Source organism: Pelophylax lessonae, assembly GCF_965119305.1.
Source record: "Pelophylax lessonae genome assembly, chromosome: 6".
Taxonomy (NCBI): Eukaryota; Metazoa; Chordata; class Amphibia; order Anura; family Ranidae; genus Pelophylax; species Pelophylax lessonae.
Genome location: NC_138773.1, coordinates 199035359 through 199157254, shown reverse-complemented (window position 1 = coordinate 199157254; position 121896 = coordinate 199035359). Strand labels below are relative to the sequence as shown.

The window sequence follows — 121896 nt, the reverse complement described above, 5'->3', positions numbered from 1 at the left end:
TTGTGAACACTTTAGAGAAATAGGCCTTGTGTTCATAGAAAGTCTTAGATCTGAGTTGAGCTCATGAAAAATGGGGCAATCGCAAGTATTGAGTTTATAATTTTGCTCAGCGTGGTTTCCATCTTGAGCATGTTCACTGGGGTCCCAGGCTTCCAATGAATGCTGTAAAATCTATTCCTTTCATTGCAAATCCAATCCATCAGATTTCACATAGCTGCACATAATACACCACATACAAAAGTGGAATCTCAGCAAGTTTTTATTTTAAGTGGCCAACGAAGTGCAGTGTTGTGTATGGAATTAGATCTTGTTAAAAGCGGCAACATCCATGGACTGTACATAATCTTCAAATGCTGTGATTTTCTCCTCTAGGACATCTGTGCCGACTTTGTCATCTTCCACGACACACTGGATTTGCAGCTTTTTTATGCCATACCCAACAGGAACAAGCTTAGCTGGTAGAAAGAAAAGTTAGATTAAGAAAGGCAACTTTTCAGTACAAGTCAATTAGCACTCAAACAACTAATCGATTAATCGACAACTAATCGAGTATGAAAATAGTTATCAACTATTTGCGTAATCGATTGTCAGCCGATTAGTTGTCCTGCATATAGAACGCATTATTTGTTTACATATCAGAAAATACAGTGCAAGGCACATACAGCTCAGTAGGAACCAAGTGATTCTAATGGCAGAGGTTTTTTTTTACCTTGCGATAGGGACACTGTATAGTACTATATTTTGCTGCTTCCTATAGGGGCACTTTGAAGGCAGGAGGGGCCAGAAGTGCCGGGGGTGAGGCCAGAAGAGGAGAATCAGTGGTGCTCTGTCCAAAATTACACAGAGAGGGTTAAGTATGACACACCCTGAAACCATGCAATACTACTACAGCTTACCAATCATTAGATGTGGTGGTTGCATTAGTTTGTTTAGGCTTCACTATCCCCCCACCCCATTCTCACCTTGTAATCTGGCCAGTAACAAACCCTACTGGTTTAGAATGCTAGAATGCCTACACTCCTAACATACAGTGGGTACGGAAAGTATTCAGACCCCCTTAAATTTTTCACTCTGTTATATTGCAGCCATTTGCTAAAATCCTTTAAGTTCATTCTTCTTCCTCATGAATGTACACAGCACCCCATACTGACAGAAAAACACAGAATTGTTGACATTGTTGCAGATTTATTAAAGAAAAACTGAAATATCACATGGTCCTAAGTATTCAGACCCTTTGCTGTGACACTCATATTTAACTCAGGTGCTTTCCATTTCTTCTGATAATCCTTGAGATGGTTCTACACCTTCATTTGAGTCCAGCTGTGTTTGATTATACTGATTGGACTTGATTAGGAAAGCCACACACCTGTCTATACAAGACCTTCCAGATCACAATGCATGTCAGAGCAAATGAGAATCATGAGGTCAAAGGAACTGCTGCCTGAAGGGCTCAGAGACAGAATTGTGGCAAGGCACAGATCTGGCCAAGGTTACAAAAATATTTCTGATGCACTTAAGGTTCCTAAGAGCACAGTGGCCTCCATAATCCTCAAATGGAAGACATTTGAGACGACCAGAACCCTTCCTAGAGCTGGCCGTCCGGCCAAACTGAGCTATCGGGGGAGAAGAGCCTTGGTGAGAGAGGTAAAGAAGAACCCAAAGATCACTGTGGCTGAGCTCCAGAGATGCAGTCAGGAGATGGGAGAAAGTTGTAGAAAGTCAACCATCACTGCAGCCCTCCACCAGTCGGGGTTTTATGGCAGAGTGGCCCGACCGAAGCCTCTCAGTAAGACATGAAAGCCCGCATGGAGTTTGCTAAAAAAAAAAACACCTGAAGGACTCCAAGATGGTGAGAAATAAGATTCTCTGGTCTGATGAGACCAAAATAGAATTTTGGCCTTAATTCTAAGCGGTATGTGTGGAGAAAACCAGGCACTGCTCATCACCTGTCCAATACAGTCCCAACAGTGAAGCATGGTGGTGGCAGCATCATGCTGTGGGGGTGTTTTTCAGCTGCAGGGACAGGACGACTGGTTGCAATCAAGGGAAAGATGAATGCGGCCAAGTACAGAGATGTCCTGGACAAAAACCTTCTCCAGAGTGCTCTGGACCTCAGACTGGGCCGAAGGTTTACCTTCCAACAAGACAATGACCCTAAGCACACAGCTAAAATAACGAAGGAGTGGCTTCACAACAACTCCGTGACTGTTCTTGAATGGCCCAGCCAGAGCCCTGACTTAAACCCAATTGAGCATCTCTGGAGAGACCTAAAAATGGCTGTCCACCAACGTTTATCATCCAACCTGACAGAACTGGAGAGGATCTGCAAGGAGGAATGGCAGAGGATCCCCAAATCCAGGTGTGAAAGACTTGTTGCATCTTTCCCAAAAAGACTCCTGGCTGTATTAGATCAAAAGGGGGCTTCTACTAAATACTGAGCAAAGGGTCTGAATACTTAGGACCATGTGATATTTCAGTTTTTCTTTTTTAATAAATCTGCAACAATGTCAACAATTCTGTGTTTTTCTGTCAGTATGGGGTGCTATGTGTACATTCATGAGGAAGAAGAATGAACTTAAATGATTTTAGCAAATGGCTGCAATATAACAGTGAAAAATTTAAGGGGGTCTGAATACTTTCCGCACCCACTGTATGTCTAAGGGGCTTTGTTTTAAGGGCACATTTCTTACTTCTCTATCCGAAGTGGGACTGCTTTCAAAGAGAACACAGAAAATCTGTTAGGGAGACTTGAGGGCATTTTCTGGTGCATTAAGTTTAACATGGCTTTCAGTTTTCCCCATTTAGAAAATTAGAAACCCAAAAAACGTGAGAAATTCTTGCTTTTACTCAAACTATTTACAACTGCTGAGAAAATTGTGGCAAATCAGGAAATAAAAACGATCCATCATTTCTATCAGCCGAAAGATGGTGATGTTTTAAATCATCATATATGCCACCATAGTAATACTCCAATACAGGCTATAATATATACTTACATGACCCCCAAAGCAAGCCATCCATCTGAATACTTCGAACACATTCTTCTAATTTCCCCATGTCTGTTTCATCATCCCATGGTTTCACATCAAGCAGGATGGAAGATTTGGCAATGAGTGCAGGCTCTACAAAAAAAATGTTACTGTTAAAAAAAGCTAGTTTTAACAGCTGTCTGAAAGTCATTATGCATGTCTCCTAAACAAAGTTTGGATTTTTAGGTATGAAAATAGTGTTTCTGAAGTCAACAACCTAAAATAATCATACCCATAAAAGTTTACACTAAATGAAAGGGGAATAATCCACACAGCTATATTACATGATATGCATAGTCATGAACTACCACCAACCTTACTTGGGATCTGCTGCACAAATGTAGCTTCCAGAAGGAAGCTATGAGTGATACTATAGTTAAAAGTTTGTGTTGTGGTCCAACCAGACCTTGCCTGGTAAAAAAAAAAAAAAAAAAAAAAAAAAAAAAAGTAAAGCATTGCTTCCCCCATACACTGTGTAAAGTATAAGACTCTTCACATTCAAGGCCCCACAATGCACCGGTTACATTAACAGCACAATCAATGACGCCCAAAATATGTACAGTAGAGTGCAATGAACCATGTGTAGTAGGGTGCAGCATTGATAAAGAGTTGTGTTTTTGTGGCAGTCCAATTAACATGCAATAGATCACTCAAGTGCAAATCTCTCCTAAAAAAAAAAATATAAAACCTATAACTGCAGAATGGCAGACATTACAACTCCTGGAAGTGAGTTTAAATGTTGGTGCCAGGGAGCACCCCCTGCAGAGGGACTGAGGGGAAATTTCAACTGAACACCTTTCTCTACCACAGGAGGAATGCTGGAACTGCGACATGGCCACACAATTCCAGACCAGTATCTGTGGACATAAGCCTGACTTCAAAGTTACTTCAGGATTTCCAATCACAATTACTCACTTTTTGATTTCTTTGATTCGTATTGTGCCAGACGCTCCTCTCTGACTCGCTGTGCCTCTTCACTTTCCTGTGGGAGAACATGAACACTGAAACAAGGTGGCCACATTAAAGGCTCACAACCTCCTGCTTATCAGACTGGTGTCAGAATAAAATGTGTACATCACATCTCAGCCGAAAGATGGTGATTAAAATCATCACATAACCAGCCTGCAACAAAGTCCTAGGCAATTTTGTTAAGATTTACAACTCCCCAGTTCTCTGTACCTGCCTGTGACTCCTAAGGATCAAAACTGCTGCAGGCACCACATCTGCAGCAGTCTCCCTCACCTCATGTTGCCAGGGCCACTGGCTGTCCCAGGTAGTGATGGTGCTTACTGTTAAAAATCCCACTCTTACTGGCCCATCACCCTAATGGGTAACCTCACTGGCCAATACAAACATGTAGGTGGCAAAAAGCTTCAGCTCATCAGGACAGCCAAAGCTTTGCACATCAAAACAGACATTTGCCGCTTAATCTGTCAATGCAAAACTTTGCAATATCAAACACCATTAAATTGGAACTTTAAGACCAAAAATTACATCCTGCTAGATCACTTCATGCTGGCCTCTTTCGCGGCTATAGCCAAGAAAAACATTAAAAATAAGTCCCTATACTGTTCAAAATCCAGTAACTGTCTCATTTAGCTTTGCACATGCTCAGTTACTTAAACACTCAAATTTGTAGAAGCTGATCTGCTGACAGCCTAAAGATTTATGGATGTTCAGGGGCTCTGGGCTTCAGCAAAAAAGCAGCCTGCAGCAAGAACAATGCCAGAGGCAATTTACAGCACACAGTGACTTGGGTAGCAAAGTCATTAATGTGAAATGCATGTTTCTTGCTAAAGAACAATTTTTTATCAAGTTATTGGTAAAGTTGCACAAGTTGACCATGTATTTTTGCCAATTTACCTCTTCATCATCTGAGCCAAACAAGTCAATGTCGTCATCGTCGTCATCTTCTTTAGCATCCTTAGATGCACTATCTGTTGTGTCTTCAATATTCACTGGACCATATTTTCCCAAGGGTTTCTTCACTCCAGGCAAACTATAAGCAGATGTTTGTAGTCAATTTAGGAACGCAAGTAGGGCTGCAACTAACGATTATTTTAATAATCGATTAGTTGACGATTATTTTTTCGATTCATCGATCGGATAAATCATAAAAAACTCCATATGCCTTTTTTTTTCATTTATTTAAAATAATGAACAAACAGTGTTAGTGCCGGTTCACACTTGTGCGGTTTGTGAAATCGCATGTAATTCGGAGCGCACTGCTCCTAAATTACATGCGATCTCATGTGCGGATGCGAGTTCAGCCATATACTTTGTATGGCTGAATTCGCAGCGCAACCACAGCAAACTCGCACATGAGGCTTTTTTGAGCCGCCTCAGAATCGGATCGCACAGTGGTTCACATTTGTGCGATCTGATTCTGTGCAAACTTGCAGATCGCACTGCAATTGCAACTGGGGGTGTCGTTAACTTTTAATTTGCACCCCCTGTGTATCACATGGCAGTGTGAACTGCCAGATGTGCGGATGCGATGCGGGAACACGCTGCATATTCGCAGCGTTCCCGCATCGCACAAATGTGAACCGGCATTAAGGCCATTGCATCCGCACATCTGGCAGTTCACACTGCCATATGCGATACGCAGGGGGTGCAAATTTAAAGTTAACGACACCCCCAGTTGCGATCGCATATTGCAGTGCGATCTGCAAGCTCGCACAGAATCGGATCGCACAAATGTGAACCACTTACCTCTGATTCTGAGGCGGCTCAAAAAAAGCCTCATGTATGGCTGAACTTGCATCCGCACATGAGATCGCATGTAATTTAGGAGCAGTGCGCTCCGAATTACATGCAATCTCGCAAACCGCACAAGTGTGAACCGGCACTTATACCAAAATTTTTTTTTTTAAATTAAGCTGCTATATACTGTAAATATAATAAATGCTCATCTAGATAAGAGTTAATATTCCTTATAAGGTGCAATATAATAAAAAAATAAGTGATTAAAAACGTCCATGTCAGCAAAAGATATGAAATAGGGAGCAAAGAAAGACCCTATATGTGCTATATGGACGTTTTTAATCACTTATTTTTCTATAATAATATTGCACTTCATAAGGAATATTAAGGGCTCTTTCACACGGTCCGCCTCCGCAGGCGGATCCGTGTTGCTCAGCGGGGATCGATCCGCGATCCCCGCTGAGCTGGGCGGATGACAGCTCCGTCTCCGCTTGCAGAGCGGAGAGGGAGGTGTCTCAGCACCCGCTGCCCTCTATGGGGGATCGGAGGAGAGCGGACCGCTTGTGAGAGAGACAGTGAGTGCACACTGCAGCTTCACAGAGCAGACGGAGCTCGCTGACAGTCGGGGAATGTCAAGAATGCAGCACAACTAATCGACGGAGCAACTAATTGATAATGACAATCGTTGACAACTATTGTAATTATCGATTATTATTGATTTAGTCGATTAGTTGTTTCAGCCCTAAATGCAAGGCTTAAATTCAAGACCAGTGGTTCTCAGTGGGCCCTGGAGACAGGAGTGAACAGGCCAGGTTTGCAATATAGCTGAAATACATCAGTTGATCTCATTTCCTGCTCAGTGATTGCAGTATTCTAGTCTGCATTTCCCCAAGGTAATACTTTAATCTGGCCTGTTAATGGGTCCCGAGGACAGGAGTTGAGAACCACTGTTCTAGACTAAAGAGCCAAGAAATTCTAGTGCTAATCCTGCTCAGTCTTCAGAGAACCCTGAACTATTCTAATCATGCATATATTGACTTCATCTTACAAGCTGTGAATGTGCCACGCAGCACTGCAATACACCTCTGTCCCTGAGTAAGGGAGGCTGGCAGCTTCATTACTCACCTGGCTTTTTGCTTCTCATATGACTTGATGTGATTATACCAACGTAAAGCATGAGAAAGCTCAGCAGGGGGAGCTCCTGAGAGAGCCTCAAATACTGCAATATCAGCTTGGGAGGGAACATACCTAAGCAAGAAGGAAAAACACCATTAGTACAGATACACAAGAGATATGCAAACTAGCCCTACAACTGTTGCAAAACTACAAGATTCATCATGCCTCTGTCATGCTTGTGGCTCTCAGTTTTGCTATGCCTCCTAGGACTTTGTTCTGCAACAGCTGGAGGGCAAGAGTTTACATATCCCTGACTTGCACCATGCCTACCAGTCATGTGCTAAGCCAGGGATCCTCAAACTACAGCTCTCCAACTGTTGCCGAACTACAGATCCCACGAGGCATTGTAAAACTGATATTCACAGACATGACTAGGCATGATGGGAATAGTTCCCAACTGGAGGGCCAAAGTTTGAAGACCCCTGTGCTAAACAGACACAACATCACTTACATATCAGACTTAGGACATAGCACATGTGCATGACCATCTCATCTAAGTCGATAAGTTAATGAGCAGTCAGTCACTGGATTCTGCTTATTACTGTGTTGGTGCATTTAAGATGATTGCACTGCATTTCCATGCATTGTGGTAAACATTCATATTACCACAACACTAGGGCCTATTCACACTACAGCACTGAAAGTCAATGCTCCTGTATTTGTTCATCAAGGTGCATTGCTGCTCCAAAGAAAAAAATGCACAGAAAACTTTTGCAATGCAAGTGTGGACATGCAATTCAAAATGCATTGTGGCACTGCAGTTACAATATAGAAAAATGCTTTCATTAAAAGGCTTGCTCTCCTTCCAACAAGGGTCAATGCATTCAAGGGTCCACAGGATTAAAATCCATTTGAGTTTTTTTTTAATGTTTTACCTGCAAGCTATGTACATCCAAGTCAGATTGAGTGCCCTTTCCATGTTGGGCCTATGCCCCCGCCCCAATGCAGTAATGAAGGCTACATCTCATTTAACACATGCAGTGTCTTCACCCCCTCTGTCACACAAACTGAGCCCAGACTCCGTGACAGGGAGAGGATAGCGCATGTGCAGGTTTTCAACAAACTAAAGGCACATTACAAACCTGCTGCCTAGTCATGATGGGAGGGTCAGTTTTTCTGACAGGCTTGGGGAGGCCATGCACAGCCTACAGATGTAGGTTGAGCTGCAGGCTTACCACCCATCATAGTGGCCAGGATTGGTACCCTTGCTATGGCACTGCTTTACAGCTGCAACATTTTCACCCCATGTGATGCAGTACCCCCAAGTGTAACAAGCCATTTCATTTTGCCATTTCCAGAGCAGAACACAATCTCCTGAGGACACTGGATTGCCTGGGAACTTCAGTGAATAGGGAATTAACCCTTTAATGCAACAGCCCTTAAGCTTACCATACACTAAATTTTCTGATTGAAAGACCATCCTAATGGCGGACATACATGGTGCGATAAAACTGAATTGATGTCAGATTAAACAAAAGATTACATTGGACACCGAAGAAAAAAAATTTCATGACCATCAGATTAGCAACAGATTAGTGTTGATTGCCCCAAGTCAATTGGGAGTAATAAAAATTCACACAGGACCAATTGGTGTTTTTTGAACCCTATAGAAACGTTTACATGCAATTCCAATTGTATGATACACAAGGGTGGGGGAATCAATCTTGTAGATCAATTTCACTGCCAAAACAGATTGCCTTGGGTGAACTAAAGCCACAAATAATTGTCTTATTCCACGGCTATTTGTCTTCTGCGATTCACTTTAGAATAATCTTGTGAAATCTTGCATCAGTTTTATTACATTGCATATGGGCACCCTACCAGCCATGGCCAGCGCAACACGTAAGCTATAGGGGGACGATACAGATAGTACAGAGTATAGCAAAGGACGATTGCCCTTAAAGGGCTAGTTGTATCTGCAACACTTTAAAAGTATCCAGGACTTTACAGAATAGGTGCAGGAACTCAGCCACGCCCCTGATGAACCAAATCAAACAGTAGGCGTGGCCAAATTGCACTTCTGTAACCCTGAGGATCTTAAAGGGGAAATGCATACTAAGTGTTATGTACAGTGTTGAGTGCCCCACATGAGCAAAGGTCAAGGTGTCCTTCAGTCTGCCCACATCTTGATTCCACCCCTTCATGGCTCTGACCTCTGCACCATTTTCCCTTTAACACATTAGCCCTCATCTCTTCACCCCGCCACATCTTGCCTGCCCAGCCCTACCACCTCCCAGCAGTGTAGATAAATCTTTCCCTCACTGGGAGATTGGTCAGCATCTGCACACCCAGGTACAAATGGGGATCACAATGCAGCCCCATCCCAGATGTGGAGAGCCGTTTTGCCAGAAAACATGCAATAAAATGCTTCTGCTGGGACCGTTTTCAGGCATTCCCATTGAACTTTAAAAACCCATCTGCCTGAAAAGCTCAAATGTGAACAACGGCTATAAAAATAGTGATTGTGTATTAGAGCTATACTGAAACAAAGTGGCCACATTAAATGCTCACAACCTGCTTGTCAGACTGGTGTCAGAATAGAATGTATACATCACGTCTCAGCCGAAAGATGGTGATAAATTCTCTCATCATATCACCAGTCTGCAACAAAGCCCTTGCCAACTTTGTTCAGAACAAACGGTTTAAAAAAAAAAAAAATGAAGGTACCTGCTGTTACTAAGGTTCAATACTGCTGTAGGTACAAGTGCAGGCACCACATATCTGCAGTAGTTTCAGAAACCTCATTGCCAGGGCCACTGGCTGTTCCAGGTAGTGATGGCGCTTACTGTTAAGTCTAATTCTACTGGCCCATTGCCACAAAGGGTAACCTCACTGGCCAATACAAATGTGTAGGTGGCAAAAAAGCTTCAACACCTCAAGAAAGCCAGAGATTTGCACATGAAAACAGATAACTGCAGCACCATGTTAACGGTACCTCTAGGTGCCTTACATTTTAGATGCTGCAGTTCTTCTCTTGGCACAGCCTTATGCTGGCCGTACACTATACGAAAAACCATTGTAACTCATTTTCCAAAAAACCAACACTCGACCGTGAGAGCAAACGATCGTGCCATCAAATAATGACTGTTACGTTCAATAGACATGATCAGTTTGTTTACATATACCTAGTGCAAACGAGAAACCTTAAGCTTTCAATTTAAAGTTTGGCAGAAAATTTCCAAACGTATCCTTAGCTTTTCGGCTCCAAAACAACCAATTACCAATTTGTTCCCATTAACCACTTAAGCCCCGGAAGATTTTACCCCCTTCCTGACCAGGGGGTTTTTTGCGATTTTTTACTGCGTGACTTTGACGGACAATTGCGCGGTCGTGTGACGCTGTACCTAAACGAATTTCATGTCCTTTTTTCCCCACAGAGCTTTTGGTGGTATTTGATCACCTGTGCGATTTTTTGATCATGCGTTATAAACAAAAAAAAAGCGCTCGCCCGCTATGGCTCTAAAAGGAGTGACAGGCGACGTAGACCTACGTCACTCTGCCTGGCCGGGGCTGACTGCCGCAGTAAATATACTGTGAGCAGTCGGCAACCGGTTAACTGGCCGAAAAACAAGAGAACTTCCCAAATGATGAATTTCTGCCGATTTTTCATATAGATATAGTGTATGGCAAGCAATAGTCTTGTTCCACTCTAGCCACTTAAAGACCGGGTCTTTTTCCTACGTTACTTAGAACCCCCAAACTTTTTTAGCAGGGACCCTAGAGAATGGCGATCGTTGCATTATTATGTCACACAATATTTGTGCAACGGTCTTACAAACCCAATTTTTGGCCAAAAACACTTTGAATTGACAAATGTTAAATTTAGCCCAATTTTTTTTATATAATTTGAAAGATGTTACACCAAGTAAACTGATACCCAACATGTTATGCTTCAAAATTGCACACATGGAATGGTGACAAACTACAGTACTTAATCTCCATAGGCAACGCTTTCAATTTTTACAGGTTACCCGTTTAGAGGTACAGATCTAGCGCTATAATTATTGCTCACGCTAACGATTGTTGCGATACCTCATGTGTGGTTTAACCACTTGACTGGCCACCGCAAATTTACTGCGACAGGCAGCGGCTCCTGGGCTAACCGACGTAGTACTAGGTCACTCACTCAGGAGACTCTAGGGGCGAGCGAGCGTGCACCCCCCACTCGTCACCCGGGGAGCCAGTGCACGTGACTGGCGGCTCCAATGGCCACCCGTGAACGAGAAAGGACAGACGGCTTGCTGGGCTGATGTAAACATCTGTCTGTCATGCTCCCTAAAGTGATCACAGAGGCTATGTGATCCCACTATATAGAATCGCATGTCTGATGACTTCACAAGCCATGCCCCTGACGGTTAGAATCACGCCCCTAGGGACACATTTATTTTTATTTTATTTATTTCAGGTACTTCTATAGCACTGTCAATTTACGCAGCACTTTTACATATACATTACACATCAGTCCCTGCCCTCAAGGAGCTTACAATCTAAGGTACCTAGCTCAAATTCATACATATCACCCATACTGTTAACCCCTTCCCTGCCAGTGTCATTTTTACAGTAACAATGCACATTTTTAGCACTGATTACTGTAAGGTCACTAGTACCCCAAAAAGTATCAAAAATGTCACTAGAGTAAAAAATGTCAGTTTGGGGTCCAATCTGTCCATCGCAGTTTAAAAAAAAAAAACGCAGATAGCCGCCATTACTAGTAAAAATAAAATGACAAATCTTTCCCGTAGTTAGTAAATTCAATAACTTTTGCGCTTATAACGATTTTTTTACCAAAAATATGTAGCAGAATACAAATTGGATTAAAATGATAACACAGTTCACATTTTTTGAGAATTTCATATAAAAACATGAATTTTTTTTAACATCACTTTGTTTAAAGCAAAATAAAAATCACACGTGATCAAATACCACCAAAAGAAAGCTCTATTTGTGGGGGGGGGGGGGGGGACATCAATTTAACAATTTAGTTTGGGAGCTTTAAAATTTATCTTTAGCTAGAAAAAAAATGAACATGTAGGAGAGGCATGCCAGAACTGGTTTGGGCTGAAAGCGTTTAAACCGCATCCAAAATGCTGTGAGGAACCATATTTATAAACGCTTCAGGAGCTCCTCTGCCAGGTTTGTACCACAAAGGGTGCCCTATTGTCTGCAAAAACATGCATTTGTGCGATACACTGGTGAGACTGAGGACTACAGGAGAAGCAAACCCTTCCATAGTCTGAGGGGGAAGAAAACTACTAGAATATATGTCGGGAGAAAGGTGGAGGGCTACGCACAGGCCTCAGTCAGGAGGGACAGCGAGGCCTACGCACAGGCCTCAGTCAGGAGGGACAGCGAGGCCTACGCACAGGCCTCAGTCAGGAGGGACAGCGAGGCCTACGCACAGGCCTCAGTCAGGAGGGACAGCGAGGCCTACGCACAGGCCTCAGTCAGGAGGGACAGCGAGGCCTACGCACAGGCCTCAGTCAGGAGAGGGAGGCGAACAGGCCTCAGGCTAAGCACAGGCCTCACACAATGCGGCCTCCTTCATCCCGCCACGTGTCCCCGGCTCCCCATCTCCTCCACAGGAAGCGGCTCCAAGTCATGGCCCAGGCTGTGCGCGCTCTGTTGCCGAGCCTACACTAGCCTGACCATCCCCCAATCCACCCCACGGTGTAATAACACTCCACACAATGAGCCCCCCATACAAGAATCAACCTATCCTATCACCCCCCAGCGAGCCGCCATGACTGGAGATATTTACTTCTCTCACTGACCCCTCGATGTAGCTCTTATCAGCCAGGAACTCATTCAGCACCTTGAGGCCTGCGGTGGCTTTGAGATCTCCGAAACCCATGACTGCACTTCACACTCAAACAGCCGCGTGGAAGAAAGAGGCCTCTAGCCTTCACCCCATTGCTTATATACTCATGACGTCTCCCCGGACACGTCCTTCAGGGCGGGGCTAGGTGTAAAGTCATGGAGTAGAGGTCAGCGGCGACATTTTTATTAAGGGAAAGGCCTTTTCCTTTTAATTTTCTATAACTACAATAGTTTTTCACAGGTACAGCTCCTTATGTATACTAATGTGAAGACACACACAGAAAACTGTCTGTAGTGTAGTTCGTGGGCTTCCGGACGTCGGCGATAATTGCCCGGTCATTGCCGAAGGAGTTCCGAAAATAGCCGAAAGACTGCAGCAGCTTCTGATTGGTCCAGACCCCAGACCCGCTTTCCGAAGATTGCCGAGTCCTCCATATTGGTTACAAGTGGAGACAGGGGACGCTGTTGTGGTCTAGAAGGCTAAATAGCCGGAGAGTCCTGAAGGGACGGCTGTGGGGTGAGTGAGGGGCGGGCTGGGTGTCGTGTCCTTCTCGGGCAGAGTGTGGAGGAGAGAGGCCGGGCTGTGTGTGGCCGGGGTGACGGCTGACTTTCGTGCCCTTGACAGCTTGGGCTGCCCATAGAAGAAGTGGGAGCACATTGAGCTCTGTTCTACACACAGGAACAGTATTATTGTTATTATTAGTCCTTGTGAGGCCTACTCTGTCCTCTACTCATGTGTACACCTCTCCTTTATATATATATATATATATATATATATATATATAATCTCCTACTTCAGGCCTGAAGGTAAAACACATTATATCCTCATACTAGGTGCTCATTCACATGCCTGAAATACGCTCCATTTAGATGCTCACAGTGTAAAGTTTTATATGCATCTAAACCCAGCACTGTAGTAATCAATGAGCCCCATACACACAACTGCGTCTATGTACGGAAATGCGTGCTGTGTTTAACCAGATGGTGACCACCGCTACAAGGCAGATTGTGTGTGTGTATGTATGTATATATAAAAAAAATTAGGGATCAACCAATATAGTTTTTTTCAGGGACAATCATAATTTTCCAGCCACCTTTCAGGCCAATAGCCGATATTAGGTGTCGATAGCGTATTAGGTGCCGATATTCTGCACATTGAAAGTTTTTATTTTTACACTGTCCTTTTACATTTTTTTTTGATCACTTTTATTGCTGTCATAAGGAATGTAAACATCCCTTGTGACAGTAATAAGCAGTGACAGATACTCTTTATGGAGGGATCTGGGGTCTAAAAGACCCCAAACTCCTCATCTGCACTTAAAAGCCTTTAAAATGCCAAGTTTTGCTGTTTTGAATGCTATCTTTTTTTTTTTTTTTTAAATCTGCCGCCTTTAAAGCTCCAGTACCCAGAAGCGATGTCATGACATCACTTCTGGGTTTTTACATCGGAGACCTGATCAGAGCCGAATACGGCTTTGTTCAGGTCTTCGGCCAGCCGGCGGACGTGTCGGCTAGTCGCTCGGGTCTCCCTGTGGGACGGGGGATGTCCCCTCCCGCTCCTTTTATTGACAATCGAGCGGCTGCTCAGCAGCATGGGTTGTCGTTACAAGAAAGCCGTCGGCTCTAACAAACGGTACCGGGGTGATGCATGTAGTTGCAGGCTGTGACGAGACCAATCTCGCCACTGGGCGTTGGAGAAGCCTGGTTGCTCGCCTCCTGCAATATGACTATGGACCCTCTCATCAGCCCATGCTAAACATAAACACCATGGCAATTTGACTGTGTTTGTGGCATCTGAGCGCTGTTTGGATATGTTGAGCGCTCAGATCCAGGCTATCTGGGGATGGGTTGAATGTAGGGGTTCTGTTCAGTAGACTGGGAGTTATGCATTTTTGTGTCTTTTTGTGTTTCTTTAAACATGTGGCTAATGGAGCCTTGCCTCTCCTGGAAGCTAAAACGTATTCCTGTAAACTGTAAGGAACAGGAAGCCAACTCCTAATATGGGCATTACAGGAAGTTCTGAGGAGACGGGCGGTCTATTGACACTCAGAGTAATGTGTATTGAGGGCTCGTTAGGGAACCATTGTTCTGTGTCTGACTATTGTGTACATTGATTGCCCCCTGGGGCTTCTGTCTCCTTGCATTGGTCAAAGCTATCTGACCAATCCCTGTTGACTCATTTTCAAGCCCTCATTTGCATATGCTGGAGAAGACCTTAGTGAGAACTGCAAGTACTTTACAATTGACCAATGGGAAAGCGGTTGTTGGGGGAAGGATGTTCCAATTTCTGTATAAAAGTGTGCTCTGTTCTTCCAATAAATGTTGTTCCTGTTTTACCCTCATCTCGGAGCTTTGTCTCGTTATTGGGGGAATCTGCTGCAGGGATTGCTATGGTCTTCCATACTCCCTTAGAGAATCACTAAGCTCTTTTAAGAGCTTGTATAAGAGCTTGTTCCTGTTGCACTCTCTGGGGAAAGAGAGGTTCACCCACAGGAACCTGGGGCCTTGTCGTTGGTCCAGGGTGGGTAGGAGATGCCAAGACCCTAACCAAGCTGCGGCGGTTCGTGGAGTCTGAAGTGCTTACGGTGTCTGGTGGAGTCCTTGGAGCCCTCGGGAAGCACTAGGAGCATCTGTCAACGGAGGTACCTGCTCAGGGGTGCCCTGTTCCGTAACAATTGGTGGCAAGCGACGGGATGCAACCAGCAGTGGAGTACAGATACTCTCTGAGAGAATATGACCGTATGGTGTGGTTACGGCTGAACTTTTTCGGACCCAATCCACTGGAGAGATCCAAGCGTTTCGTGAAGAACTTAGTGTTCGGGACTCTGCTAGACAGGGCAGAGAGAGAGGGCCAGCTGGCATGTTGGGAGGAACTCCAGCGGCAGGTACAGTTAAGGGAAGAGGAGAACCCAGTCTCCATTCCCCAGCGGCAGCCTGATTTATTGGGAATTGGGAGCCCAGTCTCCATTCTCCAGCGGCAGGCTGAGTTAAAGGGGGCAGAGACAGTCGGTCCTGTCGCCCAGCAGCAGGATTCTGTGTTGGGAGGAGAGACAGTCAGTCTCCCTCCACAAAGACTGGAAGTATGTATGGGAGAGGAGATTGTTACCCCCTCTCCCCAGCGGCAGCTTAATGTACCAGGGGGAGACTGTAAGCCCCCCACCAGTGCAGATGGGACCGAGGTCTCTCCACCGGTCCTGCAGGGAATTGGGAGCCCAGTCTCCATTCCCCAGCGGCAGTGTAAAGTGCAGGGAGAGGAGAGCAGTGTCCTCCCTCCCCAGCAGCAGTGTGATGTGCCGGGAATTGGGAGCCCAGTCTCCATTCCCCAGCGGGAGATACAGCAGGGAATTGGGAGCCCAGTCTCCATTCCCCAGCGGCAGAGTATCCTACAGGGAATAGAGAGCCCAGTCTCCTTTCCCCAGCAGCAGGACTCTGTGTTGGGAGGAGAGACAGTCGGTCTCCCTCCGCAAAGACTGGAAATATGTATGGGAGAAGAGATTGTTACCACCTCTCCCCAGCGGCGGATCAATGATGGGCAGAGTGTTCTATCGGGAGAGGAGCTTGTTACCCCCTCTCCCCAGCGGCAGCTTAATGTACCAGGGGGAGACTGCAAGCCCCCCACCGCTGCAGATGGGACCGTGGTCTCTGCACCTACCACACAGGGGGTAGGGATGGTCGGTCCTACCCCCCCACGACAGAGCTGTGTATCCAAGGGGGAGACAGTCAGTCTCCAGCCACCAGGCTCCAACCAGACTACTCCGGTTGTAGTGCTGGCACCAGGACAGAGTACCGCTGGTCTCTGCCCACTCAGCAACCCACCAAGGCAGCCTACCAGTCCCCTACACAGCCGTGGTGAGGCACCTGGACATGGACAAGTTTCTCCTCTAACCAGGTGTAGTAACCATTTATTGTGGGTTGGTCGTACTGTTTTTTCTGCTTTGTGGGTGGGCTGCTGGACTAACAAGGGCACTGACCGGCAGGAGGTCAGGTACCCTGTTAGTCTTTTTGGAAAGGGGGAGAGATGTGACGAGACCAATCTCGCCACTGGGCGTTGGAGAAGCCTGGTTGCTCGCCTCCTGCAATATGACTATGGACCCTCTCATCAGCCCATGCTAAACATAAACACCATGGCAATTTGACTGTGTTTGTGGCATCTGAGCCCTGTTTGGATATGTTGAGCGCTCAGATCCAGGCTATCTGGGGATGGGTTGAATGTAGGGGTTCTGTTCAGTAGACTGGGAGTTATGCATTTTTGTGTCTTTTTGTGTTTCTTTAAACATGTGGCTAATGGAGCCTTGCCTCTCCTGGAAGCTAAAACGTATTCCTGTAAACTGTAAGGAACAGGAAGCCAACTCCTAATATGGGCATTACAGGAAGTTCTGAGGAGACGGGCGGTCTATTGACACTCAGAGTAATGTGTATTGAGGGCTCGTTAGGGAACCATTGTTCTGTGTCTGACTATTGTGTACATTGATTGCCCCCTGGGGCTTCTGTCTCCTTGCATTGGTCAAAGCTATCTGACCAATCCCTGTTGACTCATTTTCAAGCCCTCATTTGCATATGCTGGAGAAGACCTTAGTGAGAACTGCAAGTACTTTACAATTGACCAATGGGAAAGCGGTTGTTGGGGGAAGGATGTTCCAATTTCTGTATAAAAGTGTGCTCTGTTCTTCCAATAAATGTTGTTCCTGTTTTACCCTCATCTCGGAGCTTTGTCTCGTTATTGGGGGAATCTGCTGCAGGGATTGCTATGGTCTTCCATACTCCCTTAGAGAATCACTAAGCTCTTTTAAGAGCTTGTATAAGAGCTTGTTCCTGTTGCACTCTCTGGGGAAAGAGAGGTTCACCCACAGGAACCTGGGGCCTTGTCGTTGGTCCAGGGTGGGTAGGAGATGCCAAGACCCTAACCAAGCTGCGGCGGTTCGTGGAGTCTGAAGTGCTTACGGTGTCTGGTGGAGTCCTTGGAGCCCTCGGGAAGCACTAGGAGCATCTGTCAACGGAGGTACCTGCTCAGGGGTGCCCTGTTCCGTAACACAGGCATCACTCCGGTACAACCACTTGAAGCAATATCAGTCATATCGGCAAGTTTGTGGCCAATACTTAAAAAAAAAAGTGAATATCGGCCACCGATAATCAGCCCCACCGAAAATCGGTTGATCCCTAATAAATAAATAAACAAATAAATATATATAATATATATATATATATATATATATATATATATATATATATATATATATATATACACACACACACACTGCCTGGCCAAAAAAAAAAAAAAAAGTAGCCACCTGGAATTACCTAAGCAACTAACTAAACTAAGCATGCAGTAACTATCCTATTGGAATGCCCACCTCAAAAATAGACCCCCCCCACCAACAATAATACATCTGCCAGTAGCCAGCATCAGGGGACCCTTACCTCAACAGTAGACCCCTTCCTCCCAGCAATGATCCCCCCACAAGCAACAATAGACCCACTGAATCAATAGATCCGTCCAGTGAAGATAGATTCAGCAACAATAGATCGCCAAGCAGCCAGCATCAGGAGACCCTACCCTTAACAGGAAATCCCTCCCAGCAATGATTAGACCCACTGAAACAATAGATCCCAGCAATAATAGATACACCAGTAGTCAGCATCAGGAGACCCTTCCCTCAACAGTAGATCTCACCCACCAGTGATTTTCTCAGTCAGTGTAAGCTGTCTGCCCCGTACATCATACGGCTAGGCAGTTTCACACTGACAGGAAGACTCAATGAACTACCACAGTGCTCAGCAGCACCCTGGTAATTCATTAAGAACTACAAACTGGCATCTGCAAAGGTTGCTGGTAGTTGTAGTCTATTCATTCACAGAACACTGTGAATGAATAATGCGGCCATGTGGGCGAAGCCCTGCACAGCTGCACTTTCTTTAGATTGTGGCAGCAAATGGGGAGGGAGAAGATCCCCCGTTTACTGCCAAAATGGGGGATCAGGGAGGTGCGGGGGCTGGAACATTTTTAACATGTTAAAGGTTATCTTTTAAACAAAGCAGGAAAATGAATGTATTGCAATGGGCCTAGTTTACACCATTGCAGTAATTTCATGTGCAATTTGAAAAAAAAAGTACAGCATGCAGCATTTTTGTGCACTGCAAATGCATATGAACACATGTAAACACAACGTAGTAAAGAAAATAAATTGAAATAAAAAAATATTCCAAGAAATGCACAATGAACACAAAGATTGCGGTTTAAATTAGCCCTTAAAGTGATTGTAAAGCTTTAATTTTTTTTCTTTAAAATTATAAACATGTTATACTTAATGCTCTGTGCAGTGGTTCTGCACAAATTGGCCCAGATCCTCCTCTTCTCGGGTCCCACGCTGGTGCTCCTGGCTCCTCCCTCCTGTCGGATGACCCCACGACAAGCAGCTTGCTATGGGGCACCCAAGCCAAGCCGCTGCTCTGTGTGTACATTCACACACGGTGCAGTGGTTCGGCCCTGCCCCCTTCGTCTCCTGATTGGCTCACTGGCTGTAATTGAAAACAGTGGGAGCCAGTGGGCTCCCGCTGCTGTCTTAGCCAATGAGGAGGAAGAATCTCCATACAGCCAAGGCTATCATCAATGCTGGATCCTTAGGACTCGGCTGATCACAGATCGGGGTAAACAGCCAATCACAGCGGTCCTTTACCACGTGATCAGCGGTCAGCCAGTGACAGCTGATCACTGAAATAAACACAAAAGGCGGTTATCGGCCCGTTTATTGGGCGTTTTTTTTTTAGGGTTACACCCTCTGTAGGGATATATATATATATATATATATATATATATATATATATATATATATATATATACACACAGTGCCTTGCAAAAGTATTCGACCCCCTTGAACTTTGCGACCTTTTGCCACATTTCATGCTTCAAACATAAAGATATAAAACTGTAATTTTTTTGTGAAGAATCAACAACAAGTGGGACACAATCATAAAGTGGAACAAAGTTTATTGGATATTTCAAACTTTTTTAACAAATAAAAAACTGAAAAATTGGGCGTGCAAAATTATTCAGCCCCTTTACTTTCAGTGCAGCAAACTCTCTCCAGAAATTCAGTGAGGATCTCTGAATGATCCAATGTTGACCTAAATGACTAATGATGATAAATAGAATCCACCTGTGTGTAATCAAGTCTCCGTATAAATGCACCTGCACTGTGATAGTCTCAGAGGTCCGTTTAAAGCGCAGAGAGCATCATGAAGAACAAGGAACACACCAGGCAAGTCCGAGATACTGTTGTGGAGAAGTTTAAAGCCGGATTTGGATACAAAAAAGATTTTCCAAGCTTTAAACATTCCAAGGATCACTGTGCAAGCGATAATATTGAAATGGAAGGAGTATCAGACCACTGCAAATCTACGAAGACCTGGCCGTCCCTCTAAACTTTCAGCTCATATAAAGAGAAGACTGATCAGAGATGCAGCCAAGAGGCCCATGATCACTCTGGATGAACTGCAGAGATCTACAGCTGAGGTGGGAGACTCTGTCCATAGGACAACAATCAGTCGTATACTGCACAAATCTGGCCTTTATGGAAGAGTGGCAAGAAGAAAGCCATTTCTTAAAGATATCCATAAAAAGTGTTGTTTAAAGTTTGCCACAAGCCACCTGGGAGACACACCAAACATGTGGAAGAAGGTGCTCTGGTCAGATGAAACCAAAATCAAACTTTTTGGCAACAATGCAAAACGTTATGTTTGGCGTAAAAGCAACACAGCTCATCACCCTGAACACACCATCCCCACTGTCAAACATGGTGGTGGCAGCATCATGGTTTGGGCCTGCTTTTCTTCTGCAGGGACAGGGAGGATGGTTAAAATTGATGGGAAGATGGATGGAGCCAAGTACAGGACCATTCTGGAAGAAAACCTGATGGAGTCTGCAAAAGACCTGAGACTGGGACGGAGATTTGTCTTCCAACAAGACAATGATCCAAAACATAAAGCAAAATCTACAATGGAATGGTTCACAAATAAACATATCCAGGTGTTAGAATGGCCAAGTCAAAGTCCAGACCTGAATCCAATTGAGAATCTGTGGAAAGAACTGAAAACTGCTGTTCACAAACGCTCTCCATCCAAACTCACTGAGCTCGAGCTGTTTTGCAAGGAGGAATGGGCAAATATTTCAGTCTCTCGATGTGCAAAACTGATAGAGACATACCCCAAGCGACTTACAGCTGTAATCGCAGCAAAAGGTGGCGCTACAAAGTATTAACTTAAGGGGGCTGAATAAATTTGCACGCCCAATTTTTCAGTTTTTTGTTAAAGTTTGAAATATCCAATAAATTTCGTTCCACTTCATGATTGTGTCCCACTTGTTGTTGATTCTTCACAAAAAATTACAGTTTTATATCTTTATGTTTGAAGCCTGAAATGTGGCAAAAGGTTGCAAAGTTCAAGGGGGCCGAATACTTTCGCAAGGCACTGTATATATAATTTGTGAGTAAAATTAAAAAAAGGTTTGTGAGTTAAAAAAAAAAAGATACCATGAGAGAGCCAATGAGGATACAGCAGGGGGCGGGGGCCAAGCCATGCTCTGTGTATCAATGGACACTCAGAGCGCAGCTTGGGAGCGAGCCCACACGAGTGCCCCCATAGTAAGCGGCTAGTTTTGGGGGCACTAAGAGGGGAGGAGGAGCTAGCAGCGCCAGTGGGAGATCTCAGAAGAGGAAGACTTCTCTGTGCAAAAGCATTGCACAGAGCGGATAAGTATGACATGTTGTTTTTTTATTTTTCCTTCAGAATCACGTTTAATTGCCAATAATGCTAATGCAATTGAAAAGTATGAAAAAATGTTATGTACAAATCTATCTCCTGCAAAAAATTATCAGATGTTATTAGAAATCATCAACTATTCTGTTTTCTTTTAGCACAATGCTGCGACTGCCTATACTTCAAAGGGCTCTAACAAATGCTGCCCAAGTGACAAAAAATAATGGTAAGTATGTTCATCGTTTTTCTTCTTTCCTGTTGTATGTACACAACAACATATATCTACATTTTTTTATTTTTATATAATATAAACAAAAAAAAGAGCGTCAATTTTGCAAAAATAACAATATTTTCACTTTTTTATATGAAATTCCCCCCAAAAAAATGTAAAAATCTAAATTTTTTTAACATTTTAGGCCAATTTGTTTTATTTTTGGTAAAAAAAATCGCAAAAAGCGTATTTTGATTGGTTTACGCAAAAGTTATTGCGTTTACTAAGGGAAAGATTTTTGTCATTTGTGTTGGTTTTTTTTAACGCGTAATGGCGGCGATCTGCGATTATTTGCGGGACTGCGACATTGCGGCGGACAGATCAGACCCTTGACTGACATTTTTGACACTTTTGGGGTTATCAGTGACATTAATGCAGTAATCAGTGCTATACATATGCACTGTTACTGTAAAATGACACTGGTAGTGAAGGGGTTAACTTTATTTGAGAGGGAGGGGTGGTGTGTTTCCCTTGGGGCGTGATTCTTACTGTGATTGGCTGTGGCTTGAAGTGTAGGAACAATGATCAACGGTCCTACATAGTAGAACCGTATGATCACTGTTTTTACACAGGGGAGAATGACAGGCGGCTTGTTTACACCAGCTGCCTGCCTTCCTCCCGCTGTCACGGACGTTCGCGAGTGCCCGGCGGACATCGGGTCCGTGACCGAGCGGGAGCGCGCCTCCGGCGGCGCGCGCTCGCTCCCCAGAGCCTCACAGGCTAGTGACGTACCCATATACGTCACTTCGCCTGTGAGGGGCTGACCGCCGCACTATATGTACTTGCGGCGGTCGGCAAGTGGTTAATCCTTTTTTCATATGGAATTATTTTGTCAACCAAAACGATCCACTGGTGTGGAGTAGGGGGTGCTAATTGAATCCACCTTAAAGCAATAGACTTTATTGTTTTCCTCAAGAATATCTGTATATAGTGGGCCACAACTCTTCTAGGATACCAAACATTAAAGTCTCGAAGGAGTAGAGAATGGGCATTGTTATAAAGGATGGCAATAAGTCTCAAATCTGTGACCAACAATTGCTGATTACAGGGCATGCTGCTTTCAAATGGACAAATTTCACTTGGGGTTGATGACGGCGCAGATGGTTTGTATGGGACAACTGACCCATTTTGTGCAGAAAGGTGCTAGATAAGTTTGGAGGATACTGTGCAGTTGAATTAGCATGTTATTAACAGCCAGAAATATCAACAAATGGGATTTAAAAAGTGTTTCCAAATCTTCAGATGCTAAGGACAGCATTCATGTCTGCCTCCTATCTTTGACTGCCAGAGGTGACTTGGGTAGTTTGCGGAAGTTGAGAGTACTAGGTGGATATCGGCACCTTGGGCCCCAGAAATGTAATAGTCCCAGTTATAGTATATTAGGATGTTCAAATGTCTAAGTGACGGTTCTCATTGGTGCGATACGGTAACCCTGCAAATCCACTGCCCGATCCCGCTTTGCACCTGACTCGCAGGCAGTTCACACTGCCAAATGCGAACTTCTGGCAGTGTCAATACAAAATGAATGACCCCTCCCCCAGATTAGTTCACATACCGTAGTGCGAACTGTCAATTCGAACAGGAATCAGATCGCATAGGTGTAAACACCCTTGTGATTTGATTCTGGTGCGGACCAAAAAAAGGGTCCTGCACGACTTTGGTACAGTCTGCATGGCTGAATTAGCATCCCAGAGACACCGCATGTGATTTTGCATAGCATTGGGAATCAAATGCGATGTCTGACATCGCTATAGTGTGAACTAAGGCCTAAAACTGGGTATGCAAGTCATGTCTGGGTTGTAAATGGCAATAGAAGAATCCCTTTGGGTAACCAGAAGTTAGGCATATGTACATAGCTGATTGTTACCATATACATTAGACAGTCAACAACACCCCTTAGCCCTCCAAACTGCAGTGTCTAGTATGGAGGTTTATTAGGATAGCATTGGGTTATCCCAAAGTAATAAAAAATCCAGAAAGTGCCTGTAGGAAGCAATATTCTTGGCTTCCCCATAGGCAGCAATATTATTGGCTTCCAATGAAATGGACTTGGCTTGTCAAAGTTTTGCGAATTCTGAAGTGGATAGAAATGGGGTCTATTAATAAACCAGCAGCTGCTCAGTTTGAAAAATAAATGCCAAGCAGGCATCTACTGTCATAGGAATATGGGGAGAAAACCATTCAGCCAAGTATTTATATTATTCAGGCAAGCAGTATAGGAAAAAAAGCACATTCATTGAAATTTATTAACTCTCAATCAATTTTAGAGTTTAATTTTCACTTTTAATTTATATACTGACTCCATATATGCAAATACAGGCGGTCCCCGGGTTACAAACGTCCGACTTACAAACGACTCCTACTTACAAACGGAGGGAGACAACAGGAAGTGAGATGAAATCTCCCCCTAGGAAGGGAAGATCACTCCTCCAAGTGTTATCTTGGGAAAAAGGTGTCTCCACTGGAACTGTATCACCAATCCTTGTTTCCACAACAAGCCAAAATTCTCAAAAATCTAGTTGTCATAGGGACAGAAAGTAAGGTGAAATCATCTGAACAGGGGTACAGACAGCAAAATAAATGGTACAGGGGTGTTAACCCTTCCCTATGCTATGCAAAAAACTTAAAAATTATTATTTTGGCTGGAGCTACACTTAAAAAATGTACCTGTTCTGACTTACAAATTCGACTTAAGAACAAACCTACAGTCCCTATCTTGTTTGTAACCCAGGGACCGCCTGTATACAGAATTTTCTTCCTTTACAGAAAAACAAGGAAAAAATAGAATTTCCAGGTTGTTAAAGTGATTCTAAGGTCACAAAGTCCTTTTTTTTTTTTTTTTTTTTTTTTTTTTCCTCACTGTATTTTCTACGTTAAGGTAAAAAAGCCCACCCTAAAGCTTTACATATTCCGAACAAGTAGTAAAAGCTCTTTAAAACAAGCTCCTATCCATCTCTGTATCTAAAAGCATTGTGAGGAAATTGATTTTCAATGTTCACAACATATGCATCAGCTTTTTTTTTTTTTTTTTTTTGCTAGGGAAGATTGTGGCATCCTGCCAGCCCTTTATTTTCAACAAACAGCAGGTGCTTGTAAGCTCTTAAGCCCCTTTCACATGATGCAGATTCTGATCTGATGATCAGCAGGGGATCAGCTTACAGATTGTAGCAGTGCGGGTGGATGACACATCCCTGTCTGATAACTTTCTTCAGAGCGGGCATAGACAGAACCCACTTTGCTGCATGGGCAGCTGGAAGCAAACAGACTCTTCTGTCCGTGTACACCCGACTACCTCCAATCCTCTCCATTTAAACGGAAGAGGTTGGAGTCCCCCCTCCATTTTTTTTTTTTTTTTTAGTGGGATCCAAAATCAGTTGAACCCGGAAGTAAGTGAATGTAAACAGACACAAGGCCATTTACACTCACTTGTCAGGGAGAATGGACCTTCTGATCGGGTCCGCCTTAAGAACAGACAGGCAGACCTGATCAGTACGCCTGTGTGAAAGGGGTGTTAAAAAACTCAAGCTGACTGCGGATCTTGGAGAATTAGTGGTCCTCAAGCCTAAACCATTTTTTACCGTAATGCATTCTTTGCATTAAGGTACAAAATGTTTACGCATCAGCATCTGACTCAACCCCACCCCCTTTTATTTACCTGTGCCTTTATTCAATCCAGTGCAACACACATCTGCAGCTCTTCTCCCCCCGCACTTCTGAGTCTTGCTGGCTTTGCTGGGCCACTGGGAGCCATTGGCTCCCAGTGCTGTCAATTAAAGCTAGTGACGAGGCAGCGGGGGGTGAGTCCCGCTGTCTGTGTCAATGGATGGAGCATTGGGTCTCAGGAGCGACAGATGTGGGGCCAGGAGCAGCGGCGGGGGACCCAAAAAGAAGAGGTTTGCGGGCGCTCTGCCAATTCCATTGTAGAGAGCAGGTAAGTAAAGACATGTTTTATTGTTTTACCTTTACAATTACTTTAATTATTTCACATTACAAGCTATGGAGGCCAGATAATTTATTTATTTTTAAAGCTCCCCCTCCTGTTTGCAGAGAAACTAACCGCTGCACTCTGATGAAACTTCCTATTGTGGGTAATTGAATGTGGGGACTCGTTTGTGACTTCATGGAATAAATTTTAGCTAAAGGTGACGTTGTCAGACTGTGGCTGTTTTTTTTCCTTTGCATTCATTTCGGAGTGCAGACAGCTCCCATCGGCTTGGCACTCAGTTCTGAAGGGAGACAGCGAGTAGTGGAAGTTTAGGAGCAGAAGATGATCCTATATCTGTTACGGCTTGTTTAGAATATGGGCAGCACAACATCAAAGTAAAGGCAAAACCTAACTAACTTTAAACCTACTCCTTCCCTCATTTTATGCCTAATCTATCTAACCCTGTAAAGAAAAGATTGCTATACTTACCTATTCTGCAGCCCCTCCGGTCTGGTCCCAGGCTGAGCGGTGTATGAGGCAGCTGACAATGGAAGCCCCATAGTAAGTCTATTGGTGATGTCACTTCCCAGGCATTTCCCAGCCGTTGTTTGCTGTCTCCTGCACACAGAAGGCACCACTGGGGACTGGACCGGAGCAGCTTCAGAATAGGCAAGTATAGCGATTTTTTTTTTTTTTTTTTTTTTCCTTTTTTTACAGTGTTAGATAGATTAGGCTTAGTATGTGGGTGGGAGTAGGATTAGAGTTAGTTAGGCTTTGCCTTTTACTTTCACTTTAATCAACATTTCTCAAAGCTGCACAGGGTTTTTTCTTTTCTTTTTTAAATTACCGATGCCTTTTGACTACATAGTCCATTTTCTTAAAAAAAGTGAACTTCGCTTTTAACTTTAGGGTTATATAGTTTAGTATTTAAAGAAGAAAAGGAATGACCCCCTAAAAAGGGTGGGACTTTAAGGGTAACTAATGAGGATCTTTCGAGAAAGATAGAATTGATTAAAATAGATTACAATTTATTGAAAAAAGTAAGATTGTAAAGGATCAATCAAACAATAATAATACATTCAATATACAATACAATACAGTTGCAGATGCATGACAGAATCCAACGCGTTTTGAAATTTGTATAGTACCAAAATCTTCCTCAGGGAGTCTGTATGTCTTCCTGGAAAGCATAATCATATGCCAAAAGTAAATCCAAGAGAAGAAAGCAAAATACAAAAACATACATTTTGTGTGTCACATCAGTCATATCAAAGTTTTTTCATATAGTTTAGTATTATTCCAACATTGAGAAATTTTTATTTTGGTTTTATTCTATAATATTGCTGGCATTGGCCCATGGTAATTGTATGTCTTCCTATGTATTTCAGTACGAACTACCACCACGGCTGCCAGCAACCTGTTGGAGGTGTTTGTGGATGGCAAACCTGTAATGGTTGAACCTGGCACCACTGTACTGCAGGTAATATGCTTGTTTATTTTTCTAGTAACTTTTATCATTAAGATTGTAGTAGGGAAAATGATGTAACATTTTGTATTAAAAAAATATTAAAGTAGGGTTTAAAATTTTATATAATAGCCCCAAATGCTCCCTACCCCCCCATTCATGTCTTTGACATACAATCATAGGTCTTTGATGGGACATATGTGTGGACCTCTGGTCTGCAACCCTACCCAAGCACAACAGGCTAGGGAGAGATAGAAAATGCTTCCAGAACCTGAGTGGGTAACAGAGCTAGGGACTGCATGCAGACTTGATGGGGGTTTTGTGTTTTTTTTGTATATCAATGAGGGTGTCTCGGCTATTGGGGATGCTATATGTAAACTTTAATTTCCACATAAAATGTTGCACCAAATTATACACCAATAAAAAGATCTTAAAGCAGAAGTAAATGCAAAGTTTTTTGTTTTTTTTTCCATTTTGGATAGAATAAGGTAAGGTTATACCTGTCAGTTTTTTTGCCATCTGTATCGCATTAGGGAGATTTTCCTTTAAATCTTGCCCTATAGCCAAAACAGTAAGTGAGAGGAAACCCCTCCAAAATTAGGAATCCATGGTTGTCACCCAGGTCACAAGAACAAGTGTACCCATTGGAAGATTTCCCCTTTATTCTTGTTCTAGGGACGACCCAGAATTTGAAATTTTCCTTTACTTTCAATTTTGATGATAATGGTAAACGAGACAGATGAAGTGAGAATCTCCCTAATGGGGGACTCAGACCGCTATAAAACATAACAGGTGTTCTAGAACCATTCCGCTCTATCCAAAAGAAAAAAAAATGCCTTTCGTTGTACTTTCATTTTCTTTATCATTCATTGACAGATGCAGCTCCATATTCTTCTTGACCATTTGGTTATGCTGCCCCCTACAGGAGTGGGACACTAGGCAGAAAAAAGCTTTACCACGCCTATGGGGCAGTGCCTGCAGGCATACACCTACACACTCTGCTATAGGATTCAGTTGGTTTCTGCCTAGTTTAGGAATAGGACCTAGTTCCCTGCTGGGACTTCAGTCTTCGCTGTTTTTTTGGGAACCTTTTTGTAAGACTTAATTTTTTTTAAGTTAGGGTTTTTGGACTGGATATTCTAGATCTTTAAGGTCTCCCAGCCTGGCCAGCGAGGGTGAGCAGGTTCTAGTCCAGCACAAAGCTTTGCCATGACAGAGGGGCTGGCCCGCGAGTGAAACACCTTGCCGGGATGCCCCGAGTCGCAGCTTACCCCTTGGCTATCAGCACCCCCACCCCGGGTGGAGAGGTAGTCTGTTTGGAGTGGCGCCCACCTGATGCCGTGGTATGGTGGTCGCGGGGTGGTCGTGGGCCCCCTCCCTGGGAAAGTCGGACCCTTGGGTATCCCTCAATTCCCCTTTCCTCTCTGTGATACCAGGCCCCCCTTAGCTTGTCCCCTCCCCCCACAAGCAGGTTCCTACATCTGGGGGGCAGATGTATTGCGGTGGTTCTGTGGGGGGGAGTTTTGTCCTGGCGGGGTCACCTCCTGGGGACCCCCCAATGCCACTGTCTGATGACCCCCCTGGGGGGTCCTGGAGACCACATGGCGCGCCATGGGGGCCGCTATTTTGCTGTAGTTTTCTGCTCTGCATCAATGTAAAAGTCTCTCGTGGAATGCATGTTTTGGTAGTTCTCCATAGAAATGCATGGGGCGGCCATTTTCTTGAAGTCCACGATCGCTGGACCGCAAGGGAGAAGCTTAGAGGCTCTAGGCATGACCCAGGTGTTTTTCTGTTCCTGTGTCAGATCGTTTCCTATCTCTGCACAGAACGTTCCTGTAGCCTCCACACCGTTTTGGTGGAATGTTCCTGGGGTCCCTGTTGGTATTCCACACTCACTCTGCTGCAGGCTGTGCTGGGACTGGGACTTGTGGTACCACTGGTGCAGCGGTGCTGATCTTGTTTTTTTGCAATTTTCTTAGTGTCACTGCCTTTTTTTGTACTTGGTGATTATGGAGTCCCAGGACCAAATATCACCCACAGACCCCCTCAGTGCAGTTGCGGGACCTTCCAGGTCACAGCCCCTGTCTGCTTTTACAGCAGTTTTGGAAAACCTGGTGTCAAAAGTGGATTTAGTTTTAAAAAATGCCACTAGCCGAAAGCACCCTATGCCTAAACCTGCCTCTATAGTATCCTCAGATTCTGAGGTAGATGTGGCCGCCGCAGACGCATACCACCCTACTGATTCTGCGTCTTCGCATTCTGACGGTGAGGAGGATATATGCTCGTCAGCTGCAGCGCGGGAAGGTGCGCTGGTGGAGGCACTTATTGTGTCAGTGCGGGAACCCTAAAAATGGCGGATGAGTCTACAGCGTCAGGGACGCAGGTGTCTTTTGGCACCCACAAATCCCAGAAGTCGGGAAAGGTTTTTCCCTGTCTGGAACTTTTTGACAACATTGTCAATGAACAGTGGGGGCGCATCAAACAAATGTTAGTGGTGCCTAAGTGCTTTAAAAGGCGTTACCCTTTCGCGGATGCAGTTTCCATTAGGTGGACCGTGCCACCAAAGGTGGATCATCCAGTTTCCAGACTAAACAAGTCTACTGTGGTTCCAGTGGAGGAGTCCCCAGGTATTTACAGACCCCGTGGATAGACGGATTGAGTCTCTGTCCCGCCATTTGCATGTGTTAGTCTTTAGTTAGTGTCTTTGTGATCACTCTGGTGTCACAGACCATCACAGAATGGGTGGAGTTGCTAAAAGGGGACTTGGAAACCGAGCAGCTGTCACCGGGCCTGATAGGGCTAACAGACCAAATGTTCCAAGCCCTTCTGTATATATGTGATGCATCGCTGGATGGCTTCATTGGTAGCCAGAGTGTCTGCGTTAGGGATTGCTATTAGGCGCATGGTGTGCCTAAAAAGCTGGTCTGCGGGCCAGGCTTTCAAAAAGGCTCGTTCTGACCTTCCCTTTATGGGGGACAGGTTGTTTGGATCCTCCTTGGATGAGTTGATCGAAGGCCTTATGGGTGGGAAGAGTACTCTTCTACCCCAACCCACCAAGGGCAAGGCACCGCGTAATAGACGGGGGGCCTTTATACTGCTCATAGGCAGCCCTTTCATACATACGTGTCGCAGGAGAAAGGAGCTAAGCTATTCTGGTCTTCTGGAGGTTCCAAGAAGACATGGTTGGGTAAGCCGAGAACAGGCCAATCTGGATCTGCGGACAAATCCTCGTCTGCATGAAGGGACGCCCTCACCCGTTTCTGGGGTGGGGGGACGTCTTTGCGTCTTTCCAGAACCATGGACTTCCTTGATTCAGGACAAATGGGTCCACGAACTGATCCGATCGGGTTACAAGATCGAAGTCTCGACCGTCGGACAGGTTCTTCCCGTCCAATCTACGCCTACCTCCAGACCGGTTAAGGGATCTACAAGAGGCGGTACAAGATCTGCTGTCACGAGGGATGACTGTGCCGGTTCCTTCTCAGGAATGCTTTCAGGGGTTCTTTTCAAACCTGTTTACTGTGCCCAGGAAAGAAGGCAAAGTACATCCAATCCTAGACCTCAAGCCTCTGAACCGCTCTGTGCGGGTACAGAGGTTTTAAATTGGAGTCCATTCACACGGTAGTGGCGTCTCTACACCAAGGAGACTTTTTGGCCTCTAGGTATCAAGGACGCATAGCTACACATCCCTATTTACGCTGGACACCAGCATTTTCTTCACTTCGCTGAAGGAGAAGAGCTTTATCGATTTGTGGCGTTACCCTTTGGTCTTGCCTCCGCCCCCAGAGTCTTCACCAAAGTGTTGGCTCCGGTGTTGGCATTACTGCGACAACGGAGGATTACGGTACTGGGGTATCTGGACGATCTCCGATTTAAGAGCAGACTCTCATTCAGCCCTGATTTGCGACTTGACAATTACCGTACGTACTCTGCAAGAGTTCGGTTGGAACATCAATTTAAAAAAATCTGGCCCTGGTACCATCCTTGAGACTGGATTATCTGGGCCTGACTCTGGACTCCACTTCAGTGAAGGTTCTTCTTCCCCCGGACAAGCTGCAAAAGTTGTATGGGGCGAGTTGTTTGCTGTTAGCCAGCAATCTGTCCTTTCTGCGGAAGGGAGAGTCTTGTCAAATGGAACAAGGATCCAAAGTCCTTGGACACTATATTTCCGTTGAGTCCCAACACAAGGACTGGCCTATCGTGGTGGCTGACGCTTCCACTGTATTGGACTCTGGTAACCGCAGACGCCAGCCTGTCCGGCTGGGGAGGAGTGCTGGGGAAGCTCTGTGTCCAGGGGTCCTGGACAGTGGAAAAGCCCAGACTTCTGATCAATATTTTGGAACTGAGTCACTGGACAAATCGTTTAGAGGGTTGTCCAGTCCAGATTCAATGGGACAATGACACGGCCGTGGCTTACATCAATCATCAAGGGGGCACCAAGAGTGTCTTGGCGGCCCGGGAGGTGGCTGAGATTCTGGAATGGGCGGAAAAGTTTGTTCCAGCCCTTTCTGTAGTGCAAATCCCAAGTGTGGAAAACTGGCAGGCGGATTACCTGAGTCGTCAGGTGTTGGATCAGGGGTAGTGGTCCCTGCACCCGGTGGTGTTTCACGTCTTGTGTGTCCGGTGGGGGACACCCGATATCGACCTGTTTGCTTCTCGACTCAACAAGAAGTTTCAGAGGTTTGTAGCCAGGTCGAGGGATCCTCTGGCCGACGCCACAGACGGACTGGTGGCTCCTTGGGGTCAGTATCGGCTGATCTATGCGTTCCCTTCGCTGAAACACCTGCTAAGGCTTCTGCGCAGAAGAGAGGTGGAAGGTATTCCAATCATTCCGGTGGCCCCAGACTGGTCTCGCCGGTCTTGGTATGCAGACCTGGTAAGGTTGGTCGCCGATGCTACTTGGAGACTTCCTCTCAGGGAAGATCTGCTGTCTCAAGGGCCGATCTTCTATCCTGCTTTACAGTCGCTGGCTTTAACAGTGTGGTTGTTGAAAGCCAGATATTGAAGGATAGAGGTCTTTCTGATTCTGTGATTCCAAAACTGCTGAAGGCCAGAAAGTCTACTTCCAGGAAGATCTGTCCTCGTACGTAGAAATCGTACATCTCATGGTGTGGATCGCTGAAGGTGCATCTTCACCTTTTTTCGGTGGCTAGGATCTTGACCTTTCTTCAAAAAGGGGTTGAACAGCGGTTGGCTTTGGGCACTATCAAAGGCCAAGTGTCGGCTTTGGCTGTATTTTTCCAATGCCCTTTAGCTACGCATGCCTTATTTCACACTTTTATACAAGGGGTTTGCCATATGGCTCCTCCGAGGTGATCCCCCGCTACCTCCGTGGGATCTTAATTTGGTATTGTCTGTTCTTCAAAAACCTCCTTTTGAGAACATTAGGGAGATTCCTCTGCTTACACTGTCTCAGAAGGTTGCCTTTTTGGTGGCTATTACTTCTGCTGGCAGAGTATCTGAATTGGTGGCGCTGTCCTGCCGTTCACCTTATCTGGTGGTCCACCGAGATAAAGTGGTACTTCAATCTAATCAGTTGTTTCTTCCTAAGGTGGTTTCTGTTTTTTATCTGAATGAAGACATTGTGCTGCCTTCACTCTGTCCTAAGCCCAAGCATCCTAAGGAAATTGCTTTGCATTCCTTGGATGTGGTTCGGGCAATTAGTTTACCTGGCTGCTACTGAATCTTTCAGGAAATCTGACTCTTTGTCCTCACCGAAGGACCTCGAAAGGGATTGGTTGCGTCTGCTGCGACCATATCCAGATGGATCAGGCAGACGGTGGTACAGGCTTATTCACTGAAGGGTCAGGTTCCACCTTTCCCTGTGAAGGCGCATTCTACTAGAGTGCTGAGTGTCTCTTGGGCTTTTCGCCATCAGGCATCAGTAATGCAAGTTTGCAAGGTGGCAACTTGGTCGTCGTTGCACACATTCACAAAATTCTACAAGGTATATGTTTTGGCATCCTCGGATGCCTCTTTTGGCAAGGTTTTGGCAAGGTTTTTCAGGCTGCTGTCTAAAAGAGAAAAGATTCTCTTTAAGGGTGTATGTTGTTTCTAGGTGAGCTCCAGTTGTTCCTGGTTAAAGCGGAGTGAAGGGCACAGAGGTCATTTTTTACTAAACATACCCCCGGGACAGTCAGGGCTAGCACATTCCACAATGGCTAGCCTCTGATCTGTCCCGGTTCGCACTTACCTTTTAGAAGAAATACTTACTTATAAAATTTCTTCCACAGCGTTTCCATCTCTCTTGTGGGCAGCTGAAGCCGGCGCGGTCCTCTTCTGTGTCTTCTTCCGCGTCTTCTTGTCCCAGAATGCGCCTGTCCCTCTCGTCACTTCCGGTGCGGCGCTGCATTCCTCCACAGCTTCTGGGCATGCCCAGAAGCTGTTTAGCAGGGGAATGCGGCGTCGCCTGGAAATGACGAGCGGGGCCGGTGCAGTCGCATTGATTCCTGGGAGCTATGACGTTCAGCTCCCAGGAATCATAGCGAGACAGGAAGTGACGGGGTGAGCCGCGGCTCCGAGGGAGGAAGTACTCTGAGGTGAGTATCTTTTGATCTTCATTTACCAGGTAAGTAAACAAAAAACTATCCAATTCCTTTTCAGGTGAGGTCTACCTAGCGGAGGGGCACAAAAAAAAAATATTGTTTTTGTGCCCGGAACTCCGCTTTAAGCTCCATGTTACCTGGTTCGCTAAATTTAGCCTTTGGGGAATTGCGTTCTTTCTTTGCGTTTTTTGTTTTTCCCACCTCTCATGCAAATACTGCTTTGGGACGTCCCAATGGTCAAGAATATGGAGCTTCGTCTGTGAACGATAGAAAAAACTGGATTTTTGACTTACTGTAAAATCCTTTTCTCTGAAGTTCATTGACAGACGCAGCACCCACCCCTCTAATTATGAGTGGGTTTTTTCTTCAAAAAACTGCTTGCAACAAAACTGAATGCTATAGCAGAGTGTGTGGGTGTATGCCTGCCGAGACTGCCCCATAGGCGTGGTAAAGCTTTTTCCTGCCTAGTGTCCTACTCCTGTATGGGGCAGCATAACCCAATGGTCAAGAAGAATATGGAGCTGTGTCTGCCAATGAACTTCAGAGAAAAGGATTTTATGGTAAGTCAAAAATCATGTTTTTTTTTAACTGATAGAATATCTGCTCTCCTGTTGCATTTTCCATCTTTTACAAAATGGGTGGTTCCAAGTAGAGGTAGGAGAAGAACTGGGAATTTTATAATGGTGAGCAATCACTGCAGGTGTACCCAAGAGATCTGTAAAGCTTGTAAATGAGATGCCCACCTAATATTCTCCTATATCTCTAATATTACTTAGAGAACCGACCTTTTTTTAAAGCTGGCTAATAAGACATTTTTACATATTTAAAAAAAAAAAATAGATTTTTTTTTTTTTTTGTAAACCTGTGAATTCTGAATAGATGTTTAGGGCCGGTTCACACTTTTGCGAGTGCGCTGATCGCATGTAATGTCGGAGCGCACTGCTCCTTCATTACATGCGATCGGAGGTGCGGATGCGAATTCAGCCATACACTTTGTATGGCTGAATTCGCACTGTATCTGCACCAAACACGCACATGACCCTTTTTTCCAGCCGCATCAGGATCGGATCGCACAGTGGTTCACACTTGTGCGATCCGATCCTGTGCGAACTGTCAGATCGCACTGCGATATGAGATCAAACTGGGGGTGTCGTTAACATTTCATTGACACCCCCTGCGTATCGCATATGGCAGTGTGAACTGCCAGGGGTGCGTTTGCGATGCGGGAACAGGCTGCAAATTCGCAGCCTTCCCGCATCGCACAAGTGTGAACCGGCACTTAAGGCTATTCTGGTCTAATGCCAACAAAAATATTATTTTAAATCCTTAAGTGTCTTTTTTTTTTCCCTGCCTGTTTTGTCATATGTTCCTCCCATGTTTTGTCGTATATATGAATATTTTATCTTGCATATTTTAGTTTACCTGTATTTTAAAATACATTTCTCATAATATTTAATATATCTGATTCCTACTGGGTATTGTAGTTGTACTGTCTATCCTCAAGTTGTAAAGCACAGCGTAAACTGTTGGCGCTATATAAATCCTGCATAATAGGTTTCTCTTTCTTGTTTTTAGGCATGCGAAAAAATGGGTGTACAGATCCCTCGATTTTGCTACCATGAGCGTTTGTCAGTGGCTGGAAACTGTCGCATGTGTCTGGTGGAAATTGAGAAAGCCCCCAAGGTCTGTATCACTATATCTTCAATGTAACTGATGTGCAAAATGTATAGTTTTGTCAGTTTTTTATCTATCTTGTAATATGTGGTCTTAATGTTGGTAGTATATGTAAGCTCTTAGTAAATTGCTAATGCTGTGTACGTAAAATTGTTTATATGGACATTCTTGTCAGAAATTCTTAGAACTTCTTTCTTGCCATCATTGAGCCAAACTAATTTAGTTTGCTATTTGAATGTAATCACATTAAACTGATTTAATTATAATCTGTATGATTTTTTTTAAATTCCAAATGAAAAACCATATTCACAATTAGAATTTTGTTTGTTTAAAACATTTTCCAACCTTCTTCTTTCAATGTTTTCTTCACTATGATCAAAAAAAAAATGCCAATTTTTAACCCCAGTAACCATCATAAAGAATGTTCAGAAAATAAACCTTTTCATACAAAATTCTAGTAGTGTATGGCCAACCTAATACCTAACAATAGGAGTGTATATCAGTTTTGCATATATTTTTATTCTTTTATTATGGTTAGGACTAACAAGATACATATTCAGTTTTTTTTTTTCACCATAAGATATTGCATATAAATATTTTAGTATTTTAATTTCAAGCTATAATTTGGCACTTAGAGCTACCTCTTCAGACTGTCTTCAATGACTTGAGGTATTTGGACATATCTGGTCCATCCAGGATGTCATGTGGTTTATACCAGCTCACATCCGCAACAGCAGCCACAATCTTGTTTGTGTCTCGTGGCTTTTATGTACTATTTCTGGACTTGCACAGTGCTTGCTATATGAAGCTGGATATTAACCAAATTCATTATTTTAAGCTGACTGAAACTTATCCCCCTCTTTCCTGCTGTGTTCAAGTTTCTGCCAAATCGAGAGAAAAAACAGGCAAAGCATTTCTTCTATACACTCTTTAGGCTACACTTAAAGTATAATTTAAAGCGAAGCTCCATTTGTTTGCTTCCTTCCCCCCTCTGCTGCCACATTTGGCACCTTTGGAACAGGCACCTGTTTTTGACAGGTACCTGTCTCCACTTCCAGGAAACCTCACCACGGCGAGGTCCCCCAGACGTTGGGCCTCCTTCCCCCACCGCCGGGCCATTCACAAAGCGCAGCACGCTTTGCACATGCGCAGTACGGAACCAGCTGTGAAGCCACAGGGCTTCACTGCCGGTTTCCCTCACAACTAATGGCGGCTGCAGCACCCGAAAGCCGATTTGGAAAATCAGGTAGAACTCCCCTTTTAAAGAAAAAAATGTAATTTTTTTTTTTTTTTTTTACTTTGTCTTCACAGCCTGTAGCTGCTTGTGCTATGCCAGTGATGAAAGGCTGGAACATACTTACTAACTCTGAAAAGAGCAGGAAAGCCAGGTATGCAAGATCTACTGTTGGTGCAATTCATGGCAGTCATTATCAGCCAATTCTGTATTGTATGTGTGTATGTTTTGAAAAACAAAGCTGAACTCCAGGTAAACTGGCTAAATATACAGATTAAATAAATAAATATATACACATATATACACACACACACACACTTATCTGTTGAAAGCTAGCTACTAAATAGTTTTGTATTTTGGCCATAAAATTTTGGGATATACTCAGCCCTGTCCCACAGCACTGCCAGATGGATGACACCGCTTTCTTTGTTAATGTTTTGGGCTATCTAGCCTAATGACTGAACATTGAAAAAGCAGCAGCAGGCTTATGAGGTCATCACTCTGTGAATTCTGCTTTCTCCTTCTATAGGCGCATTCCTTGTCGGCACATTTGCCTGTAGCATACGTTACTGACTCCTAGTCCTGCCTCTTCCTCTCCCAGTGTGACAGTTGCTATACAGATGATTGCAAAAGATTGATACAAAGTTAAATTCTGGTACTTGCACTAATTGCATTTAAAAAAAAAAATAAACACATTCTAAGTTGAATGTTAGTGAAAAATCCGACATTACCCCACAATGCAAGGGTTAATTGCTATTTTTGTCTAAGGTACCATTTAAAAAAGCCGTTTTACTTATTTCTTCACTCTCTCAAGTTTCCTCCTCTTCACATGACCAGTACCCTGGAGCCGCTTTGTAGGCTGCAGGTGCTTTGATGTCATGGCATACAATGAAAAACCAGCAGTCCTGCATTGTAAGTAAGGATTTTGAGGGCCTGACCACAACCTGGAGCATGGAGAGAAGAGGAGAGCGCCATCTGGAAGGAGAACAATGAATAAGGTAAGTAAAACTGCTTTTATGTACCCTAGACAGCATTTGACCTTTACAGTGTGGGAGCATTCTGCTACAAGGGTAACTAGATTTTCCCCATCTTAACTTTATTGATGAATTCGGCTACATCTACTGAGTGTTTTTCTACTGCTCAAATAGAAGTCGCAGGAATCTACTGGTGTTTGACAGGTGTGAGCTGCTGTTGTCAAACCTTTAAACTTCAATGGCAGACTGCAGGCCTCGAAGCTGTTAGCGGTTGTTCGCACAGCCAGTGATTACCTGTGGTGATCGCTGCTGGACTTTGTGTTAATCCAGGAGTGATTACTGCAGGCCACTGGCAACCTGTTATTGAAGTGTACCTACTCGGCAGCCACAGCTAGTCATTTACATCTGTCAAACACAGCAACAGGTATCAGTATGTTCCTGCTGCTGCCATTTGCACCATGGCAAAATGGCCATGAGCTTGTTGCTTTAATTATGCAGTACAGCATTAAAGCAGTTCTTAAGGTGTTTTTTTTTTTTTTTTTATTATATTTAAGAAAAAAAAAAACATACTAATCAACTCTTTGCAGTGGAATTGCACAAAGCGGCCCGGTCCCAGCTGGTTCCTCCTCTTCAGTGTCTGCCACATAGCAAGCCAATTGGTATGGATAGCAGACGTGTGGGCTTGCTCCCCAGCCAAGCTGTGTGCATCCACAGACACACCCAGTGTGGCTCAGCCACACCCCCGCTCTCTGCTCACAGGTTTTTATTGACAGGAGCCAATTGCTCCCGCTACTGCCTCTGTCCTGTATATGCAGGGAGAGAAGACTGGGCTGCTACAAATGGGCACAGCTCTGGATCGAGTGAGATAAGTATTTTAGGAGGGTGCAGGGGCAATACTGCTACGTGGGACATTTTATACCTTTTAATGTAGTTTTGTGTCTTTTAAGTCTGTCTGGAGTCCAGCTTTCAATACATTTTATTTAAAGAAGCTACTTGTTTCACTGTTTGCTGGCAAGGCAAAAAATGGCTTACTAGTATGTAAATTTGAACTTTGAATTCTTTTTCTTTTTTGTTTACAAAATAGGGAAGGAGTAATGGAGTTCTTGCTGGCAAACCACCCTTTGGACTGTCCCATTTGTGATCAAGGAGGGGAATGTGATCTACAGGTAAACTGAGTGCACAAGTGAAAATAGCTTTACAGCCTCCTTAGGGACAGACATAGGCTGTGCACTGAACCTTTTCTTGTGCTGTACTGCAGTTCTGGCAAGCTGTGTACTGATGTCACTGTAGGAATTGCCAGTACGTACAATTACTGCAGATATCTAGAAACATGGATAACTTTACCTTTTATAACATGTTACACCTGAATTCAGGATGCAACCTGTTACTGCTGCAGCTGCCCCCACGCATTTCCAGTTGGGCAGTTTTAAAGCTGGTCTTAATTTGGTTGCCCTCGATTCTACTACTTTTCGCTGTTTTTCCAGTCTTTAAAAATTTTTTTTTAAAGTCAGCAGCTACAAAACTGTAGCTGCTGACTTTTAATAAACCCTCCCCAGAGATCCAGCGCCATCCAGACCGGTTTTCGAGATCCTGGATGCCGGCACGTTAACTGTGGGAAGCAGGCTATGACTCCTTATGACTTCACAGCCGTCTCCCCACTGCATATGTGTGAGTTGTGCTCTGTGAACAGTACAGCGGCCTCCTGTGACAAGTCCCAGAAGGTTGCGGGCGTGGGGTTAGCAAACTTGTGCTTGGATCACCTTGGCGTGGTAGCAGGTGACTGTCAAAACTAGATACCCGGTCCCCAAAAAAAATAATTTTCCGAATATGGCAGAGGAGGGGGAAGGCAGAAGAAGAGCGGAACTGTCCCCTTTTGTGTGATGTTCGGCTTGAAGTATATTTTAGGGTTTGTGTTTATGAGTGCGTTCGTCTTGCAATTGATATAAATTTTGAGACACTTTTGAGATCAATTACAGTTCATTCAGAGGTACAGGCAAAGTCTGGACAACAAACCCTTTTTCTCTATCATTCATTGACAGACGCAGCTCTTATGTTTCTTAGACCATTGGGTTATGCTGCCCCCTACAGGAGTAGTACTAGGCAGGAAAAAAACTGTTTACCACGCCCTCTGGGGCTGTCCCTATAGACATAACCCCACACACCCTGCTCCAGCATACCAGTTTGTTTCTGCCTAGTGAAGGAGTAGGACCTAGGTTGCCTGCTGGGACTTCGGTCTCAGTTTTTATGCTTTTAAGAATATTTTGTTTTATTTTCTTTACTTACTTTACTAACTTCTGCTAGTTAGTGTTCAGGGGGATTCCCCCTGGTGAATTACAAGCAATAGCCGGCTGAGATTTCACACTGGATAATTTAGATCCTTAAGGTCTCCCAGCCTGGCCTGCGAGCATGACCAGGTTATAGTCCCACACTAGGCCTCGCCACGACAGAGCCCCATTTTTGCTGGGACGAGACGACCTGAAACGCCCTGAGTCGCAGCGTACCTCTCGGCTGGCAGCACTCCCACTCCAGATGGGAGGTGGTCTGTCCGGAGCGAAGCCCACCCGGTCCATGGTATGGTGAGTAAATGCAGCCCCCCATATCCCTTAGTGGTCTTGGGGTGGGGGGGGACGTGGGCCCACTCCTGGGGATGATAGAACCTACTAGTACTTCCTAAAAGATCCCCCTGGCCTGTCGGGATACTTGGCCCTGTGCCCTGCCACCCCTGCCCCTGCCCTTAATGCGGTTTTCACCTGGGGGGGCGCTATTGCTGCGACGCCTGGCGTCCTCTGGGGGGGGGGGGGGGGGCTGAACATGGTACCTTTTCCCTGCTGGGTCTTGTAGATCCCCTGTGGCCTCCAATTTGGGGTTCCCTGACCGCATGCCTCGGGGGGGGCATCTTTAGTGTGGGCATGAGGAGGATTCCTCCCCATTGACTTGCATTGGCAGCCATTTTTGTGTAGCCCTCTGGAGCTACACAGGCAGCATGACGTTTTACATTATTTCCTGTCCTCTTCAGCTGCAGCTCGGGAACACGCTTTGGTGGAAGCCCTGATTGTTTCAGTGGGAGAAACCCACTGAAACCCACCGCCTTTGAGGCGGTTCCATTTGCTCAGTTTCACTCAAGACCTCTGCATAAAGAGATTCTTGCCAGATGGAACAGGGATCCACATTCTTTAGGCAAAATGATACGCTTGAGTAGACTAACGAGGTCTGCTCTATCCTGGTGGAACCAGTCGCCAGCATTGTGTCAGGGCAAGTCCTTCCTAGCACTGTTTGACGGTGGTCATCACGGACGCCAGCCTGTCAGGCGACCTGGTCAACAGAGGAGTCTTCCTTACCGGGGGCACCAAGAGTGTCCTGGTGGGCGAGATTATGGTATGGGCGGAAGACAGTGTTTCGGGTGTGAAGAATATGCAAGTGGATTACCTGAGTCGTCGGGTGCTGGATCTCAAGGGGAATGGTCCCTTCATCCGGAGGTGTTTCATCTCCTATGTGTTCGGTGGGAAACTCCGGAGGGTAGACCTGTTTGCGTCTCGCCTCAAAAAAAAGTCCAGAGGTTTGTGGCCAGGTCTCGGGATCCTCTGGCCGACGCCAGATGCCTTGGTGGCTCCTTGGAGCCAGTATCGGCTGATCTATGCCTTCCCTCGGATTAAAACTCTTGCCAAGGCTTCTCCGCAGCGTGGCGGTGGAAGGAATTCTGGTCGTTCTGGTGGCCCCAGACTGGCCTCCTTGGTCTTGGTACGCAGACCTAGTAAAAATGGTTGCCGATCCTCCTTGGAGACTCCCTCTGAGGGAGTATCTGCTGTCCCAGGGACCGATCTTCCATCCTGCTTTAGGGTCGCTGGCTTTAACGGCATGGCTGTTGAAGGGCAGGTGTTGAGAGATAGGGGTCTCTCTGAATCTGTGATTCCTACCCTGTTGAAGGCTAGGAAGGCGACTTCTAGGAAGATTTTTCATCGTACATGGAAATCGTACATTTCATGGTGTGAATCGCTAAAGCTGCACCCTCACTTGTTTTCTATAGCTAAGGTTTTGGCCTTTTTTACAAAAAGGGGTTGAGCAGCGGTTGGCTTTGGGCGCTATCAAGGGCCGAGTGTCAGCCTGCTAATTAGCTAATGCTAATTCGCACTTTTATTCAGGGGGTGCGTCATCTGACTCCCCCCGAGGAGATCCCCGTTGCCTCTGTGGGATCTCAATTTTGGTTTTGTCTGTTCTTCAAAAGCTTCCTTTTGAGAACATTAGGGAGATTTCTCTGCTTTCTTTATCCCAGAAGGTTGCCTTTTTGGTGGCAATTACTCCTGCCCGCAGAATGTCTGAGTCAGCGGCGCTGTCCTGTTGTTCGCCTTATTTGGTGGTCCACAGAGATAAAGTGGTATTCCGACCCAATCCGTCTTTTCTCCCTAAGGTGGTGTCTGAATTCCATCTAAGTGAAGACATTGTGTTGCCTTCACTTTGTCCTAAGCCTAAGCATCCCAAGGAAATTGCTTTGCACTCTTTGGATGTGGTTCGGGCGATCAGGGTTTACCTGACGGTCACTGAGTCTTTTAGGAAATCAGATGCTCTTTTTGTCCTTACTGAGGGATCTCGTAAAGGTCTGCTGCGACTATATCCAGATGGATTAGGCAGACGGTTGTTCAGGCTTATTCATTGAAGGGTCAGGTTCCTCCTTTCCCTGTGAAGGCGCATTCTAGAGCGCTGAGTGCCTCTTGGGCTTTTCGCCATCAGGCTTCAGTAGTGCAAGTTTTGTAAGACGGCGACTTGGTCATCTGTACACTAATTTTCGAAATTCTACAAGGTAGATGTGTTGGCATCTTCGGATGCATCCTTTGGCCGCAAGGTTTTGCAGGCTGCTGTTTAAAGAGACTCGTTTGTTTCTCTTTAGGGGTTTATTTTTCTTTCATGGGTGAGCTCCTGTTGTTCCTGGTTCAGCTTCATGTTACCCAGTTGGCTAAGATTAGCCTTTGGAGTTTGCGTTCTTCCCACCCCTCATGCCTACACTGCTTTCGGACGTCTCAATGGTCTAAGAAGCATAAGAGCTGCATCTGTAAATGGACGATAGAGAAAACTGGATTTTTGTAAGAACTTATCATAAAATCCTTTTCTCTGAAGTCTATTGACTGACTCAGCACCCACCCCTCTGATATGAGGATGGTTTGTGTCTTCTTATCACAGCTTGCAATGAAACTGGTATGCTGGAGCAGGGTGTGTGGGGTTATGTCTATAGGGACAGCCCCCGTAGGCGTGGTAAACAGTTTTTTTCCTGCCTAGTACTACTCCTGTTAGGGGGCAGCATAACCCAAAGGTCTAAGAAGCATAAGAGCTGCGTCTGTCAATGGACTTCAGAGAAAAGGATTTTACGGTAAGTCCCGCTTTTGTTTGCAGGTGATCTGCCGCTAAGCAGCTAATGTGTGTTTGTTTTGTTTTTTTTGTTTTTTTGTAGTTTGCAGGTTTATCTGTTCAGGGCTTTAATGCCACAGATAATGAGTTATTAAAAAGTAACTGCACTTTTGTTGAGAAAAAAACATTCTCCTCTGGGTGATCTACGTATATTACAAGGATTTTAACAAACTTTGTTGCAGATTCCTACCTTTTTTGTTATTCTGAAAAAAATCCCTGTATGTTTCTCTGTGCCCATGTGCTTAGTGTATCTAATGGGAGTGGTTCAATAATTATTAACCAGCACTGCATCCCTTTTTTTAGATGTATTTTCCTATAGGGAGTATCTCACCAAAAATGACATTTTTGTTGCAGGGGATGCCTGAAATCTGATTTGTATCTTAGTGCAGACTTCTGGGAAAATCAGTGAGTCAACCACACAAGCAGGAAAATATATATCTGGGGGTCGTTCTGTACACATTCTGTGTACAAAACACCTCCAGGTAGCCAAATTTTGTACTGCATTTTGTAGAAAATGACAGAGCTGCAGATTGAAAAGGAAAGGTAATTTTTAATAACCTTTAAATACAATATGATTTCGCAATTGTTTATACTATATTATTATTTTTTTGCTATTTTTTTCCCACGAAAGTGGAGTTACCTTTTAAAGTGTTAGCATTTAGGGAATACATTCTCTCCTAGGACAAATATTTGCTAGTTCAAAAGAACACAATGGATTTATTTATATGATTTCCTGATTAAGCTTGTAAGAGAGGGCTCCACCCAAAAGGGGAAGTTCTGCTTTAAGCATTCCCCCCCCCCTCCTTTGCCACATTTTGGCATGTAATTTTTTTTTTGGGGGGGGGCAGGCAGATACCTAGTTTTTGACAGGTACCCGCTCCCAGTTCTGGTCGGGCTGCCTAGGCGATCCGAGCGGAAGTTTTCCTCTCCCTTCCTAAAATCTACTGGGACACATCACAGGTCCCAGAAGATTGCCCGACCATTAAGGAGGCACAGCGCGACTTGCAAATGTGCAGTGCACACCTCGCTATGAAGCCACAAGCTGTCACAGCCGTGTGCCCACATTTGTAATGCTGCCACTGGATAGAAGAGAGGAAGAGACCTAGGGTTCAGGCAGCCACATCACTGGAACAGGAGAGTGTGTGTTTATTAAAAGTCAGCAACTACACTTTTTGTAGCTGCTTACTTTTAATGAACACAAAAATGGCTGAAACTCTGCTTTAGACAGGCCATAGATGAGTGTTTTTTTTTTTTTTTTTTTTTCGATCAACCTTGATTCCCCCCTCAATAACACATTTGAGGTGGATTGGGGAATCCTCCCCACTATGCTTCTGTGTTCTGACAGCAGGGAGACTTCCCTGCTGTCAGAACACACTGATCCGTGCCGCTGGCAGGGCTGATTGAACAGGGAAAATCCAGCAGGCTGGTTGTACAGAAGACGATTATGTAGCACAGTGAAACAGAAAGCAAATATGGCTGCCGCTGTGCAGAGAGAGGAAATATAATGATTTTCTTGTCCTCTTAAATCCTCTAGGATCAGTCAATGATGTTTGGAAGTGACAGGAGCAGGTTTACAGAGGGAAAACGTGCTGTGGAGGACAAGAATATTGGACCATTGGTCAAAACCATAATGACACGATGCATTCAGTGTACTCGATGCATTAGGTAAGCATTTCTGAGCATTAAGCACCAAATTCATGGAGCTTAAAAAAAATTTAAACTTTAAGTTTAGGCGTTTCCACTCTTATGGTTCTAGTCTCTATAATACTGTATAATGGTTATGCCATTTTTTTTGCACATGTTAAAGTGTCACAAAAACCAAATCATAAAAAACTATCGATAAATGCTGTATTACATGCTGTTCATAATCACTCAGTCACTGAGATTTGTTTTCTGTATTCTGCAAAAAACCTGGTTGATCCTGCTGCTCTCTACCTCCACTTTGTGTTCTTGTCCTCAATTCAGCTAGGGATTTTGCAGCTGTGGTGGCAACTCTTCACATGCTCAGTTTTAAGTGAGTTTCTATGCTGAGCATTTCCTCCCTTTCACATCTGAGCAGCCCATGTGACTATAGAGTCAGACGTGTGGGCGTATACACAGTAGTAAATGACAGCCTACTCCCTCCTCCTCCTCCTCCTCTATGACCACTAACCAGCTAAACACAATAGGGGCAGGATATTACATGTAGATTAATAGAGGCTTCGCCTTCCTCTTGTTTCAAGGCACAGGCTGGAGGGATGTGCCTGGGATAAATCTGCCCACACCATGTTATTGCCAAAAAATAATAAAGATATAATAAATAAATAAATATATATATTTTTTTTTTTTTTAACATGCGACCAGCAGCAGAGGACTAGAAGCTCCTCCTGCTTGGGTTTCCTTACTGACAGGCTGGGAAACATCTGGGTCATGTGACAGCTGTATATCGATTAGAAAAATGGTCCTTTTTTTTTTTATTAACCACTTCAGCGCCAGAAGGTTTTACCCCCTTAATGACCAGGCCATTTTTATGCATTTCGTCACTGCGTTACTTTCACGATAAATTGCACGGTAGTGCGACGCTGCATCCAAACACAATTGATGTCCTTTTTTTCCCACAAATAGAGCTTTCTTTTGGTGGTATTTGATCACCTCTGCGGTTTTTAGATTTTGCGCTATAAAAAAAAATAAAAGAGCAACAAATTTGAAAAAAAAAAAACACCATATGTTTTACTTTCTGCTATAAAACATTCCCAGTAAAAAAAATTAAAAAAAAAAATCAATTTTTTTTATCATTTTAGGCCAATTTGTATTCTGCTACATATTTTTGGTAAACAAAATCCCAAAAAGCTTATTTTAATTGGTTTGCGCAAAAGTTAGTGTTTACAAACTACGGGATATATTTTTGGACTTTTTATTTATTTTTTATTAGTAATGGCGGCGATCAGCGATTTTTAGCGGGACTGCAACATTGCAGCAGACAGATCAGACCCCTAACTGACATTTTTGACACTTTTTGGGGACCAGTGACACTAGTACAGTAATCAGTGCTAAATAATATGCACTGTTACTGTATAAATGACACTGGCAGGGAAGGGGTTAACACTGGGGGTGATCAGAGGGGTTTATGTAGAAGAAATGATCAAACAGTGTTAGTTTTATATAAAGTCTCTCAAATAGCAGTGCTCCCAATTAAAGTGGTTGTAAATGCCAGTCATGAAATGTGAACAAAACACATATGTCTGTAGTGTTTACTTGTCTATCTCCAAAAGCTCTAAGTGTCGTTCCTCTCTGGTGCCTCGTTCCTCTAACACATAAGATAATATTTGTGACGGGGAGGGAGATAAGCACACAGCTTGTCTATTCAGAATACAGATCTGCATTTCCTTCTTTCCTCTGCCTATGTGGAGGAGGGTGGTGTCCCCTTCCTCCAATCAGCTCTTGTGCAGTGTAGAAGAGCTGTAACTGCAGTGCCTCACTCCTTCCTCTGTACTTCTCACCGATGCAGAAGCATTTTATCACGATTGTGCCTTTTTGAAGGGTTGTAGACAAGAGAAGACTGCAGATAAACAAGTAAATACTATGTAGAGGTTTGTTACATCTCTGTATCATCTAAGGCTATTCACTTCACTCGGTATACGAGCGTGTTTACAACCACTTTAAGTGCCTTTGTGTTACTAGTTTGGCTTGTGCTTTAGGGGGGTAGATGGTATATGAAACAGAGTGCACTGGCATAGTATAAGAGCCTAAGGGTCCTTTCACACGGGCGATCCGATCAGATCCGCCTGTCAGTTTTTTAGGCGGATCTGATCGGATCCTCCATGCAGCTCTATGGGGCAGCGGATGTCAGCGGAGACACCTCCGCTGACATCCGCTGACACCTCCGCTGACACCCGCTGCCATCCGTGTCTGATCCTGTCCGTGAAATCTGGACGGATGGAAACCCTATTTTTCCATCCGTTCAGTGATTGGATCGGATGAGAGCGGACAGGCGGTCCGCTCTCATCCGATCCCCCATAGAGGGCAGCGGGGGCTGAGACACCTCACTCTCCGCTCTGCAAGCGGAGACGGAGCTGTCATCCGCCGGCTCAGCGGGGATCGGCAGATCGATCCCCGCTGAGCAACACGGATCCACCTACGGAGGCGGACCGTGTGAAAGAGGCCTTAAAAGAATATTAAATTGGTTAAAATAAGGTGGCTCTGATGAAGAGGTGCTGCCTTGAAACGTGTTAGCCAGGATATTACAGGTTGTTCTTTGAATGAAGCTATAATGGACGGATGAAATGTTCCCTATGGAAACTATGTGGAAAAACGTGTCTTCTATACTATTTTTGGAGCACAGTATGTTTACTTTAACCAATTTAACATTTTTTACACTATGCCAGTGCGCTCTGTGTGTGTTTTTATTTTCTGAAGATTGGAGAGAGCTGCAAGAAAAGTGCATGTTTTTTGTACTACAATATGTGGGGGGGAAGACTAGTAATTGGAATTTTGGCAGACAAAGATTAGTAGATTCCATCACTGTTAAGTGCTGACATTAGTTTATTTTTAGGAGGTAAATGTATAAAATTTCAATTATGGGAAAAATAGGTGAGATCCCTTTCTGAATTTGCAAGTGATTGGATCCTAAAATGTGATTTTGGTTTTCCTTGTTGTTTTGTAACATTATGGTAATTCTAAGATCACCGATGTTATTAGGTGCCAAGGATGCCTGCAGACCTCGGGAGTCTTTCTAGAGTTCTTAGTCACCTTAGTCATCCAGGTGTGCTATTGCAGTGCACTTTGTGGTGTGTAATCCTATTTCCCTATTCACTCTTTTTTGTGGTTTTAAAAAAAACAAATGTTAACATATTTATTGATAAGCTCTTTGCTTTTTTTTATGTCGGTTTTCACACATTTTTGCTGCAAAACCAACAATTGTTTGATAAAAAAAACTGTTATAAATGATACCTCTCATTCATGATGCAATAATTTTCTGTGGGATCTAATCATTTTTGAAGGTCTACTATAGATGCAAATTTAAAGCTCACAACTGCATACACCAGTTTTACTCAAACCTTTTCTTTTTTTTTTTTCTTTTTCAAAGACACCCTTTCAAATTTTGCACAATCTCAAGGCACCCAATTCTAAAATGTAACAAACAAAACAATTTTTTTATATATAATAATTTATAAATGCAGCAACATCCACACATGCAGGACACCCAACATTTGAGGTGATTTATGATGAACACACCTTTGCACGCTGGTACTGACTAGTATTCCAGCATTTCTCTTCTCCCTCTGTTTCTACCCCTCATGCAGCTAATGTGACCCCAGTGCTGACCGAGAGGGACAGGGGAGGGACAGACAAGGATATTGTACAGGCGCCCGACATTCTCCTTTATCAACCAGTGACGTCATTGGTTGTTCGAATGCCAGCGGCTAGATGATTGTAATGGTGCACAATGAAAACCCGTGGCTTTGTGTAACCAAGAGGCAGGCTTCATCCATCTGCTAACTTGTATACAGTTTTTAGGCATTTTGCCAAGGCACCCCTGAAGAAACCTGAAGGCACCCTGGTTGAAAAAGTATGACACAGTCTAAAAATAAGACTTGTGTATAAAAACATTTGCAATGTGTAAAGGCACATGATCCGCTTCTGAGGTTAATCAAATTTTAGAAAACTGGTGTTGAGTACAAATAAATGGTATTCTTTTTGGCTTTTTTAAGGTTTTTATTAACTTTTGGATTCCTGCGGGGGATGGGGGACAAGATCAGATATACATTGTGGCAAAGTGATTGTCCAGTTGTTTTTAGAGTTAAGAAAAGTGCACAAATAAATGTGGTCTGTTTTTTTTTTTTTTATATTAGGTTTGCTAGTGAAGTTGCTGGTGTCGATGATTTGGGAACAACTGGCAGAGGAAATGAAATGCAAGTTGGAACATATATAGAGAAAATGTTCATGTCTGAGCTGTCCGGGAACGTAATAGATCTGTGTCCTGTGGGTGCTTTAACCTCCAAACCTTATGCATTTACTTCTCGACCCTGGGAGACTCGGTACGTGCTTCAGACGCATCACAGCTGTCAAAATTTGTACACACAAAATGTACATTTCTGTTTTGATTTGTCCATACCAGTGAAGGGGCTGGGATCATGAAGTGTGTAGCATTCTCTAAGTTTTATTGACATGAATGACTGACTGTCAATAAAAACTCCATTGTGGTTTTTAGATCTTTAACAGGGATAAGGACAAACGTGCCTATGACTATACAACACAAGGCACCTTTTTCCTTTTTATATCTTTTCTATGTGTTGCAGCAGAAGTTACAGATAAGTGAATGCAGATGAATCACTTATGGTATCCATTACTCCATCTTCTATTCTCCTCTTCTGTAATGATATCTAAAGCTCACAAACTATAACTTCTTAGACCAACTGTTAACTAAGGAGATTTTAAAGTGGTTCTAAAGGCTAGACATTTTTTACTTTTTTATGCATTCCTGCATTAAGTTAAAAACATCCCTGTATTTGTATTGTATTGTATTGTATTGTACCCCCCTGGATCTGGATCTAGCACTGTGCCGGTTTCCAGTGGCTCTTTCCTCTTTCTCTCCTCTGTTCAGAAGAAGCAGCATGTTGTGCTATAAGACTACAAAAAGTACAAAGCGGATCGCACACTCTCTATACACACTCTCTATACACACTCTCTTATACACACTCTCTTATACACACTCTCTTATACACACTCTCTTATACACCCTCTCTTATACACCCTCTCTTATACACCCTCTCTTATACACCCTCTCTTATACACCCTCTCTTATACACCCTCTCTTATACACCCTCTCTTATACACCCTCTCTTATACACCCTCTCTTATACACCCTCTCTTATACACACTCTCTTATACACACTCTCTTATACACACTCTCTTATACACACTCTCTTATACACACTCTCTTATACACACTCTCTTATACACACTCTCTTATACACACTCTCTTATACACACTCTCTTATACACACTCTCCTATACACACTCTCTCTAAACGTGTAGACCCTAAATATAAAAACACATTTTTCTGGTGCTTAGAGTGCACCAAACTTAAAAGCATTAAGCCCTCACAGTGCCAGTATAAGACAACATAAATAGAGGCAACCAATATAAAATTAAATACATAAATACTCATAGGTGAGATTACATTTTAGAGAATACTCTGTTAATAGTAAGTTGGATAGCAACGAATAATTCTCTCTACCTGCATATCTAATACATCACTCAGAAAGCATGCCACATCAAATTCTTTGTTGAGGCCTTTTGGCGCCAGGGCGCTGAGCTCATGAATCCACTTTGATTCTTTTTTGCTCAGCTCCCTAATTTTATTGTCACCCCTCCAATGAATTGTAAGTGTTTTCTATGCCCCAAAATTGCAGGCCCTTTGTACTTTTGTTGTGAACCTTACAGAAATTATTAGAAAGGTTGTGTTTTATTTACCCCTTATGTATGTTGTATACGTGTTTTTTTCATTATATCTTTCAGTGCCCTTTTCGTTCTTCCTATATATAATAAATTGCATGGAAATTTAATTGCATACACTACCCCTTGGGCGTCACATGAGATAAAATCCCTAAAGGTATATTCCTTTCCTGTATGGTCATTTGTGAATGAACCCCTATGCCTCATATTTCCAACTATTCTGCTGCAACTATAGGATCTTCCACACCAATAAAATCCTTTAACGTTAAAAAATGTAAAACCTTTTCTTTCTGGGGGGGGGGGGGATTATGATATTTTTCACAAGTCTGTTTCTTAGTGTCGGGGCTTTCTTATAAAAGAACATGGGCTCCTTGGTTATATGATTTTTTAGATGTTAATCCAAAGTCAATATTTGCCAGTGTTTACGGACAATATGCTCTACTTGTTCATATTCCATTGGCTCCCACTACTGTCATTCAACACTTGTGAGCAGAAAGCGGGGCTGAGCAGCGCTTTCTGTATCAATAGACACACCCACACACACACAGCTCAGCTCAGGATTGAGGTCGCAGATGTGCCCCCAGGAGGTTCGGGATTGATCTGTGCAAAACCACAGAGCAGGTAAGTATAACATGATTGTTGCACAAAGCTGGCAAGTATCACATGATTGTTATTTTAGGGAAAAAAAGACATTACAGCTGTTTTTATGCATGTGTGTTTCTGTGAAATAATCAGTTTTACATTGTGTTTTATATACAGGAAGACAGAATCTGTTGATGTTCTTGATGCTCTTGGTAGTAATATTGTGGTTAGTACAAGAGGAGGAGAGGTGATGAGAATCTTGCCCAGAACGAATGAAGATGTAAATGAGGAATGGATCTCTGACAAGACCAGGTTAAACAGCTCTCATTTGTCTACTTTTATTCTTCAGCTGAATTTCAAAATATTCTATTTGTTTCCCCTAATTTCATGTTTGTCCAGTTTTGCTAAAAATTTTGAAAACCGCTGATATTATATGAAATACTTGTTTCCGTAAACCGCACACAAGCATCTGTTGTAGCATATTGGACCCATTTTCTAAACCTTGACAATTTTATGCTTAATGTTAAAATAGATTTGCTTATGATGGGCTCAAACGTCAGAGACTGACACAACCAATGGTCCGAGATGAAAAAGGTTATTTAGTTCAGGCTTCCTGGGAAGACGTACTCACACGGGTGGCTGGTGTGGTAAGGATTTCGTTTTTTTTCTAATTTTGCTGTTTGAGAACTTCAGCCCTAAAGTACTTAGGGCCTATTAACACTGTTTCATTTTGAAGCCGCACAAATCTCGTATTTTGCTGCCGGAAAATACACATCAATTGAACTAAACTCATGCTGTCTATTGCCTAAAATCTTTATTCTAGTAACTATAGAAGTTAAAATGATTGTTTGTTATTTATATATAAAAAAATAAAAAATAAAAAATGTTATACTTACCTTGCACAGAGTAGCCCCAATCCTCCTCTTCTGGGGTGCCATGGCGACGCTTCTGGCTCCTCCTCTTAATCGGTTGCGGGTGCACTCACGAGTCCCGCTGCTGCGTCCATTGAAACAGCAGGACTCAGACCACCCCCCCCGCTCTCGTGTCACTGGATTTGATTGACAGCAGGGGAGCCAATGGCTCCTGCTGCTATCAATCTATCCAATGAGGACCCAAGACAGTGGCTGGAGCTGCTGGGTCCGTGCTCATCGCTGGAACGTTCAGGTTCAGGTAAGAATAATGGGGGGGGGTCTAAGGGGCAGCAGCAGCCAAGAAGGTTACAACTCCTTTAAACTATTTGGTCTGTAGTTACTTGGTAAAGACTTGGATCCCTTTTAAAATTTAGGCACCACATTGGCCTTACACTAATCCAGTGGTACTATGCCAGTCATTGGAGTCCCTGAAAATTAAAAAAAAAAAAAAAAAAAGTATTTTAAATAACAAAGCTCAACTCTTAGGACACATGGGCTTATGCCATCTGGTCCAGCTGCTTTATTCACCTTTATTCTGTCTCCTGAGGGTTTCCTGTATCCCTCAATGGACTCCAAGGTACAAAAATCCTATTATCTGCTTGCTTGATCAAGTCAGTAATTTTAAGTCTCTTAGACCTAAGCAACTAGCAATTTAGCAGACTTCATCCATGTCAGGCTCTAGGTTTCTTTCCTGATCAGTTTCCCTTAGGATCCGTTCACACTAGGACTTCCAGTATATTTGTGTGTTGAGAAACATTGCCGTGTGTTGCATTAGCTAGCATATTAGAAATTAAAGGCACCACCATTCATGCATCATTTAATGCACTGGTGTGAACACACCCTTAAGATATTTTCTATATTATTAAATACATTTTTATATTTATATTGCTATTATTATTTTTTTTTTATCTTATAATGTCTTAACTTCCTCTGTATTATTAGTTGTTCATGATTTAAATTTTGCAGAGAACGATGCTTTACGTAGGAGTAATGGTATCCTGTTTGTGTTTTTTTTGTTTTGTTTTTTAACATGAATGTCTTTTCCATGCAATTCGTTTATTGTACCCTTTTTTTTTTTCTTAGTTGCAAAGTGTACAGGGAAATGATGTTGCAGCTGTTGCGGGAGGGCTGGTGGATGCCGAGGCACTTATTGCACTTAAAGATTTGCTTAATCGGTTAAATTCTGATGCTCTGTGCACTGAGGAAATCTTCCCAAATTATGGAGCTGGGTAACCTGATTACATAATACTTTTCATTTACAAGAAAAATATATTAACTGATTTTTAGTAGTTATACATCCAGTGTAACTGACATTGATACTGATAATTGGGTCCATCATCTGAACAGTTGATGGCTTTTGATGCTGTCAAAGTCATTCCATTAAAGCGGCAGTAAACTCCAATTTTTTATTTTTTTTTGTTACCTATAGCTATATAATAAATTGCGCAAAATTTGTCATTGTCAAAATAAAATAAATTCACATTAAATGAAAATAAATACCTCACTGATATCACATGCACATATCCAAGTGAACTATATCCAATCAATAAATCTACAATTGTGTTGCGCGTGCAGTATAACGTGCATAAAGTCTTGATAACAATCATCCATTTAGGTGAAAATAGTCTGTATATATCAAAAAAGATATGTGAAATTTAAGGTGTAACTGAAAAAATAAATAGTCCAATCCATCCATCGCATGAGGATATTGTAAAAAGGTGCAGCCAGATCTATATCTTGGCAGCATAGTAGCTTGTAAGCGGCTTGTGATTGGGGTGTACACTTTTGGGTGTGAAGAATTTTTTACTCACATTAAAGCATGGAATCCAGATTACAGATATGTGTTTATATGAACTTTTTGCACAAGAGCACTTTCTTTGTTTTGATGGACTTTATTGGACTAATTTTGATCTTTTTTCAGTTACACCGCAACACAATTGTAGATTAATAAGCTTATAATAAAGCTTGCCTGTGGGTTAAATGAATATCTCTTAAAGGTGCACCATTTAGGAGATATTCTAGTGAGTAGCAGCCAGTGACGTCACTGTTGCATGCGCTCTGAAGGAACGGCATGCCCATGCCGTTCCTTCAAAGCTTTGTGTCCCATCCATGACTCCTGCGTGCATGCATGGTTGTGAAGTCATCGCGGCTCGGCCATTAAAGCCGCCACAGCCTGCAAACCGGGAAAGAAGACCAGGTTAAGAAGGCAGCCTATACAGTGGTGACAGGATGCTGCATGAAGGCTTTGTTTCGAGGCAAGTCTTTCATTATGCCTTTACCTTGCAGGGATTTTTTTTTTTTGTTTTTACTAATGCTTTAAGAAAGGGAACTTATTCTAATTTTAATATGTTAGTTGCAGTGCAGTAAAATACAGACTATTGACACCAGAATTAATGTTAAAATACTTACTTACTGTGATTATGGACTTTCTTCCCATTTTTTTTGCCACATGAATTAGAGTCCAGTATGTACATTAATTGTGTGTATTTTATTTTTTTATTAGATTTTATTGATCCTTTTTTGTTTCAAAACTTCATGTTTCCTAATGCATGTGCTTTTATTTTCTGTTTTACCACAAGGTAGATATATTTTTATAAATGAGACTCCTGTGCAAAACTTGTAATACATTTCAGTTAGCATTAGCCTAAGTATTGACAAATATGGGTATGCCTTACTGTTTCTGTCCAATTTGTGGATGACACTTGCTGTAGAATTTGCTGGGAGCACTTCTGGAGCTTTCCTCACCCAGAGAATTGTTCCTACTCAGGTTATGTCAACCATACCCTCGTCACTTCCTGTGTGAAACAGCTGAGCAGCGCAGCAGTGCGCATGCTCAGAGCCCCGGAGACGTAACTGAACAGTAAAGCAAGTTCACAAGTGCGCATGCTCAGAGGATAGGAAATTATCACGGCACTGTGTGAAATGTTATACTTGCGGCGGTATCATTAAAACAGTTCGGCTGCAACATCAATCATTTCCTCTCCTATCGCTGTCACTTCCCTGATCTCCCCTAATAAATATATAAGCGGCGGCGGGTGTATGAGATGTAAATGACGCCGATCTCGGCTCCATGATCCGCTTTTATATTTATTAGGCGAGATGAGGGAAGTGACAGGGGAAGGAGCGGAGATGACTGATGTTGCAGTGGAGCTGTTTTAATGTAACGGCAGCAAGTGTAAGTACCGTGAGAAATCCATACCCTCCGTAGCTGCACCGGAAGTGACGAGGGTATGGTTTTCTCACGGGTATGGTTTTTTCACGGAACACCGGTCCACACTAGCGCGACTTGTTAGGCGACTTGTCAGCCTGACAAGTCGCGCTCCCCCGCAGTCCATTGACTGCTACAGGACCTGTTCTAATAGGAGCGACACAAGTCGCTCCGACTTAGAAAAAGGGTCCTGTACTACTTCGGGGCGACCTTGGAGCGACTTGCATAGACTTCCATTATGTGAAATCCATGCAAGTCGCTCCGAAGTCGTGGTGCATGGGAATGCACAAGTCGCCCCCGAAGTAGTACAGAGTCGTGTCGCCGCAGTGTGAACCGACTCTAAACCCTGCAGATGGCAAGTTGTTTACATTTACCCTGTAGCAGTCTAAAGATTGACACCATTTAAAAATATCCGTCATACGTCCTGAATACAGATCTACATATGAAATTTGATAAAATTCAGTTATTATTATTATTATACAGGATTTATATAGCTTTAACAGTTTGCGCAGCGCTTTACAATGTGAGGGATGACAATACAGTTACAATACAGTTCAAAACAGGAGGAACTAGAGGGCCCTGCTCATTAGAGCTTACAATCTAGTTATAAAAAAAAAAATTAGCCGTGCCAAAAGTGGTTTATACACAACAAATGAGACCTGTTCAGCTTTGTTTGATGTGTGCTTTCCTAAAACCCAGTAAAAATTGTTTTGTATTTACCATTGCAGCACTGATCTAAGATCAAATTATCTTTTAAATTCACGAATTGCTGGAGTAGAGGAAGCTGATCTCTTGCTGCTGATTGGTACTAATCCACGTTACGAAGCCCCACTGTTTAATACAAGAATTAGGAAGAGGTATGTATGCATTTTCTAATTTTAGAGACACTGAGGCTGATGCACTAGAGTAGTTGAGAATGTTCACTGTTTATTTCAGAGGTGCACCGAATGCAAATTTTGGTGCCGAAACCTAAAATGAAGGATACACTTGGCAGAAAACTGAAACTGACAGTTTTAAAAAATATATTTTTTTATATCTAATTGTATTATATTAGACTTTTTAATTAATATAATTTAAATTAATATGTATTTATTTTCGACCATAGTTGGCACCTTTTAGTGCAAGAAAAGCTCAAGGAAAATGTGTTCCTTTAAATTCTATGTATGTCTTCACAGTGGTGTGTTGTGCTTCCATTGTGGTGTTAAAAATTCTGCTTGCTGCATTTTTGGTCGGTTAAAAAAAAAAATGCACGCAAAATAGTGAAAAAATCGCAGCAAATTTGTGACAGAATCGCTAGTGTTTTTGCCATTATCGACACCTTTTTCTCTTATCAGCAAAATGCCGATAACACCATTTTTGGCAGATATGCGTCGCGCCCAAAATTTTGGTGCAGCTCTAGTTTATTTAATTCATTTGCACATAATTTTAATAATGTAATTACATCTTCATTAAATAGGACAAAATAATTAAACTTCCAGTGAGGTCCTAGATGCACTTTTATGTTTGAAAACCAGCTGTTTATTTTAGAGCCATAAGTACAGAAAGTGGATTTCTAATAATTTATTTCAGGTGCTTTGAATGAGCAGGGGTACCATGTGCCTTTAGAACCGCTTCAGTCCTCCTTGGAATGCTGTCATACCTTTTTTTTTTTTTTTGTACTATACCTCACCAAGAAGAAATGACTCCAGTTCCTGGAGAAGCGAAGGTGGTGGAAATCTACTAAGGGCTTTGCTCTCAAGTGCTTCCAGTAATAATCCAATCACACCAATCCCTGAACCCCATGGTGTATTTTGCCATAAATTGTTTTTTCTCCTTGTCAAATTAGTTTCAACATTTATTTGCCAATGCACCTGCTCTATGCGCACTACATATTTGGCATTTTTGGAACTTGGACTTAGTTGTTGCATGCTGTTTTGAGAACTCCCATATGGAAGTGCTGATGGAAATGTCTTGTTTCCAATTGGTAATCGACCTAATATCTAATCTAATATGATTTAGTTACTTAGCTATTTTTTGCAGCGTTTGCATTCTTTTGACCACACGCTGTATATTCTACGTTAAGTGCCACCACAGCGGTTCTGCACAGAGCAGCCCCGATCCTTCTCTTCTCGGGTCCATTGCAGGCAGGCGCCCCGGCCTCTCCTTTTTGCCTAGTGCCTCCAGAGCACGCAGATTGCAATGGGGGCACTCAAGCAGGCTCGCTCCCAAGCTGCAGCTCTGTGTGTCCATTCAGATACAGTGCTATGGCTCGGCCCTGCTCCCTCTCTTCTGATTGGCTCAGTAGCTGTGATTTGACAGCAGCGGAAGTCATTGGTTCACGCTGCTGTCTCAGCCGATGAAGAGGTAGAGTCCCCGGAGAGCTGAGGCACTTTTTCACATCGCTGGATCTCTCTTGGTTCCTGTCACATATGCTTTCCCCACAGCATGTCTAATTTCTATCTATGCACTGGTAAGCAGGATACACAGTGTCACGGATGGATAATTTAAAGAGGATTTATGACATTGGCTCCATATTTTTATGGGTAGGCTACTTTGTATCCCTTATTTTTGGGGCAGTGTGCATATAGGTATGTTGATCTTTGTATTTGCGCTTTATTAGTAACATATTATTTTTTTATGCGTCACTGCCCCCTTCAATGTGGTAACCTATAGTGGATTGGTGGTTTTCTGCCATGCTATGATGTTTTGTGACATGGAGGAACTCCTATATGTGTATATGCATATTTGTATATTTATCTGTTTTTTTTTTTTTTTTCGTTTCTCTATTTCTTGTCCTGTTTTGGAGACCATAGACACCTTTGCATGGCAACATATCACAATGTTGATACATGTGTTAGAGATTTTTATGATCGTTTTGATTTATATGAATTAAGATTATTTATGCCCACATGTATCTTATGGTGTTTATAATGTTTTCTTTCCAGTTTTCTTGACTCGACTTTTTTGCCTTTTTCATCCTCTGCTTGACACATATTGGTATTAATGATTTTATTCACCTGTATCCACTTTTCATGCACTGCCTAGCCATTTATCTCAGTAATTATGTATGCACTTCCTGTTAGGTGCACATTTAAATAGCTGGGATTTGGGCTGTGTCGATGTTATGAGTAGGCACGAGCTATTCGTGTAAAATGCTTCAACTTATCCCTATGTTTTTCTTTTGTCTGGTATGGAAAGACTTCTTCACATTTGACTTCGTTGCAGTGTGCCACCATTTTTTCTTTTTCTCCATTTGTATCTTCCGAGGCGAGCCGGGGTGAGCACCTGCAATGGTCGGCAATTCATTGATTGCCTGAGCAGTATACAAAGTACACTCTTGCACATCGCTGGATCGGGATGGGCTCAGGTAAGTATTGAGACGGGGGCGCTGCACAGAGAAGGTTTTTTTACCTTCATGCATAGAATTTGTGAAGGCAAAAAGCCTCAAGCCTTTACAACCACTTCTGTATGTTGGCATACTGTGAAGAAATTATAGTCATGTCTGGTGTAACTTTTTTTTTATTTATTTTTTTTGTTTTTCAATATAGCTGGCTTCAGAATGACCTCCAAGTTTCTATGGTAGGAAGTGCAGTCGACTTGACTTATACTTATGATCATTTGGGAGACTCCCCTCAAATAATCAAGGATATTGCATCAGGAAAACATCCATTCAGTAAAGTGAGTAATTTAATGATATGTTTTGTTAAATTTGAATAATTACTCAGTATGTTACTTTATGTATGTAGTAAAGGTATGAAACTCTCAGTTCCAGTGTCCTGTCATGTGCCTTTTACTGAGGAGTGGCTTCCGTCTGGCCACTCTACCATACAGGCCTGATTGGCGGAGTACTGCAGAGATGGTTGTTCTTCTGGAAGGTTCTTCTCTTTCCACAGAGAAACTGGAGCTCTGTCAGAGTGACTATCAGGTTCTTGGTCACCTCCCTGACTAAGGCTCTTCTCCCCTGTTCGCTCGGCTTGGCTGGGCAGTCCGCTTTAGAAAGAGTCCTGGTGGTTCCAAACTTCTTCCTTTTACGAATGATGGAGGCCGCTGTGCTCATCGGAACCTTCAATGCTGCAGAAATTTGTATGTACCCATCCCTAGATCTGTGCCTTGATACCATCGTGTCTTGGAGGTCTACAGACAATTCCTTGGACTTCATGGCTTGGTTTGTGCTCTGACATGCACTGTTAACTGTGGGACCTTATATAGACAGGTGTATGTGCCTTTGCAAATCATGTCCAATCAACTGAATTTACCACAGGTGGACTCCAATGAAGTTGTAAAAACAGCTCAAGGGTGATCAGTGGAAAAAGGATGCATCGGAGTTCAATTTTGAGTGTCATGGCAAAGGCTGTGAATACTATGTACGTGTTTTTTTTTTTTTTTTTTTTTTTTTTTTTTTTAAATAAATTTGCAAAGATTTTAAACAATCTTTTTCACGTTATGGGGTATTGTTTGTAGAATTTTGAGGAAAATAATGAATTTAATCCATTTTTGGAATAAGGCCGTAACATAACAAAATGTGGACAAAGTGAAGTGCTGTGAATACTTTCTGGATGCACTGTAGCTATAGCTTCATCCACGTCCACAGTTCAGATATTCCACTCCCATATGGTATTTACTCATTTGTTTAATACTGTAGGAGAAAATAGTGCCCACACTTCAGCTTCATTGCACACCAACCCCAGCTAGTTGATTGCTGCAGCTTTTTCATTATCCAAACGAATGGCATCCCTGTACTCTCACAGGGTTTGTGATCAACAGCGATGTGCAGGGGAAAATGCCTGATTAGCTCACAATGCTGACTCTCCTTTTCTTATACGGTACACTTTTCAGGTATCTGTATTTAAAAAACATTTTTTATCCAATTTTTAAATCCTTAAACACCTTCTGTGGTTTATATGTGGTGGTTTTATATGTGACTCCTAGTGATTTTCTAGCAAAATTGAAATTAAATTTTAACTTGTGATTTTAGTGATACATTAAGGTAAAACAGTGGAATAGCATTCAATTTATTGGTCAGCACTTTTAAAACCCATAGCTCCAGATTTGAAAATCCTGACGAAGCTTCTCGCTTTGTACCTTCATCCTATACTACCCTCTATTATCGACTCGGACCAGATTGGTTTTATGCCCCATAGGGCCACTGATGATAATATCTGCAGGTTGTACACGAATATCCATGCCCCTCACATTAACGTTGGCTCTCGGGTAGTTGCCTCTCTTGTCATAGAAAAGGCATTCGACACGGTTGAATGGCCCTTCTTGTGGGAAACGCTCCGCAGGATGGGCTTTCCACTGGTTTTCATTGACTGGCTCCGGATTATCTATTCCAGCCCCGTTTCCTTGGTCAGGCTGGGGGGTGGCCTTTCTGCCCCCTTCGCCCTGTACAGGGGAACGCAGCAGGGCTGCCCTCTCTCTCTGGCATTGTTTGCCGTAGCGTTCGAGCCGATGGCCGAAGCTCTACGCACCTGTCAACATATTATAGGTCTGCGTATTGGCTGGCTGGAGGAGAGGGTAGCCCTGTACGCCAATGATATGTTGCTATTCCTCAATGATGCCTTCAGGTACTTAACTCCTTCTCCAAGTATACTGGTTTCTGAGTGAACTGGTCCAAATTGTTGCCGTTTCCCATTGATCAAGAGGCTAAACTCGCAGCTTTCCCTGACATTCCTCTACAATGGGGTAGATACCTTTAAATATCTTGGGGTGATAGTTTCCCGTCAGGCCTCTGACTTTTATTTCTTTGAACTTGACTCCGGTTCTACAAATGGTGAGTCAGTCGCTGAAGGCATGGGAGAATCTTCCTTTATCTCTTTTAGGCCGCATCAACCTAATCAAGGTGAAAATAATCCCCAAATTCACTTATTTAGGCACTCCCCACAGTGGATACCCAAATCTGTCTTTGTGAAATTGAATCAAATATTTTCGTCCTTTCTTTGGGGTCCCTCGTCACCACGCTATAAACTGAGCACCCTGATGCGCCCCTGCACTCAAGGTGGATTGGCCTTACCTGACTGCCATAATTATTTTCTGGCTACCCAGTTGGTGACAGTGGCATGGTGGTTAATTCCTCCACTCCTCTTCTAGACGCGACCGTGGTTCACTCCCTAGAGGCACTCAAATTCCTTGTCTTTAGAGGCCCCATATGACTTAACCCCTTCCATGCAAACGACTCTCCGGGCCTGGAGGGTTGGGCTGGCCCATGAAAATTATCCTATATCAGCGGTATCCCCGAATGCTCCCTTATGGCTTAACCCTACTCTTTCTCATTTCTATAAGATCCCGGAACCTTACACATGGACTAAATATGACATAAAAAGGGTCTCTCAAATAGTGTCACAACAATTAATAGTCCCTTTTTCCTACCTTAACTCCAATTACAATATCCCAACGCATTATTTATTTAGATATTTACAAGTCTCCCATGCCTTCAAAGCCCATGTTTTACATTCTTCAGGTCACATCGTGCAATCTACAATAGAGGGGGTTTTCCGCTTGAAGTGCGGGACCAATCCCTCCTCCGGTCTCTATTCCCATCTAGTCTTTGTGTCCCTGCCCCCCTTAGTTGGACTTCGATCTCGCTGGCAACGGGATGTTCCAGGACTGGATGAAGAGGACTGGGACGATATCTGGGATTTTTCCTTTAAGATTTTGGTCTCCTTGCGAGACCGCCTCGTTCAATTCAACATAGTTCATAGGGCCTATTTTACCCCTTACAGATTCCAAAAAATGAATCCATCCCACTCTCCTGACTGTTGGAGATGTGGGGCCACCCCAGGAGACTTCTCCCACATTTTTTGGTCTTTTAGTCTTGCCCGAAAGTAGTCTGTTTCTGGAGTGAGGTTTTAGATTTAATTAATCTGGTCATGTCTCTTTCCATTAGACCCACAATGGAGGCATGTATATTGGGCTTGTTTGAACCTTTGGCATAGACTAGAATGGAGCGCACTCTGATTGGCCTTTTTTTTTTATGCCAGAAAGTCTATTACAATGCAGTGGAATCTTCCCTCTTGGCCCTCCCTTTCTTTTTGGAATCTGCTCGTAAAAAAAAATCTACCACTTTATAAAGACACGTACGCTAATAGGGGATGCCCGAAGAAATATGATAAAGTATGGCATAAGTGGCTAGCAGAACCCTCGACAGCTTCCGATATGTCTTCGGACATCTGAGTCTATCGACAGTCTTTTACTTTTTATACCCCCATATGTGGTATATAGGTTTTATGGTCAAGAGTAACTGCATGTGATACATCTCCTAGATGGTTGTCTCTTTCTTTTTTGTTTTTATTCATCATGTTTCCCTTCAGCTCTTTTATGTTTCTTGTTCCTTTTGCACTCCACTGAGCAATGTCTGCATTGTATAATTGCAGGACCTATTTTGCTACACTGTGACAGATTGCCCATGTTTTTGTCTTTTTGTTTGTAGAAGTTTTGTCCTTGCATTGTAGATTTGTGATGTTCTCTATCAATAAAAAGATTTTTCAAAAACAAAAAAAAAAAACCATAGCTCCAGGCAGACCACTAAATACATAGTTAAAATGCATTTTTGTTTTAAACATGTTAAAGGATTTGTTTCTGTCTGTCTTTTCCTGAGAGCTACACTGACCGGAACTTATTTTCTCTACCACATAAAGCAGTAGTAAACCACAAAAATTCCCCCTGCAAGTCAATGTCTTTATGTGCTAGTATGCATCGCACGAAGCCCTCACGCTGACAGGGCTTCCATCTTTACCCGTTCCTCCTTCCGAGTACACGCCGGCTACAGGAGTGGCGAGGGGCGCGATGGCATATGAGCGGGAGCCGCAGTTTACGGCACTCATGTCACTGGCTGAATGAACTCCTAAACAGTACACTAGCAAAAGCACATTGATAGTTATCGCTTTGCTCTCCTGTTTTTCTGAGTTTCTTGTCAACAGGTGCAAGCAGCACCCCTGATTGGCTTCCAGTCTTCAGTGCTGCTAAGGGAGGGAAGGGGTGTCCTAGGAGGTGGATATCAAGTCAACTTTAAGCACTGAATTTACTTTAATTAAAAATACAATAAATCTTTTTTTCATGAATACATGACTGCATTAGTTTGGTTTTATATCTATCTGGAATTCATCTTTAAAGTTGTTACAACACAATTTTGTTTTGTTCAGGTTCTCAGCCAAGCCAAGAAACCTATGGTTGTGGTGGGCAGCAGTGCCTTGCAGCGAAAAGATGGGGCTGCAATTCATGCCGCAGTGTCTAGCATTGCACAGAATGCCAGGAGCACCAGTGGCGCCCCAGAGGAATGGAAAGTACTAAATATTCTGCACAGGTGATCATCATTATCTCTATATAATGCAACAAAGTCTACTGAAAAAAATGCCACATTTATGGATGAAAGGCAAATAGATGAGATTAGAAGAGGTTTTGTTTTTTCCCCCCCATAGCTTTATCTAGTCGCCTGCATATACAAAGAGACCCAGTCACCAGGCCATTAATTTTAAAAAGATCAACCCAAAAGATTATATGTGCATTTAACGTATTTTTCTTTTTCCTAATTTCACCTCATGTACCAGCAAAGAACAGAAATCACTACAGGATGTTATGCTAAAAGCCGCAGCATGCTCAGAGCTGTCACTCAAGTGACACTCTTTAGTATTCCCTTTGCTTCCCACCCAGCAGAGGATCAGCCGAGCTGGGGGGACCAGAGCAGGAGAAACTAGCAGATGTCACATGTGGTGAGCAGTGTGGGAGCAATGTAGCGGGAGAATCAGCAGAGCTGGCTGTTACTGAGTGTTGTGATCAGCAGAGCTAGGGATACTGCTGACTGGGGAAACAGCAGAGCTGAATGAGGGTACTACTAAGCTGGGAATCTGCTGGATGAGGGTACTAATAAGCTGGGGATCTGTTGAACGGGGGTACTAATAAGCTGGGGATCTGCTGAGTGGGGGTACTATTGAGGCAGAGTTCTATTGGGCCCCTTGAAAACAAATAGAATATCAACACACACAGGGCATTTGCCAAGCTTCGTTAAAGCTTCAAAAAAAAATCAAAGCATCACAGAATAACATAAAAAAGCATGTTGAAGCGGTAGGCGAGTAAATGAGCCCTAAGTGTATGTATGCTCTTACATTTTATTTTTTTTTTGATAGTGCACATTTCTGCCTTTGTTTTATTGTGTGCGTATCTGCCCTTGTTTGTTTTCAAATAGAGTTGCAAGCCAAGTTGCAGCCCTGGATCTGGGTTATAAGCCTGGGGTGGATGCCATTCGGAAGAACCCTCCAAAAGTGCTCTTTCTTCTTGGTGCAGATGCAGGCTGCATCACACGTCAAGAATTACCAAAGGATTGCTTTATTATATATCAAGGTAAGTCATAATGAAGTATTCTAAACTAAATATAAGTAAAGTTGATCCAGGGAATACCGATTGCCTTTTAGGAGATAGGCGATCAGGATGAATGTTTCCCCCTCTGGAGCAAATTTGATCATGCTTTATTGTTTTTTTTTTGCCTTCATCTGGATCAACTGTGAGTATAGGATTGTATGGTACAGTATGTACAGTGGATATAAAAAGTCTACCCCCCCCATTAAAATGTCAGGTTTCTGTGATGTAAAAAAAATAAGATCAAGATAAATAATTTCAGAACGTTTTCCACCTTTTAATGTGACCTATAAACTGTACAAGTCAATTGAAAAACAAACTGAAATCTTTAGGGGGGAAGAAAAAATATTGTGGTTGTATAAGTGTGCACACCCTCATATAACTGGGGATGTAGCTGTGTTCAGAATTAAGCAATCGCATTCAAACTCATGTTAAATAGGAGTCCATACACACCAGCCATAATTTAAAGTGCCTCTGATTAACCCCAAATAAAGTTCAGCTGTTCTAGTAGGTCTTTCCTGACATTTTCTTATGGCAAAAGCCATAGTGCGCAGAGAGCCTCCAATGCAGCAGAAGGATCTCATTGTTAACCACTTAAGGACCAGGCCTATTTCTGACACTTGTTGTTTACAAGTTAAAAATCTGTATTTTTTGCTAGAAAATTACTTAGAACCCCTAAACATAATTTTTTTAGCAGAGACCCTAGAGAATAAAATGGAGATCATTGCAATTCTTTGTCACACCGTATTTGCGCAGCGGTCTTACAAACGCAATTTTTTTTGGTAAAAATACACGTTTTTAAAATAAAAAATAGGGAAACAAAGTTAGACCAATTTTTTTTCAATAATGTGAAAGAGAATTGTTACACCATTACAATGCACCAGTCGCACCAGTACAATGGTACTTAAAAATCTCTATAGGTGACGATTTAAAAGTTTCTACAGGTTACCAGTTTAGAGTTACAGAGGGGATCTAGGGCTAGAATTATTGCTCTCGCTCTAATGATCGCGGCGATACCTCACGTGTGGTTTGAACACAGTTTACATATGTGGGCGTGACTTGCGTTTGATTTTGCGCGTGAGCTTGGAGGGACGTGGCGCTTTACATTTTTTTTTTCCTTATTTATTTTACCTTTTTTATTTATTTTTTAATTTACACCTTCCCTTTTAAAAAAAAAAAATTTTTGATCACTTTTATTCCTATTACCAGGAATGTAAACATCCGTTGTAATAGAAATAAGCAGGAAAGGTCCTCTTTAATGTGAGATCTGGGGTCACAAAGACCTCAGATCTCACATCTACACTTAAGGCCGTTGGGTGGAAGCAACGTATGACGTCGCTCCTGTGCTCCCAAGGCCATAGAGTCGAGGGGGGGCCCATCTTGCCCTCACGCGACTTCCTGCCTGGGACACAGAAGGACCGGATCATTATCCCCTCTACCGACGGCTCTGGTAAGCGAGGAAAAAGACCGGGAAGCTGCAGAAGAGGGGTGGGCACCTCTCCCGCCGCCCATAAAAGTGATCCCGCGGTGAATCTGCTGCTCGGATCACTTTTATGTGAAAAAGGACCGCCGGCCATGTAGAAATATACCGGGGTTATCACAGCTAGCTACACCGGTATTTACCATCAAAGTAGCGACGTAAATACGCAGCAGGCGGTCCGGAACTGGTTAGAAAACATCAGTTAGGAGAAAGGTACAAAAGAAAATATGGCACAACAGTGACATTACCAAGAACTGGACGGCCCTCCAAAATTGATGAGCGGGAAACTGGTCAGGGAGACTGCCAAGAGGCCTACAGCAACATTAAAGGAGCTGCAGGAATATCTGGCAAGTACTGGCTGTGTGGTATATGTGACAACAATCTCCCATACTCTTTATATGTCTGGGCTTTGGGGTAGAATGGCAAGTCGGAAGCCTTTTTTTACAAAGAAAAACATCCAAGCCTGGCTAAATTTTGCAAAAACACATCTAAAGTCTTTTTCTTCAGCTGGAACAGGGGCCTCAGTCAAGGTAGAGGGCCTTATGAACAGTTCCAAAGACAAGTCAATATTGGCACAAAACCTTCAAGCTTCTGCTAGAAAGCTGAACATGAAGAGGAATTTCATCTTTCAGCATTACAATGACCCAAAGCATATATCCAAATCCACAAAGGAATGGCTTCACCAGAAGAAGATCAAAGTTTTGGAACTTTTGTGTAGATCTGACAAGCTGACTGTTGTCTGTCAGGTAGAAGTGATTGGACGGCTGTAAAACTTCAAAACACCCCAGGTACTTTTCCCCAGAGCCTTAAAGATCCCTTATATCCCATTAAAGAACATTAGAAAAGTACTGTCACAGCGAAATGGTATCAAATAGGGTATGTTTGTTCCCTATGTGATATAAAATAAAGTTTATTGAAAAAAAGTGTAAAAAAATTAGTTTCACCCAAACCCCTAGCCTCCCCATATATGAATTAAAAAATATTCGCCTAGGTGTGAAAATGTTAATTCTGTTACACATTACATATCGCTGCACAAGCCGTAGTAAGAGCTATAAATCTAGGATCCATTATTCAAGGTTAACTCTAACCTGTTGACCTGTAAATGCTTTTAAAGTGTTGCCTATGGAAAATTTGGGTACTGAAGTTGTCGCCGAATCATTCGCACACGCAATTTTAACAACTTGACCCCTGAGTCAGTTCTGACATTTCCCTCACACGTGTGAATGGTATGTTTTTTTTTTTTTGCTAAAAAATTACTTTGAACCCAAAATATTATAAATATTTTTGGCGGAGGACCTAGAGAAGAAAATAGGTGTTATTATTTTTTGTCACACCATATTTGGAAATAAATGCACGTTAATGAATTTTAGTGAACACAAACACAATTTTGTTACGCCAAGTAAAAAGATGCCAAACATGTTGCACTTTAAAATTGTGCATGCCCGTGGAATGGTGAGAAACTACAGTACATTAAATTATCCTTTCGACAATTCTTTAAAAGCCTTTTTACAGGTTACCAGTTTAGTTACATAGGAGGTCTGGCGCTAGAATTATTGCTTTCGCTGTGGCATTAGCAGGGATACCTCAAATGTGTGGTGCAATCGGCATTTACATATGCGTGCGGGACCTTCTATGAGAACAGGGGGCTATTTATTTTATTTATTTTTTTACTCTGTACCTGTTTTTTTTTTTTTAAATGTGTGGATTAACTTTTGCTATTACAAGGGGCGAACAACATCCGGGTGGAGGTGGCTTTCTGGCAACGGGCTAGCAAAAAGTGTCCCCCCCCCCGCCTTCCCCTGTCTCATCAGATCCCGAATCTGATTCGACCGCCACGGACGTGGGTCACCCTGCTGGGTCTGCGACCATGCGCCTGGAATCCTCCATTTAGTGAGGATGATTCCTCAAAATCTGCTAAAAAAATTCCTCAAAATTGTTGCTAAAGAGTGGGGATGACCAAATCATCCCCTTGGGGTCCCTAAGCGATTTACTTGGCTTTACCCCTATGAGGAGACCCTTATTACTAAGTGGACTGTTACACCGGTGGTGGACCCCCTGGTTTCCAGATTAAACAAGGCAACCATGATCCCGGTTGAAGAGTCCCCGGCCTTTAAGGATCCCCCTGGCAGGAAGGTGGAAGCTGTGGCCCGACATGTACATTCTGGCTGGTTCGTCACTGAGGCCGGTGTTTACCATTGCCCTGGTTTCGCAAACTCTGAACGAGTAGGCTAACCTTTTACCCCGTGACCTGGAGGGAGAACAGCTCCCCCTGCCTTTGATGAGCTGGCGGACTAGCTGGTCCAGGGGCTGCAGTTTATCTGTGATGACTCTTTGGATGCAGCACCCCTAGTGGCTCAGCTCTCTTTTTTGGCAGTGGTCCTTTGGCGTGTTTTTTGGCTTAAATGCTGGTCTGCGGACCAGACTTCTATAAAGGCCTTGACTGATCTCCCCTTTCAAGGGGATCGCCTGTTTGGGGGTACCCTGGATGACATTAAAGGTCTCACAGGGGGAAAGAGTACTTTTCTTCCACAGGCTACTAAGGGCAAGGATCCTAGTCTTAGATGTGGGCCCTCCTTGGCTCATAAGAAGTTTTTTCGTCCCTTAGGGTCGACTGACCTTGTTCCAAGCCTTTCAGGGCCTCCTCTGGAGGATCCAAACGATCCTGGTCTGGCAAGCCAAGAGCAGGCTTCTCCAGACACGTGGACAAGGCTCCTTTAGCATGAAGGTGCACCCTCACCCGTAGCCGAGGTGGGGGAACATCGTCGCTGGTTTCCGGACCTGTGGAATTCTGTGGTACAAGACAAGTGGGTCCACAAAGTCATACGATCCGGCTACAAGATCAAGTTTCGCTCTTGTCCCTTGGCAAGGTTTTTTTCCTTCCAACTTGCGCTTGTCCCTGGACCTCTTACAGGGTCTTTTGGGGCAGTACAAGACCTGTTACTTCAAGGAGTAATTGTGATTCCAACTTCGGAGCGTTTTCAGGGTTTTTACTCAAACCTGATCACAGTTCACAGGAACGAAGGCAAGGTGCGTCCAATCCTGGACCTCAAGGCGCTGAAGTGCTTTGTGTGGGTGCAGAAGTTAAGCATGGAGTCCATTCACACGGTGGTGGCATCCCTGCATCAGGGGGATTTTTTTTGCTTCTATCGGCATCAAGGATGTTTACCTTCACATTCAAATATGTGCCGGTCACCAGCGCTTCCTCTGCTTTGTCGTGGGAGAGGAGAATTATCAGTTTGTGGTGTTACCCTTCGGTCTTGCCAGTTCCATACAAGGTCCCTGCAAAGGGAGATTCTGGCCAAATGGGACAAGACACCGCAGTCTCTGTACAATCCGATCCGGCTGAGCCGGGGAACAAAGGAGTCCCTGATTTGGAGGCTTCGCTGTCTGGCGTTTCGGTTGGGCAAATCCTTCCTCCCCTTTTATTGGACAGTGGTCCCCACGGTTTCCAGCCTGTCCGGGCTGGGGAGGCTTCTTCTGCAAAAATTCTGCTCAGGGGATCTGAACACTGGAGGAGTCCAGACTACAAATCAATGTCTTGGAACTTCGAGCGATCAGACTGTGCCTGGTCCATTGGACGGATTGTCTTCAGGGATGTCCAGTGCGCATTCAATCAGACAATTCCACGGCCGTGGCTTATGTCAGTCACTAATGGGGAACAAAAAGTGTCCTGGTGGCTCTGGAGATAGCCGGCATTCTAAGGTGGGCAGAACAGTTAGTTCCAGCCCTCTCCTCCGTAGACATTCCCAGGGTGGAAAACTGGCAGGCAGATTACCTCAGTCGGCAGGCGTTGGACCAAGGGGAGTGGTCTCTTCATCTGGAGGTGTTTCATCAGTTGTGTCTCCGGTGGGGCATCCCAGAGGTGGATCTGTTGGCGTCTTGGCTCAACAGAAAGGTGCAGAAGTTTGTGGCTCGGTCACGGGACCCTCTGGTGGATGCCACAGACGCGCTGGTGGCCCGTGGGGTCATTATTGTCTGATTTACGCCTTCCCTCCTCTCAAGCTTCTGCCAAGACTTCTATGCAGGATCGAGGCAGAAGGGATTCCGGTCATCTTAGTGGCCCTGGACTGGCCTCACCGGGCTTGGTACGCCGATCTGGTGCGGCTGGTTGCCGATGTTCTTTGGAAGCTTCCTCTCGGAGGATCCCAAGGACCAATCTTCCACCCTACTTTACAGTCGCTGGCTTTGACGACTTAGCTGTTGAACGCCAGGTGCTGATGGATAGAGGTTTATCTGAGTCTGTGATTTCGACGCTGTTAAAAACTAGGAAATCTACTTCTAGCAAGATCTACCATCGTACGTGGAAGACCTACTTTGCATGGTGCAAGTCTCTTGAGGTTCATCCCTGCTCCTTCTCGGTGGCTCAGATCTTGATCTTCCTTCAATGGGGGGTTGAACAGAAATTGGCCTTGATTGCCATCAAGGGCCAGGTGTCAGCTTTGGTGGTTTTCTTCCAACGACCCTTAGGCTTTTCCCTGGGCATACCTTTCTTTAGGGGGTCTGACATTTGGTTCCTCTAGTGCGGTCTCCATTGCTGCCTTGGGACCTCAATTTGGTGCTTTCGGTCCTCCAGAAGCCTCCCTTTGAGAATCTTCGGGAGATTCCCATGCTTCGCTGTTTCAGAAGGTGGCTTTATTGGTGGCTTTTTTGGTGGCTATCACCTCTGCGCACATGGTGTCGGAACTGGCGGCGTTATCCTGTTGTTCACCTTACTTGGAGATTCACAGAGATAAGGTGGTTATTTGCCCATGTCCGTAGTTCCTCCCAAAGGTTGTCTCTGATTTTAATTTGAATGAAGACCTTGTGTTGCCTTCCCTGTGTCCCAGGCCAAAACATCCGAAATAAATATTAGGGTGTACCTGGCAGCTACAAAGTCTTTTAGAAAGTCAGACTCACTCAAAGGGTTGTCCGCTACCTCTGCAACCATTTCCAAATGCATCAGACAGACGGTTATTCAGAAAAAAATGGGGATAAAAGGTTTTGGGGATACTAGTCTCCCAGATGTGAAAACTGGAGGATGTGTCTTCCAAAATTGGTACGTACCAAACGGCCACGTAGGACTGGGGAGCCTCCGCAACCTGTAAACCACTACACACCAAGAAGAAAAATTGGGGATTATAGACAATCGCCTCCGAACTGGTTGCAAAAGGAAGGCTCAACTCTGATATACAACTGCAGAAACAAACTTTTATTAGTAGCACAATATGAGACAATAAAAATCATATGCTAACGTGTAGCAGATGATAAAGACCTGGCAACCTGCTGTTGCAGCAATTGACACACACGCTCACACATACACACACGTCAGAAGGCCCCATCCATCCACTCGACACCAGTCGCACCAAGTCCCATTAATTGCAGAAGCTGGTCCTAATGACACACGGTGTAATACAGCTACCAAAGAATTGAATCTTAGTGCAGTTTATGCCAATAGCTGAAATCTCAAATTGATTCGGATAAAGGAAAATTTCTTCATGTAATAGGACACTTAGGGCAGCATGAAGGAAGCATAAATGTTATTGAAATCTGCCATCTAGACATATAGCACAGTAATGAAGAAATACACCCTGTCCCTCCTGTATGAACAGGAATAGTCCATATGACAGGGTGAGGTGGAAAACTGCAATGATGCACGTGATGGGGTATGACTCCCAGTATCTAGGGGCTCATTGACATTGATGGATGGTTACAGAGGACACTGAAAAAGCAACCGTGCTAAATGCTTTTTTCTCGTCAGTCTTTACACAGGAAAAGGAGGGGTACACTGACCATGACTGTATGGTTAGTAGTAATAAACAGGACTTGCCACCATGGCTAACAGAGGGGGAAATCAGGGAAAGGCTGGATAAACTTAACACAAACAAATCACCAGGACCGGATGGCATACATCCGAGAGTACTCAAGGAACTCAGTAAAGTTATATCGAGACCACTGTTCCTGATCTTTGCTGACAGTATTAGGACAGGAGATGTACCAGGGGATTGGAAGAAAGCTAACGTGATTCCAATATTCAAAAAGGGCCAGAGGCATATCCCGGGAAATTATAGGCCTGTCAGTTTGACATCAGTAGTATGTAAACTTCTGGAGGGGATGATAAGGGACTATATCGTAGAGTTTGCTAAGGACAACAACATCATCAGCAGTAATCAGCACGGGTTTACAAATGGGCGTTCTTGTCAAACCAATCTCCTTACATTCTACGAGGAGGTGAGCTGTGAGCTAGATAGGGGCAGACCAGTAGATGTGGTGTACTTAGATTTCGCTAAGGCGTTTGATACAGTTCCCCACAAGCGCTTAATTTATAAAATAAGGTCTGCAGGTATCGATAGCAGGGTTTGCTCTTGGATACGGAACTGGCTAAAAAGGCGGGTCCAAAGGGTAGTAATAAACAGCGCATACTCAGACTGGTCTGAGGTGGTAAGCGGGGTCCCCCAAGGCTCAGTCCTGGGACCAACCTTGTTCAATTTATTCATAAACAACATTGAGGTCGGGATCAGTAGTTCGATATCAGTTTTTGCAGATGACACAAAATTGGGCAGGGCAATAACTTCACAACATGAAGCAGATATCCTGCAGAATGACCTGGACAAAATAACAGAGTGGGCAACGACATGGCAAATGAGGTTTAACGTGGAGAAGTGTAAGGTTTTGCACTTGGGGACTAAAAACATAAAATCACAATACACGTTAGGAGGGGAGCCCTTGGGGGAATCAAAAATGGAGAAGGATCTGGGAGTATTGGTTGATGATAGATTAGGAAACAGCATGCAATGTCAAGCGGCAGCTTCCAAAGCCAACAGAATATTAGCATGCATAAAGAAAGGGATGCATTCCAGAGATAAGACTATAATCCTTCCACTTTATAAAACTCTGGTCCGACCGCATCTGGAGTATTCCGTCCAGTTCTGGTCGCCAGTCCTCAGGAGGGATGTGTTGGAGCTGGAGAGAGTCCAGAGAAGGGCAACTAAACTAATTAGGGGATTGGAGGACCTTGACTATGAAGAGCGTCTACAATCGCTCGATTTATTCTCCCTGGAGAAGAGACGTCTGAGGGGGGACATGATAGCAATTTATAAATATCTTAATGGGGATCCCAGCTTAGAAAAAAAGCTGTTCATTCGAAGGGATTGCATGAGGACTCGAGGGCATACAATGCGATTAGAGGAGAAGCGTTTTAACCTCAGGCAACGCGGGGGGTTCTTTACTGTTAGGGCAACAAGATTGTGGAATTCTCTACCACAAGAGGTGGTTTCTGCGGGTAGTATGGTGGCTTTCAAAAGACTCTTAGACTTACATCTCAAGGATCAGAACATTCAGGGGTATGGGAGATGATTACAGCCACACATGCCTACACAGGTTGAACTGGATGGACTATTGTCTTTATTCAACCTCACCTACTATGTAACTATGTAACTATGTAACTATGATGCAAACCTTGGAAGGAATGTGCTGATGGATATCCCTAGGTCACTCAATGAGGGACCCAAGAAAGTCCTCTTAAAAATGCAAAAGAAGTCCTTGTGACATGGGCAGATAAGACCAGGGGTTGATGATGATAGGTGAATGGGTCAGCAGACAGCTAATGGCGCGGCTATGGTAAGTGTGGACAATATGGCAGAGATGCAAACAGCTGAGATGTAGAGGGGGGAGAGAGGGGAACAGCGGTATGATGGGCAATAGCTTGGGTGACCGGGCTTAAGTCTCTCTTACCAGACCCTCAGTATACCGCGGATGCTCCTACTGATGCTTTTATCGCATAAACCCATGCCTCTGTTGCTACCGTTCCGGTATTTCAGCTGTGGTATCCTGCCGCCTCATGCACTCCAAGACCGGGCTAAGGACGCCGTCCCTCAGAGCCACATCACTTCCTTCTCGCAACCCGGAAGCGTACCCCGTGGTGAAATGCCGATGTCTGCAGAGATGGTCAGCTCAGACGTGGCTTGGTGGATGGATGGGGCCCTCTGACGTGTGTGTATGTGTGAGTGTGTGTGTCAATTGCTGCAACAGCAGGTTGCCAGGTCTTTATCATCTGCTACACGTTAGCATATGATTTTTATTGTCTCATATTGTGCTACTAATAAGCGATGTCTGAGGTGATTGTCTAATCCCCAATTTTTCTTCTTGGTATGTAGATGGTTATTCAGGCCTATTCTATCAGGGGTCAGGTTCCTCCTTTATATGTCAAGGCGCACTCTACTCAGGCACTTAGTGCCTCCTGTCATCAGCCGTCAGTGACGCAGGTTTTCAAGGCGCCACCTGGTCGTCGGTGTACACTTTCATAAAGTTCTATAAAGTGGATGTGTTGACATCTGCGGATGCTTCTTTTGGCCGCAAGGTTTTGCAGGCTGCTGTTTAGAGGACCTGATCCTCTTTGAGGGTGTATTGTTTTGTTTTTTTCAGGTGGGCTTAAGTTGTTTTTGGTTGAGCTCCTGTTGCCTATAATGATTTTTTAAATGTGTACAAAAACTACAAACCGCTTTGGCAGCCAAAGGGGTAAACCTTGAGCCTATCAGGGAAGCACTGGACAAGAGAAACATTGAATCTGTTTGTTTTTTTGTTTTTCCACATGTTTAGGACATCATGGAGATGTTGGAGCTCCTGTGGCAGATGTTATTCTTCCTGGTGCAGCTTACACAGAGAAGTCTGCTACCTATGTCAACACAGAAGGCAGAGCTCAAAGAACACATACTGCAGTGAGTCCACCTGGAATGGCCAGGGAAGACTGGAAAATCATCCGTGCTATATCCGAGGTATTGCATGAGTTTTTCCTAAACTATATAATATTGTATAATATTATCTAGTTCAGCAGGATTCCACGTCTCTATGATTTTCTTACTAAGATGACGCAACGATCTTTAGTGAGTATTTTGTATTTTATAATTTAATTTACATTAAACATATTGTAAGCAAGAAAAGTTCTCATCTATACCTGCCCTAACTTGTACAGTGTTTGATGGATTCAGTTGAGGTGCATTAAAGGTTGTTCCATTTACAGTTGGCTGGTATTACACTCCCATATGATGACCAAGATTCTGTCAGAGCAAGGTTACAGGAAGTTTCTCCAAATCTAGTCCGCTATGCTGATGTGGAAGAAGCAAATTATTTCAAACAGTCAGCAGAGCTTGCAAAGGTATAGTGCTGGGTGCATTTTCTAAAATGCTTTCATCATGCATTAATCAGATCGTATCTAATATGTCTCATTGTGTTTTTTTGCATTCAGCTTGCTAACCAACAGTTGCTCTCTGATCCGCTGATTCCTCCCCAAACATCTATTAAGGATTTCTACATGACAGGTCAGGAACAATGAGATATTTTAAAAATTCTTCTAGTGGAAAATGTTTATATTGTGGAACACCTTAAGGAGACACTTTGATGTATTTATTTATTTATAATATAATAAAGAATAACTTTAATTTATACTTATTTTCTATTAAATCATCTACAGATTCAATTACCCGTGCATCACAGACTATGGCCAAGTGTGTAAAAGCTGTAACTGAAGGCGCACAAGCAGTAGACGAACCATCCATTTGCTGAAACTGTTTTTCAAAAAAGATTTGTGTTCTGCTTGCTACCAATTTTATTTAAGGAAAACACATAATATAAAACTGCTGTCAACGTCAGAACAACTTTGGAATTTGGCATTGCGTCTGAGCTTGTTTGAAAGCTTATGTGATTACTGTACCTTTGTTAAGGCACACTAGACCTCAAAATTTATGCGTGTACAATTTACTTGTAATCTTATTAAATGGTTTATTACAGAGGTTCCTGTGGATGCTGTATATTTTTTTTTTTTTTTCATGCAGCACAGCAGTCTCCTGTGAAGCGCAAGGCCTGAAGACTTAAAATGCAATAACTTTACATATAAGTTACACATTTTAAAAATACCCTGAATAATGGCCATAAGTGTGCATCATTTTAAAGTGGAGCTAAGCATGCCTTCCATCACTGGCACGACCTGTTTGCTTAGTCTTTTTCTGGGTGCCGGATCTTTGGCCATCTAAATTGGTGTGGCGGGAAAGATTTAACTCCCACCCATGGGCACTGGAGTTTATTTTGGTACGGAGACATACCAAAAATGTACATTAGGATGCATTTACATAGCTCGCGGTGTACACTCTAAAAAGATCGTGGACAGACAGATAAATTTATTTATTTTTTTCAATTCAGTTGCGCTTTAGCATTAGAGCTCCCCACAAAGAAAACTGCTTTTTGATTACCTTGAGAAAATAAAGTGAAACCCCAGCTATGTTAAAAATCCAGTTTCCCTTTGCTCTACATCGTGTGTGAGGCATGTAGCAAGCCTTCTTTCAGATACCTACCTCATTCTGTACCAGAGCTACTCATCTTTTCTTAGAGATTCACCAAAATTTGGGCCAACAAAACATATCGGCCGGAAATGGTGTTATCGGCTTTTTCGGAGGAGAAAAAGGTGGCGATAATGGCACCTAAAACGCACACAATTATACAGCGAATTTGCAGTAATTTTACCACGTTTACTGTGCTTATGGTTTACTTTTCATAGATCATGCGGCTTTAAAACCGCATCAAAAAGTAACAGGTGCGTTATTGATCTGTTCTGGCTGCCTTTAATTAATTTCAATGGGGTGGTGCGTTTTTTTAACTGACCAAAAGTGCAGCAAGCAGGATTTTTAACACCACATGGAAGCACAGCAGACCAGTGTGAAGACATATATAGAATTTAGGAGATGCATTTTTCTTGTGCTAAAGGTGCCAATAATTGCCGACAATAAATTCATATTGAATATGGAATAGTAAACTTATGCGCTATGAGGTAAGCGACACTATGAAAGCTCAAGATGGAAACTAAAATCGGACGTGGAACTCCTCCGAGCAAGCAGCTGATTTGATAGTGTCCCCACGTATCGCAATAGTAATAAAAGCAAGGAAATCAGCGCTAGACTCTAAATGAGGGGGACCACTCTATCTGTCTTCAGTAATCAATACCCAATGGTCTTAAAAGCTGTAGATCACAATGATCAAATAATAAATGAATATATAAATGTGTTTGTGAATATCTAGAATACAATGTGAAAATGAGGAAGATCAAAGTGATGATAAAAAAGTAAAACGAAATATTCTCAAATGAGAATCCAACAGTGAACGGTCTGCTAAGTCCAAATCTAAGTGTTATTTCAGAATCAAAAGGTGACTAGCAGTGAAGAACAAATAATATGTGAATCGTTTCTACTCACTCAAATGATATACAACAATGAAAAAAATTAATATATAAATGTGCAAATGTTGATAACAAATATAAAGTGTCAACAAACGGACTGGATCTCAAAAAGTGCAGCAGTGCCAAACTTAAGGTGCATAAATTGTCCACAAAATAGCTATTAAGCTTATATCAATCCAATGCGGTGATTAAAGTGCAGGGTGCCACAAAATTATGTGATATATTTCAGTGCAATCTACAGGTGAGACCGATGCGGTGAGCTCCGAAGCTTCCGGTCCTGGCCGAAGACCGGAAGTGACGTCAACACGGCTTGTCCCTGACGGGTGTTCGTAGCGCAATGCGTCAGAGACAAGCCGTGTTGACGTCACTTTCGGCCGAGACCGGAAGCTTCCGAGCTCACCGCATCGGCGGTTGTATTGGAGACTGTCTGCATTATATGATCTTCATTTGTGTAAGTAGTTTGCAACTTTGATTCAATAAAAGTATACCCTATGTACTGCACCATGAGAGCCTCTCTTGTTTAAGAACTTAAGACAGAGGGATTGAGATAGACCTGCGTGGACCGACTCTGAACCACTTAGCTTATAACAGCTAAAGGACAATAAGCATATGTCCGAAGAGTGTGCGGAGCTTGGATAACAATACTTAACGCTCTTTTTGAGTGTTGTGGAGGTGAGCGGCCACTGCACTCAGTGTTGGATTGCGAGCTCACCGGGACACACCCACTTTGCTGTGTTTGGAAGTGTGACCTCACCTGTAGATTGCACTGAAATATATCACATAATTTTGTGGCACTCTGCACTTTAATCACCGCATTGGATTGATATAAGCTTAATAGCTATTTAAGCTATGCATGTTGGCTTATGTCACCAGAATAAATTCCTCTTCTGGCCACTGAAATGAGTGAACGTCCAAGCACTTGACACGCCTAAACACATTACAATGGTTTACAAGCGTCAAGTGGTTTTTCTGCCAGTAGGAAAGGCGTCCCACAGAGGCCTGAGCCTGTGCATGAGGACCAAAAGGGCATGATAAGTAAGCATCAACATGGATTTATGACAGACTGTTCTTGGCAGACAAATCTCTGAGGATTTGTAAGGTAGGACAGTGGGTCTAATTTAGCTGGATTTTGCAAAAGCATTTGTGGTACCAACTTCTTGATGTCTTCTCATTGAGCACAATAGATAGGGCTATGCATAGTCATAGAATATATTAGATTCTGTCAAAATGAAACAGAGATCCTCGGTCTTTGGACCAGAAGATTTGGTTGAGCCGTCTCATGTAGTCGGCTCTCGTGGTGGCTCCAATCAGCTGTACTATGCCAAGGCAAGTCCTTCCTGCCGCTGTTTTGGACAGTGGTCACCACGGACGCCAGTCTGTCAGGCTGGGGTGGAGTGCTGGGGAAGCTCTGTGCCCAGGGAACTTGGACGACAGAGGAGTCTTCCTTGCCGATCAATATCCTGGAGATGAGAGAGATCAAGCTTTCCTGCTTCACTGGATGATTCGGCTACACTGCTCTCCGATTTGCGTCCAGACGGACAATGCCACAACCGTGGCTTACATCAATCATCAAGGGGGCACCAGGAGTGCCCTGGCGGCCAAGAAGGTGGCGGAGATTCTAGTTTGGGCGGAACACAATGTTCGGCTCTTTCGTGGTCTACATCCCGGGTGTGGAGAATTGGCAAGTGAATTACCCGAGTCATCAGGTGCTGGATCAGGGGGAGTGGTCCCTGCATCCAGAGGTGTTTAATCACCTGTGTCCCCGGTGGGGGACTCAGGAGGTGGATCTGTTTGCTTCTCACCTCAACAGGAAAGTTCAGAGGTTTGTGGCCAGGTTTCGGGATCCTCTGGCCGACGCCACAGACACTAGTGGCTGCTTGGAGTCAGTATCGCCTGATATATGCCTTCCCTCCGCTAGTTCTCCTGCCGAGGTTTCTTCGCAGGGTGGCGATGGAAGGCATTCCATTTGTTCTGGTGGCACCAGATTGGCCTCGGCGGTCTTGATTCGCAGAACTGGTAAAAATGGCAGCGGATCCTCCATGGCGTCTTCCTCTGCAGGAAGATCTTCTATCTCAAGGACCGATCTTCCATCCTGCTTTACGGTTGCTGGCTTTAATGGCTTGGCTGTTGAAAGCAAGGTGTTGAGGGATAGAGGTCTCTCTGCTTCGGTGATTCCTAACCTCTTGAAGTCCAGGAAATCAACCTCTAGGAAGATCTATCATCGTACGTGGAAATCTTACATTTCATGGTGTGAATCGCTGCAGCTGCACCCTCGCTCTTTTTTGATGGCTAAGGTTCTGGCCTTTTTGCAGAGAGGGGTTGAGCAGCGTTTGGCGGTGGGGACTATCAAGGGCCATGTGTCGGCCTTGGCTATTTACTTCCAACGTCCGTTGGCTACTCAGTTTGGTTCGCACCTTCATTCAGGGGGTGCGTCATCTGGCCCCTCCGAGGAGATCCCCGTTGCCTCAGAGGGATCTTAATCTGGTTTAGTCTGTTCTTCAAAAGCCTCCTTTTGAGGATATTAGGGAGATTTCTTCTTTTTTTTGTCGCAGAAGATTGCCTTCCTAGTGGCTATCACTTCTGCCATCAGAGTCTCTGAGTTGGCGGCGTTGTCCTGTTGTTCGTCTTATTTGGTGGTCCACAGGGATAAAGTGGTCCTCCGTCCCAATCCGTCTTTTCTTTCTAAGGTGGTGTCAGATTTTCACCTGAATGAAGACATTGTGTTGCCTTCCTTATGTCCTTAGACTAAACATCACAAAGAAGTTGCCTTGCACTCTCTGGTTGTGGTTTGGGCGATAAGAGTTTATCTGACGGTTACCGAGTCCTTCAGGAAGTCTGAGTCTTTTTTTTTTGTCCTTCCGGACGGTCCTCGCAAAGGTTTGACTGCGTCCTCTGCGACCATTTCGAGATGGATCAGGCAGAGGGTGATCAGCCTTATTCAATCGAGGGTAAGGTTCCTCCTTTCCCTGTGAAGGCACATTCTACTAGAGCCCTGAGTGCCTCTTGGGCTTTTCGCCATCAGGCCCCTGTTGTACAAGTTTGTAAGGCAGCGACTTGGTAGTCAGTACACACCTTTACCAAATTTACAGGGTGGCTTTGTTGGCATCTTCGGATTCCTTTTTTGGCCGCAAGGTTTTGCAGGCTGCTGTTTCATAACAGAATGTTGGTTTGTACTTCTCTTCGGGGTCTTTTTTCTGGGTGAGCTCCTGTTTGGTTGAGCTCCATGTTGCCCGGTTAGCCTTTTGGAGTTGACACTGCTTTGGGACATCCCACTAGGCTCATGGAGATAAGGCTGCGTCTGTCGACGGACGATAGAGAAAATACGATTTTTGTAAGATCTTATAAAATCTTTTTCTCTAATGTCCGTCGACAGACACAGCACCCGCCCCTCTGTTTGGGGTTGGTTCTTTTGTCTTCACTGCTTTTAAACTAAACTGATGTGCTGAATAGTGTAGTGGGGGTTTATGCCTAGAGGGACAGCCCCCTGGGCTCGTGTATTCAAATGTTACTGCCTAGACTACTCCTGATAGGAGGAGCATAAACCCACTCAGCTCATGGAGATGAGGCTGCGTCTGTCGACGGACATCCGAGAAAGATTTTACGGTAAGATCTTACAAAAATCATATTTTTTCTTGCAACCCTCCCATACACGCTACATCTGTAGATAATTTGTGGTATTGTTGTAACATGCACACAATGACCACTCTGTTATAAATTCCTGCAACTGCTTGCTGTAGGCCTCTTGGTAGCCTCTCTCACTAATTTCCTCCAGTAAATGAGCTTATCGGGCATCTCAGCCATAAGGCGAACAATTCATTAAAGACAGAAGCCATATATATTACTCCTGCACAAGTGAAACTCGTCTTGGGGCAATGCCTGGGTTTCATTCCTGTGCATGTTTCTCTTGAGGGGCTTCTCTATCACAACAACATTGCTGGGTATGTAGATTGGCGGGTTTTAGTGCACCTGATTACTGTGAATCTGGTACCCCTATGGCTCCGGTCTTCAATGTATTGTTTGCCCTTATGCCTGATTAGCTTTTTTACTTTCTCTCATTTTTAGACCATTTCCTATTTGATGTAAAGGAACAGTACAAGTGTGTTTCTTTGAGACCAGGGATTGCTCTTGTAGAAATATGACCTCCCTGGTGGGTTTGTCCTGAGCTCCAACACACCTTTTTTTCTCTATTCTTTCCACAACTGTAGTTCACCAAATCCTTTTCTGTAATAAGTTGCTTAATCTGTTCTCCCCTGCCTAGGTGCCAACATGGATACACTAACTAAACTGTATTAAAAAAAAGTTTAAACTCCCTTATTCCCAGGGCTTCTTGGGTGGTTTTCCTTCTCTAGCTATGATCCACAGAGCTTCAGCAACTGCCTATGGATACCTGACAGCCTGGGCAGGTAACTTCCTAATTTTACCACCACTAGGATATTCCCTACATTAGCTCATTCCTTCCTTATGTTGGATGCCTCCCTTTACATCTCCATTTGGGCACAAGGTGGGTCGCCTGCTTGATCAACTTTGGAAAAACAGTTACGTCTAGTGAGCTAGTAAAAAATCCTTGTCCTGAGTTTCTTACTCATTCCTCATCCTATATATTATACCTTGACCTGGCCATACTTCTAGCATTTAATTTAATTTAGAATCCTGTGGATTTAACAGTTTTTCGTTTTATTTCGCCCCCTTTTTTTAAAAAATTTGGACGTATTTTAATTTGTTCCTTTTGGCCACATGGGAGGGGACAATTTGACAATGTGAACTGAAAGGGCCTGCTAAGCTTTTGTATATTCGCCAAATAATCTGCTTTTGGGAACACATCTGCATATGACAAGAACCAGTTATGATATACAAATTGCAGTTATTCTCATTATTTATTAACCCCTTTGCGCCTAAGGGGTAAACAAACCTTTGACAAAAAGTACATATCATCACAACTATTTAGCTAGGAGTGGGGGGGGGGGGGGGTAGCTAAAGATTGAGTAAGAACTAGGTGCAGAGTTAAAGGGTTAAGTGAAGTTTGGGGGTGGGTTAGTTGAGGGTTAAGTGATTGGGTACAGGGTTAGGCAATGTTATGGTGAGCAGGGCATGTGCACAATTAGCCCTTAAACTGAAAACAATGACCTGACAGCACCTGTAGACAATGTATAGGCAGAGTATGATGTGACTCTAAAATAGTTTTCTTTTAGAATTTTCTTTTAGAATTTCACATAAGGATGCAAATGTGATTCTCCTGGACATATTGTACATGTTTATACCTGTAGAGGATGTGGGGTCAGGGAGCTCCAAATCATACGATGGGAAAACAATAGTGATCAACCTTTTCACTGCCAGAGCCATTTTTTGTATCTTTTGCACACGTTTAAAAACATATTTAGGGCCTGAAGATTTCACAAAAACCCCAAACATTTTATATTTTTCTGAAAGAAGACACCCTAGAGAATAAAATAGTGGTAGTTCAATTTTTTTAAGTTGCATGATATTACCACAACAGGCTAGGAAACGCAAAATTTCAGTTAAACACACTAAAGTGAATTTAATGGCAAAAAAATGCAATAAACTACTCAAATTGTTGGTAAAATATAAAAAACCTTAGTTACTTACCGGTGACGGTATTTCTAAGAGCCTTTCAGGACAGCACCTGGAGAGAGCGCAGCTCCACCCAATCCACAGGAAACACTGCAAATAAAAACTCCTCCTCTTCCACCATGCCTCAGTCATATAGTAGCCTCCGACATGCTGGAAAACATAAACTACCACAGGTTAAACATTTACAAATTATATTATAAACAAAACCAAGGGGGGGTAGCTGCTGCTGTCCTGAAAGGCTCTTAGAAATACCGTCACCGGTAAGTAACTAAGGTTTTCTCAGATCGCCTTTCAGGACAGCACCTGGAGAGGATAAGCGAGTAACTTACACTTAGGGTGGGACCACTGCCTGCAGAACTTTTCTGCCAAAGGCTTGATCCTGAGCTGACAACAAGTCCAACCTGTAATGTCTAATAAAGGTTGAATAGCTGGACCAGGTAGCTGCCTTGCAGATTTGATCAGGCGAAGCACCGGCCCTTTCAGCCCATGAGGTTGCCACAGACCTTGTAGAATGCGCCAAGATGCCTTCTGGAGGTTCTTCTCCTTGAGCTACATAAGCCTGTTCAATTGCCCATCTGAGCCATTTGCCTAAAGTGCTCTTTGATGCTTTTTCTCCTATACGGGACCCTGAGAAGATGACAAATAATGCATTTGTCTTTCTAAATTCCTTAGTTACCAGGAGGAACTGAAGTAAGCATCTCCTCACATCCAAGGTATGAAAGGATTCTTCCCGAGTATTACTAGGAGTTGAGGAGAAAGTTGGTAAGACAATTTCTTGTGATCTATGAAAAGATGAAGCAATCTTTGGAAGAAAGGCTGGGTCCGTTCTTAGGACTACTCGATCTGCAAAAATTGTCAAAAAAGGGTCTGAAATTGAGAGGGCCTGGATCTCACTGATCCTCCTGGCCGAGGTTATTGCTATCAAAAAGATAGTCTTCAAAATTAAATTCTTCAGGGAAGCCTCTTTTAAAGGTTCAAAAGGAAACTTAGTCAAACCTTGTAACACAATGGTCAAATCCCATTTGGGAAATACTTTAAGGGCTATTGGCCTGTTGCGGGCTAATGCCTTGAAAAAACGAATGATTAGAGTCTCTTGGGACAAAGTCTTTTCGAAAAAAACTGAAAGAGCCGCTACTTGCGTCTTTAAAGTACTTGCTGCTAGTCCTTTCTCCATTCCCTCATGGAGGAACTCAAGCACTGAAATTAAATTTTTTAATTCAAAATTTTTGCTGGAACACCAAAAGTTGTATTTTCTCCAGACTTTCAAGTAAATATCCCTAGTCACCTTCTTCCTGCTGGAGAGAAGGGTGGAGATAACTTTTTCTGACAGGCCTCTGGCTCTCAAGATGTCTTCTTCAGTAACCACGCTGTCAGTTGTAAGCGGTCCAGTTCTGGGTACACTAGGTTCCCCTGTGTCAAAAGATCTCTCCTGTACGGAAGTTTCCAGGGAGGTTCTGAGGCAAGATTCAGCAGGAGGGCGAACCAAGGTCTCTTTGGCCAGTAAGGTGTAATCAGAATCAAGTTGGTCTTTTCTTCCCTGAACTTTTTGAGAACCAACGGAATCAGTTGGAATGGAGGGAACGCGTAAGACAAACGGAAGTCCCATGGATGGGCTAGAGCATCCAAGCCCCAGTCCTGATCCTCCCTGTGTAGGGAAAAGAATCTTTGGACTTTGTTGTTCTGTTGACAAGCGAACAAATCTATTTGGAGAAGACCCCAGACTTCCACGATCTGCATGAATACTTCTTGATTCAGACTCCATTCTGATTCCAACACCTTTTTCCTGCTCAGCAGATCTGCTAGAAGGTTTTGTGACCCCTTCAGATGCACCGCTGTCAGAGAGGCTAGATTTTTCTCCGCCCAGGAGAGTAGCTGTATTGCCAGATCTGATAGCTGTCTGCTTCTTGTGCCTCCTTGCTTTGACACGTAGGCCACTGCTGTCATGTTGTCCGACAGAACTTGCACATGATGGCCCCTGACTGTCTGTTGAAAGGACCAAAGACCCAAAAGGATGGCTTTCAACTCCCGCCAGTTGGATGATTTCCTGGACTCTGCTTTGGACCATGTCCCTTGCATCGTCCGGCCTTCCAAGTGGGCTCCCCAACCCCACGAACTGGCATCCGTCGTCAGACGTTTGTTCGTCTGGAAAGTCCATTGCAGACCTTCTTCCAGATTTCTGGAATTCCTCCACCACCACAGAGATCTCTTTGCTTTCGTGGAGATTCTGATGGATTTCTCCAGATGTTCCGGGTATGACCAACTCTGCAGAATGTCTCTCTGGAGAAGACGGGAATGCAGTCTTGCCCACTGCACTGCAGGGATAGCGGCTGTGAGCAAGCCCAAAGCTGCCATGGCCAACCTGACAGTAACCTGATGATTGGTTTGTAATCGAGCAACTGCGTTCTGAGTCTTCTCGATCTTTTCTTGAGGTAGAAACACCTTCTGGAGGACCGAATCTATTCTGTATCCCAGAAATTTTATCTGCTGAGATGTAATCAAGCTGGATTTCTCCAAATTCATGAGCCACCCCAGACTCTCTAGGTGGTCCTGAGTCTCCTGAAGGTGTACCAACGTCTGGCTCTTGGACTCTGCAAAAATTAGCAGATCGTCCAGGTAAGGGACAATTGAAATACCCCTCAGCCTTAATGGCTCTAGGGCATCCACCATTACCTTGGTAAACACCCTTGGAGAAGATGAGAGGCCAAAGGGGAGGGCCCTGAACTGCAGATGCCAGACCGATTCCCCGAGATTGACCGCCAGCCTTAGGAATTTCTGGCACTCCTGATTTATTGGGATGTGCAGGTAAGCGTCCCTCAGATCCAAGGATGCCATGAAACAGTTTGGGGACAACAGTTTGGTCACTGAATAAATGGTGTCCATCCTGAAGTGCTTGTACCGAATTGATCTGTTTAGGATTTTCAAATTTAGGATCATTCGGTACTTGCCTGAGGGTTTTTTCACTAGAAAGATCTGAGAATAAAACCCACGGCCTTGTTGCCCCTCGGGGACTTGGATAATCACTTCCTGTTGAATCAGCTCTTGTAAAAGAGACATCATTGAGGAAGCCTCTTCCGGATCCCTTGGAAGGGGAGTAACATGGAATCTGCTTGGAGGTGTCTCCGAAAACTCCAGTTTGTATCCTTGAGCCACTATATTCTTTACAAAGGGGCTTGCGGATACCTCTTCCCAACGTGGGAGGAACCATAACAGCCTTCCTCCCACTGGAAGACTGTTGTCACTTGCTTTTATTGGCCTGGTCAGGTGGTCTAAAGAGGACTCCACCTTTCCCTTTGCCTTTATGGGAGGTCCATCTTGATCTCTGATCTTGTTCACGACCTCTGTTGGTTTGTTGAACAGAACGAAATCTCTTCTTAGGAGGCGATTTCTTTTTTGACGGAAAGGCCTTCTTCTTATCCGCCGTTCTGTCAAGAATTGCTTCCAATTCAGGCCCGAAAAGCAAGTCACCGGCAAAAGGTAAACCACAGAGTTTCACCTTAGAAGCTGAATCACCTGTCCAGGTTTTCAACCAGACCGCCCTCCTGGCAGAGTTGACGAGGGCTGCTGACCTGGCAGACATTTTGATAGACTCAGCAGAAGCATCGGCCATATATTTTACTGCCTTTAGGAGCAGCGGAAATGAATCCAGGAGATCTTTCCTTGCTGTTCCAGCCTCCACATGCCCTTTAAGTTGTTCGAGCCAGCACTCAAGATTTCTGGCTACCACCGTGGAGGCCATGGCCGGCTTAAGGCTGGACGTAGAGGAATCCCAAGCCTTTTTAAGGAGAGAATCTGCCCTTTTATCCATGGCGTCTTTCAGAACACCCATGTCCTCGAACGCCAAATCCGTGCGGCGAGACACCTGAGAAAAAGCAGCATCCACTCTGGGCTTCTTGTTCCATAGGTGCGCCGTATCCTCTTCAAACGGAAATCTCCTTCTTAGGGATTTAGAGAAAAAAGGGGCCCTCTCTGGGTCCTTCCACTCTTTTTCAATAGATTCCGTAAGGACTTTATGAACAGGAAAAACCCTGCGCTTTGTCTGTTCAAGGCCCTGGTACATTCTGTCATGAAGTGAAACTTGCACCTTTTCTTCTGCGATTTCCAACGTGGTGTAAATCGCTTTCAGCAACTCATCAACCTCTTCCAAGGATAATTTGTATCTGGAAGAACTAGCCACCTCTTCCTTCTCTTCCTCCTCTGAATCCCTGATGGAACAGAGAGCACTCTCCCCCTCATCTTCTGAATCGCTTGACACTGCAGGCTTAGAAGTAGACGGCTGGGAAGATGTACCACCCGTTTGTTGGGAATCTGATAGAACTTGTGGCGTCCTGGATAACAGGGAACGAACTGAGGACAAGGTGTCTGTGAGTTCTTTAAATGAAGATATGAATTCATTATTCTGCTGACTAGACTCTTCCTTCACAAGGTCAGCAATACATGCTTTACAAAGTGGCTTCACCCAGGAATCTCTGAGTGGATTCTTGCATGAAGGGCATTTCCTTGATGCTGGGGCTCTTGTCTTCACTGTGGCTTTAACCTAGTAAAGAAAAAGCCACCATGAAAGCCCAATAACCACTATAAAAGAAAACCACCACCTAGTGATTTCTTGCAAGGGAGAAAATCGTGACCCACACCAAAAAGGATCAGAAGAAAAGACTCCCAGATGCATATATATCCTGTTAGACTGGGAACAGTTACTCAGTCTACAGGGCAGGCTCCAAAGGAGGAAGGAAGAAACCCCACAATAAAAGCTCACACAGTAAAGAAAAAAGAGGCACCACTGCACCTCTCCTACCTGAGCTTGGCCGGCGCTGGCGGTGCCTGCTTCCACCGTCGCTGCAGACTTTTCCTCCATGTTGTTGAAAAGCGCAGCTTGCTGGCAGATCTCTCCATTTAAATACCGCTTCCCGCGTCCTCCTCTGTGGACCGGAAGCGGAAGCGCCGACCTCGTGACCTGCCTCTGACCCCTGCGTGTATTGCGGTTGGAGCAAACGCCGCCACGCCCCCACCGGAAGTCCCGTCCACCGGAAGTGACGCCGCGCGTCCCCGGGATCAGAGTCCGAAAGTGCGGGAGATTCGAATGCCAAAAGCGGCTCCCCGCCCGCCGACCGGCCGAAGCGCGGACCTCTGACGCCCGGACCGGATCCTCCGATGGGTTTCAGCTCCCCTGAGCGAACGAGGTGAGAGGCTCCGGAGCATACCCCCTTTGACACTCCAGGGAGGGGAGCTGGGATGGTCTCCATGCTGAAACAGCAAACAAAAACTGGGCAACAAATCCTTCTCTCCCCCTGGAGAGAGTGCAGCCCTTCCACATAGCTCCTGCAATGCTTCCACCATGGCGGAGGAAACACAAATGACTGAGGCATGGTGGAAGAGGAGGAGTTTTTATTTGCAGTGTTTCCTGTGGATTGGGTGGAGCTGCGCTCTCTCCAGGTGCTGTCCTGAAAGGCGATCTGAGAAAATTGGGTTGCACCAAGTAAACAGATACCCAACATGTCAAACCTTAAATTTGTGCGCGCCCATTAACCACTTTAAGACTGGGCCTATTTTTGACACTTGGTGTTTACAAGCTAAAATCTGTTTTGTTTTTTTTTGCTAGAAAACTAATTAGAACCCCCCAAACATTATATAATTTTTTTAGCAGAGACCCTAGAGAATAAAATGGAGATCGTTGCAATATTTTTATCACACCATATTTGCGCAGCGGTCTTCCAATTTTTGGGAAAAATTCAATTTTTTTTAATTTAAAAATAAAAAAAACGTAAAGATAGACCCAATTTTTTTCCATAATGTGAAAGATAATGTTGCGCCGAGTAAATAGATACCCAACATGTCATGCTTCAAAATTGCGCACGCTCACAGAATGGCGACACACTTTCGTACTTAAAAATCCCCATGACTATTTACTGCAACGGTCAGCCGCTCCTGGGCAAACCGACGTAGGGCTACGTCGCTCGCCCAGGAGCCTGTAGGGGGCGAGCGCACGCCCCCGCTCGTTCACAGTGATCCCCATGCGTGTGACCGGCGGCTCCGATGTCCGCCGGTCACTGGCGATCTCCCGCAGGAGAGGGAGAAAGGCAGGCGGCTGATGTAAACATAGCCGTCTGTCATTCTCCCTGATGTATGTGCAGAGATTATACGATCCTGCTATGTAGGATCGTATGTCTCTGTGGTTACATCACAAGCCATGCCCCCCCCCCACAGTTAGAATCATGCCCCTAGGGATACATTTAACCCACTGATCACCAATAAAGTTAACCCCTTCCCTGCCAGTGTCATTTTTACAGTAACAGTGCATATTTATAGCACTGATTACTGTAGTAACGTCACTGGTACTCCCAAAAATGTCAGTCGGGTCCAATCTGTCCGCCGCAATGTCGCAGTCCTGCAAAAAAAATCGCAGATCTCCGCCATTACTAGTTAAAAAAAAAACAATAAAATTTACATAAATCTTTCCCGTAGTTAGTAAACGCAATAACTTTTGCGCTTATTGCGATTATTTTTGGTTAAAAAAAAAATGTAGCAAAAAACAAATTGGCCTGAAATGTTAAAAAAATTTGATTTTTTTACATTTTTTTTTGAGAATTTCATAGAAAAAAATGTGAAAAATTGTTATTTTTTCAAAATTGTCGCTCTTTTTTTGTTTATAGCGCAAAAAATAAAAATCACACAGGTGATCAAATACCACCAAAAGAAAGCTCTGTTTGTGGGGAAAAAAGGACGTCAATTTAATTTGGGTACAGAGTTGCACAACCGCGCAATTGTCCGTTAAATTCACGCAGTGCCGAATCGCAAAATAGGGCCTGGTCTTTGAGCAGCCAAATCCTCCGGGGCTTAAGTGGTCAATGAGACCCTACATGTCTCTTTTACCACCTGCATGTCTTCGCCACTGAATGTATTGCAATGCAAATCGCATTGCAATACATTTCTTCCTGGCTATGCTAGCTGGGGAAAGTGACAGGTGACCTGGAAGTGACATCATACACATCACTTTCCGGGTCACAGCCAGCGCCAGTACCGGGGATGTGTGGAAGCAATCGGGTGGCAACGCAGCTGCCTGAATGCGTCCACCTGACAGGCAGAAGTCTACCTGTCAGTTTTCCACACTATCCTGGTGGCTGCAACCACTGGATTGTCTGTGGACACCCGCTTCTGTCAGGTCCATACGACATACGGACCTGGCAGCGAAAGGGTTAAAGTGTCACTAAACCCACATCATATGAGATTCATATTCTGTATCCTGCAAGAAACTTGCTTGATCCTGCTGTTCTCTGTCTCCACCTTCTGTTCATGTCCCCAAGCAGTTGAGGATTTTGCAGAGCAGTGTGGGCATCTCTGCACATGCTCAGTTTTTAGTGAGTTTCTATGCTGAGCATTTCCTCCCTATCAAATCTGAGCAGCCCGTGTGACTATAGAGTCACACATGTGGGAGTATACACAGTGGTAAATCACAGCCCACTCCGTCCCTCCTCCTCCATGACCACTAATGGAGCTTTTCAACTGCATGGTACGGCTCGGTTTGACGCTTTTCCACTGCATGGTACGTGTTAGAACGGTTCGATACGGTTTGGTACAGCGGCGCTTTTCCACTACATGGTACGGCTCGCTTAAACAGTACCACCTCGTTTGGGGTTCCAAGCGAGCCGTACCTATACCATATCCCACAATCCTTTGCATGCAGCCTTGATTGTTTGTCACTACTAGCCACTGATTGGTCAGAGAATCGTTGTAATCCCACCCACTTACTACTTTAGTGGAAAAGCAAACCGAGCCGAGTAGAGCCTATACAGTGCTGAAATGTGCCGACTCGTACCACGCAGTGGAAAAGCAAACTGAGCCAAGCAGTGCCGAGTGGAGCCGAGGCGGTGCTTGCAGTGGAAAAGTGCCATAATTGGCAATACACAATGGGGGTGGGAAATTACATCTTGATTGATGGAGGCTTCTCCTCACTTTTATTCTATTGACATGTGACTGTCAGAAATCTGTCCACACAATGTTAAAAAAAATAAAGATTTGATTGCAAATATATATTTGTAGGACAATTTAAAACAGTTTATTGATATGAATTTATTTTTACTCTGTATCCCAAAAGCTGTTATTTTTTTTTATTTTGAGCATGTGACCAGCAGCAAGGAACTAGAAGCTCCTCCTGCTTATGTTTCTCTGCAGACAGGCTGGAAAAAGCTGGGTCATGTGACAGCTGTATATCGATTAGGTAAAAAGCACTTACATGTGGTGTTTTTTTTTTTTTTTTTTTTTTTTTTTATTAAATTCATTGAAGTGTCATCATCCATATACAGAAATAGAAGGGGCAACGTAAATTCAACGTTGTGTTTGGTATTACTTTAAGTATACAACAACATACCTTTTTATTTTTCCCCCCTGAGATTGGGCAGTCGGGGTGTCCATTGCTTACTCCTGGAGCCCCAGACATCACCAAGTCTGACCACAGTTTATTTTTTGGTTTTGATAGCCTGTTGGCAGGCAGCTTCTGAAACATATGGTCCTGTAAATTCATCCCCACCTCCTCCTGATCACATTATCCTGCTATAATCAAAAAAGCAGAGACTTGGCGAGGCCAAAATCTGGCAGTTCTCCCCCCATCCCATCTTAGTAGTGCTGTGCCCATTCATGCCTCTCACTCAGCTCAGAGTTCCCCTCTTCTCATCCGTTTGTCAGTCTAAAAGCCTCTGATCCCTGGCACAGGAGAGGGGGAGAGTGCAATGCCACCTGGTGATGTGTCTCCAGCCCCAACTTACGCTCCATGCCACCACTCCCGTTGATAACTGCTATTTGCCAGCTTTTGATCTCCTCCCATAACTCTCCACTTCAGATCTAGCTGGAAGAGAAACAAACCCTTTAGACGGTTTTGTAGGTAAAGTAGATGTAAACCCTCACATATACCCAGTGAAATGAACAGCCTCAGATGATACACAGAGATTAAAAAAATCTCCCTATATACGTTTTACAAATATATATGCTGTCTGAAGCTTTCTATAATGTTTAGAAAGTGCACGTCCTGTTAGAATTTTCTCTTCCTGATTCACATGTGGATTCTTGCCATACACTGAGAGACAGCTGATTGGAGGAAAGGCACACACCCCCTCTGCACATAGGCAAAAACATGAAGAGCTGTGCTGTGACTAGACCAGCTCTCTGCTAATCTATGTATAGCACCCACCCGACACAAAATTCAGCCTGGTTTTATCTCAGTTGACAGGGAACTTGTCATAAGTTATCATGCTGATAACAGAAGAACGGAGCAGGAGAAAGCCATGGGACTTAGTGCTTTGGAGAGAGATAAGTAAACACTACAGATAGATGTGCCTAGGTCAAATTTCATGAATGGGGTTTACATCCACTTTAAAAGATCATACTAAAATTGTCACTATGTGTCCCAGAGTTTTCTACTGGGTAGAAAAGAAAAGATGTGATAGATAAGAATTAGGTAATGGCTTTTTTCAGTACTCGGTTCAGTCAAAAATATCATGCCAATAAGCACATAAAAAAAAAAAATTGTCTTTTATTGTTTTAATACATTTTACTGAAAAAAGTATGAAAAATGTGTACATTGTATAATGTGCAATATATATGAGAATATTATATTCCAACATATGACCATGCAAATTCACAATCCTTAACCACTTGCCGACCGCCGCACGACTGTTTACTGCGGCAGTCAGCCGCTTACAGGCAAAGTGATGTAGGGGTACGTCGCTCGCCCACGAGCCTGCTCTTTCCCTGGGGAGCCAGCTCGTGTGACCAGCGGCTCCGATGGCCGCCGGCCACTCGCAATCTCCTGCAGGAGAGGGAGAAAGACAGATTGATGATGTAAACACAGCTGTCTGTCATTCTCACTAAAGTAATCACAGAGGCTATGCAATCACCAGTAAAGTTAACCCCTTCCCTGCCAGTGTCATTTTTATAGTAACAGTGTATATTTATAGCACTGATTACTGTAGTAATGTCACTGGTACCCTCAAAAGTGTCAAAAATGTCAGTCAGGAGTCCGATCTGTCTGCCGCAATGTCGCAGTCCTGCAAAAAGAAATCGCAGATCGCCGCCATTACTAGTAAAAAAAAAACAATAAAAATGACATAAATCTTTCCTGTAGTTAGTATAAAACATATTGGACTAGGTGGGACTTTAGATGAGACCCAAGCTGGTGTTGCCCGGCGTCTCCATCCCTATAACAAAACACAAAATGAGGTTGAAGGATTGTAAGAGGTGCATGAAAGTCAGCCAGCCCCCAGTTTGATGTACTCACCTTCCAGTCTGTCACCAACCAAATAAGACCTGTCTCTTGGTACAAAGAACAGGGGTTTAGTTGACACACATTTGCAAACGCATGTGAAAGCTGCAGAGCCACGTCACGGCACCCTGTTTAAATCTGCAGTCCTACACTCTTAATTTAGTGTCCTCACACTGGAGGCACATGGCCGCTAATGGGTGGATGGGGAACAGGTGAGAGGGAGACAGCCCAACCTCCCCCAACCCATCCCCATGCACGACTGGCTGTTGTCTCAAAAAGTTCAAATAATTAGGTTATAATATAACCATGGTGCAAACTGGAGAGGACCAGCTGAAAAGCATTACACCTCCATCCCCTTGGTGGATGCAGTATATGGATAGGAAGGGATTTTATATATGGGGCATGGCCTGTAAAGCACACTGCCTTTGAAATCCCTTATTTCCTTTGGGACTTTATATGAGACAAGCAGGTCATGCTATTGGTCTCCATCCCTGTATACGGAAAACACTAGGGTCAAATCAAAACTGCATCCACCAAAAACGCACGAAAATCGCACGGTGGGACTTTAGATGAGGCACCAAGCTGTAAGCAAGGCGTCTCCATCCCTGGTTGCTTTAAACATATTGGACTAGGTGGGACTTTAGATGAGACCCAAGCTGGTGTTGCCCAGCGTCTCCATCCCTATAACAAAACACAAAATGAGGTTGAAGGATTGTAAGAGGTGCATAAAGTCAGCCAGCCCCCAGTTTGATGTACTCACCTTCCAGTCTGTCACCAACCAAATAAGACCTGTCTCTTGGTACAAAGAACAGGGGTTTAGTTGACACACATTTGCAAACGCATGTGAAAGCTGCAGAGCCACGTCACGGCACCCTGTTTAAATCTGCAGTCCTACACTCTTAATTTAGTGTCCTCACACTGGAGGCACATGGCCGCTAATGGGTGGATGGGGAACAGGTGAGAGGGAGACAGCCCAACCTCCCCCAACCCATCCCCATGCACGACTGGCTGTTGTCTCAAAAAGTTCAAATAATTAGGTTATAATATAACCATGGTGCAAACTGGAGAGGACCAGCTGAAAAGCATTACACCTCCATCCCCTTGGTGGATGCAGTATATGGATAGGAAGGGATTTTATATATGGGGCATGGCCTGTAAAGCACACTGCCTTTGAAATCCCTTATTTCCTTTGGGACTTTATATGAGACAAGCAGGTCATGCTATTGGTCTCCATCCCTGTATACGGAAAACACTAGGGTCAAATCAAAACTGCATCCACCAAAAACGCACGAAAATCGCACGGTGGGACTTTAGATGAGGCACCAAGCTGTAAGCAAGGCGTCTCCATCCCTGGTTGCTTTAAACATATTGGACTAGGTGGGACTTTAGATGAGACCCAAGCTGGTGTTGCCCGGCGTCTCCATCCCTATAACAAAACACAAAATGAGGTTGAAGGATTGTAAGAGGTGCATGAAAGTTTTTGGTGGATGCAGTTTTGATTTGACCCTAGTGTTTTCCGTATACAGGGATGGAGACCAATAGCATGACCTGCTTGTCTCATATAAAGTCCCAAAGGAAATAAGGGATTTCAAAGGCAGTGTGCTTTACAGGCCATGCCCCATATATAAAATCCCTTCCTATCCATATACTGCATCCACCAAGGGGATGGAGGTGTAATGCTTTTCAGCTGGTCCTCTCCAGTTTGCACCATGGTTATATTATAACCTAATTATTTGAACTTTTTGAGACAACAGCCAGTCGTGCATGGGGATGGGTTGGGGGAGGTTGGGCTGTCTCCCTCTCACCTGTTCCCCATCCACCCATTAGCGGCCATGTGCCTCCAGTGTGAGGACACTAAATTAAGAGTGTAGGACTGCAGATTTAAACAGGGTGCCGTGACGTGGCTCTGCAGCTTTCACATGCGTTTGCAAATGTGTGTCAACTAAACCCCTGTTCTTTGTACCAAGAGACAGGTCTTATTTGGTTGGTGACAGACTGGAAGGTGAGTACATCAAACTGGGGGCTGGCTGACTTTCATGCACCTCTTACAATCCTTCAACCTCATTTTGTGTTTTGTTATAGGGATGGAGACGCCGGGCAACACCAGCTTGGGTCTCATCTAAAGTCCCACCTAGTCCAATATGTTTAAAGCAACCAGGGATGGAGACGCCTTGCTTACAGCTTGGTGCCTCATCTAAAGTCCCACCGTGCGATTTTCGTGCGTTTTTGGTGGATGCAGTTTTGATTTGACCCTAGTGTTTTCCGTATACAGGGATGGAGACCAATAGCATGACCTGCTTGTCTCATATAAAGTCCCAAAGGAAATAAGGGATTTCAAAGGCAGTGTGCTTTACAGGCCATGCCCCATATATAAAATCCCTTCCTATCCATATACTGCATCCACCAAGGGGATGGAGGTGTAATGCTTTTCAGCTGGTCCTCTCCAGTTTGCACCATGGTTATATTATAACCTAATTATTTGAACTTTTTGAGACAACAGCCAGTCGTGCATGGGGATGGGTTGGGGGAGGTTGGGCTGTCTCCCTCTCACCTGTTCCCCATCCACCCATTAGCGGCCATGTGCCTCCAGTGTGAGGACACTAAATTAAGAGTGTAGGACTGCAGATTTAAACAGGGTGCCGTGACGTGGCTCTGCAGCTTTCACATGCGTTTGCAAATGTGTGTCAACTAAACCCCTGTTCTTTGTACCAAGAGACAGGTCTTATTTGTTTGGTGACAGACTGGAAGGTGAGTACATCAAACTGGGGGCTGGCTGACTTTCATGCACCTCTTACAATCCTTCAACCTCATTTTGTGTCCTGTAGTTAGTAAACGCAATAACTTTTGCGCAAACCAATCAAAATACGCTTATTGCGATTTTTTTTTTTTTTTTTTACCAAAAATATGTAGCAGAAAACAAATTGGCCTATAATGTTAAAAATTTTTGATTTTTGCATTTTTTTTTTTGAGAATTTCATATAAAAAAAAATGTGAAAAATATCATTTTTTTCAAAATTGTCGTTCTTTTTTTGTTTATAGCGCAAAAAATAAAAATTGCACAGGTGATCAAATACCACCAAAAGAAAGCTCTGTTTGTGGAAAAAAAAGACGTCAAATTAATTTGGGTACAGCGTTGCACGACCACGTAATTGTCTGTTAAATTCACGCAGTGCCGAATCGCAAAATGGGGCCTGGTCTTTGAGCAGTCAAATCCTCCTGGGCTTAAGTGGTTAAAGTGTTGCTAAACCCAAAACAGTAAAATCAGTCTGTATATGCTGTAAAGCATGCTTGTTATACTCACTGTGGAACCTAAGGGGTTAATCCTCTGCATTGCGTAAAAAGGCTGTTTGATCCTCCCCTTCTTCCACTGGCCCCAGTCCACCTGCTGATAGTACAGAGCCTTGGGGGCACTCTGCACATGCTCAGTTTGGAGTGTATTTTTTTGGGAGGGTGCATGTGATTGGCACAGGGCCAATCAGCGCTGTTCAAACAGAGGGTCAGGAGTCATGCACCCCCATAGGGCAATCGGAGGAGAATGAAAACTCCCCCTACAAGTTTTAACCAGTGCTCGGCCGGACACTGATAGAAGTCACAAGACTGCTATATATGGCTGATGAGAAAAGGTATTTAGCAGTTTATATTTACTAAAATAATTGCATTTCCATGTTCTGTGTATTGTGGGAGACCAGACATAGTGAATGCAGGGTCCTGGGTTTAGTAACACTTTAAAGTAAGGCCTCTTTCACACTAGTAAACCAATCGGGTCCACCTGTCAGTTTTTCAGGCGGACCTGATCGGACCCTCCAGTCTCCTTTATAGAGCAGTGGGTGTAAACGAACGTGTCCAACATCCGATCCTATTCACTAAAAACAGACGGATCTGTCTGTTGGATTGAATCCGATGTCAGTCTGGTGTAAACGGACAGGTGGTCTGTTTACATTCGACCATCCATAGAGGATAGTGGGCTGTGTCAGTGTCCACTCTGCATAAGCAGAGCATATATAGACCAGCCATCTGCCCGATCAGCAGACAGATTCCCTTTTGAGCAGGTGGACTCCAACGGAGCCCACCCCATGTGGAAGGGGCCTAAGGAACGGTCACAGCTGGTGCACATGACCAGTTTGATTACGTTTGGCACCGCTCAAAGTAGAAGTGAAAACATCTGTGTTCCAGAACATGGAGTTAAGGTTTGTGCCAATACCAATTCAGGCCCCAGCCTACATGTCTTTACCAAACCATATACTGTGATGCATTTTCCTCTGCCCACTGCACCTTAGTCATAGGGCCCTATAACTAAGCCCCGGTGGCTGGGGCGAAATGCATCAGAATGTATGGTTTGGTAAAGACCTGTAGGATGAGGCGCCCCTCTTTATCTATTTTTCACCTGTGCTGGTCGGGAGAAGCGTCAATCCTTCCATCTTCACATTTACTAAGGGACTGGTATACAAGAGTTGAAAAGTAACTGTATGTTATATAATCAGCACCTAATGACGGAGTATTAAACTAAGTCAACCTTCGACACCGTAGTTGTTAATTAGATGTAGGTCAAAGCTCTTCGGTTTACGATCTTGGGGACAACGTGAAGTGGACCCTAGAGGTCATGTTGCAGTGCGTGAGGGTTTGGGAATTACGGTTACTAGGGGACGGTTTTTCACTTTCCAATAAAATCGAGAGAAGGAAGTAACCAAAGGAGGGAGAGGTATGGTAAGGTAATAGTCTATCCAAGGGGACACAATTTAAATCTTTTACTGCAAGATCCAAAGCTTTGTTATAATCTTCCAAATTAAACCCAGACAAACTTGGACAGCAAATACTATAAAAACCTGGTAGCACGAAGAAAACTCTGGGCAACCGAATACCAATAATCTAATTAAGTCCATTTTTAGACTTCAATGTACAAAATAAAGATGTGTGGCTTGCATGTTTCTTAGGCCCTTTTCACACTTATGCGACCTAAAAGTCGTGCGATTTTACCGCGATTTTGACTGGACTTGAAGCAAGCAATGCCTATGTCTTTGGACCTCAAAATGCATTACAATCCTCCTAAAGTAGTGCAGGGACTACTTTGAAATCGTTGCGACTTGAATTCGTACAGATATGAACAGTACTCATTGGAACTTTGCAGTCCCAAATCACAGGACAAGTCCCACAAGCGTGAAAGAGGCCTTAAACGGAAAAAAAATCCTTGTAGATGGTAAAAGGGTGAAAATATGATATTTATAATTTGCTCCTCCCCTTATGTTATATATGGTCTCAAGAGTAGATGTGGTTTTAAATATGTTTGGTAAACAGTGCTTTTACTCATTGTATGTTTCCTTTTGTGACAATAAACATGCAGCGTCCCCTGAAATTTGAGTCTTGTTTTTGGTTGTCTCATATATTTTATTTTCTACACATTGGTATTACTTCACTTCATTTCTTTCTGTCCAATAGCAGTTAGGGCAGATAACAAGTATGTAAGTAAGGCTTTGAGCACCATCTAGTGGGTGTTTTGTAAAATCTGTTTAGCATTTTTTTTTTTTTTTGTGTCATAGGTATTTTCCATGTGTGTTATATTTGTCTTATATCCTTAAAAACACACTTCTGTTTTTTTTTTTAAACAAATTCAAACAAACCAACTGATATAATTCACCATCCATTTTTCATATTCATTACTACTGATTTTACAAAAGGCATTAAAGCAGTGTTAAACCCAGGATCAAAAATTGAATTTCCTGACAGAGTCCATGGCAGCACACATATGGGTTATCCCTGCCTCCTCTCCACTGCTATAGGACCCCAGTCACATAAATGTTTGCTCAGAGCCAGAGGCTGCTTTCCTTTTTTGTCCTCCTGACCAAAATGGTTGAAGTCTTACCTTGGAGAAAGTGTCCACGATCGCGGCCTGGTTGTTCGGCAAGCTGTGCCCTGGAAGACGTGTGGAGTCTTCAGCAGTACCCAGCTATTAGCAGGGTGGAGAAGGGTGATGGATGCAGTGTTATGAAAAGCTTAAGGCTGGCCACTGGCAGGCAAAGCAGCAGTATGGCCTAAGAGTCTAGCTATTAGCAGGTTGCCAGAAACACCCTAGGCCTGTGCAGCAGCATCTTCTGGATGAAGAGGGTGATGGATGCAGTGCCATGTGGGTCTCCAGCAGTCCCCAGCTATTAGCAGGGTGAAGAAGGGCAATGGATGCCATGAAGAGCTTAAGCCTGGCCATTGGCAGGCAAAAACAGCAGTACGGCCTAAGAGCCTAGCTATTAGCAGCTGGCCATAAACACCCTTGGCCCATGGAGCAGCGTCTTCTGTATCCAGGAGTGGTCGTGGGGGATGCTGTGTGTGGTGATGTATACTTTTATATTGAATATTCCATGGCAGCAGTTCTGTTTTCTTCCCTGGCTCTAGTGTCTTCCAGCCTATGGCGCCAGGAGCATATTTGCAATCCAAACCGCCACTCTCTTTCTGTATGGCATCCCTGGGTTTCTCCTGTGGGTGGCAGTGTTATCATTACCAGAAATTCAACCAGCGGAAAGTACTGTTAATAATGGGAATTCTCTGTGGGCAGCTTGCAGCAGTCTCCCTAAGTGCTGTGTGCAATGATCACAGGTATATGCTCTGCAATAACACCCTTGTGTGATTCTGATTTGGTTCCATCACCTGTGCAGGTTGGCTGTCTGTGCAGTTCCACAGTTCAGATGTATCACTGCCCCCTGCAGAAGGCATGAGAAGTTGTGTTTAACCCTTTCCTTTCCTCGCTTGCCTGAGCTCTATTTTGGGTTTTTAATCCTTTTCCTTTCTACCCTATTTTGTTTCCGTCTAGGTCAGATTTACAATATATGGCACAAGATGATGAAGACCTCATTAGGTCACAACATTAACAATCTTCTTCCAGATTTAGTCATCATAGCTCACGTCAAGGTCCAATCTTCATAGCAGAAGCTTTGAATCCTCCTCTAGGCACCGCAACCACCACATCAGCTGCTTCAAGGAGGGAGCTTACTGGGGATGCCAGAGGGCAAGACTCTGTGTGAGCTATGCTAAGCCCAAGCGATTGGAAAAGGGGATGGTGATTTCAGGCAAATGGAATCTCTGGTGAGGCGCGTGGTGCAAGAATCCCTTAAAGAGTGTGGTGCAAGCCACAGGCAAAGTCCAACAACTGTTAGGGTGTGTTCTCCTACTAAGGTCGGCCAGGGAAAACTGGAACCGTCCCAACCAAGCCAATAATCTATGAAGACCTCTGACAGTGAGGCAGAGGGAAATTTGCCCCTGTGACGCCTCTGGTCAAGCCAATGAAGGGGGCATTTAGATAGATAGAACCTGTAGAGTCTCCTGCACAGAAAGAGACCTTAAGCAGCTCTAGAGAGAGCGTTCTAATTTCCCATTCCTAGCGGAACTAAGGGACATCATTTTAAAGAGTGGCAAGGTCGCGAGGTATTAGGAATCGTCCGATTATCGGCAAAGCCGATATATCGAGGGCTGATATGCACTTTCCTCGATATATCGGAACCAAGGTGGCCGATATTTTGGAAAGTGCTTGTACAGGAGTGATGCCTGCAGCTAGAGGCATCACCCCATTACGGGCATCCATAGCCGACGGTCGGCTGTCTTGTAATGACAACTGATGCGACTGAGAAGCCGCTCGGCTGTCATTACAAGGAGCGGGAGGGGATGGCTGAACATCCGATCTGTCCCTGACTCAATCAGTCACCTCCCCCCACACACGTTAGTAAGCACCAGGCATACATTAAGCCCTCCCTCTCCAATAAAATTAACCCCTTCCCTGCCAGTGTCATTTTTACAGTAACAGTGCATATTTTTAGCACTGATTACTGTAGTAATGTCACTGGTACCCCCAAAAGTGTCAAAAATGTCAGTCAAGGGTCCGATCTGTCCGCCGCAATGTCGCAGTCCCGCAAAAAAAATCGCAGATCGCCACCATTACTCGTTAAAAAAAAAAAAAAACCAAAAATGACAGAAATCTTTCCCTTAGTAAACGCAATAACTTTTGCGCAAACCAATCAAAAAACGCTTATTGTGATTTTTTTTACCAAACCTAGGTAGCATAAAACAAATTGGCCAAAAATTTTAAAAAATTCTGATTTTGGGGGGGAATTTGATATAAAAAAATGTGAAAAATATTGTTATTTTTTCAAAATAAACGCACTTTTATTGTTTATAGCGCAAAAAGTAAAAATCGCACAGGTGATCAAATACCACCAAAAGAAAGCTCTGTTTGTGGGAAAAAAAGGACGTAAATTTTGTTTGGGTACGGCGTCGCACGACCGTGCAATTGTCAGTTAAATTCGCACAGCGCAGAATCGCAAAACGTGGCCTGGACGTAAGACAGCAAAATCCTCCGGTGGTAAAGTGGTTAAAGTGCTGAAAATGTGGAAGGAGAATGGGGGTGCAGTATTCAAGAGCATTTTCAGATGGACAGGCCAAAACCTCGGTAGTTCAGGAGCCAGAGCTGGGGGCAGTTTCCATGGTGAAGGTTCAATTGACATCATCCGCATAGTGTTTATGCTCTCGTTAGTTACGGCTAAGTGAGCGAAATGGCTGTGGCCTTGGCTTACTGATCCCGCCTCTAGCAGGCGTGGTGTAAAATCCCTTTGAGGGAGCTTCATCTTTTGGCAACAAGCTGAATAGCACCATAACCTGGGCCACAGTTGGCAAGTCGGTGTTTTGCCCCAGAACCAGCGCCTACTAGGCTAGAAGACAAAGTTCAGAGCGTACGGGGGTAGCACGCTTTTACAGACCAGGCAGGATTTCAGGGAGAGCAGGTGAAGAGGCCAGATATCCCCTCAAACGTCTGCTAAATAAACTTTACCTCGGGAGGCTGAATTTGGGCCATATACTATTGGAACATCAAAGCAGTCATTTCAGGACACTTATGGTGCTTCAGATGTCATCCTCCTCATCTCAGATTAATTTCCACAGATTTGCCTCACTCAGGTAAAGAAGCATATACCTTTGTAGCACGTTAAGTCTCTGGTGTCCGAAGATGCTGCTGTGTCAGTCACAGAATGCAGAAGATTTTAGGGCATATGCTTGCCCCTCTTTATGGTCATGAAGAAGAAAGGCTTGCAGAGGCCGGTTATAGACCTCACGCACCTAAAACAATTTTCATCAAAAAGGAAAAGTTCAAGATGGAGACATTGTCCCTGTTTCATAGGGGGTCCAGCCAGGTGACTGGCTCATTTCCATAGACCTAAAGATGCTTACTTGCATGTGCCCATTGTAGAAGTCTTCCGCAAGTTCCTTCAGTTCACCATAGGTCAAGACCATCTCCAGCTCACTTGTGTACCATTCGGGCTTTCAACTTCGTCTTGCATGTTTTTCAAAGTCTTATTGGTTGTTATTGTCTTTATCAAAACAAAAGGGCATACACCTTCTTTGTTGCCTAAATGACCTTATCCTACTTTTCCAGGACAGAGGGCTGCTGCTGAAGCACAGAGCTCAGGTCTTTTCAATGCTCCTCAAATTCAGCTGGCTGCTAAATCTGGGAAAGAGCTACCTGGTGCCCACTCAATCTCTTGTGTACCTCGAGGCTCAGTCTGATATATTTAAGAGGACCATTGCTTTGCCTCTAGACCCTGATGATCTGGAACATAATACTCCTGGCCCTGTCTTCTTCCCACCTGCGTGACTTTCAGTGTCTAAAATTATCGGCAGTCAAGTGGACGATCTGGAGAATGTGGCCATTCCAGAGGGGGTTTCTCCAACAGTGGGACCCAGGAAGCAGAATTCAGGTCATCTACAAAACCTTAGTCATGAGAGAGAGTCCTTGATGGCTGCAACGGAGATACTTATTTGCCATTCCATTGCCCCCATTTCCTGGTTCACAATTACGTCTGATGCCAGCAATACAGGATGGGGGGCTTACTGCCTATCGGGGATAGCTCAAGGCAGGTGGGGCTGTCAGTTTCACAAGATTGTGTTGAACATTCTGAAACTATGGGCAGCCTTCGGCACACTACAAGCCAATTATGTCTTGGCTTTGAAGAATCTAGCCGACATCTCAGCGGCATATGTCCCTGGAGTCCAGAATATTCTTTCTTTCCAGAGTCCAATTGGACAACAACAAATGGTCTCTCCATGTGGAGGTTTTCAGGTGGATTTTGTCCCTGGGGGTCAGTCCAGAAGTCGATCCATTCGCCCCCCTGTCCAACAAGAAGTTGGAGAAGTATTTTACATGGGGCAGGTATCTCCAAGGCTTCAGGACACATGCCCTGATGGATCATTGGAAATGCAACGGGACCTGTGCGGCTCTTCCAGTCCCAGTCATCCTCAAATTTTCTATGAAGACTCAGGGCAGAAGTTGTGGAGGTAGCAGCAGTGATGCCTTTTTGGCCAAATAGGCCATGGTTCCTCTTGCTAGCACGGCTCAGCTACCGGAACCCCCCTCTTCCGCAGTCACCCACAACATTTGTTTTTACCAAAAATATGTAGCAGAGAACAAATTGGCCTGAAATGTTAAATTTTGATTTTTTAATTTTTTTTGGGGAATGTTATATAGCAGAATGTGAAAAATATTGTTTTTTTTTTCAAAATTGTCGCTCTTTTTTTGTTTATAGTGCAAAAAATAAAAATCGCACAGGTGATTAAATACCACCAAAAGAAAGCTATATTTGTGGGAAAAAAGGACGTCAATTTTATTTGGGTACAGTGTCGGACGACCGCGCAACTGTCCGTTAAAGTAACGTGGTGCTGAATCGCAAAATAGGGCCTGGTCATTAAGCAGGAAAATCTTCCGGTCTTAAAGTGGTTAAGAAAAAAACAAAAACAAACCTTTACAATCACTTTAAAGGTAATACCTATAAACCCATTCCAGACCTGGCTGCCCTCCCTATTACTAAGCGAAGAGCCATGAAACCACAGATTCAGATACTGAATCATCACCAAATTTTTTATTGATGGGGATCGTCCTTTGCTATACATTTTTCACACCAAGGGAAGCATTACTCCAGGAGATTTACATCTGCTGGAAGATTTTCAATTGACTGTTCCTGGCCAACCTGCAGAGGCACAATCATCATCTCACACTTCCATTTCAAGCTGCCTGTTGACCTTATATTGTTATTCCTAACTAGAACACTAGAGGCACTACTTCTAAAAACAAGGGCACCATGCCACATCAATTACACCAGCGTACTCAATCTTTGAATATTCTTAATGGCTGAAGCCTGCCAATTCACACACCATCTAAAAGGGTGTTTGGTGCCTCAGGCCAAAGGTGTGGGACTTTATGGGCTAGGTCAGATAATAATATGACAAAATAAATAAAATATCACAATTTATTCAAAAAAACAGAAAACAAAATTCATGAATGAACATGAGATAGTTTAGGTGCCTATGGGTTATAGACCCATGTGTACAGTGATACAAGGTAGAAAGAGTGACAGTGTGAATGGTGACATGGATATAGATCTCTGTCTGTTCTGGCTCATATGAGAGACTCTGGAACTTGTTGAGAGAGAGTATATCTCGATTTTCCAACGCGTTTCGGCATTTTATAATACGTTGCCTTTATCAAGGAAAAGAGTGGGCCACCATATCTGCAAGATATATAGTGGGTACATGTCAATTTACATGCTAATGTATAGATACTTCCATTGTATGATGGAGAAGTAAGTTTATACACATACTTGTGACAATAACGTCAGATCCCGGACCTTTGCATCTGCTCTCCCAAAATAGCTCACACAGGATTTTGAGGGAGTCGCTGTCTCTATGATGTAAGAAGGATTAGGTGAATTTTTGGGGGATGATGATAGTAAGGAAGAGATTTAATTTATCGCTGGCTTACAGAGGGATGTAGGCGCTCTGACTTGAGTGGAAGGAATCCCTTCTCGTGTCCTGAAAATGTTTGGATAAGGTGGGTGTTCAAAATATTGAAAACATTTCAAGGATGCTTTAATGAGTCTTTATGTGGACTGTGTCACTTACAGATTAGGGTGTTGCAAGTTTGCACCAGTAGAGGGAGCCCCGGTCTTGTATTCCAGGTGGTTTCCCTAGTAAAATAGTGTACAAGTGAGCCTGAAATAAAGGCATTTGACACTTGAGAAAGTCATCTGACAATGCATAAATATAGTCATTGTCGGATGGTAACTTACTGTTCAGGTGGGAAAGTAAAGGGCTGGGTATCCGGGAGAAGCGGGTCCTGGGCGTCCGTCACGTTCCCTCAGCAGGAGGGAAGTGGCGCCCTATTGAAAATCCCCAGCTATATATACCCGCTCGCGCATGCGCATAGGCGCATCGGAGCGTCACAACGCAAACCCAGCTTCCGGGTGGGCGTGTTAGCGTGGTGTGCGTCAGGCTGAGCTGCGCGCGCACCTCGCTGGTGACGATGGAAGGGAAACAAAGATGTTCCGAAGCCGCCGACACAGAATTGGACAGGGACAGTGTTCCCTATGCAGGGGCACTTCTCTGTCAACCCCCAGAGAGGTTGCCTCTGGGGTCACCTGTGCCGGGTGTGTTTGGGGGTGCAGATATCAATAAATCAGGGATGATGAGACGCATTGTATGTCACAGTATTAAATAATAATGGCAATAATAAACTTGAAGAAGAAAAAAGTATAATTATTTACAATAATGTCAGAGAATATTGATGAATATTTCAAGCAATACATGACAGCAATAATATTACAAAGAGAGGGAGGGAGATTTCACAGGGGGAGGCATTACTGGCACGTGTGGGGTAATCCCATTAGTGATGTGGACATACCAGACCAATTTGTTGATATGGGAATGGTATAATATCTGTCATGTTTAGGAGGTGTGAAGATGGGGGTGAAATCTTACAGAGAGGTGTTGATTATGGAATTTTGATCAGTCTGTCTTGCCTGAAGCAAAACCTTCTAGGAAAGGGCGATAGCTTTGGCTTTCGTTAAGTCCTGGTGGTCTAGGGGCATTGAGTTTTTTAATCCAGCGCATTTCAATTTGTAGGAGGGACTTATTCCAGTCCCCTCCTCTGGCTGGAATATGCATACGATCTAGAACTGAGAAACTCACTTTTGGCATATGGTACTTGTGGAAGTGGGCCATGTGACGGCCCAGTGGGAGGTAAAAATCACCAATAGTCATACTTTGTACATGCTTATTAACTCTAAGTCCGAACTCTTGGCGTGTCTTTCCAATACAAAATGCACCACATTCACAGTTCATTATGTAAACTACCCCCTTAGTTTTACAGTTTGCGTAGTGCTTGGGGGTGAAGAGTTCACCATTTGGTAAAATAAGGGAGGTTGATTTGGATATGACTGCACACTGGGCGCAGGACCCACAGGGAAAGGTACCTCTAGTTTTGCAAGGATCCTTTCTGGATTTCATTTCGCTGTGTACAAGCGTTTGATGTACAGAGCGAGTTTTTTTTGTAGGTAATGAGAGGGTTATCGGGTACTAGATCTTTTACAGAGGAATCTTCGGTGAGAATAGACCAGTTCTTTTTCAGTATATTCCGAATTTTTTGATGTTCATTGGAGAATCTTAGTATTATCCTGGTCGGAGGTGGATCTGTTTTGGTATCTTTCCTTTTAAAGAGGATTTCGTGTCTGTTTTGTTTTTTTACCAGATTGAATGCTTTTTTGAGGCATATTTGAGAGTATCCTCTTGCTAGCAATCTGTGGGTTAGAGCATCGGCTTCTTTTTGGAATTCAGTTGGACTGGTACAATTCCTTTTGAGTCTTAGGAATTGGCTGTAAGGTATGGACTTTTTGAGGGGTTCTGGATGGAAGCTTGTGGCGTGGAGGACAGTGTTGCCAGCTGTCTCCTTTCTGAACAGGGTGGTCATGAGGTTGCCAGTTTTGTCTTTGTAAATGTAGGTATCCAGGAAGGGTTATCCAGGAAGGGTATGTTGGTTTGACTGTACGTCATAGTAAAGTACATATTGTACCGATTTTGATTCATTTTGTTTAAGCACTCAAGTAGTAGATTCTCGGGTCCGTTCCAGATGAGCAGTACATCATCGATGTATCTTTGCCATAACATAATGTTGTTGGTGTATATGTTATTTTCTTCTGATGTTAAAAAGTCTTCTTCCCATTCGCCCAGGTAGATATTTGCGTATGTAGGCGCACAGCTTGTGCCCATTGCAACTCCGCATGTTTGTACATAATATGTGCCACAGAAATAGAAGATGTTATGGTTGAGTATGAATTTCAGCATGGTTAGAATAAATGTATTGAAGTTGGCATCATGATTGCTTTGTTCGTTAAGCATTTTGTTTTCTGTTTTTTTGAATAAATTTTGATATTTTATTTATTTTGTCATATTATTATCTGACCTAGTCCATAAAGTCCCACACCTTTGGCCTGAGGCACCAAACACCCTTTTAGATTATACTCCGGGATGTTGGCTACACCTACTATATAGGGCAACTTGGGATCTACACAAAATTTACCAGTTTTCTTGGATGGAAAACATCCTGACCTCCCAGATCCCCAGACCCAAAAATCCGTAAAACCTTCATTTTTTACTTGGTTTTTGTCGGACAGCAAAGCAAAAACACACCTATTTTGTGATTTCAATCGACCCCAGCTTTCCCTACCTTTTGAGCCTCTGTGTTCACTGTTAGGGAGCTGCAGGGCCTTATCATAACCCTCCAGCTACTACCAGATTTCAAGCTGGAGCCACCTCCACAAGAGAAGAGGGACACAATGGGAGACCTGATGGGCACCGAGTGGGACTCCCTGATGCTAAACATCCAGTCCAATTTCAAAGAAAAAGAGCAGCTAAATTCAGACATCACCGCACTCTTTGCCACCTTAAAAAAACACCTGGAAAGAAAGTCAGCTCTACACTGGCACGTCCGCACATTTGACAGATACATCAAAGAGAACATTAACCTGGCTGGTCTACAATTCCAAATATTTCCCACACTTGACAATATTACCGTTCTGATGAAACAAGAATGGGAAGAAATACTTAACCAATGTTCCAAAAACCTCATGCTATTACTCCATGCAGAGTACCTCAGACAAAGTAAAAGCCTAGAAGGAGAAATCAAAAAAATATACGAGCAACTCGCCCCACTAAAAACAGCCGCATTGTACAGCGAAGAAGAAAAAAGGCTGAAGGCACACCTGGAGGAGTTTAGCAAGGATATCCTTGTCAAAAAAGAAAAGAAATACTGGCGTGATAAAAACGCATTTACACAGGGCCGTGCATACAAATGGGCCAAACCAACAAGACCTAATCGCAACAGAAATCCCAGGAATCCCTATCAGCATCAATCTTCAGATTCATCCTCCTACAACTCCGGCACTGAAACCAATAGAGGCAGGAACAGAAGTCACTCCCAGAAACCCACGACACAAAAAACACCAAAAGACTTTGATAGACGTGACTGGGAAACACCTCAGGATCAAGCAGAAGCAAGTGCTTCTGATACTGAAACAACAGAAACTGTTACAAAAACAGTCAAACCACATGAAATATTTACTCGCTCAAAACTAAAGGGTGTTTTTTTAGGGAAACCAAACAACAAAACCAAACAGAAGGACAAGAGGGATTAAACGTTATTAACCTCTCTACACACAATCTAACACCAGCACAAGAGGAAGTACTCTCTCTCGGACTTTCATTCTGCCCTAACCAAAGCATGGACACATTTGAAGTTATAAAAGACATCAATTTGTTTGCACGCAATCTTCTTCTAAAAGTCTGTTACAATAAAAAACCACTGGTCGAGCCAACACCCACACCACTTACAGCCGCCGAATTCCGAGCTATTAGAGATCTCAACTTACTTCTAGACGAAGGAGGCTTAGATGACTCCGAGGATATGGACTCACTCGTAGACAGTGATGAAGATGAGCCTGATACAGAACCAGCTGTCACCACCCAATTCAAGAAAAAATCACACAAATACCCTCCCCTCAACACAAATCCAGCAATCTCATTATTTGTTCGTCAAACAACTAAAGACATTGAACAACTACGCAAAATCACCTATCCAGCCAACCTCACTCCAACACAGAGGAAAGCACTAAAAGAATTACAAGACAATGAAAATATTACAATTAAACCCTCTGACAAAGGAGGTAATGTGGTACTAATGAATAATGAAAACTACAAGGAAATGTGCCTTAAAATTCTGGAAAACAAGAAATACTACAAACAAATCTCCCCCCTCATGGTACACAGTTTCAATGAAGAATTCTACACATTGGTAGATCAGGCCTACAACAATAACACCATTTCACAAACCCTTTGGGAGTTCATCCGAACAAAACATCCCCGTGTGCCAACTTTCTATGCACTACCTAAAGTGCACAAAGACCCCCTCAACCCAGCAGGACGACCCATCATTTCCGGCAACGGAAGCATTACCGAAAAAATGAGTCAGGTCATCGATGCCCATCTTAAACCTCATGTCACCAAATTAGCCTCCTATATCAAAGACACAGGACACTTACTACAAATTTTGGAAAATCTATCGATACCCATTGATGCCATTCTGGTTACCATTGATGTTGAAACACTCTATAATAATATCCCCCACTCAAAAGGACTTCTAACAGTAGAAAAAACTCTTAACGAACAAAGCAATCATGATGCCAACTTCAATACATTTATTCTAACCATGCTGAAATTCATACTCAACCATAACATTGTAACGCTCCTGCGTTTTTATTGTAAGCTGGATTTGCAGCTGCAGAATCTCCACTCAGTAGTCATGTAGAGATGTGTTGGAATACCAGATCCAACTCTCCAGACTCATCACTGTGGGCCTGTCTGCTTCAGCATACAGATATACACACACTCAATAAGATGTTCCTGGAGTGATAGGATGTATATGATAGTATGGAGGTGATGTGCTGAAGGGACAGGTGTGAGCAGTGACAGTAATGGTAAGCACTTGATAGTAATGTTCAGGAGAGTAGTAGATGGTAATAGGTAGAATGCAGATAGGTTAGTAATCATGTATAGTAACAGGTGGTAAGGACAGCAGATGACATAGACAGGATAGACTAACCCAGTGCAAGGATAGATGGTAGTAGACTCAAGAGCTAACAATCTATGTAACAGTGCAGATGGTAGAATTAGTATGCATAGATAGTAACAGTCCTTAATGTGCAGAAGATGATAGTGTAAGTTAGTTATGGAGGATTCCCCTGTGGGGTACTTATCACTAGTAAGGTTTAGTAAGTAGAGGGGTCCAGTAGTGAGGGAGTGATCCGGTAGCGAGATACGGGATCAGATGCGAGGTTCCGGTCTGTTCCAGGTAAAGGCAAATAGCTGGAGGTTCCGACAGCAAGACAAGGCTTGTGAGCATGTAGACACACATTGAACGAACAACGTGAGAGAGAATGCTGGCAATTGAAATAGCCGCTCAGCGGCACTCAGCGATGACGTCATCCGTCTTAAAGGTGTATGCGTTCCACCTAACTAGAAAGGTGGGACGCAATGTTTTGAAAGGGAAATGGTAAATAAGGGTACCAAAGGTACCAGAATCTTACAAACATCTTCTATTTCTGTGGCACATATTATGTACAAACATGCAGAGTTGCAATGGGCACAAGCTGTGCGCCTACATACGCAAATATCTACCTGGGCAAATGGGAAGAAGACTTTTTAACATCAGAAGAAAATAACATATACACCAACAAAATTATGTTATGGCAAAGATACATCGATGATGTACTGCTCATCTGGAACGGACCCGAGAATCTACTACTAGTGCTTAAACAAAATGAATCAAAATCGGTACAATATGTACTTTACTATGACGTACAGTCAAACCAAGATACCCTTCCTGGATACCTACATTTACAAAGACAAAACTGGCAACCTCATGACCACCCTGTTCAGAAAGGAGACAGCTGGCAACCCTGTCCTCCACGCCACAAGCTTCCATCCAGAACCCCTCAAAAAGTCCATACCTTACAGCCAATTCCTAAGACTCAAAAGGAATTGTACCAGTCCAACTGAATTCCAAAAAGAAGCCGATGCTCTAACCCACAGATTGCTAGCAAGAGGATACTCTCAAACATGCCTCAAAAAAGCATTCAATCTGGTAAAAAAACAAAACAGACACGAAATCCTCTTTAAAAGGAAAGATACCAAAACAGATCCACCTCCGACCAGGATAATACTAAGATTCTCCAATGAACATCAAAAAATTCGGAATATACTGAAAAAGAACTTGTCTATCCTCACCGAAGATCCCTCTGTAAAAGATCTAGTACCCGATAACCCTCTCATTACCTACAAAAAAACTCGCTATGTACATCAAACGCTTGTACACAGCGAAATGAAATCCAGAAAGGATCCTTGCAAAACTAGAGGTACCTTTCCCTGTGGGTCCTGCGCCCAGTGTGCAGTCATACCCAAATCAACCTCCCTTATTTTACCAAATGGTGAACTCTTAACCCCCAAGCACTACGCAAACTGTAAAACTAAGGGGGTAGTTTACATAATGAACTGTGAATGTGGTGCATTTTATATTGGAAAGACACGCCAAGAGTTCGGACTTAGAGTTAATAAGCAGGTACAAAGTATGACTATTGGTAATTTTTACCTCCCACTGGGCCGTCACATGGCCCACTTCCACAAGTACCATATGCCAAAAGTGAGTTTCTCAGTTCTAGATCGTATGCATATTCCAGCCAGAGGAGGGGACTGGAATAAGTCCCTCCTACAAATTGAAATGCGCTGGATTAAAAAACTCAATGCCACTAGACCACCAGGACTTAAAGCGGAGTTCCACCCTGGATTTTTTTTTTTTTTTTTTTAATACCCCCGGGACAGTCAGGGCTAGTGCATTCCACAATGGCTAGCCTCTGATCTGTCCCGGGTTGCACTTACCTGCAAGACGAAATACTTACCTTGCAAACGTCTTGTCCAGCGCTGCCATCTCAGATGTGGGCAGCTTGAAGCCAGCGCGTCCTCTTCGGCGTCTTCTTCCGCCTTCTGTGGTCCCACGATGCTCTGCGCCGGCCCCGACGTCACTTCCGGGTCGCGCGCGTCACCCCTCCACAGCTTCTGGGCATGCCCAGAAGCTGTTTAGAAGGGGATGACGCGCGCGACCCGGAACTGACGTCGGGGCCGGTGCAGGCGCAATGATTCCTGGGAGCTATGACGTCCAGCTCCCAGGAATCATTGCAGAGCCAGGAAGTGACGACGGGCCGCGGCCGAGGAAGAAGGAAGTAAGGTAAGTATATTTTCTTCGCTACGAGGTAAGTAAAAAAAAAAAAAAATATGCGATTATCCATTTCTTTTTCAGGTGACCCGGAGCGAGAAGATGGAGGTAAGTATAAAAATAGGGTGGAACTCCACTTTAACGAAAGCCAAAGCTATCGCCCTTTCCTAGAAGGTTTTGCTTCAGGCAAGACAGACTGATCAAAATTCCATAATCAACACCTCTCTGTAAGATTTCACCCCCATCTTCACACCTCCTAAACATGACAGATATTATACCATTCCCATATCAACAAATTGGTCTGGTATGTCCACATCACCTATGGGATTACCCCACCCGTGCCAGTAATGCCTCCCCCTGTGAAATCTCCCTCCCTCTCTTTGTAATATTATTGCTGTCATGTATTGCTTGAAATATTCATCAATATTCTCTGACATTATTGTAAATAATTATACTTTTTTCTTCTTCAAGTTTATTATTGCCATTATTATTTAATACTGTGACATACAATGCGTCTCATCATCCCTGATTTATTGATATCTGCACCCCCAAACACACCCGGCACAGGTGACCCCAGAGGCAACCTCTCAATTCTGTGTCGGCGGCTTCGGAACATCTTTGTTTCCCTTCCATCGTCACCAGCGAGGTGCGCGCGCAGCTCAGCCTGACGCACACCACGCTAACACGCCCACCCGGAAGCCGGGTTCGCGTCGTGACGCTCCGATGCGCCTATGCGCATGCGCGAGCGGGTATATATAGCTGGGGATTTTCAATAGGGCGCCACTTCCCTCCTGCTGAGGGAACGTGACGGACGCCCAGGACCCGCTTCTCCCGGATACCCAGCCCTTTACTTTCCCACCTGAACAGTAAGTTACCATCCGACAATGACTATATTTATGCATTGTCGGATGACTTTCTCAAGTGTCAAATGCCTTTATTTCAGGCTCACTTGTACACTATTTTACTAGGGAAACCACCTGGAATACAAGACCGGGGCTCCCTCTACTGGTGCAAACTTGCAACACCCTAATCTGTAAGTGACACAGTCCACATAAAGACTCATTAAAGCATCCTTGAAATGTTTTCAATATTCTGAACACCCACCTTATCCAAACATTTTCAGGACACGAGAAGGGATTCCTTCCACTCAAGTCAGAGCGCCTACATCCCTCTGTAAGTCAGCGATAAATTAAATCTCTTCCTTACCATCATCATCCCCCAAAAATTCACCTAATCCTTCTTACATCATAGAGACAGCGACTCCCTCAAAATCCTGTGTGAGCTATTTTGGGAGAGCAGATGCAAAGGTCCGGGATCTGACGTTATTGTCACAAGTATGTGTATAAACTTACTTCTCCATCCTACAATGGAAGTATCTATACATTAGCATGTAAATTGACATGTACCCACTATATATCTTGCAGATATGGTGGCCCACTCTTTTCCTTGATAAAGGCAACGTATTATAAAATGCCGAAACGCGTTGGAAAATCGAGATATACTCTCTCTCAACACGTTCCAGAGTCTCTCATATGAGCCAGAACAGACAGAGATCTATATCCATGTCACCATTCACACTGTCACTCTTTCTACCTTGTATCACTGTACACATGGGTCTATAACCCATAGGCACCTAAACTATCTCATGTTCATTCATGAATTTTGTTTTCTGTTTTTTTGAATAAATTGTGATATTTTATTTATTTTGTCACATTATTATCTGACCTAGCCCATAAAGTCCCACACCTTTGGCCTGAGGCACCAAACACCCTTTTAGATTATACTCCGGGATGTTGGCTACACCTGCTATATAGGGCAAGTAGGGATCTACACAAAATTTACCAATTCACACACCGTTACCAGCTCCATTTTGCATCTGCAGTTTCACGGTATTGTTGTTTTCACTAGGTTGTGTTTTTTTTTTCACTACAACTTGTTACAGCTGTATATTTAGATATTTGTCCGAGATATAGAGTAGTGTAGAAGATATATAACTGATACCATATCAAAAATTGTGTGTTTTTTCTTGGAACTTGGCACTTTCTCTTATGCTTTTTGATCTGGTGTACACTATTACTCCGTAAACCATGTACAGACAAGCAGATTTTTCATTGATGTCTTTTATTCAAAGGCTCTACTTATCAATACACAGTTCTCTAAAGTTGACAAAGTGGAAGTCCACCTGTTCCACTACCTTGTTGGTTGTTGTAGAATAATAGATTTCTAGTGGACTACCAGTATTTTATATGCTAGGGGAAGGACGTGAACAATAAACCTCAGGGTCCCTTTTGTGGTGTTCTAACTTAGTATAAGGTTAATGATTAATGGTATACTGTTTAACAACCTATAACTTAGAAAAGCTAAAGCTTACTGTTTTGGAATAACAAAGTCGTAACCACACTTATATGGTGGTTCATGAACTGTGACTTACTTCCTCCTCGCCTATAGCATAGCTCCCAACCGTCCCTGATTTTGAGGGATTGTCCCTGATTAGGAACAAAGTCCCTCTGTCCCTCTTTCCTCCTCATTTTGGTCTGATCTCTATAATTGTATATAAAATTTACTTTTTAGCTTTTAAAAAGTGTTTTGATCCTTTAAACCTTTCATTCAATTTCTAATATGCTACATTTGTAAATGTAAAAAGCCAGTATAAAGGAATAGTAGTGGCTAAAAAAAAAAGCACTTATTGTTTTAACTAATCATTCTTTTTTTGTATAATTCTCCTTTAAGGGAGATTGGCAGGGGGGTGTCCTGTGCCTACATACTTTTGCTAATAGTTGTCCCTCATATCCAGCTCAAAAATGTGGGAGGTATGCTATAGTGCTCCTCCCTTGCAGCTCTTTCCTTTTCCTTAAATCCTTGCACGGTGAGAAACTACTTGCACCTCACTTTCTCACTAATGGGTACCAACAAGCCATTTTCTTGTTCCTTTTAGAACTCTTGCCGTTAGATACCTCTATCATTCCAAATTAAGTGTGTTCTTCACAATTATTTGTAATAAATGGGAAGCAGTCTAAATTGTGTATGAGGCAACCCCCCTCCCCCCCCACCACACAGGATTCTGGTAACTTGTACCTACTTTTTCCCTAAGCTGTTATTTATTTTCATTTGGGACATTATCAATTTTTAAACTCTCTATTCTGGTTGCGAGTTGGTCGCTTCATACACAATTGCAGACTGTCAGGCACATTTAATACCTTTTATTGTATAGATTTTCCCCCCTTGGGAAGTAGTCACTGCAACCCCCCGCCATCCGGTTTCCTCTCTTGGGCCTAAAATATGACCCCGGAGATGGAATGGTGATTCCAAACCTTAATTTAAAAAAAACAAAAAACAAACATGTCATACTTACCTGCTCTGTGCAGTGCTTTTGCACAGAGCAGCCCTGATCCTCTTCTTCTGGGAGTCCCCTGACGGCGCTCTAGGCCCCTCCTCTTCTGGGGGCACCCGTGTGTGCTCGCTCCCATGCTCTTGTGCTCTGTTGACACAGACAGCGGGACTCGGCCCTGCCCCCCGCTTTACAAGCTGCCCAATGAGAAGGGAGACAGCAGCAGGAGCTGCTGCACTCGTGCACATCGGTGGAGCTCAGGTAAGAAAAAGGGGGGGGGGGGCGGCTGCAGCACAGAAGGTTTTTCCCACAGGCTATGATACATAGCAATAGAGGCAATTTTGTTAGATCAGATACCAAGGCACACCAAATTTGGGCAGACCAATTTTACCTCCAAACTTTTGACTCCACTCTCCCAGAACCGTAAGAGTGGACCACTTATGACTGCAGGATAGGCTCTACTGCTCTTGATCAGCATGCTGGCCAAGCTGGGGGAGACCTTGACCCCATTCCTCTCTGACTTTCTCTTTCCCCTCTCTTCTCTTTGTTCTTGTAAAACTAGCTTATGCTGTAATGCACTCCTAGCATTAAAACTTTGAGCTTTTAGACTCAATTGTTTCTGAATTCTCTTTAGATAATGCATCATACGGTTTATGCTACTGGTACCACAGCGTAAAAATGCACAGTTGTGTTTACTATACTGTATTATAACCAAGCACCTACTGTACTCTCTGAGTGTTTGATTATGTACTTTTGAATACCTCATTTAGATATAAATGTATGCTGCATTCTTTTGAGCAAATAAAAAAGTCGAATAGGGAAAAAAACTTGAGGTTGCAGCAGGTTTACTGTGAGCAACTCTGTAGTATCAACAAAAATAGATGGTTACTTGGGATCACTAGTTACACAATCCATGAACTAAGGAATATCCGTATTGTAGGGCAAGATCTCAGCATTAGTAGATTCCTGGACACCTATTGAAAGTTTAGTCTTGTTGCTGTCGGTAGTAATTTGAGATATTTTCTGATGGGGAATTATTCGCTCTCAGGATGTCTATTTATTGAATTCTGTTCCTTGCTGGAGAGAGGAGCACCAACAATCCAGACGAGTTCAGTCTTTTGGCCATAGGAATCGTCGCCAAGACCACCTATGCTCTATTCGTGTCTCTTGTGGACTTTTGGAATGTCTCTTCCCAGCAAAAGCATTATTTTTGCATCTTCCAATGGTGGTATGTAGACTTGCCTCGAAATGTTAAAGTGATACATGTAACATGTGTAGTGTGTAGGACTGTACTTCTCACCTTATATTAAACATTTCAAAGAACTCTTGTCAGATATAACTGATTTTATTGCTTCTTTTCTCTGATACCAAATCTTTGTAACACAGCTGAAATGCTTCCTTGGATATCTGGAGGATTTGACTACTCCACCTATTATTTTTTGTGCCAAGAAAGTTATAGAAATCAGGTAGAAAACCTCTGATCCCCCTTCTATAAGTTACTGGCAAAAACATATCAATGAAGTCCTGCTGATGTATAAAATGACCTATTGTTTTGCTTTCGTCTTTGAAGGGCTTTGCGGTATAAGCCATGGAAGCACTTAAAATTCTGTTATATATTGTGCTTTACTAAAACAGAAAACAGCACATACAACTGCAGAAAAACACAATTTATAGCATACAAAGTATAACAAAATATGACTGCAACATGCACAAGCTATCTTGCTAACAAATAAGCATGTACAAAATGTATGCAATAAGTATACTAAACAGCTACTCAAAGTGACATTAAAGCCGTTTTTAAAAAAAAATTAAAATAACAAACATGTTATACTTACCTGCTGTGTGCAATGGTTTTGCACAGAGCAGCCCAGATCCTTTCCATGGTGGCAGCGTCCATTGACCCAGACAGAGGAACATGGCCCTGCCCCCCCCCCCCAGCATCACAGCATTTGATTGACAACAGTGGGAGCCGCTGCTATCAATCTGCCCAATGAGGAGGGAGACAGCGGCTTGAGCCACTGCTGTCGTGCACATTGCTGGATGGGGGGGGGGGGGGGCTGCAACACAGAAGGTATGTTCTGGGCACTTTTGGCCCTGGAAAAGCTGCAACAATAATTACAGCCGGGTTAGCAATGTCCTTGGCAGTTTGTGTAACACAGATGGAAGGAAAAGTTCCAGGTAAAATTCCCTTGTCCTCCTGGTCATAAGGAAATGCTCAGATGAAAGTCCACTCCAAAGCAGCCATCATCAGGAAATCATCTGCATCTTCCTCAGGCTCTCATCTCCTTTTCTGGTCTGCCTCATTCCATCTGTCCTGGTCATCTGCTCTACTTGCTCCACCTCTCGATGGTCATTACCTTAAAAGATAAAGCGGATTATATGTTCCTTCCTTTCTCTATCTGCCCAGTTCTAACTGCAAAAATATTGTAGGGTGCCCATTTTTGCCTTGTAACACTTTCACGAAAAGGCATAGATTTCTAATGGAAAGAATAAACCTGCATCTCTCTCTGTGCTGTGCTGGGAACACTGGTCTGCTGTTGTCCAGTCTTCACAGCATGGCGCCCTCTAGAGATGTGCCCCAGTCTATGACTACAAAAACACCTAATGTGACTGAATCTACCATTCCCAGCCACTTGCCTCCACCTCTTAAGCAAAGCTGGTGGATGAATCCCATCTATTTCCTCTCTAGGGACTCCCACCTTAACCTCCCTGACGGTATGATTCTTTCGGATTTTAGGTGCTGAAAGCGGTACCATTATTTTGCATGTAATTCTTGAGAATGAGCAGCCCAAACCAACTATTTACATATTTTTTTTTTTTTACTGTGCGTTCTTCTTTATAACATCTTGGGTATGATAAAGTTTGAGACACAAAATCATAAATTATAATATAATAAAAAAATATAAATAAGTTAAAGCATGTATGTATACATACATATATATATATATACTGTGTGTGTGTGTATATATATATATATATATATATATATATATACACATACGTGTGTATATATATATATATATACATAAAAAGTACAGTAAAACTGCAGGAAAGGGCACTGGGGGGCAATGTAATGTGAATTTATTTTATTTTGAATGGTATCAGTGTGTTTTACATTTGAATTTGCCACCGGTTCCACCCCCGCAGGAGACGGAAGTCGGGGTACGGAGAGGATCAGGAGGAAGATCCGCCGCCGCATACATCGCTGGATCCCGGTGACAAGGTAAGTAACCTCTTTTACAGGATCCAGCGATGCTTCTAGCAGTACCCCGAGTGTGGCTCGGGGTTACCGCTTTTGGCTCTGAAATTTAACCCCGAGCCATGCTCGGGAATACCGCTAAGAAGGTTAAGTAAACCAGTCCACATGTGTCGGCTGGAGATCATGATGTCATTGATGTAGTGAAACACAGCGACTTTCAGATTCGGGGTACTTAAATCTCGGGCAATCAGTCCAGGACAAATCATTGGAGAATGAAGGCAGCCTTGCGGAAGGACAGTAAAAGTGTACTGACATTGGTTCTGACACTATCAAAATCGAGAAAAAGGCATTAGCAAGGTCTATCACAGCATCATTTTCTCCTTCCTCTTTAGCAATTTTCTCAGTAATTGAGCTCATATCAGGTACAGTTGACTTCAAAGGAGGTGCCACTTTATATAGACCTCTGTAATCCACAGTCATTCTATATGTCCTGTCAGGTTTCTTTACTGGGAACAGTGGAGACGAGAAAGGACTTACAGCAGGTCTAAGGATTCCTACTCTCAACAGTTCTTGAATGGTCTCCACAATTTATTTGTGGCCTCATGGAAGTCTGTACTGCTTGAGACAGACTGGCTTTTTTGGTGGAGGAATGTAGAGAGGGGTTAATTTCGCATTACTTTTGACAACAGCCTTCACCACCCCTACCAAATACCCTGTATCAGGATACTAGAACATTAATGTACCCTATTCAGTCTGAAGTACATCCATCCCAAGATTATTTTGAAATTACCAAAAGTAGCCAAACAACACACCTATGAGGCTCGTGGCCGCCCACAAAAATTTGATGAGATATGGACCCTCCTGGCTAGGGTACCACACACTGTTGCCTTGGAATAAGTGAGAAGTTGCCTTATCTCTAGCAGATATGTGTATTTCATGAAAGAGATTTATTATAGAGATTGATTTATTTAACCGGTTGCCGACCGCCGCACGACTATATACTGCGGCGGTCAGCCCCGGCCAGGCAGAGTGACGTATCGGTACGTCACTCGCCTGTCACTGACTTGCGAGCCTATCGCGGGCGGGCGCGCGCCCGCCGAGGCGCGCGCCCGCCGCGGCTCGTTCACAGGCAAGTCAGTGCGTGTGACCGGCGGACTCGATGTCCGCCAGTCACACTGCGATCGCTCCTGTGAAGGGAGAAAGACAGAGCAGCTTGTGTAAACAAGCTGCCTGTCAGTTCTCCCTGTGTAAAAGTGAAGATCTGTCCGTTCTACTATGTAGAACGGTTGATCTTTGCTTTTACACCAATAGGAATGTCCCTACACAGTTAGAATCACGCCCCTAGGACACACTTAACCCCTCCCTGTCCAATAAAGTTAACCCCTTCCCTGCCAGTGTCATTTTTGCAGTAACAGTGCATATGTATAGCACTGATTACTGCAGTAATGTCACTGGTAACCCCAAAAGTGTCAAAAATGTCAGTCAAGGGTCCGATTTGTCCGCCGCAATGTCGCAGTACCGGAAAAAAAATTGCAGATCGCCGCCATTACGCGTTAAAAAAAAAAACACCAAAAATGACAAAAATCTTTCCCTTTGTTAGTAAACGCGATAACTTTTGCGCAAACCAATCAAAATACGCTTTTTGCGATTTTTTTTTACCAAACATAGGTAGCATAAAACAAATTGGCCGAAAAATGTTAAAAAATTTTGATTTTTACTTTGGGGAATTTCATATAAAAAAATTTGAAAAATATTGTTATTTTTGCAAAATTTACGCTCTTTTTTTGTTTATAGCGCGTGATCAAAAAATCGCACAGGTGATCAAATACCACCAAAAGAAAGCTCTGTTTGTGGGAAAAAAAGGACGTCAAATTCGTTTAGGTACAGCGTCGCACGACCGCGCAATTGTCCGTTAAAGTCACGCAGTAAAAAAATCGCAAAAAAAACCCTGGTCCTTTAGCAGCCAAATCCTCCGGGGCTTAAGTGGTTAAAACAAGTGAACATATCTTCAATATAAATATGTCATACATATTGTTAGTATTATACTGTATATGTATATCTGAAAAGATGCTAAACCATATGCAAAGTACTCTTTGTGACAGAATTGTATATTTGGGTGAGATCTGGTAATGACTGGCCGTGTACAGTTTGGAATGTTCTACTGTTTTACTGTAAACAATGTTTACTAAAAAGAAAAAAAATGTCAAACAACTCTGAAGTAGAAAACAAAAAACTGCCCTGGTCATCTAAAACCACATACATCCTGACAACTTTCCCTGGTTGTCCTCGAGAAAACACTTTGCCAAGAAATATATTACTTCTGATTTTTCTCTGAAAGTCCTTCATGACAAAGCTCACTATATTTAGATATGATGGTTGGAAGTGACTGCTCATTGATCTCCCTGCCATGATCTGACACAGGTGTAAGATCTTCAGTGGATGTAGAACCTTGTTTCACTGCTTCCCGCACGTGCCATTGTAAAAAGAGGGCCAGGAACCCTATTGTCCCATGCGATCACTGTGACCAATCACAGCAGTTCACATGCTGTGACAGTTGTAAACAATGAATGGCTTGCTTTCATTGTATACTATTGTGTTGCTGTGATTGGTCACAGTTATCACATGGTGCAGTCAGGGTGATTCACAACCAATTTGTACCACGTGATTAGCTGTGGCTAATCACAACAATACACAATGTGTACACAATGCCATTCAGTAAAAAAATAAATTGCTTATAGCAGTGAAATTTACTGCTATAAGCAATCATAGTATGTAAAAAAAAAATAAAAAATCTTGATATACTCCTTACAGTGGTACAGTGTTACTATGGTAACACTGTATTTACTCTGGTCACAATAGGAAATAAAATTTATATATATTTTTAAAAAAAAATTAAAAATGTATTAAAATTGTCACCAGTCAGTGTCCATAGTCACTGCCACATCAGTTAAATGATGATACTGCACTGGTGACAGTATGTTAAAAAAGAGTTTTTCTTCATTTTCCAAAAAATTGTGACACAAATTGACAACTTTAAAAAAAACACACAATGCCCCTTACTAAATATCTCAGGCGGTCTACTTTTCAAAAAGGTAATTTGGGGGTATTTGTACTGTCCTGGCATTTTTGGGTCTCAAGAAATGAGATTAATCGATTTTCAGATATATGTACCATAGTTTGTGTATACAGTGGGTACGGAAAGTATTCAGACCCCCTTAAATTTTTCACTCTTTGTTATATTGCAGCCATTTGCTAAAATCATTTAAGTTCATTCTTCTTCCTCATGAATGTACACATAGCAC

The 121896-nt window shown here is 43.5% G+C and overlaps 3 protein-coding genes across 3 annotated transcripts; 1 reads left to right on the top strand and 2 right to left on the bottom strand.

Annotated features, from left to right (window-relative positions):
• Positions 1-241: 241 nt before the first annotated feature.
• EEF1B2 (eukaryotic translation elongation factor 1 beta 2) lies at positions 242-12839 on the bottom strand. The gene is made up of 6 exons (XM_082261391.1): positions 12683-12839; positions 6861-6983; positions 4893-5028; positions 3945-4011; positions 2997-3122; positions 242-455 (listed from the first exon to the last, which is right to left on the bottom strand). Exons 1-6 carry the CDS (start codon positions 12760-12762, stop codon positions 301-303), a joined length of 687 nt encoding a protein of 228 aa, XP_082117517.1. The 5' UTR covers positions 12763-12839; the 3' UTR covers positions 242-300.
• Positions 12840-13110: 271 nt separating this feature from the next.
• On the top strand, positions 13111-75676 carry NDUFS1 (NADH:ubiquinone oxidoreductase core subunit S1). The gene is made up of 19 exons (XM_082260768.1): positions 13111-13245; positions 21638-21705; positions 27064-27155; positions 35261-35368; positions 36671-36747; positions 38652-38733; positions 44499-44629; positions 48796-48981; positions 51161-51295; positions 51516-51630; positions 52978-53123; positions 55831-55959; positions 58630-58759; positions 63223-63383; positions 64263-64417; positions 74487-74662; positions 74908-75042; positions 75133-75205; positions 75358-75676. Exons 2-19 carry the CDS (start codon positions 21642-21644, stop codon positions 75447-75449), a joined length of 2187 nt encoding a protein of 728 aa, XP_082116894.1. The 5' UTR covers positions 13111-13245; positions 21638-21641; the 3' UTR covers positions 75450-75676.
• Positions 75677-76265: 589 nt separating this feature from the next.
• On the bottom strand, positions 76266-102211 carry LOC309558697 (uncharacterized protein; the record flags this gene model as incomplete). Its single annotated transcript, XM_082261755.1, has 4 exons — positions 76266-76360; positions 85984-87026; positions 91458-91537; positions 102149-102211. The coding sequence occupies 4 exons, from the start codon at positions 102209-102211 to the stop codon at positions 76266-76268; spliced, it is 1281 nt and encodes a 426-aa protein (XP_082117881.1).
• Between the last annotated feature and the right edge of the window lie 19685 nt (positions 102212-121896).

Excerpts from the sequence above, each read along its gene's own strand:
- EEF1B2 (XM_082261391.1), bottom strand. The coding sequence starts at position 12,762 with ATGGGTTTCGGAGATCTCAAAGCCACCGCAGGCCTCAAGGTGCTGAAT. Across the intron at positions 4,012-4,892 it reads TTGGCTCAGATGATGAAGAG|GAAAGTGAAGAGGCACAGCG; the intron begins GTAAATTGGCAA and ends GTTCTCCCACAG. Across the intron at positions 3,123-3,944 it reads CGAATCAAAGAAATCAAAAA|AGCCTGCACTCATTGCCAAA; the intron begins GTGAGTAATTGT and ends TTTTTTTTGTAG.
- NDUFS1 (XM_082260768.1), top strand. The coding sequence starts at position 21,642 with ATGCTGCGACTGCCTATACTTCAAAGGGCTCTAACAAATGCTGCCCAA. Across the intron at positions 21,706-27,063 it reads CCAAGTGACAAAAAATAATG|TACGAACTACCACCACGGCT; the intron begins GTAAGTATGTTC and ends TATGTATTTCAG. Across the intron at positions 64,418-74,486 it reads TTGCTTTATTATATATCAAG|GACATCATGGAGATGTTGGA; the intron begins GTAAGTCATAAT and ends CCACATGTTTAG.